This window comes from Biomphalaria glabrata, chromosome 3, assembly GCF_947242115.1.
Source record: "Biomphalaria glabrata chromosome 3, xgBioGlab47.1, whole genome shotgun sequence".
NCBI lineage: Eukaryota > Metazoa > Mollusca > Gastropoda > Planorbidae > Biomphalaria > Biomphalaria glabrata.
Genome location: NC_074713.1, coordinates 18,187,148 through 18,314,462, shown reverse-complemented (window position 1 = coordinate 18,314,462; position 127,315 = coordinate 18,187,148). Strand labels below are relative to the sequence as shown.

The window sequence follows — 127,315 nt, the reverse complement described above, 5'->3', positions numbered from 1 at the left end:
CAGTCTCAACTGTTGAAGGCTTTCAGGGACACGCTTTCAGTCTCTTCTCTCTCTTTGTTATTTGTTCTTGGGTTATTCTTTTTCTTTCTTTTTTTCTTTCTTTCTTTCTTTCTTTCTTTCTTTCTTTCTTTCTTTCTTTCTTTCTTTCTTTCTTCAACAAACGTTTCTCTCTGGCTCCGATGCTCTTTCTTTCTTTCTCTTGTCATTCTCTACCCGACAGTCTCTCTTGCTCACTCTTTATGTCTTTCTCTCTAACCCTCTCTTTCTCTCTAACCCTCTCTTTCTCTCCCTCTCTCTCTCTGTCTCTCTCTAACCCTCTCTTTCTCTCTCACATCACACGCTCTCTCTTCTCATTCTCTTTCTCTCTTCCTCCTTCCCCTACTCTCTCACGCTCACCATCTCTTCGTCTCTCCCACTCTCTCATCCATTCTCTCATTTTCTCTCTCTCTCTCTCTCTCACACACTCTCTGCTACAGAGTATTATCGGTATTAAGAAGGAGTGCTGGTCAAATTTCTACTGATTACCTTTGGTCTCCAGGGAACTGACTACACAAGCGGCTTGGAGAGGAGGGAGGGGGGGGAGGAGAAATTCTTCATGGCTCTAAAGCCAGATAAAGAGGCACGTTGAGCCAGACGACAGGGAACATCTATTGAATCAATGCACCACTCACTAGTCACTATCAATCACACGTTTAGTTTTTAAATACCAGACAGTGGAGCAGAAACACTTGACTGATACTAGCGCTAGTCTGATAGTTATCACTGTGATAACAAGTTTTTAGATTTGAATGAATCTTTATGAGCTAGATCGCAGCATCAATATTGGCTACATTGTAGCATCAATGTTGGCTAGATTCCCGCATCTTTATTAGTTAAATTCTAGCATAAACATTGGACAGGTTCAAGAATAAAGATTAGCTAGGTTAGCATCAAAATTAGCTGGACTCTCGCACAAACTTTGGCTGGATTACTTCATAATACACTGTGGAAAACAAATATACCTGTCACAGATGCCATTATAGATTTATTTGTATATTTCACATTTAAAAGCTTGTGTGTAAATAGAAATATAAACCCTTGACTGAGCCTCAGGAATTACCCCACAAATCTAGACCCTTGACAGCACCTCAGGTTTTACCCGAGACGTAATTACGATGTTGCAAATCTATTGGTTGATTTGAAAATAAGTAAAGACATTTTTTTTAAACGAGTTAGCGCCAGAGAATTGAGGAGAGAGAAAGAACGCCAGTCGATGAAAGAATGTCCTAGTAGACAGTCACCTTTCTAAGAGCTCTGATTTAAAGCCTTTGTAATATTATTTGAGCTTGTTGATCTGTAACTTGTACATAAGCTGTACTTACGTTTTATATTTAAATAAAGTTCCAGAGTTGTGTTTTAACAAAGAATCTTTTATTGTGCATCCTAGATCGTCATTTATTCAACTATTTTAATTCAAGTAAAATCCCCAGCATCACAACACACCGTGACATCTTGTGTTGTGACAATACCAATTACTTGCAATGTTTTTTTTTTAAAGATTAGATTACTATGGCGGTCTTAGAGGACCTTTTTGCTTTGAATTATAGTGACTTTTACAAAAATAAATCATAATAAGAGTGGCTCAGCCTTATTAAAGAGCCTTGTTTCGGAAGACATAGCCAACGTTGCAACTAATCAAGAAGTGACAGAAGCGCTTCTAAAGATTTACATTAGCAACAGAACATTGTATCAATGCCAAAACACTTGAAGCTATGTAAGGTCTTGATAAAGTATCTCTGGACAGTCTGTGCCCTAGATACTTACATACTTATGTCGGCTGTTTACACCATAGTCCTCTTACGCTGAATTGCTTCATTTAACGGGTACGATTATATAGTTCCATTTTGTATATGTATTTATTTATTGCCACTTGCATAAATGGAGGCGCGGTGGCTGAGCGGTAAAGCGCTTGGTTTCTAAACCGGGGGTTCCGGGTTCGATACCCGGTGAAGACTGAGATTTTTTTATTCGGGATACTTGGGCCTCTGAGCTCTAATGGGGACCTGACATTAGTTGGGGAAAAGTAAAGGCGTTTGGTCGTTGTGCCGGCTTTGTCTGTATGAGATGCGTAGTCATGTGAAACACTGCACTCATCCTTAATCAAATCCAGGGCCTAGATCTAAAGATAGATGCAACATCTGCAAAAAAGTATGCACCATGAAACAGAAAGCCTTTCAATGTGACACCTGCGATGAATGGTACCATGCATCATGTCTCCATATGAATACACCTGTGTATTATGCCTTAGGCAACAAAGACGCATCATGGCACTGTGTACCGTGTGGGTTACCTCAGTTTACATCAGGACTGTTTGATTCCTTTGATGCAGACACTTCTAACCCATACAACATCCTAAACACCATCCCAAACCAAACTCACCAACCACTAGCCAGATCCACTCCTGTTAAATCTACAAAAACTAATACAACAGCCTCACTACACATACCTACTAAAGAAGTTATACCAAAATACCTTAAAACCTTAGTAATAAATTTTCAAAGCATTATGAACAAAACAGCAGACTTAGAAATTTTATTAGAATGTGAGAAACCAGACATAATTGCAGGAACAGAAACTTGGCTACATCCTGAAATTTAAAATGCAGAAATTTTCAATAGTAATTATGGAATTTTTAGAAAAGATAGGGTTGATAATCATGGAGGAGTTCTTTTAGCAATAAAATTCACTCTTATAGCAGAAGAAATTACCTTACCTAACTCAAAAAAATATAGAATCAACATTTTGTAAAATTAATACCACCTCAACATCCCTAATAATAGGCAGCATTTACAGACCACCAAATTCTAGTTTAGAATACATGCAGGAACTATGTAATCAGATTACTACACTTAAAGAGACAAATAAAAATGCAGTTTTTTGGATTATGGGTGATTACAACCTACCTGATATAAATTGGAAAACACTAACCATAGATAAACACCAAAACCTTAAGGACATAAATGAGCTTTTCATAGAAACTTTACACAACCTAAGTTTAGATCAAATCATTAAAAAGCCAACTAGATTAAACAACACATTAGATCTCTTCTTAACCAACAGACCTGGATTAGTAGTTGATTATGATATTATCCCTGGTCTATCAGACCATGAGATCATAAAAATACACAGTCAGATAAAAGCAGTAGCCAATACAAAACCCAAAAGAAAAATTTTACTCTGGAATAAATGTAACCTAACACAACTACACCAAGCTGCATTAAACTTTCACCAAACATTCTTATTAGAAAAAGACATTAACCAACCAGTCGATGACCTCTGGAATTTCATAAAAAACCATCTTAAAAGCATTATAGCAAATCATATACCAACGTAGTACACACGAAACAGAATAAATAAATGCTGGTTTAATAATAGACTAAAGAAGCTTTGTAAACAGAAGGAAAACCTATATAGAAAATTTAAAGAAACTAATGCAGAAAGAGTTTACAAAAAGTATATAAAAATTAAACACTTAACCCAAAAAGTAAGCAGACAGCTGCAGAGTGAATACATAAACAATGTAATATCTAAAGATAACAACAAAAACCTATGGTCATACATTAAGTCTAAGAAAATGGAAACAACAGGCATAGCGCCATTAAAAGATGAACATAACATAATACATAATGATAATGAAACTAAAGCAAACATCCTAAACAAATACTTTGCAGCAGCATTCTCAGCCCCAGGAGACAAAGACATATTACTGAATTTGAACCAAGTAGACAACATAGAAGATATAGTAGAACAAGAAAATGGAATTCAAAAACTATTAGCCAACACCAAACCAAATAAAGCGTCTGGACCTGATGGTATTCCAGCTAGATTACTCAAAGAACTAAGCAATGAGTTAGCCCCAGTGTTCAAAATACTTTTTCAGGCATCTCTTAACCAGGGCAGAGTACCAAAGGACTGGAAAGAAGCTAATGTCACCCCCCTATCTGACCCAGGAAACTACAGACCAGTATCACTTACCAGCATCACATGTAAAATCCTAGAACACATAATATGTAGCAACATTATAAACCACTTAGACAAACATAATGTCCTCACACCATACCAACATGGCTTTAGGAAATATAGATCATGTGAAACACAACTAATAGAACTAATTGATGATTTTTCAAAATGTTTAGATAATAGTGAACAAATAGATGCTATCTTACTAGATTTTTCTAAGGCTTTTGACAAAGTTCACCACCATAGTTTGCTTAAAAAATTAAAATATTTCGGCATTAATGGTCCACTGCATCAGTGGATTAAAGATTTTCTGATAGGGAGAGAACAAACTGTAATAATAAATGGCTCTAAATCAACACCAATAACAGTAAACTCAGGTGTACCTCAAGGAACAATCTTGGGTCCACTACTATTTTTAATTTACATAAATGATTTACCAAATTGCATTACTTCAGGAACAAAAGTCAGATTATTTGCAGACGATTGCATAATATATAGAAAAATAAAAACAACACAAGACATAGATATTTTACAAAGAGAATTAGATGAATTACAGAAATGTGAATCAAATTGGAGCATGTCTTTCCACCCAGAAAAATGTCAGTTATTAAGAGTAACAAAAAAACTAAAACAAATTAATTCCACTTATCTTATTCATGGCAAACCAGTAACACAGACTAAAAACGCAAAATACCTAGGTGTTATAAGAAATGAAAAACTGTCATGGAATCCACATATTGATGAAACTACAAAAAAATCAAACAAAGCATTAGGATTTATTAAAAGAAATTTCTATAAATCAAATAAGAACATAAAACTAAAATGTTATTTAACCTTGGTTAGGCCAATAATAGAATATGCATCCTCTGTTTGGGACCCCTCAACTCAAGAAAACATTAAGAAACTGGAACAGACACAAAATAGAGCAGTGAGGTTCATAACAAACGAATATTCACATTTGACTAGAGTAACACCTTTAGTAAAATCACTAAACTTAGAAAGCCTTCAGGACAGAAGGCTCAAAAGTAAAGTAGCAATCATACATAAAACACTGAACCATAATCTTCAAATACAAAAACAAAATTTAATAAAATACTCTGAAAGACACAAAGATAAAGGCACATTCCTCGTCCCATATGCTAGGACAAATTTGTACAAATACTCCTTCTTCCCTAGTGATATTAGAGCATGGAATGGGTTGCCTGATCTAGCCAGGAAAACCAGTGACTTGGCAGAATTTAAGTCATTGGTTAATATGCATGACTAAATGCATGACGCGTAGGACGTAATCATCTTCTTTTTTCCTATTGCTTTGTTTGATTTTTTGATAGCTTTATCAATATGGGGATTCCATTACAGTTTTTCATTTATTATAACACCTACGTGGTTCCCGGTCATTTATTAAAGAAATTTCTATAAATCAAATAAGAACATAAAACTAAAATGTTATTTAACCTTGGCTAGGCCAATAATAGAATATGTATCCTCTGTTTGGGGGTTCCCGGTCATTTCATCCCCGGTCACTTCATCCCCTGGTCACTTCATCCCCCGGTCACTTTATCCCCGGTCATTTCATCCCCTGATATTTTCATCATATGATCATTTTTATCTATCAAATTGTTATTTTAAAAATCATGAAATGAGCAATATTTAATGTATTCATTTTTTATTTAAATGACAAAATTGTAACACGTTAATGTTTAAAAGGAATTAAAGCAAAACTTATACAGGCGACATGATATCACGAGGATGGGTGAACTCAGCCTTTATTGGAAAAAAATAAAACCTTATTTCAAGGCTAAAAGTGACGCGCCCATTTTCAAGAAAGAGCGATTGAAAAATAAAAAAAAGTGAAACATGGTTGTACTTTCACCACAGCTTGGCATTTGATGATAAGTTATTAACGGCACTGTCATAATTATTCTAATCGCACTTCTATCTCTCAAATGATTTTTTACTACTTCCATCAAACCTTGGCCTTCGATCCTGATAATATTATGATATTACAACCCCCACATCTAATAGAAGCGCTATAGCTAAGTACACACCCAGATTTACAATATAATATTAGATTTCTCATTAAGAAAACAAAGTGGAAGAGGAAAAACTATAAACGCTTTAGTAACAAGTCATAAAATGTCAAAAAGCATTCTACATAATCATATTTATATATAAAATATTTAATTGGGGATGAAATGACCGGGGGATGAAGTGACCGGGGATGAAATAACCGGGGATGAAGTGACCGGGGATGAAGTGACCGGGGATGAAATGACCGGTCACCACCTAGGTATTTTGTCTGTTACTAGTTTACCATGAATAAGATAAGTGGAATTAATTTGTTTTATTTTTTATTTTGTTACTCTTAACAACTGACATTTTTCTGGATGATTATTGTTGTGGAATATGTAAATTACGTTAAGAGTAACCTGTGGAGTTCATTGTAGCTCAATAAGTAGAGATATGCCTTGTCCTTGTAATAAGATTGTATAAGATACGTATTGGTGAGTGTGAGGCGCGAACAATGTTGGTGTGCTAGTAAATGAGAGACACTAGATAAGGATACATGTTCTTTGCACCTTCTCCTCTGTTCATTCAACAAGTAAATATGGTCATGAACGAGTAGACCTTCAATGATTGTAAAGTCTTGGATTTTGTTAGAGCGAGTTAGAGAGAGAGACTTGGAGAGTGTATTGAGATCTATAGTGTACAAATGTAGCCTATTTATTTGTATAAACGTACGTTGAAGCTGTTCAAAGAGTTAAACTTGTCTTGGCTGTTGTTGGAAGAATAGACTAAAGAATTACATCATCGCTATAAAAGAACTGGAAACATTACACAGACATACACATAACAAAACATTGTTTTACTTGAACTGTTATTCTTGTTTAATTGTGTTACAAAATCACAACTCGAATGAAATGGTTTCATCTAGTTTTAAAATTATCAACATGATAATATTTGTCAGCAGCAACTTTGAGTTCAATGTATACAATCACATACCTATATACATCACAAGCAACCAAATATACAACTAACTACATTGTCTTTGACTATACACTGATCTGACAAAAGGACTTAAGTATTTCCAAGCAATAGCAAGTAAAACAATTCGTGAGTTTCAATATTAGATCTAGACCTGTTATTAAAAGGAAATATGTTTTTCATGTGTTGAGAATTTTTATTCATTTATTAATACGTAAAAAACAACAAAAAATTCTCTTATTATAAGCACAGTGAAATAAGGAATATTAGAGACTTAAACTATAAACTAAACAATGTCAAGGATGCTAAATTTAAAAGTCACAGTTACCAACTAAATAAAAACAAAAATTGACCTTTCTTATACTTCAAACACAATCTCAATGCGAGGCAATAGATCTAGCAAGCTAGTGGCACATTTGTTTCTATTTAAATTTCAAGTCCTAGATTGAATGTCTGGTACGTTCTTTACACTGAAATTATTTTATGCAATAAACGGAGGGCTTAGACAATGAGATTCTGCAGAGTTAACAAGGTTACAAAAGACAGTTTGTGTGGAAACACAAACTCGAAATCGGCCCCGAAGAGGTCTACCCAGGCAGGCTTCAATATTTTCAGAAAGAAACATCCAAATGAAATTATATCAAAGACAAATGAGAGATAAGAATAGAGAAAGAAGGTTAACAGATCTTGTGTAGTGCCCCAACGGTCCCGCAGATCAAAGGATAGATAGATGTAAGTGAATGTAAAGTTAGATGTGAACCTGGCCTAACTATTTCCCTTTAAGACCTTGTGGTCTATAGGGCAGATGATGTAAAGTTCATCTGTTTTTGTGGCCTACGGTTAGCGAGGGTGTCATGTAGCCAGCACAACGACCGACCGCCTATACTTTTCCCCAACTAATGTCAGGTACCCATTAGAGCTGAGTGGACTCAGAGGCGCTCAAAGATTCCAAAGTTGAAAATCCCAGTCTTCACCAGGATTCGAACCCGGGACCCCCGGTTCGGAAGCCAAGCGCTTTACCGCTCAGCCACCACGTCTCCCTTGGCCTAACTGATGTCTTATAATTGATCTAATTGTTTTGAAAAGGCTCAATCTCTTATTCGAAAAAAAAAACAAAAAACTCCGCAATAAAAAAAATGTTCAGAAAAATGAAGTTGGTAAGATTACTATTCATTTAAATTTAGGTCTAACTTATAATGCATACTAATTAGCTTTTTCTCTTTAAAAAACTGCTTGCATAACTGATTTTAAAAATTAGATTTTTCGCTTTCAGAAAAAAAAAGGAGCCGTTGCATCAGATCTTTGAATGGTCTAAAATATTGTGATGTCGGATTTTCAATATCTTTTCTAGTTTACCAGATCTAAACGGGACGGACGGACAGACGGACAGACATTTTGCACAAAACTAATAGTGTTTTCCCCTTTCGGGGGCTGCTAAAAAAAGTGTACACAAATGATCCTCATACATTAGACAATGAGATTCTGCAGAGTTAAAAAGTGTACACAAATGATCCTCTACCTTAAAAAACAACATTGCTTATAAACAGTTCCTTTATTGTGTACACCCAAAAGTTGCTATTTATAGTTTGACCACTATGCATGAACATCTCCAATAGAATAACTGTTCCTTATTTTATACAACAAAGCTACAGTATTGTATTGTGGTCCACTAACCAGATTTCTTCTTACAAGTATTTTTAAAAATATATTTTGTAAAGATAATTTTGTCATAACATTAAATGACAAATTTACTTTTCATTGCTTAATATTTACAAACACCACACATAAAACATTTAAAGGTTACTTCCTACTTCGAAAACAAAACAAAAAAGTCAGGTGGTGTTTTAGTTGTTCGATAATTTGTTTTCTTGTAATCAGTGAAAGCTATTAACCTAACACTACGGTGTCTTGAATAGTGGAGTCTAGTGCAGGACACAAATCTTTCTCTCGATCTCACAAAAAACTAAATACATATAAATATTCGATTAAAATCAATAGTAAATATTTACAACAAGCGAAAGCATATTAATTCAAGCAACACATGAATATTTGAATACATTCTTTGATGCAAACATTGTATCCAGTATATATACAATAAAATGTTTCAATCAAATACAGATCTGTTAAACAGAAACATTGGATGTTAAACCTAAACATTGAACTGTTAAACAGTAACACTGGACTGCGAAACAGAAACATTGGACTGCTAAACCTAAACATTGGACTGCTAAACCTAAACATTGGACTGTTGAGCAGAAATATTCGACTGTTAAACAGACACATTCTACTGTTGAGCAGAAATATTCGACTGTTAAACAGACACCATTGGACTGTTGAGCAGAAATATTCGACTGTTAAACAGACACATTCTACTGTTTAGCAGAAATATTCGACTGTTAAACAGACACATTGGACTGTTGAGCAGAAATATTCGACTGTTAAACAGACACATTGGACTGTTAAACTTAATGTATGAGCTATACCGTCAGAAAGTTCTCTTTAAAAAAATATACGAGAGTCTACTGGAGTAGACAATGAAGTATGTGACACCACATGTTAAGTATTAAACACAGAATGATCTCATTGTAATGTCAGTACGATAAAACTAAAAGAAACATTCCATCCACTGTGTCTCATTTTCTCCGAGTATTGGACATTGACATAAAAATACATACAATTTATTCTCAATGTATTTGCCTTTTACGTGCATTGCATAGAATACTGTGGACCAAGAAGACATATTTCCAAGACAGGAAACAAAAGATAGATAAGACATGAGTATATATTCGAATACAGAAATTATAAAGCATTGAATATGAATTAGCCAATCAGAGAAATCATGAAAAAACAAAGCAAACAAATAAATAAATAAATAACATTTGTTTCGGTTACGAATTTTTTTTAAATGTTCCGATTTTTTATGTAATTGTCGTCTAGGACTAAGTCAATCATTTAAGATTAAACTATTTAATCTTATACCGTAAAAATAACTTGAATAGATTTATATCCAAACTCTATCTCACATGGCTTATAATAAATGCCCAACTTTGACCAATTATAGAGATCAAATATAGAGGATGCGAACTTGCGAAGCTAGGCCATGTACTTCAATCAAAACAAATGATGTAAGATAGCATGTGAGAAAAATAGAAGGGAGGCCAAAAGACTAGTGAAGATTCACTGAGCAAGAGCAGATAATCCTGCTGGCAGGTGGGGATATACTTAATAGATACTTTTTATTTTAAAAAACAATAATATTTAAATCTACGAAATTCACAGAACGAAATGTGAACAAAATGGAATGATGATCTTTTTTATTATTCTGATGAGGAATAAGCGACAGAAAAAAAAAGCAACAAAAATATTTTACTTTCTTGAGCAACAAACACAACCATTTCTTTCCATCCCATCACATAACATTCCATTTCATAACATTCCATTACATTTCATAACATTCCATTCTGAGTAATAATGTAACACATAAAAATGTAATGACGACATATAAAAACAGTCTCTTGGATTACACATTTGCAGATATTATTTAAAGCAGCAACAAAAAAAATACACTTGAAACAGACTTAAACATCTTTTACTCTCTCAAGGAAAAAAACAACAACTCCAAGAACAGAGTCTGAATTTTTTAAAAAGTAAAATATATATTTTTTAATAGGACAAGAAAATACTTATGAATGAATAACAAGACACATTGTTAAATATGCTATGATCATTAATTTAGCTTGAAGCAGGCAATGAGAATCATTTAGTTTTTGTTTTTCCAAGATCAGACTAAACATATCGCCTGCTGAACAGAAGAAAAAACAATATCCGGACATCCAAATAAATTTGATTGGCTTGTACGCACCAAAACGCATCGTGGCAACCTGCGTCAAAACTGTGAATAAAACCTGCAATAAGCTTGTGAGAGCAAGGGTGTATGTTGAGATTCTTGACGGGATCATTTTGAGGCTGCATCAGTTTGAGGCTGCTTCTGTTTGATGCTGCATCAGTTTGCGGCTGCATCAGTTTGCGGCTGCATCAGTTTGAGGCTGCATCAGTTTGAGGCTGCATCAGTTTGAGACTGCGTTAGCCGGCATGGAGATGTCCATGTTGAGATTCACAGTGGTTATGTTCGGGAAGGAGGCATCCACTTCGGTGACAGGGCTCACCACCGGATGACAGCTTGGTCTCTCCTCGTTGTTGTTCTCTAAGGGAATCTGTGGAAACGACAAAAAAAAAATATTTTTTTCTGATGTAGGGAACAGGAAAATGTCTGGAAAGGGGAAGGCCTGATGGTAATAATGTCTATCGGTTCAGGGGCTCTACACTTTTGTTCCCCATGTGCATTTGTTAACAAATCATTTACAGAATGTTGTAGAGATGTTACAATTTGAAGATTTTCTGGAAAAATTTGAACACAATTATCTCCTCTTTGTTCTCGTTTTGATGAGTAAAATCCAGTTTGCATTCTTGAAGTTATAGAGTAACATACAGAAGAGAAAGCGACGTGAAGAAATGGGAGGGATATATGCGTCACATTTTTAGAAAATAATTTCAGGAAATATTTTAAAATAAATCGGCAAGATAAACTAAATAACTTCAAGAACGCCATATTAAGTCAACTAAATCTAAATGTTTTGTAAAATGTTTTACATAATTCGGATGTTCCTTCAGAGTTGAAGATAGTTTACTTCCTAGTCCAAACCTCCCGCAGGACGACGGGGGATGGGAGCGGGCAGGGTTTGAACCCTCGACCGTCGATAAATCCGAACGACAGTCCAGCGAGCAAACCGCACGACCAGGCAGCCATCTTAGAAATTAAATTGTGGAGTATTAAAAGTGCACACTAATAAACCATCATAAACATTTTTAAAATACAAATACTGGACGTATTCTGGGTATCACTGATCTAGTGAGTATTGCTGGATAAGCGTACAATAGCTATAAAAAAAGCAGAGAAGGGAGACAACTTACTCCAAAAGTTTTGTTTTCAAAGCCAGTGGTGTCCCCTTTCTTTTTGCTCTTCCTCCACATCAAGCAGGTCATGATAACCACGACAGTAGCAATGAGTGACACGACACAGGCGATAATGACAGCGACAAGCAGCTCTGATGACACGTTACCTGACATCAAATGACAAGGTTAAATGTCAAAGGAAAATGAAGTTCACTATAATAGAAATGCTCAAATAATGCTGAATAGTTCTACTTAGTGTCAATGTTAACATTGTAAATAAAAGTAAAGTAGTCCTTTCAGACCTTGTGGTCAAGGGGCCTGATGATCTAAAGCTCATCTGTTTCTATTGCTGATGGTTAAAAAGGGTGTTGTGTGGCCAGCACAACGATCAACCAATTTTATTTTCCCAACGAAAGTCGGGGGGGGGGGGGGCTCAGGGGCGTCCTAAATATCCCGATACTACTTATACATAAGTATGAACATGGACTTACTAAACAAATTAGTTTTAAACCAGATATATTTTACAAATAATCTGTCGCTTGTTTTTTTAATTTGAGATTTACATAGAAAGAAATCAAAAGGCCTTTGTATTGTTCTGAGGCAATAATTGAAGACAGTGTACCAGGGAGGTGACCACTGATGTTCACTTACGTGGAGATTTCGTCACAAAGTGGACAGGTCCAGAAGTTTTGGTCTCCCCAGAAAAGAACAGCATGGTGATCTCAGCAGAGTAGACTGTGTCTGGTTGTAGTCCAGTCAGTTGCACTTGAGTCTGACTCTTGAATGAAACAATTTGCCTACAAACAATGAGAGAGACTTACACAATATTGTATACATGCATGGAGAGGAATCTTTTTAAAACATTTAGTATGACTGTCTAAAAAAAAACTTCATAAAGGGAATGTAGAAAAAATAGATAATATCATAACATATCTTCTTTTTTTTGTTCATTCTTAAAGTAAAAGAAGTAGAGTTCCCCTTTCAGACCTTGTGGTCTATGTTCCTTCTTAAAGTAAAAGAAGTAAAGTTCCCCTTTCAGACCTTGAGGTCTATGTTCCTTCTTAAAGTAAAAGAAGTAGAGTTCCCCTTTCAGACCTTGTGGTCTATGTTCCTTCTTAAAGTAAAAGAAGTAAAGTTCCCCTTTCAGACCTTGTGGTCTATGTTCCTTCTTAAAGTAAAAGAAGTAAAGTTCCCCTTTCAGACCTTGAGGTCTATGTTCCTTTTTAAAGTAAAAGAAGTAAAGTTCCCCTTTCAGACCTTGTGGTCTATGTTCCTTCTTAAGCTTATAAATAATTTCGCCTCCATTATTTGTCATTGGTATGCATGTTACAATTGTTTGAGTCAATGAATCTTTATAAAAAAAAATGAGCAGTTACAGGTCAGCAGAGATTTTATTATTGCGAAAATAAGTGCTTTTAAATACGTTAGTGTGATGGTCAAGAAAAAAAAGGCTCACTTGTGTGTATAGTAACTGTTATAGGACTGTTTGTAGATGACACTGACCGCAGATAGTTTGAGCAGCATTTCACTGGGCAGCGGCTCCCAGATCAGCAAAGCCCAGCTGTCATGGATGGTCACATTCTTCAGTGGGAAACTGTACGGTGCGATTATGGGCACTGTGGATATAGTGACTGTCAATAACGACCCAATTCTTGAAGTTTTTTTTACAAAACTCATAAAAAATTTGTCTGTCTGGTAAAAAGTTTGTACACGTTATTTCTCCCATACCCAATGTCGTATCAAGTTGAAATTTTGTACTATGTCAACCCAAGAATCAATTTTAAAAATGTATCAATTAGATAATTAACTATCCCCCCCATCCCCAAAAAAAAAAAAAAAGACCCCATCACAAATGAGAAAATTCGAAGCAGGATCACTTTGGCTATTGTACTTTGTGCCTACGAAAACGCAAAATAAAACTCTATAGCCACATCACGAAGTCTTCATGGCTTGGAAAGAACTTTCTACAAGGAACAGTAACAGGGAAAAGAAGAAGAGGTAGACAGATAAAGCGATGGGAAATAAACATCAAAGTATAGACGGGCCTGTCTTTGAAAGAAATAGAACTCATGGAAAAAGACAGGAATGGAAAGAGATGGTCGACAGATCATGTGTGGTGCCTCAGCGGTTCGACTAAGGGATAAGTGAAGGTCATGTGGTACACAAGAATAACTATTGATATCCTCATACCAGGGATCGATGTTGTTCTAAAACCGATTTCAGCCACTGTCCATTTGCTGCTGCCTGACCATGACAGAAGCGCTACCAGACGAGCAGTAAAGCTGACATCCGGTTTCAAAGAGGTGATGTTGTATAGCCGTTGTGAGGAGCCAATAACATGGGAGGTCATCCACTGCAAACTTCCATCTTGTCTGTATTCAACCTAAATACGATTAAATCTAAATGAGTTCATTGCAAAGACAATTAAAAAAATAAGAACTCTGCTTACTGCAACGAAATGGTTGGAAATGTAAAAAAATAAGAACTCTGCTTACTGCAACGAAATGGTTGGAAATGTCTAAGCTTCTTTGTCATTGTATAGAAAATATTTGTCATGTTTTTACTTTTTTTTTTTAAATTAAAAATGTTAAATGTCCAAACATTGAAGAAAAATAAAAAGACATAAAATAAAATTTAAAAAGACAACAACCGTACATGTTTTTCTATCTTCCTCCTTCTATATCGGTGACTAGATTTACTTTTTGACTCTACAAATCGTTAGGCCTATTTCCCATGTGGCTTATTACATTGAATTTTGGTGTTTCCTTGTATGGCTGCAAGTCTTTAGTCTCTAATTGAAAGAACTGAGATCAGCCTCTACGCCATTTTAATTTTATTTCTGGGCTGATCCACTACAGATATACTCAAAATACGACTAATATTTAACAAATCTGTGATGATTACTGCAATACGTTATCTCAAATGTCACATTTGTTATGAGCTTTAAAAAAGTGAACACATAGCAGCATTGCAATAGGTCTTGCATTTAAGCATTAGTGGGTGAAATGTTGAGTTATTTAATCTGTAATGTTTTTTTAAAGTCATACGTAACAATTATATTTTTTTCTATAATGACATTGATCTACAGGATATTAACATTGGGCTGAAAACTCACAACAAACCCTTGAACTTGGTTTAAATCTTGTGGTTCTGAGAGAGTCCACTGAAGACTTGCACTGGTCTCTGACACTGTAGTGGCCGTCAGTTGGACGTTCGGTTTGAATACTTGCACTGACTCAATTTCAGACAAAACTGTTTTAAAAAACATGTTTGTAATTGCATTGACATTTATTACTACGTTTTTTCAATGGTCAACTTCTTTACTAAACATTGAAACTGTAGACAAGATAAAGACAAAGAAATTATTGTTCCAATGGCTATCAAAGAAATTTTGATATGAGATGTAATAGCTCTGTCATTTATCATCCATCGTCTCGCTTGTTTCTACCCATTTCGCGGAAATATTGACAAACTGATATTCTTGGACCATGTATATCTGCCTGAGACATTTAATTAGAAGAATAGTGCCGATGTCTTAGTATACAAAATTGAAGTACCAACGAGGTTTTAGTGCATGCTATTGAGTCTAATTCAATTACTTCAACTGTATAACATGACAATTTTAAGCTGAATTTCTAATCGAGATTATTTTATTGAACAAAATATACAGACGAGCTTTTCCGTTTTTGAGACAATAGTTTTCCCATATGCATTGTTGCGGTGATTAGCTGATGCCACTAAGGAGAATAAATATTAAAAAGAAAATTTACAACAGAAAATGTGGTAAAAGAAATTTGCTTACTGCAAGTGTCCAGATCTTTGACGTAGGAGAAGCTGTGGTCACATACGTAGGAAAGGCCTTCGTAGATGACCAAGTTAGTCGACTTCAAGGAGTGCCCATTGTCGAGGTTCAACTCGAAGGTAGTATTTAGCATAGAAAGAAGCTTCAACCCAGCTGTACGGACCTGCTGCTCGACGACTTCTTTGGAAGTATTAGAGCTAAATCGATAAATGTTTAACAAGCCTATTAATAATTTGTTACATTTGTTTAAGTTCAAAAAAAAAAACAATGGGAAAGATAAAACAAGAATCTACCATAAAAAAAAAATGGGTTGATAAAAAATATCCCCATTACAAAAACTGCAATCCATTTTTTATTTGGGCAACTGTTTGAGAAAAAACATTTAAAAGAAAGTTAAAAGGAATTTAGAAATATAGAAAACACCCTCTGTGTCAGGGTTTTGTGATTTAACCAGCACACTAGAAATACAAGAGACCTATTACAAAGACAAACAGATACAAAAACTCCTTTGTTCCCCTGGTAATCAAATCATTAAATACAATTCAACTATCTGATTTAAACATTTCACATGTAACTATAAATGAATCAGTGATACCTATAGTTATAATGTTTTGCTTGGTGTATTGCACAAATTGGAAGAATAATTTTTTTATGCAAACAAAAGTTTATTGTTATTATTATTAATATGTTACAAACGAACGAGTAGTCATTTTCTGGCACTGCCAGGGTCAAATTTCGTTAAAGGGAGACAAAATTCATCGTAGTCCCTTTATCAGTTTCCACTAAGGAATTTTCTGGGGATGTGGCAGGTCTGCAGTATTATTAACATTGTTATTATTTCTTTATTTTGTATTATTATTATCTGTCCCATTACCTGAAGTTTTGATAGACAGACACATGGATGTAGATGTTGTCCGAGCTATCACTGACCGCAGACCGGCGGCGCCTCCTGTGCATGAAGTCCTCGTTGCTTCCACCTGGACATGTGACCGCCAGGCTCAGAGAGTCGCAGAAGTTGGTCTGCATAGCGCAGGCGGGCTGGCTTGACAAATACCCCCTCAGTTTCTGCACAACCATCTCTTTGAACTCCGAATGGGGAATATCGCAGTTGCCAAGGAACTCAGCAATGTTGGTTGACCTCACGCCAGATGGCGGGTGAGTCTCTGTGGACAAATGAAGTGAAAATATTCAGGGCAGGGTTCTTACCTATCGGTCTTCGAATTTGCGTTTGTACGCGTAGTTTGTGAATACTTTATTCGCCTCAACATCTACCTAGCCATTCAATATAAATAAATATCCAATGCACTAAGTAGATAATTTTCATATTGGCTGCGGAGCTTCTCCCTTTGTGAACAGAGAAGAACTAGACAAACATTACAAATTCTTGTTCAACAAGACAACACCTCTTTTATACAACTTATAGAACAATTGTTTTTCTCTTGATAACTCATGAATTGTATATGACAAAAAAAAAACCTATAGAACATTGTTTAATTTTTAGGAAAAATCGTTAGAGCCGTTTTTTTTATATCCGTGTCCAGGCTCCACCTTCCACCCACACTCCATGAAGTTCTGACTTGAATAGAGGTATTGTTAAATGAAGGATCTAGTTGCATCTCCTTTTATACAGCTCACAAATGCGTCATTTAATTCATAGTTTATAAATTAATTTCTCATGTAGGCGGCGCTAGTTACAATACCTTCAGTCTTTGGGAAGAACACTAAGAGATGCAAGAGAATCAAACTTCTACGATAGGAGATTACCTATTTCTTGTTGGCTATATGCAGTGTAAGTATGCCGAAAAAAAAGAGGAATCCTTTGAAACATCAATAACATTTTCTGATGAAACCCGTATTAATAAGGCGAGGAGTCTGGGTTTTTTTTCTAGCTCCCTAGAAGGAATATCTTATAACTGTAACACCAATGTACTCTAGTCCCCTAGAAGGAATATCTTATAACTGTAACACCAATGTACTCTAGTCCCCTAGAAGGAATATCTTATAACTGTAACACCAATGTACTCTAGTCCCCTAGAAGGAATATCTTATAACTGTAACACCAATGTACTCTAGTCCCCTAGAAGGAATATCTTATAACTGTAACACCAATGTACTCTAGTCCCCTAGAAGGAATATCTTATAACTGTAACACCAATGTACTCTAGTCCCCTAGAAGGAATATCTTATAACTGTAACACCAATGTACTCTAGTCCCCTAGAAGGAATATCTTATAACTGTAACACCAATGTACTCTAGTCCCCTAGACCATAACTTACAAATAGAAAAACAAAACCAAATGAAATGCGCAGAAAGACACAAAGATAGAGGAACATTTCTAATTCCATACGCTAGAACAAATTCGTACAAGTGCTCCTTCTTCCCTAGTGCCATTAGAGAATGGAATGGGTTGCCTGAATCAGCCAGAAAAACCAACGGCTTAGCATTAAAATGATTAACATGCATGACTAGAATGACACATGAAGTGCGAAGGTCGTAGTTATCTTCTTTTTTTAAGTAACGTCTGGGATATATAAGATCTAGTCCCCTAGAAGGAACAGCTTATAACAGTAACATCTATGTTATCTAGTCCCCTAGAAGGAATAGCTTATAACAGTAACATCCATGTTACCTAGTCCCCTAGAAGGAATAGCTTATAACAGTAACATCCATGTTACCTAGTCCCCTAGAAGGAATAGCTTATAACAGTAACATCCATGTTATCTAGTCCCCTAGAAGGAATAGCTTATAACAGTAACATCCATGTTACCTAGTCCCCTAGAAGGAATAGCTTATAACAGTAACATCCATGTTACCTAGTCCCCTAGAAGGAACAGCTTATAACAGTAACATCCATGTTATCTAGTCTCCTAGAAGGAATAGCTTATAACAGTAACATCCATGTTACCTAGTCCCCTAGAAGGAATAGCTTATAACAGTAACATCCATGTTACCTAGTCCCCTAGAAGGAATAGCTTATAACAGTAACATCTATGTTATCTAGTCCCCTAGAAGGAATAGCTTATAACAGTAACATCCATGTTACCTAGTCCCCTAGAAGGAATAGCTTATAACAGTAACATCCATGTTACCTAGTCCCCTAGAAGGAATAGCTTATAACAGTAACATCCATGTTATCTAGTCCCCTAGAAGGAATATCTTATAACAGTAACATCCATGTTACCTAGTCCCCTAGAAGGAATAGCTTATAACAGTAACATCCATGTTACCTAGTCCCCCAGAAGGAACAGCTTATAACAGTAACATCCATGTTATCTAGTCTCCTAGAAGGAATAGCTTATAACTTATAACAGTAACATCCATGTTATCTTGTCCTTTATTAAGTGCAACTTATAATTGAAACTGCATTTAGTATTTTTCAGGATAAAATAAATAGAAGTCAATTTTTTCTTAAACTTTTAAGATCAGAAAATTATTTAATTGCTTTTGATTCAAATTGAGGTTTCAAAATTTCAAATCTTTCAAGCCTACCTAGTGGGCAGCTCCACTGAGGACAGCATTGCCCAGTGATATTGGTCAGCTCACAACCGGGTCTTGGGGGATTCTCGCTGGTCTGACATACTGGGCTACACTGCACGCTAGAATTTCTGCATGTGCAAACCTGGCAGGCCTCGGTCAAGGATTGGTCTTGGGACATAATCAATCCGTTGTATATACAGCCAGACGCTGGATTAGAAAAATAAACATAAATAATACTTACAAAAACAAAGTTTATACGAAGTGCTATTGTATCAATTAGTTTGGATCAGTCATGTAATTGAATTTGTGATACATCTAGACTAACAATAATAAATGTGTGCAATTAGAAATATTTTTACCAATAGTTTTTGTTTAGCGCAATGTCATGCTTTTAGCTTTCTCAATACGCTATGATCCTATCACTTATCTAGATCAGTTTGGAAAATGAGGGGGGGGGGGCGGAATAGAATGATATCTAGCTCAATTTTACCCTAATTGCGTTTTAAAATCTTTTTTTTTATAAAAAAAAGGGGGGGAGGAAACGACCTGAACATTTATCTGTTTTATTTTAAATTTTTTAATTTATTTGTTGGTTTTAAAAATTACTTTAGAGCCGTGACCTTTAAAGGGGATTAATTCAGCTTATACAACCACTTCAATCAAGTACAATTTCTTTCCCTTGTTCGAGATAAACAATCTAATTAATTACCGATAGTTAATTAACTAACTGGTAAATTTGTTAGTGATTCTTGTATTGTCAGGTAAAAGAAATAATTGTGCAAAATTTCAGCTTGATCCGAGATTGGGTGTCGGAGAAATAACTTTTTATCAGACAGACAAAGTGAGTTGATATACGTTTTGTAAAAAAGAGGAACACCATATTAGTGATTGCAATTATTTTAGTTTAGTAAAACTTTAGTTTTAAAAAAGAGTACGGTATTGTTAAAAAAAATCTTACTACCCTTGTATAAAAATTGTATTTTTTAAAAAATTAGCAAAATTCAACTACAGCATTGTCAGTGCGCTTTTGTCGAGTCTTTTACTTTTATAAACATGTGTCTTGTAGAGGTGCGCTATGGTTTCCATATTTTGTCCAGGTCCTAAATTTGAGTGACAAATCAATTAACTCTTTCTCTCCTAATTGACTATATCAATGTCTATTCGACCTCATTAAATGAAATTACTGTTTGATTTTATTAACTTGACTTTGTGTTCTATAACTGGTGTATGCTTTCCCCTTTAACCCTTTACCAAATAAAACATTTTCTGATCAACGAAAACGTTATGCAAGCAAAAATTAATTGTTCCGTCGGAACGTGGAAAACAATATAGAGAGAAAGAGTTCAACATTCCTGATCTCCATTGGGGGATCGAACTCAAATCCCCCCCCCTCTCTCTCTCTCCCAGTCAAGAGGTTGCGTCCCGCTTCCACACGATTTAAAAGTGTAAACAAATGAGACCACGATCTTCTGTATTGAGCCTGGAGTTATATTGGCATGTCTTTCTTATGAATCTTACTTATGAGCATCAAAATATTTATTTCCCAAACTAAAGAAAGCGCCAGCCATCCTCATTCCAAAAAAAAAATAAAGAGGATCATGTGACTTTTACTAACCTGAGGGATAGCATGTCCAAGTTGGGCAGCAGTCGTTCTGTTTCCTCTCTAGCCTGGGCACCGGACATGTAGTGGACGAGGCGACCACTTGAGCTTCGCTCTCGCAGATGCTCTGGCATTTGATCTGGCCCAGGATACACTGACACCTCTGACCGCAGTGACCAGGGACGACCTCCAAGTGTAGAACTTCATTACCATCGTGGAAACATGACGTCACTAAAAGGAGAAAAAAATAAAATTTAAATAAAAAAAAAAACCAAAAAAAAACAAACGAGGTTACAAAGACAGATTGTGTGGAAACACAAACTCATAATCGTTTCAATATTTTCAGAAAGAATATCAGAATGAAATTCTATCAAAGGCAAATGACAGAGAAGAATGGAGAAAGATGGTTGACCGATCTTATTTTGTGCCCCAACGGTCCAACAGACCAATGGATAGATGAACGTGAAGGTGAAGTTAGATCATTAGAGGTGAACCTGGCCTTAATGATGCCATATAATGACTATCTAATTAATCTAATTATTTTTTAATGGGTCAATCTCTTATTCAAATTCTCAAGGAAAAAAAACATATCCGTAAAAAAAAATCTTATAATGAATTACACTATTTAATTAATTAATTGCTTAATCTTTTTCTTGATTCCTGTTTGGTTAGGAAACATTAAATAATTGTGCAAAGTTTCCATTTGATCCCAGAATGGAAAAAGGGAGAAATAACGTGTTCAAAATTTGTACCAGACAGACAGACAAACAGTGTGATTTGATAAAAGCTATGTAAATAAAAAGGATAGTGAGGACTTTTGTTATTTATCATGCATAACGTAAACACAAGAAATAATTGTTTCTTGTATTATTCATTTGACTTGTCTTCTCAATTTTCGACAATCTGTATTTTTGTTGTTAGTTACATTGATATCTTTATTTCTATAAAATAATTTCTAGAATGTGTAGACATTTGTCTCGTATTTGTTTATATTATTTAAAATCTGGAAGGTTGACACAATTCTACGATTTAATCTTGTTAGCGAGACTGATATGGGCATTGACCACAGAAAATAAACTTAACAGCTGATCTTGTTAGCCTCACTCGATTGATCCAGTAGAGACGTTTCTAACCAAGACGGTAGAATGATTGTCAAACACTCAAGGCACCAAGTGTTTGTACTTATTGAAATGTTACCCAGAAATTATGACAGCAAATACACAAGGGAACACAATGAAAGATGGGCGAATGGGTTAATGAATGTATAAACTGATGGATGGATTGATTGATGGCTGGAGAGAAATAAGCAGAGAGACACAGGGAGAGAAAGAGAGAGAGAAAAAGAAAGAGAGCGAGAAAGAAAGAGAAAGAGAGAGAGAGAGAGAGAGAGAAAGGGATTTTAAAAATATGTGTAAAATATATTACCATTGACCAAAGACTTTGTCTTGACCACCACCATGGCTGATATGTTTCTGTCGCTGTACTGAAGCTGACCAGCCTGAGATTCGGACATGTCCTCACGTAGACCGTCCAGTGGGATTATCTTCACATAGTAAGTCGTGTTCGGGTGCATGCCGGACAGTGTGACGTAAGCACGCTTACCCACCACGATGGCGCTGTCATGGGTCAGAGGGTCGGTGAGATTCGTGTGACTAGACTGGTCTTGCTGTAGCAAGACGTCCGTCGGCTGAATGAGTCGTCTGCTCCAGTTGCCTGTAGAAATGAGAGTTAAAAGAACTTTGTTTTCATCTTTTTTTTTAATAAAACAGTCCTTAGCATCTTTCACAAATTCTCCAATGCAATATCATTAGCTTTAGTTAGGTTAATTTAAGTGTTGACCGGAGACTTTCTTTTGTCTCGTGAAATTGTAGTGTTACATTAGACTAAAGCTGTCCAGGCACAGTGGATGTTGTGGAATTTTGTATGGAGGAGAGTGTTAGAGATAGAGAGTATGAAAGTGAAACAAAAGATATATGGAATGGGGACAAGAAGGAAAATTAACATCAGAACTTTGCGCATAAGTGTTTGTATGATTACAAGTTAGACTTATTTGCATATTTTTTTGGCATTTGTATCTGTTTAAAATGTCTTTTTTGAGAAACAGCAAAAGAAATGAAATTCAAATTGAAATTGAATTTAAGGTGAGATACACCAAGCAACAGTATGATCCTCGTCAGAATAGACTGCCATATCTCTTGTATAGTATGCTGGCGTCATCCTGACAGTTCGTCCATAGTTTTGCAAATGTACTTTTGTTGTTAACAGCAATGGTCAGTTGTAGTAGCAACGCACTTTAGGGGACGGACAACGCAACAAAAATGACGTCACAAATCGAAATCGAGAGTAGCTTAGAAATAGAGAAGAGAGATGGATCTGGTTTTCATGGTGTAAACATATTTGTTAGTGACACAGTATTAAAGTGCTCATTGTACGTTCATCAAATGTTGTGTAGGTCTTGAAGTACGTGGAGTTGTGTCCAATTCGTAATACACCCGTACAGATGTAGTCTTCTGACCATCAACAACTCCTCACAACAAAATATATTCAACATTACTTTGTTCTGGTTTATTTTAGGCCTGTCACTAAACTTATTTCACAGAAAGAAAAAAAAACGGCGCATTGAAAAAAAAAATTAAAATAATTCTATGTGTGACAGTATCCTCACCCTACTGAACGTGAGGAGTAAAGTAGACACTAGTCTGATAGAAGATAGGCCTACACTCCAATATAGACTTTTTACTTTTCAGCATTCTTAGTAAAGTTATCTATAATCTATACAATATTTAATTCTTAAAAATACTACAATGTTAAAAAAAAGTATATATCTATATATATGAGGATATCATGAATACGACTGTTACAAGACCTCTGGCTCTATCAGGAGAACTTAATACAGGACACTTGTAAATCATGCTTGTCTGCGAGAACCTGGGTTCATATTCCGTGCGTGTTTGCCAAACGCGTTCTTAGACCCTCTTAATGTTGACAAGTATGAGAGAGAAAAAAAAGTCACTAACATTGTCTCTGAATTTTAAAAAAAAAGTAGAATAAAAAAAAAAGTAATTATCTATAAATTATGCCTTTTTTTGTACAGCTTCAGTGTTCAAAGACCCAGTTTTGATTTATACATTTTTTTCAGACACTCTTTTGTGTGCCTTTAAATTAAATCGTATTATTGACTTCCATCGGCATTGTGTAGTGATATCTATACATAGCTACATGTAGATATTGACATTGGTCTGAGTAGTGATATCCATTCAAAGCTACATGTCCATATTAGCAGACGTGTGGATTACTAGTTTGGAAAGCATTAACGTATATATATATATATATAATATAGAAACTTGATTTGATGTTGTAATAAGACTGACTTACATCAAGGCACACGAATGTCAATAGTTCATTCATATCGTCTGTCTTGTGGGAGAGTGGAATAACTTTAGATAAATTTTAAACAAACAACTTATTTATTTAAAGCTACGTGGATGTAGCCTAATAAAACGGGACCTTAAAACAGTGAACTTTGATACTGACCATTGGGAAGACAGCCCTAGACCCGGGGTCGGCAACCTGCTGCTACCGAGCCACATGCGGCTCCTTGGATGCGAAGCTGCGGCTCTTTAGTTCCAGAAGAAAATATTATTTATTTTATCAAACAGTTATAAATCGTTTAACGAGGATTAGGCACCGATTAGATCTCTCAGTCACGTGTACTCGCTTTTCTCCACTCCCCTCCACCCATTACACTCGTCGTCACTGTTGTCAGTCTTTCGGAAGCTATCGGTCGTCGTCGGATATTTCAATGTAGGTTTGAATTTGTTTTCGACGCAGAGCGAATTGGCGTCCTCACCACGTGTTCTGGGTGTGACGTTTAGTTTGTTGTCTCAAGTAAATGAGGTAGAAGCGAATTATCTTCTCAAAGTTAGACGCAATCTAAAAGTAATGACAAGCTTTGCGGTACCACTAGAAATTGCACAAAAAGGCAAAACATTCATAGATGGTAAGTATGTCAAAGACTGATTTCTACGTGCATCTGAAGAACTGTTTCGTGACTTTAAAAAAAAATAGAAATCTCTATCCACTAAAACAGTACAAGATAGAATAGCTCAAATGTTTTCAAATGTTTTCAAATGTAGCATACTTGCAGGTGGAAGATATTCAATTTTCTTCCGTCTTATCACTTGATTTAGATGAGACATAAAGACACAATACAATTTGCCCATTTTGTCAGATATATGTCTTCCCATAGTCCAAAAGAAGAACTTGTCTCGAGACAAACTAGAGAAGAAGATGTAGCGAATGCCATGCAAAAATACATTGAAGACAATAAGATCTATTGAAATAAAATCCTTTAAATAGCAATTGATTGAGCCAGAAGTATGATAGGAAAAAATAATGGGGCAACAACGATTCTTTGGATCAAAATAAACCATGAAATTCTTACGTATCATTGAACAAGAAGCGCTTTTTTGCCCAAAACGATTCGGCCGAAGTATTTTAAGTCATAAATTTGGTAATCAAGATTGTTAATGCATCTTGCCAAAAGCATCCTACCATCATCAGTTTAAAGAATTGTTAAACGAAATGGAGACTCAGTGTTCCGAGCTCCTTGTTAACATGAAAGTGTTATGACTTTTCAAAGGCAAGGCGTTGAAACGTTTTGTTTTGTGCTTGTTGTGACAAGTCAAAAACTCGCTGTCAGAGTCACTCAAATTTATCACAGCATTAATTATTATTTTTCATTATTTATTTATTTTATTTTAATTATTTCCCCATCCTACCCCTAAATTATTCACCCGCCACACCCTTTCCGCTCCAGGCTAGACTTAGTTGACCACATTGGAGATAGCTAGGCCACGTCCTTTCATTTATCTGCCCTTGATCGGGGAAAGGTAGACACACAATCTCTTTTGTCTTCCCGCCGGATGTCTGAAGGACGGTCACAGTGGACACCACCTTGTGTGGGATGCAAGTCGCCCCCCCCCCCTTTTTCCCACTTCTCTCTTTGATCTAGGAGACCACAAAGGTCAACACACCGCGTGATATTCCAAGGTGCGGCTCCCATCTCGAGTCAAATCCACCCACGTGTAAGATAAATCTTAGCCTATGGCATTTCCTGTGTCCGCCCGCACTTTCCAGGCTCATATAAAGTAAACCAACTCAAATCAGACTCTCCTTCATTCTCATTCGAGCTGAGCTATCGAGTCTGGACTATATCATTTATTCTCCCTCCTAGAGGAATACCTGGTGGTAAGCCGAACTTAATCACAAGTTCCATCTTAATTACTCTGTGTATATTTCCATTGGATTTTATCATGGGTAGTTTATTATTTCATTTATATTTAATTAGTGCATTGTGTATTTCTCACTGGCGTAAGTAGAAAACATAAACATGTCCTATGTATTTATTTATGTATTGCATTAATCTATTAATGCTACGTTGCTCAATTGATCGTTGATGCAACCATGTATATATTTGTACATCTTAGTCTATTTCCTTTATCTCGGTTGACCGCCTTGATAATTTTACTAGCGCACTAATACTGCGTCTAGAAAAGAGATACGAGTTATCTCCCCTGTAGTGAATTGTCTCCCCTGTAGTCATTTTACTCTTAGGTGAGTTGCGCCGCTTGAAGGGACACCCTCTCCATTCAAGCACGCTTCATTGTTCTCGACCCACGGTCATATGTAAACAAACCATCTGGGTCGCTGACCACCGCCCATCCCCCCCCCCTCTCTTTCTCTATCCACCTGTGTTGTTTATTTGAGATTATTATTCCCCCTTCTACGTACATTTTTATATTATTATTTCCCCTTTTATGTACATTTCTATATTGCTGCTATCCGCCATCTATTTTCCCATATCCCATCTGTCATCATCTCCCCATTGTGCTCTAAAGCAATTTTGCCATCTGACGAATGCACCTCAGTCGAGGGCATCGATAAGATGCATGAGAGACATGTCCTAACTTGTCTTTATTTATCCGCAGCCTCCCTCAGGTGTCTGCCTATTTATTGGATCAACTATTTGTTTGATATCAAGAATCACCTACTATCTTTGTGCTTAGTGCTATTCAGCACTGCACTAGCTCACTGACCTGCCTATTTATTGGATCAACTATTTGTTTGATATCAAGAATCACCTACTATCTTTGTGCTTAGTGCTATTCAGCACTGCACTAGCTCACTGACCTGCCTATTTATTCATTGGATCAACGATCTATTTACCCGCATCTGTGCTTAGTGCTATTCGGCACTGCACTTGCCTACTGAGATCTACTCAACTCTACCACTTGGCGCTATCGGCATTGCCCGCCTATTCGACAGCCCACCTGTCAAGCTATTAGGTGCGACGTCCCTATAGATTCAGATCTGTGTGAGACGTCATAGCTACGCCAACCCTCTGCAACTCACTGGACATATCCTGTCAACTACGCTGCCCACGGCAGATCAGCTCTGCCCGCAGTAACCTTGTGCCCACGGTAGCCGGCCACCCGCCCTACTGTGCCCACTACAGATATTAGATTTTGGGGATTGAGACTCCACAAGAACTATATCACCGGCGTCCCTCTATCCGCTAGAGCGCCACCTCCAGCTGCAGAACCTCAAGCCAGGACACAGCCAGCTGCGACATCAACAGGAATACCAGCTAAGTCAGAGGACAAAGTGACATGCTCTCTTATTAAGTGCTAGAGTGATGATCAAAATACCTTACTAATTAGAGATAGATGCAAACCCTCCCCCTTTTTATTCTTATATGTATATTTATGTAAATAAATATTCTTCATTTTTAACTTTTGTATCTATCTTTCATTGCTTTGTCTCGTTGCGTGTCTGCTTCCGATTCATATGCTGATAAGTGGGGGTGTGATAGCTTTAAAAATAATCATCCCCTAGACATAAAACGCGCCAAACACACATCACATTTCCCCACCTGTCACACTTGTATGAAATAAATACATTCCTAAATGATAAAGCCATTAATCACCCTGAATTAAAGAACGACAAATGGTTGTACAAATTTTACTTTATGGTGGATATTAGATCGAAATTAAAAAAGCTGTATCAAAAACTGCAAGGAAAGTGAAACTCAGCCTATGTTTTGGTAGAAGAATTGATTTGTTTTGAAGAAAACATTCTTTTTGCAGAAGATATTCAGAGGTAAGCTAGTTCATTTTCAATTTCTAAAGCAATAGTGCAATAAAAGCAGTGCTACTTTTGACACGAATTACTTCAGCACAGTTATAAATAAATCAAAGATAAATTTCTTGATAGATTTGAGCAGTTCAAGACCAATAAAACTATTCTAGCATTCCTAGTACACCATCTCACAACAAATAGTAACGAAATCCACATTGATCCATTTGGAATTTAATACTGGATCTCTTGAAATGCAATTGATCGATTCAAAAAGTAAAACTTTGTAGAGTGAGAAATTTACAGAGTTGAAAATCAGGTTGGAAAAGTTGGAGGTCCAGAAATGTACGTAACTCAACAAAAGTGGACATCTCTAAAAGAAATTCGACGCATGGAATAAACTTCCAGAATACTACAGAGAGGTGAAAAATTTGGCATTCGGAGTACTGACTATCTTTGGATAGACATATTCGTGCGAAAAAGCGTTGTCTTGCATGAATATAATTAAAAGTAAAATAAGAAGCCAATTAACAAAGCCAACGCTCCCAGTCAATTTGTTTGCTCAATTGTTTGTTATTGAAGTAAAAGTTAGTGTTGTAAGTAAATGTTTGATAGCTTTACTTCTTTTTGTAATGAATATAAATCCAATAATTAAATATGTATATTTTTTGTTGTGAAAAACACTATATATATATATATATATATGAATAAATAGATATTTTTTGTTATGAATAAATAATTTTTTTAAAAAATCTATTTATTGTTGGCAAGAAAAACAAAATTGTTTAAAGACTTTAAATGGCCAATTTTAATTTTTGGCTCTTCCGACTCTAAAGGTTGCCGACCCCTGCCCTAGACCGCACTAGATGGAGAGAGACAGCGACCAAAGAAAGCTATGGACAGCGAAAAAACATGGGCCTCAGCTCTGGAAGAAAAGCGTGCCATATGAGAAATGGCCAACTCCTCTACCACCAAAGCGAAAGCCACCTTAACCTGCAATGTTTGTGGACGGCAGTGTCTCTTCGAAATAGTGCTCCACAGTCACATGAAAAAGTGTTGAACCATAGTCGTACTACCAGATGAACCATAGTCGTACTACCAGATGAACCATAGTCGTACTACCAGATGAACCATAGTCGTACTACCAGATGAACCATAGTCGTTCTACCAGATGAACCATATTCGTTCTACGACTGAAGAAAGCCAACAAATAACTTGAAGGTGATTCCCCTTTTATTTTATTTTTTCTAACTCGAACTGACTGTTAAAAAAACTAAAACGAAAGACTTCGTGCCAAACGAAACAAAGTTTGCTAGATGAATCAACTTGAAAGTGCTCATCTCTCACACACCAATGTCGCAAAGCTACAAATAGATTTAGTGTTACGACTTGTGCTGGTGACCCAATTAGCTTTCCCAACACATTTGAATCTTTGCAGTTCTCACCTTGAGGGTCAGACGTGCTCGTGTAGAGTATCTCATACTGGCAGTACAGGGGTTTGTTGGCGTCCTCCTGAGAGTCCACTTCAAAACTTAAGGTCAGGGTGGCTGGACTGTAGGACAACGCAAACATGTTTCGCATGAACTGGAGAATGTCTGGAGAGGAACAATTTTATTGATCGATTGATCGATTGATTGATTGGCATTAAAACTCTAGATTTAGATATAAATAACATCTATAGTCTCACAGAAAGAACTTATTTCAGACTATCACCTGTGTTCGGATCGTGGCAGTGAAGAGTCTCGCAGCATCCGTCTTTTTTAATCTGTGGATCCGGACAGGCGGCGTCCGGCAAGACCATGGCAACGGGCGGGCAATCCGAGGCGCATTGGACGCCGTCTGCAACGTTGCACTGGCATAGTCCACACTGGCTACTTGAGAAGTATTGCAAATGGTTGAATGTCTGGTTCTCGTAGGTACATGTACTCTCTGGGTCATGAGGGAGAGTAACAGAACGATTAAGTAACACCTGAACAAGACATCATCTACAGGCTACAAGTGACTTTCATATAGGAACTAGTAATAACAAAAATTACGGACAAGAAATTTTGTTAAAGCAAAAATTTTCAAAACCAAAACGAATTCAATAAGATTTTTGAAGACAATACACGATTACTGAAGACAATACACGATTACTGAAGAAAAAAAAGTTTTAAACTGAAAATTCCAATTAGATTTTAATTTCGTTGTGCAGAATAAGTTTTTTTTTTAATTAAAAAATTTTAAAAAATTCTTTTAATTTTCAATTTTGTGCTTCTGAATAGTTTTTATTTTTTTATTTTTTATTTTGTGAGTGTATATATATAACGTGCACTCTTGGTATAGATGTTATAGTACCGAATATATCGAATGTGACAACTCTAGAAAACATTAAAAAAAACTAGAACAAATACAAAATAGAGCAGTGAGATTAATCTAAAAAAAATGAATATTCCTATTTGATTAGAGTAACACCATTAGTAAAATCACTAAACTTAGAGACACTCCAGGACAGAAGAATAAAAAATTAAAGTAGCTATAATAGATAAAACATTGAAACATAATTTACAAATAGAAAAACAAAACCTAATGAAATTCTCAGAATGATACAAAGATTGAGGCACATTTCTTATTCCATACGCTAGAACAAAGTTCTTACAAGTGTTCCTTCTTCACTAGAGCCGTTAGAGAATGGGATGGATTGCCTGAATGAGCCACGAAAACCAACGCCTTGGCAGAGTTTAAGTCATTGATTAACATGCATGACTAGATTTAACACATGAAATGCGTAAGACGTAATTATCTTTTTTTTTAAGTAACGTCTGTAATAAATAAGATAAGAAGATCACGTATTCTGAGATTCAAGCATATATGTTTTTAATGATGAGATTTTATTTTCTCTATGACAATGTATAGACCATAGAGAGCGTATTTCATTATGAGAATTTCAACCAATAGGATTGCTCCATGCAAAAAAAAAAAAAAAAAGAGTTTGTGTTTATTTAAAAAAAAAAAAAAGAATATAATCATTTTCACAACTTTGGACGATCATAGATTCCTCAAAAAAAATTACACATAAATTTTTAAGAACAAACGAAGAAACGTCTTATTTTACAATTAGAATCATCAATGGGAGAACTTACCACATTCCCATTCAGGGCAGCAATTTTCACCAACATCACGGACTTTTGGTTTCGGGCATGAAACTGTGACCTCCATGGGGCTGCACTCCTGGGAATACTTACAATCCACGCTGCCGAAATTGCACTGACACTCCTTACAACCATCCATGAACTCAGCCAAGTGGTTGTGAGTCTGGTTGTTGTAACTGCAGGGCTCTTTATGTTTTCAAAAGAAATGATGTATTGAATGATAGGTGCATGCGGTAACGAGTGGATTATTATTATTACTAGTCGACCGGCGGCGTAGCATACGCGCTATTTTGCAGGGCTGGCCTTAGGGAGTGGGACCCACGCTTTCAAGGGACCCGCACTTTCATAGGACCCGCGCTAATTCAAGGTGTATATATTATTAAATTAAACCATTTTATAACTTAAAACAGATTTCCCGTGCCCTCCTGTCGAATAACCAGGAAAATAAACGAAAAAGTCCTTAAAATATACGGAAATATATAGACAAAAATTGTCATTTTGGGGTGTCATTCAATATGGAAAACTCCAATCCTACGTGCGTTAAATAAAAACGGCATTATGCATTAGCCTTAATTATGTAATCTGGTGAAAGAAGCTTCTCGCGCCTCAAACTAATGAAGAATTACTTGAGGTCAACAATTCTTAAAGATAGATTGAAACATTTGCTAATTCTTGCTATTGAGCGTGATCTATGCAGGAAACAGAATTATTATGATATACTGTATGACTTTGCTACACGCAAGGCTCGTTAAGTAATTCTGTACGTAGTAAAGAATGAATAAAATGCATAGACGAATTTATTTTCTAATAAAAACTCTTAAATTTCACTTATTATCCGCTTCCCTACCCAAACTTGGCCCCGCGAAATCCGTTTTGCATAGGGCCCCACAAGTCCAACCCTGCTATTTAGTGACGGGTGAATATACATAGTAGATTACTTGTTCTCTTTCCATGACTTCTTGGTCACAATGGTTAAGCCCGGCGCTGCTATTTAGTGTTTGTAAAATGTTTGTTCGTAAAATGTTTTACATGTTTCGCATGTTCCTTCAGAATTGAAGAACGAAGGGGGATGGGAGCGGGCAGGTTTGATAAATCCCAACGACAGTCCAGCGCGCAAACCGCACGACCAGGCAGCCATCCGTAATGACCGGTGAATAGTTGTTCTCCCTTCCCCCTCTTATTTTTTCGTGGTGTGACTATCCGCAGAGATAAGAGAGTGATCTTTCCTTTACTTCTTCTTCTTGTTCAAACTCTTGAGCGACGAAGAGAATGATATATAGATTATCATTATTATTATTACAGTTATTATTGAACTTCTTTTCATTCTCTGGCACTGCCTGTGTCAAGCTTTTGTTAGAGAGTAACAAAATTCATTGTAGTCCTTTTAACAGTGTGCACTGAGAAATTTTCTTCGTGATGTGGCAGATCTGCAGCAGCCCGGGCATGCTACCCTGCCTCAAAGTGGCGCCCGGGTGGAAACGGCTGTAAGAGAAAGCAGCTAGGCCAAACAGATAGTGAAACTAGAATGCCTAATGGGTGCTAGAGTAGTACTATTGCACTGAGTCACTGGCAATAAGTGTCAATATAGGCACATGTAAGACTCTCTTCCGGATAGAATACGGTGAAATGGAGCTTCTTAGGGACATTTAAGACCTTCAATGTATTTATGTCAAATAACTTCCATATTTGTTTTATCTCTAAGATTAGGTTTTTATATTTTTTTCTGTTTTCATTTTCTGTTTTTCTTTTATTATGGGACATTATTATTATTGTTGTTTTTATAACGCCTCTACCATGTGCATACAATTTCTTTTGAAGAGATGGGGGGGGGGAGGAGAGTTTTCTTGATGCCCTTAGACGTTTATTGACCACAACTCAGCTCGAGTCAAACGAAGGCGTCTTTTACTTGGTCAAGAGTATTTCAAGTCGATCATGGAACATAGCCACAGTAACCTAAGTATGTTTTTCCTATCGCAACCAAATTAACTGTCTGCTATTCACATGGTTCTCAAAATGAAATAAATGGTACTCACCGCCTCCAAAATGACATATTTTGATGTATGTGCAGCAGTCAGCTGATCTTTCGTACTCACAACCTTCTTCGGGGGCTTGGGGTAGGCCTAAATCTTCGGGACAGACAGGATGGCATTGGAACTGGCCGTTTGACATACAGGTACAGTTGTCCTCACACTCGTGGACAAACTGTTCACCCACTTCGTACTTCTTCGACTTGTGTTCGCAATAGGATGCCGCTAGAGAAACGTATCAGAATAGAATTCTAGCATTGTCTCTACTTGGTATTTCTCTATGTATTGAACATGAATGTAGTCCTTTTACTGTAAAATTTGTATTCTATACATTGAAAATGATATTTTGAAATTATTACTTTTTAAAATTTAATATAAAAGGATGCAATAAGAATCAATTTAAATCTATTTTAAAATTTTTATTGTAGTATAAATAAAACATTTTATGATTTTAAAATATGTATTTATTATATGTATTATGAGGTGAAATGAATTATTCAACTCAACTATAAATCAATGCAACGTGTTTATTCGAGACTAATCGTTACAGAAGGCATCACCACTGACCTACGACGTCAAAGCCTGTGGGCTGTGGAGACCAATAAAGCTCGTTGCCACGTTGTACAGGCCAGCGGGCGGCAGCGGGCAATACATACGTGTGCGAATATTTATTTGTGTTTTCATTAAATGGACCTCTATATCTAACATAGACCTAGACTTCTGATTTAGAATTCCTGAGATCTAGTCCAGATCTACTTCTAGATCTAAAATCTAAATGTAATCTATGTTAGATTTACGTAAAATTATAGCTATAGCTTAGATAATCTTTCAATAAACTTGAAGCCACTTTAAATCCATTCAGTAATCGCAAAAAATCGGTACACTACGGCTGACTACGCCATGTTTTGTTTTTAACTTATTGACTGATTCCAATGATAGGCCTTTAAATTTAGAGTTAGAAGACGATGTGCTAAATGTTTCTGAAAATAATTTTTATTATACACTTGAATCAATAAAGCCTTACATTCGGAAATTCCGAACGCGATAGTCCTTTCAAGAACGTGCTAGTCCTTTAAAAACCAATGTTAGCTCTACATCTAAGTCTAGTATTCAAGTCAAATTTACATTTATTTATTTTGCTTTAAAACATCATAACAGTCAAAATAGAGTTTTCCCCTCGTGGCCAAAGAGCAAGTAATTTTTTTTCTCAGCTGTATACATCAACTGTTACATTTCTAGGAAAATCGTTAAAGTCGTTTTGAGACCCGCAGTACACGTCCATGTTCCTGTAGGTTCCATGAAGTTCTGACTTGAATAGAGGTATTGTAAAAAGAGCTTAGAAATTCGATTCTACGCCGTCAAAAAGTAAACACACAAATTAATTTATGGTTTATAAAAATGTTTCTTTCATCAATACTTCCGTAGTTTGTACCAACAAAGACCACCAAAAAAAAATGAAGCCTAACTTACCAACGGTGTCCACCATGATGACCTCCGAGTAGTTGCCTAGCGAACGTCCAGACCATATCGCCACCTTAACAAAATAAAGAGTCCCTGGACTGAGTTCTTTTAGTAGAGCCTTAGGCCTTTCCCCTACCTGCGAAAGAAACATCGATGATGATATTGTGTAAATAATGAAGATTTGGAAGCGCGGTGGCCGAACGGTAAAGCGCTTGTCTTCTGAACCGGGGTCCAAGGTTCGAATCCTGGTGGAGACTAGGATTTTTAATTTCGGGATCTCTGGGCGCCTCTGAGTCCACCCAGCTCTAATGGGTACCTGACATTAGTTGGGGAAAAGTAAAGGCGGTTGGTCGTTGTGCTGGCCACATGGCACCCTCGTAAACCGTAGGCCACAGAATCAGATGACCTTTACGTCATCTGCCCTATAGATCAAAAGATCTGAAAGGGGAACTTTTTTTTTTAATGAAGATTTAGAGGCGGTCTTTACAGTACGTGAGGTTTTGGCGAGTGTCATTCGAGATGTTAATAATTGTTCGTTTATCTGAAGCTCCAAACAGCAAGTACAATTTAACTGATGTATGTGTATTATATTCTTCAAGAAGAACATGAACTTTAAACAAACAAGCTGCTTTTAACTCTTTCTCTCCTAATTACGATATCATCGTTGAATTGGCCCCATTAAATTCAATTAATTTTTGATTTTATAAACTTTAATTTTGTGTTTTATAAAAAGAGCATACATTCTCCTAAAATTCTATACCAAAAGTAATGTTTTCTGGTTACATAGAAAATGTTATTGAAGTTTAATCATACATAAAAGGGTAGAATGTGCAAATGTGAAAAAAGAACTATTCTGACCGAATGTGGAAAATAATTACGGAGATAAAAAGTTAAAGCAAACTAAAAATATTAATAATAATAATAATAATCTTTATTAGCCGTAGGGAAATATATATTGCCATTTGTGCATTACTCCAAACAAAACATTATAACTATAAAAAAAAAATGTGTACATTCACACCAGACTCACTCATAATTTAGGCTACATGTGAAAAGTTTAAATCAAATTGTTTCTATTTAATGATTTCATTGTCAGGGGAACAAAAGAGTTAGTGTGTCTGTTTGTCTTTACTATCGGTGTCTTGTATCTCTTTTGTGATGGTAAATCACAAAATCCTGACCCAAAGGGTGATTTTTTATTTCTAGAATCTTTTTGCTTTTTTTAAGGCTGTTTGTCTCAAATAGCTGCACAAATGGGGTTTGTTTTTTGCCAATGACCTTACCATCAGCATTTAGGATTCTATGGATTTTAGTTTTATTTTTAATGCTCAGATTGCCATACCAGGCAGGGATATTAAAATTTAAAATATTGCAGATAAAACATAGCCAAGGCCTTTTCGCTAACATTAAACGAGGACAGTTTTTTTAGTAATCGTAATCTTTGCTGTCCTGTTTTGCTGATATAATCAGTATTTGCAGTAAAATTTAGTTTATTGTCTAGGATAGTGCCAAGGTATTTAAAGGTTTGCACTATTTCAATAGTCTCTCCAGCTACAGAAACAATATCATTTTCCTTCTTTTCCCTACGAAAATTGATTATCATTTCTTTGTGATTTTTTTTTACATTTAACGATGAAAAATTTTCTTTACAGTATTTTTCGATGTGTTCTATTGCTCTGAAATAGTCAATTACGTCTGAGCTCTCAGAGAGCAGGGCAAGAAGAGCCGCAGGGCAAGAAGAGCCGCAGGGCAAGAAGAGCCGCAGGGCAAGAAGAGCCGCAGGGCAAGAAGAGCCGCAGGGCAAGAAGAGCCGCATCATCAGCGAATTTTGTGAGGGAGCAAAAAGGACTATCGGATTGAAAATCATTGGTGTACAAAATGAACCACAATGGCGATGTCACAGCCCCCTGGGGCGCCCCTGTGTTAACTATGCGGGAATTTGATATTACATTATTTACCCTAACACTCTGTGGTCTCTGGGTCAAAAATTCATTAGCCCATAGTATTATATATGGACTAATCTTCAACGCTTTCATTATTTCAATAAGTTGCATGATATTAAAAGCTAATGAGAAATAAATAAAGAAGAATCTTACATCTTACAGATGTTTGTAGACACAATTTAGAATATTTAGAATGGCATCGTCTACACCTTTACCCTTTTGGTAAGAAAAAAGTAAAGGATCTAATTTACTACAAAGATCATTCAGAAGAAACATTTTAACCAATTTTTCTAAACATTTTGACACAATGGAAGTAAGTGAAACAAGTCTAAAGTCATTCATTTCCTTTGGTTTGGAAACCTTTGGCACAGGTACAATTATGGACAACTTCCACACAGATGGGATCTCATGGTTTAGTAGGTGTAGAATCACGAATGAATGATAGTTGAACAAGATTTACAAGATACAACTGCCTTAAAGCTACACGTCTTTTCTGTCTCATTTCTCTTGCTAGTCTCCCATTTTTTCAACATTCACACCAGTATTTAGTAACATGAACTTGTGGTTTCATCAGAACCACTTCAGCTTACAGAACTAACATATACATTCCAATTTTCTCATGATCACATCAGAAACACCGATATGCACTCCATAATACGGGGGCGTACTCCAAATTGTAACTCAAAATATCCTGCTTAGATATTTCCTTTTAATTGATAGGCCTAAAGATATCTGGGAAAGTGCTTGCATACGCAAGATTAGAAAAAAAAATTATTCGTAATGCATAATACGTTACTGGTTTCTAATTTTGATAAAGGAATTTTTTGGCTACGGTTTAAAATGGTAAAAGTGAAAGTTCCACTTTCATACCTTGTAGTCTATGGGGCAGATGATGTAAAGTTCTGTATCAGTGGCCCACGATTAACGAGGGTGTCATGTGGCCAGCACAATGGCTAACCGCCTTTACTTTTTCCCCAACTAATGTTGGGTACCCATTAGAGCCTTAGTGGACTCAGAAGCGCCATAAAGATCCAGAAATAAAAAATCCAAGACTTCACCAGGATTCGAACCCGGGACCCCGGTTCTGAAGGCAAGCGTTTTACCATTAGATTTAGAATGGACTTAGGATTTATACGACCAACACAATGACAAATAGCTTGTTCCGAAATTAATTCTGTGAGGCTGACTTCAAGAGAATACACACGTCATTAGTCCTCTCATTAGCTGGTACTCACGTTTATGCTCACTCCCATTCATTTATACTCACACGTTTATACTCTCTTCCCTTCATTTATAATCACACGTCTATACTCTCTTCCCTTCATTTATATTCACGTTTATACTCTCTTCCCTTCATTTATATTCACACGTTTATACTCTCTTCCCTTCATTTATATTCACACGTTTATACTCTCTTCCCTTTATTTATATTTACATGTTTATACTTTCTTCCCTTTATTTATACCCACACGTTTATACTCTCTTCCTTTTATTTATATTCACGTTTATACTCTCTTACCTTTATTTATATTCACATGTTTATACTCTCTTGCCTTTATTTATATTCACGTTTATACTCTCTTCCCTTTATTTATATTCACGTTTATACTCTCTTCCCTTTATTTATATTCACGTTTATACTCGCTTACCTTTATTTATATTCACGTTTATATTCTCTTCCCTTTATTTATATTCACGTTTATACTCTCTTACCTTTATTTATATTCACGTTTATACTCTCTTCCCTTTATTTATTTTCACGTCTGTATTTAATTCTTACGTTTACTTACGTCTTTATTCTTCCAGCCACTGTCTGAGTGATAGAACGTCGACTCCCTGTACATGACGACATACTCAAAATTGTCCAGTTCCTGAGCCACATGATCCCAGGTCAGATTGACACTGCTGGTGCTCACATTCAACACTGCGAGGTTGTACTGACCTGCAAACATGTTCAAATGGGGTGAGAGGGAGAAGGGGGTCATGGCAAACGTTAGAGTCATTGAGTAGAAACTTGGGTTTTTGAGTCACTCGATGTGTGAGCATCATATCGGAGGGGGTTAAGTTTGACGTTGTAATTAGAATCGATGTTGGGTTTTCTAGTTAGTAAAAAAAAAATCCACTAAAAACTTAGGACAAAAAAAATGTCCTAGTAACTGAAACTTCACCTAAAAAAATGAATAGTTGATCTGAAATTATTTTTTTTTTACTTTGAAAGTTTATCTTTTCAAAAACTTTGAAATGTCAACATTTTAACTCTTTGTCTTCTTATTTTAAAAGTTTTATATGAAAAGCTACAGACCCCCATATCTCTATGCATACGTCCAGTAAGAACTGTATCTCGAAGTACGTTTTAATTAGTAGATGAACTTATCGCCAAGATGCAACGTATTTAGAAAACTACGAAGTAATTAATGAATTAAATGTCTCCAGCTTGAGTTACATTCTTTCAAAAGTTAATGTGAGACTACAACTGGGGAATAACTTTAATAAAAATGTACATTCCTCACTGAGAGAGGAATGGAGAAAGACTGTTGACAAATCTTGTGTGGTGCCCCAACGGTCCAACAGACTAATGGGTAAGTGAAGACGAAGGTGAAGAATCTATTCACTGCTACCAAACAAATGCACTCGATGTCTGTGGGACAAGACTTTTAATTTCTTTTTACAAAGCTTATATCAACTCACTCTGTCTGTCTGTCTGTCTGTATGGTAAAAAGTTTGAACATTTTTTTTCTCCCATTTCCCTTTTTTTTTTTGGATCAAGTTAAAACTTTGAACAATTATTCATTGAATCAATCAAAAATTAAGCAATTGTTAAATATTTTGTTAGTGATTAATTATTTTGTAAAAAGCTTATTACTTATATTGAGTGAAATGGCATCAATTATTTGAATCAACAATGTAGTTAATTTTTAATAGATTTAGATTAACAATTAAATATTTGTGCGATTGAAAATATTTTTAATAATTGTTTTTGTTTAGTGCAACTTTCATCTCTATAGAATGCTCGGTGCACGATGCTCCGCAGTCTGAATTCGAACTCGGGGTCTCGAGCCACCACGATAGAAGGCCAACATGTTAGCCACTGAGCCATACAAGTACTTGTAAACAAAAATAGAGGGTTTTAAGGCTAAAGCGCGACCTAATTCTCCCTCTACATAAGGCTTATCTCCCCTTAGCTATATTTTTCTATAAAAAAAAAAAAAATTAATAAATTTCGACTACTAATTGATTCAATCATTTGAGCTTTTTTTTTTAAATTGATTCCCGTGCTGTCATTGACAATGAACAATTGCGCTAAATTATGCAAATATGGCAAGTGGTAGAATTAAGGTTTACAAAAACTTCAACCAGACAGACAGAGTGATTTAATAGAAACTTTTAAAAAAAATCAGAAGTAGGCCTACAGTCATCACAATCTCAAACACTAAAGATTATATTTTTTACGATAGTACTTCCAATAGTATTTGTCATACACGTCCTTATAGTACCTCAAGTACTGTCACTAAAGTACTGTCTCTAAAGTAATGTCCCTAAAGTGCACTTGAGATCTCAAGAATGCTGTTGATAAATAAATCCTGATAGATATAATAAATTTTATAAAGTTTTTTTTATGGAACTTGGAACTGTCTCTGATTTAATCTTAAGGTATGTACTCATAAATTCAATAGTAAACATAAACTGTGGTTTTCTATAAAGTTCTATAAATCCCCCCCCCCTTCCAACCCTGCGGCCTACTTTGTGTTCAGAAGAGAAAGAGGAAACTCTTAGCAGGGCCGGCATTAGGCATAGGAAAAATAGGCAGCCGCCTAGAACTTCAATTGGGCCTCGCACAGGACTAAACCAAAAAAAAATTGCAATACTTGGATCTGGTCTTAAACATAGTAGAACACTGGGACTCTCTGTTTATTAGTTCAACTGTGTTTATAGTAGAGCACTGGGACTCTCTGTTTATTAGTTCAACTGTGTTTATAGTAGAGCACTGGGACTCTCTGTTTATTAGTTCAACTGTGTTTATAGTAGAGCACTGGGACTCTCTGTTTATTAGTTCAACTGTGTTTATAGTAGAGCACTGGGACTCTCTGTTTATTAGTTCAACTGTGTTTATAGTAGAGCACTGGGACTCTCTGTTTATTAGTTCAACTGTGTTTATAGTAGAGCACTGGGACTCTCTGTTTATTAGTTCAACAGTGTTTATAGAAAAGAGATTGCGATAAATGAATTTCAGTTGTTTGCCAATTTAGATATAGACGCCCAGGTTTTGAATACATTGCTTCATTTGATTCTTTCCCTATTTATTTGTTCGTTTTCTGCCATTTGACGCCACCAAATTCACTTCGCCTAGAGCCACCAATTATCCAAGGCCGGCCCTGCTCTTTGAATAATAGAAAAAAAGTGTTGGGGCTGTGAAGGCAATAATTTATGAGCCTCATTCTGGTATCCTCTTGGTATCAAGCAGACGATGGCACGGACTTCATGCAGTGGAGCTTCTGGAGATCTGTCAATAGGACTGAAGTACACTGAATATATTTTACCAATCTCGGGTGTCAGTCACGTGATCCTTATTGTATTTGTGTATGTGTTTGCATGCTTTCTATCATACACACACACACACACATACAAGACTTTTTTTCTGACGGTAAGCACCCGTACGGCGTACCGGCACCTTTTTCAATGTGGGGAAAAAATAATTACTTTTCTTGTATTTTAACGTTTATTATTAATTTATTAGTAGTTAAAGGTTAGGCAATCCATCACTGAGTAGCGGCAACTAATTACTGAGTAGCGGCACCTTTTTTTTTTTTACAGAAAAGCACTGTATATATATATATATATATATATATATATATATATATATATATATATATATATATATATATATATATATATATTATATATATATATATATATATATATATATATATATATATATTATATATATATATATATTATATATATATATATATATATATATATATATATATATTATATATATATATATTATATATATATATATATATATATATATATATTTATATATATTATCGAAGAGTGTCCTTCTCAGCGTTTTACAGTGTTTCTCAAAACTGACAGCCCTCGGGGTACCCAGTGCGCAACGAGGAATATGACGGCAGAGTCGACCCAGAAAATTGATTTTATTTGGAATATTATCCATTTGTGCCTGTGTGTGTTGTGTGTCTGTTCTAACAAGCCAGGTATTGATTCCGTATGTACCTCTAAACATTTGTTGAAAATGATATTTGACTGGGAGCTCGAAATTATCCGTGAGTTTCGTTGAGCACAGATGTGGCGTCAATTGTGGGAATACGACGAACTTCATTTATATTTTTTTTAAAAGATTTGTTTATAATATAAATCTTAGAGCAACAATCATCTATAGTGTTCTATTAATGCAATAGAATAACGATCATCTATAGAATAAAAAGTGTAAATAGAATTACAATCGTCTATAGAGTAAAAATTTAATTACACTCATCAAGACAATCATAAAACGTCATAATAATAATAATCACCTACCTATAGAGTAACATCAGAAAAAAGTTATAAAAAAAAATAAAAAAAAATAGAAATCTTGCTGAACCAAAGTAGAAGAAATTTTTTAAAAATATTCTAAAAATCTAAATTGTAAAAAAAAAAATCGTTTGTGTTTGATTCTATTTCTAGTTAGTATTGGGAAGTTTTACAACAAACCAGGCAATGTCAAGGACGTACAATAGTGCTTCCAATATGTCAACTGAATAGAATGGCAGCTTGCGAAGTTTGATGCTGCAATGCTTACATTTTTAAATATACACATATCCTATACCTTTTAGAAAACAAAGCGTATCAACACTTAACACCTTTCTTTACTCAATACACCAGATACCACCAATCAAAAAACTGGCTAGTTCAAGTTTTGTTCAGCCATGGATGAAAATCTCTAATATTGTGGATTGTAGAGTATTTTATGCAATAAGCACTTTTTAATTTTTAAATTCACAAATGTGTAGGATAGATTTGAACATTTGTCTTTCGCTTCGTGTGTGTTACTTTGTAAACAGATTTCAAGTGACTTCAACAAACACATGTTAAACAAGAAGGAGAGAATGGGGGGGGGGGGGAAGGTTACTTGCAACCAACATTAACTTACAAACAACATCTCTTTGATTTGTTAACTTTCTCTTTTTCTGTCTGTCTCTCTCTATGCCCACTTCTGGCCTACTTTTATCTATCACGCACCGTTGAGTAGCTTTGCACATTCAACTTTTGCCTGCTTGCCTGTCTTTGCATATGTCTAAATTTGTTGTGACTCTCGCTATTAATTTACTCGGAACAAAATCTAAAAAAAATAATTCTTTGATTTGTGGAGGATTTGTTGGTTTTTTTTTTAAACGTATGCAAGACTTTTATTTGGAAACATTTTCTTTTTCTGGAGAACTCCATTTAAAACAAGAAAAACTCTTGAATCAATCAATGCCTTACTTCAAGACCAGTCGTTATAGAAGGCGTCAACACTAACCTGCAACGCCATAACCTGTGGACAGTTTAGACCAATAGCCAGTACAGACCTGTGACGTGGCAAAGACCTGTTGGTCTAAACTGTCCACAGGTTGTGACGCTGCAGGTCAATATTTTGGCCTTCTATAACGATTGGTCCCGCTCCCGAACACGATAGTCTTGTTCAAGGACGCCATAGTCTTGTTCAAGGACGCGATAGTCTTGTTCAAGGACGCCATACACCTTTCAAAACCGATGTTGGCTCTAGATCTCAGTCACACTGTCTAGTACTGAAGCCAAATTCACATTTATTTTTTTTTCTTTGAAAAATTATAAGGGTCAAACTGGAGTTCTCCACATGTGGCCAACGAGTTAGTAATTCTTTTCTCAGCAATATAAATCGACTGTTAAATTTCTAGGAAAATTGTTAAAGCCGATTTTGAGATCCGCGATGCGCGTCCAGGATCCTGAAAGTGCCATGAAGTTCAGACTTGAATAGAGGTATTGTAAAACAAAAACGAGATCACAATAATCTTTTAATTCGATTTTTGTTGATTCTGACTGATATTCTCTTAGACCAAATAATTTAAACATAAGTTTATTTAAATAGGGAAAGGGATATTGTTTACTTCCATGGAGGTTTAATTTTGTGCTTAATAATTGAACTATTAATAGAAATGTCATTCTCTCATCCATGTTAGTTGTAGAAATAATGGTCACTGGTCTATCTACAGGCCACACACACACACACACATCTGGAAGACAGAAGGCTACTTTAACATGCGAACGTAGAGACAAGTACTTTAAGGCCATTGAGGACAAATTTAATTTTAAAACAATAGGGGATTTTTTTTTCTCCCCCCTTCCCTTTTACGCTAGTGTGAATAAAACGTCACTTGCTCCAGGGGCATTAACCGCCATTAGAATAAAATATACATTTCGAAAGGAGTGGGTCAATATTATCTCCCCTCCCTACACCCGCCACTTCCCGGTCTCTTCTTCCTAGTAATTGTTTTTCTTGGTGGCCGTAATCTATTTTCCCATACATTTGACAGTGTCATTCTCTTCTTCTAGAATAGCGGCCGTGACTCTGTGCCACATATCTGGACTTGCTTCACATTCCTGTTTAGACAAAGCGATTCTGGTTGGGGCAGAGGTATAAGGGAAAAAGAGACGGGGGGTCACTCGTTGGCCCTAAATAAACACGGACAGTGGCCGTCACTTGTCGAAAAGTCAGGTTTCCTACGTTGACTCGCCAGCTGAAGAGTGGACCTAACAAGAGGGAGAGAACTGGACCTGTTTCAACTACCCACAACTTCCTGATTGACTTGTAGACCGATTCAATTGAAAACAAACTATGAACTGTTGTGTTCCGCAATCAACACTTTTGTTCCAATTAAGATTGTTAATAGAATGTCAATAAAATGAATGTTGTCGGAATATGTGCAAATATTTGTATGAAAATACTGTTACAACATGGCTACTATAATGATATAATGCTTCTGTACATTTAGTGTGATTCTTCTACAACACACATATACTTTCTAGAGATACTGTCACTAATTTCTAATACATGCAGGCAATTACTTTTCCATTATCTCTCTCCCTCTCTCTCTCTCACACACACATTTTTTTACTGTCTGCCATTGCAAGTTATTGAAAATGTTCACATTTACACACACACACACACACTTTAAAAAACAAATATAATCTATCCTACTTTTTTTATGTTTAGTGTGTAACAAACAAATTTTAAAAAAATATTTCGAAATGTGTTTCCACTTATATACCTCAAGAACAATTAGGAGCATCTATCTATAGAATAGAGAGTCACAATTCGATATCAGATCGTATGCTTGGCTTGAACACGCGATTTGAAAACATGTTATGGCATGAGTTAAGATCTTTTTACAAAGCTTATTTGAACTCACTCTAGTAAAACATTTGTACACGATATTTCTCCCTTTTCTCATTCTCGGATCAAGTTGAAACTTTGCACTTTAATATTGTTCATTGTCCCTAACAAAGCATGAATTAATTAAAAAAAAAAAGACAAATTATTTTATCAATTAGCCATAATTTTTTTTTTCATGGAGAGACAGTACTATTTAAGGGGAGATAAGCCTTGTGTAGATAATTGGGTCGTCGCCAGTAAAGTTGAAACAAACAATAGACAATGATATATATTTTTTTAATTTTAAAAGGACTTGCCTGTTTCAGTGCCTAGCTGAAGGGCAGCAAGGAAACCTTCTCCGATTCTCCCTAATACCCCCCCCCCCCAACCACCTAAGTTGGACGATAGCGTATTGGGCGTGCTAATAATTACAAATTTCACTAAACAAAAAGTTAATGATAAATATTTCCAATCGCACACATTTATACTAGATTTCTATATCTATATCTATTTGTTTGTTAACAGCGCTTTATAAATAAAATTATTATTATTATTATTACAAATTAATTACAATATTCAGTCACACCAGCTGTTATATGTACTGTGAGAGTATGTTTATATACAGGCCTATATAACTTGATTGGTGAGTTCATGGCATGATTGTAGTGTTTAGTTTTCTTCATTTCAAAATAGGACCAACAGAACAAGGTAAACTTATTACCCAAATAATTTGGCTCCCTGACAGCGCTTCGGACTATCGTCATCATGGCCCCATGTTCGAATCCTTAACGATAGTATACCCTAGTATAAGCTAGAGAGTGATCATCTTCGATTTTAAAGAAACGCCTCAAACTGACAAGGTAAAGAATATTTAAGTTGCTTCCCTTTCAACAAATTCCCAATACATTTATACAAAGAACAAAATAGTTCATCCAAAATATAAAAAAAAGCGAAGTGGCCTGAGATCCATACAAAACTTTTATTTTCTGGATAACATGTCCACGCCCCTGCCATCAAGTCTCACTTAGTAACTTGTGTAGAAGTTGGACCACGTGCACAGTATATTGCTGGTCACGTTGTGCATTAGTCACGGCCAGGTAATGACTGAGTGAGATGGCGGTACCGACCTGATCAAAGTCAGGTAATGGTGTAACAAAACAAAACAAAAAAAGATCCCTAACTCCGTTACATCTATTTCTATCGTCTGCTGTTAGTACTATTGCACTGCGATTGTAGCTGCCGCCAATTGATTCGGTATTGCCATCAGTAATATAGTAATAAAGAAAAATGAGAAAAAAAAGCTTTCAGTTAATAACATTTAAAAAAAAATTAATCTTGGTGGATTTCCCAAAAAGCTGCATAATTATTCCATGCTAGGTACTAAAACACACACACACAAACAGTACATATATTGAAGAGTTTAATGAGGAGTGCATAAAAGGTGATTAGTATTGGAGAGTCTCCTCGATGGCGGATAACTCTAAATAGCTATTTGATTCTTGGTGTATCGGGTGTACAGAATATAAGAAGTGTGAATAAATTTTCAAAGGGTTATGACTGTGTGTGTGTGTGTGTTGGTGCAGACTTTAAAATCAAGTTTCTCAGCTCTTTTGCTTGTAGTACAAACTTTTTTTTTTGTTATTTAGTTTTCATTAGCGGTCTATCCATATGACGCTCTCGACATTGTCACATCTCGTCCGATTCTCCCTTTGTAATTTTCAGTTTTTCTTGAGGTTTCCTTATATCGCCTCCACACTTCTCCATATCGCTTTTTTTTAAAGGTACTGTATCTTATTGCTTAATTGATAGAACTGGAATTTAAAATTCCAGCAAAGAGAAGATTATTCTGCTAAAAATGATCTTGAAAATCTTGAAAGAAGTGATCACTTACCCAGACAGGTTCCTTCTCCATCGAGGATTATTTCCCCCTGTTCATCCGCACAATAAAATCCTAGCCCCGTGTCGCAATCGAGTCCTTGTTCCGGAGAACAGGCCTGACTCGGTTCCACGGGGCAGCACCCATTCTGCAGCGTAGGGCGCTCCCCTCGGCACTCTGTACTCTGCGGACATCGTTCGTGGGAGGGAGGAAGGAATGATAAGAAGAGTATGAAAATGAGGCTGAGGTTGAAAGTGCTGAGAGAGGAATTGTCTTGCATTCGTACGAACTAGACTTGTCTCCCTGGCATGGGCTTGCTACTTTCAACTGGCATTGGCATTTGGTGATCACGTGACAGAGAAGGACGAGTGCTGATCGGATGATCTCTGTAAATGGATAAAATAGACGATAAAAAATATAACCAATTTTTAAATATTTGGACTAGTGATATATAACTTTAAACTGAACGGCCATATCTCGAGGATATCAGGGTAGGTAAAGACCTTCCTGCAGGGAACAGCATCAGGAAAAAGAAGATGCAGACAGAGAAAGCGATGGGAAGACAACATCAAAGAATGTCATTGAAAGAGATTCTATTCAAGGCGAAAGACAGAGTGGAATGGAGAAAGACGGTCGACATATCATAAGTGAAGATCAACGGCCGACAGACAAAGTGATATGTGGAGGAAGTGAAATAAGCGTTAAATCAATGCATTACTATATCCACAATAATTACTTTAGTCGCACTTTAAAAAAATGTAGCTTACTAAGTGAAACACCATCTAATATATAAAGCACACAGTAAGGCGTATGTATGTATGTATGTATGTATGTATCATGGGCGTAGCCAGGATTTTTTTTCGGGGGAGGGGGGGGGGGGGGTTTTGGGGGGATTTTTTCTCCCCCTCCTTCCCCCCCCCCCCCCCCTGAAAAAAAATATGTATATGTTTGTATGGATATATGTATGTGTATGTGTACTTAATTAATCTTTATTACATTCTGACCCTTCATTCTTTTGGAAGACGCTTATTATGCCCTAGAATAGGTTCTTCCTGGAGTTTGTGAAAAAATTGTAGACTCCTCGCCCTTGGTAGCAAGGGGTCTGTGGGAGCGCTGAAAGCTCCCCCAGCGAGGGGGAGGAGCCCCGTCGCCAAGCACTATTTCTGGTATTGAAAGCCAACTAAATGCATATTCTGATGTACCTACAGTGCATTCTTTTGCTATTTAAAAGTTTTATTTCAAAAACCTAATGTGCTATTCTTACTGAATTAGACCTTCCCACGCCGCTCGGCGCATTTGCTGGCAAGCTGTTTCCACAAACATCTGTCAGTGACAATGTCTGAAGCCTCTTCCTACCTTCTCTGAGGACCTCCATGAAAGTGTGGCGCCAAATTGTACTAGGATGTCATTGCAAATCTTATTATGCGTAATTCATTTTGTCGGAGAACATGTCCCGCAAACCTGATGCGACGCTCTGTCACAACCTTACTAAGGGGTCGACTCGCATGGTATGTATGTATGTATGTATGTCCCGCATCGAAATCAAAACCGTTTGATCAATCTTAATAAAACTTGGCTTAAATGTTCCTTAGATCATGGCGGAGACCGTAGTGTATGTTTAATGTCACACCCAGAACCGGAAGGCCCTAAAACTAAAACTAAATATACCGCTATTAAAAGACGAAACTACTTTAAAAATATGGTAAATCGGTTTTCACAGTACTTTATGTTAGATATGAATATATCGTATGAACGGGTAAACCCATTTTCACACTCTACTTTCATTTTCGTGGAAAAATATACAAATATGAAAAGGAAACATTCGCCATGTTTGACTTAGGTCTACATCCAATTCACAAGATCATTAATACCCAAACTAAGAACCGCAGGCCGTGGGTAATATCCGCTAGCATGGGCGTAGCCAGGGGGGGGTTTTTGGGGTTCAAACCCCCCCCGAAATGAAATCCCCCCCCTCGGGGGGGGGGGAGACGGACTTTAGTGACTGATTTTTTGCTTTGATTTTCTTTATTTTAGGTAAGATTTTAATACTAAACCATCACTTACCCCAAAGGGGTTTTGAGTTTAAAACCCCTACCATGGGGTTTTGAGTTTGAAACCCCCTGACAGGGGGTTTTGAGTTTGAAACCCCCTACCACGGGGGGGGGTGGGGGTGGAAGACGGACTTTAGTGACATGTTTTTTTGCTTTGATTTTGTTAATTTTAGGTGAGATTTTCATATTAAACCATCACTTGCCCCAGCACAGCTAAAGGGGCTTTAAAACCCCTAACAGGGGGTTTTGAGTTTAAAACCCCCTACCAAGGGTTTTGAGTTTGAAACCCCCTACCAGGGGTTTTTGCAGTTAAATCCCTCTCTTCTATAAAACAAAACACACAAAAAATGCAAACGATAATCCCCAAATTCCAAGTGCACAGTTAAGGAAGATTTTGATTTTAAAACCCCCTCCAAAATTTACGATAGACCCCCTCTTCAATATGAAAAAAAACAAACAAATTATGCATTCAAAATGTTATGAGCGTAGCTAAATGGGTTTTGACTCAGTTTTAAGTTTAAACTCCCCTCCAGTGGAGTTTGAAGCTAAAAAATACATCTTCAATAAAAAAAAAAAAAAGCAAATTACACACTCTAAAATCTAAGAGCGTAGCCATATGGGTTTTGAGTTTAAACCCCTCGCCAGCGGGGTTCGAAGTTAAAAAATACATCATCAATGTAAAAAAAAAAAGCAAATTACGCACTCAAAATGCTATGAGCGTTGCCAAAAGGGGTTTTGAGTTCATATCCCCCTTCACAAGGGTTTGATGCTAAAAAATACCTCTTCATATAAAAAAAAAGCAAATTACACACTAAAATTATTTGAGCGTAGCCAAGCGAATCGGGGGTTTTGAGTTTAAACTTCTTTCCTCCAGATGGTTTTGAGTTTAAAATCCCCCTTCAGAGCGTTTTGAGGTGGAAAACCTCTTTCTTCAATATTACTCTAAAGCTAACTACAGTTACCAAATTCTATGATCGAAGCTAAATGGGGTTTTGAATTTAAAAAACTACAACAAAGTCCTGAGATTTTTAGTTTAAAACCTCTAACAGATGATTTTGACGATAAAACTCATGTTTTCGATATAAAATTTAAAGCGTATCCAAGAGAGGTTACATTTCTACCAGTGGCGGGGCTCCATTAATAAAGTGCAGTGAATAGTCATCTGCCGAAATTGAAAAACACTAAATGTGGCTCAACAAAGATGGCTAAGACAGATTTTAGGAGTTAGTGATTGAGATCGGGTATAAGTCAAGGAAATCCTATGCCGAACTGGGAGTCGACCCCTTAGTAAAATTGTGACAGAGCGTCGCATGAGGTTTGCGGGACATGTTCTCCGACAAAATAAATTACGCATAATAAGAGTTGCGATGACATCCTAGTACAACTTGGCGCCACACATTCATGGAGGTCCTCGGAGCAGGTGGGAAGAGGCTTCAGAAATTACCAGTGACAGATTTTTGTGGAAACAGCTTGACGGCAAATGCGCCGAACGGCGCGGCAGGGTCTTAGTCAGTAAAAACAGCACATACATTTTTGAAATAAGACTTTTTAATAGCAGGAAAATGCACTGTAGATACCTCAGAATATGCATTTTGTTGACATTCTATGCCAGAAATAGTGCTTGGCGGCGGGGCTCCGCCCCGCTCTAGGGTGAGCTCCTAGAGCTCCCCCAAAGCCCCTTGCTGGCAATGGTGGGGAGTCAACATTTTTTTCACTAACTCCAGGAAGAACCTATTCTAGGGCACAATAAACGTGTTCCAAAAGAATGAAGGGTCAGAATGTAATAAAGATTATGAACACACACACACACATACATACAAATATTTTTTTCGCGAGGGGGGGGGGGGCGGGGGGGGGGAGAAAAATCCCCCCCCCTAAACCCCCCCCCCCCCCCCGAAAAAAAATCCTGGCTACGCCCATGTCCGCTAGTACAGTGATTCCCAAAGTGGTCTATATAGACCCCTAGGGGTCTACGAAGTCTTCCAAGGGGTCTACGAAAGTGAAAAAGTAAATTGGCGTTTTATGAGATGTCCATGGGATCTATGACTTTAATGTTCACACCCCATTAATTAACTATTTCAAACACTTATAAATGATTTGTACCTTACTTATAAATATTTATCACACTATACAAAAGTAAAATAGTTGTATTTAATTTCAATACTTATTTAAATAGTTAATTTTGTCTACATATAAGTAATGTTTAACAAAAAGAAATCTTGATTTTAAAGCTTTGATTATTTATTTCCTTGTACATTAAGCGATTGTCTATAATAAGAGCCTTTTTATGACCATAAGAAACCAATTACACTCGAGGATAATTTGAGACGATGCCACCCTGATAAAAAGAGAAAAGTGAGAAAAAAGTTCAGAATAGACTCACAAAATCTTTCTTCAACATCATATAGAAAAGATGGTGGTTTGTGAGCGTTTTACAAGATCTCTTTACCTATAGCCAAATATGGAAAACACTGTAGATAAAACATTGATTTTACCAGCCCTTGAAGTAGTTTTAAAAACTGTTTTACACAAACCTTTATCTGATATTATGAAACGAATTTCTTTTAGTAACACTACAGTTCAAGGGCACATTGGTGGGATGAGCTTTAAAGCTGCAAACTGCCTAATGGTCTTCAGCTCCATATTTTTCCCCAGGGCTGACCCAAGAAACCTTTCCCATGTTTGGGTGTATAGCTGCAAAGCAGCAGAGGTTTGAATTCTATTTTCCTTCGGCTAGGTAGGCTGCAAGCCAAGGCTAATGAGTCCCTCCTGCCCGAAGCTTACTGGTAACTCACCTTTGCCCTTTCTTCTGTTAGTGAAAACAGCTCCGCAGGCCGAATATTTGAGCCACACGTGAAAGATCAAGACATACACGAGAAACTCTTGGCGAAAACTTTTACAAAAGTACACAACGCAAATTAATGAATTAATATAAAATGTTTGAAGGACTACTTCATAGAACAACGAATTCCTATATGAAACAATATCCGGAGAAACGGATGATGAACTTGCACAAAAAAAACGCAATACATATTTTATATGTTATTTTAATTGGTTTAAATATGAATTCTATCTGTAAAAAAAAGATAGATCTCTCTAACTTATGATGTAGCTTTACATTACTTTTTCACTCTTCATTTCACTGCAGTTAGAAATTAGTTTCAATAATTATTTTATGAATGTGCAAAAATGCAATATAATTTAAGCAGGGGGTCTACCAAAAATCAGAAAACATGGCAAGGGGTCTACGAGACAAAAAAGTTTGGGAACCACTGCGCTTGTAGCTTATAAAAGTTCCTAAACATGCTACTCTTTAATTTATAATTCCTGACCAAAACGATACACCGTACTTTTTAGCTCCTTCAAAAACGTTATTTATTCGTTAGTATACTCTTTATAAACGATTGATGATTTAATCTTCATCCACCTTAGGCTTAGGTCTACTTTTTACTTTTTTAAAAGAAAGTACAAAAAAGAAATAATGATGATGAACTATTCTGTTATTCCTCAAAGAATAAATAACGCATATAAAACATTTGAACCCGCTGTCTACAGCTTAGTATTGTCCTGTATATATTGTATTGAATTCTACTTTATTTTAAGAGTAATACATAAAAGACTTAATTGTAAAAGGCGCTACGGTTATGGCGTTAACAAAAAAAAAATAGTGTTCATGAATTAACCTCACTAGTTGGCATTAACATCAACAGGGGCAACACAAGTGGTTCTAAGCTTAGAAATCGAAACTGATTTTCAATAAAAATGCATGGGGATATTGTATTTTCTAAATTAAGCCTTGATATAGGCCAATATTGTATTTAAATTTATTCCTTTGCACTGTAGTTTCGATGCACATGTTATTTAATCAGTATTGAGTTATTTAATTTAAAAGTAGAAATTAGATCTATGTCAGTTCATATCTAGGAAAGTGGTAGCGAAATTTGAAATACAAATTTTTATTAAAAGTAAAAAAAAAATTCTATCTTTAAAAGTCTACACAGATGAACACATTTTAGTCCAAAGATTTGTGCCTTAGACTGAAGGCAAAAAAGTACCTCTAGGAAGAAAGTGAAACGTCTGTATTCACGGGTTAGTTCACACTCGCGTCTCCAATGACACAATGGGACTTGAACTGTGCACGTATTCGGAAGCCTGGTAGCGTATCGAATGTTATCTAGCATCCTGTTAGTTCATTTATAGTTCATCCAATGAATCTGTTTATCGGCTGCTCATCCTACACTGTGCATGGCGGCTTTTTTTTTTCCCAGAGAAAAATGAAGGCTTATGGGAAATGAAGACGGAACATATCAAGCGCATTTAAATCTGTGTTCTGTTTTTTTTTTTTACCGCTCTCCCCCCTCTCTCCTCTCTTCGCCAAATCTCCCCACCCCCGGCTCTCTCTCTCTCTCTCTCTCTCTCCCTCTCGTTGCCAATGTTCAAGTGTATATCTCAAAAGGTAAACCTAGACTAGACCTCGTGCTATTTGATGGAATTCCCGTTTCAAACCTTCATTATCAGAGAATTCGTTTATTATGAGTGACACTAGCTTTTGACTTTGAAATAACTGCAGAGTAGATTCTATATGTTCACAGATTTTTTTCGAGTGGTCATTTTATTTATTGAGAATGTTCAAGGACACTGGATTGAGATTCTATGTTGTCCACTAACTATTGTATAAAGTGAGCTAAAACAAAACGGAAGAGGTTAGACATCAGGATTGTGCAGTGCTCACAGAAATGACCCTAGAACTTTTCAAACCATAGATGACATCAAAACACTTTTCAAACCATAGATGACATCAAAACACTTTTCAAACCATAGATGACATCAAAACACTTTTCAAACCATAGATGACATCAAAACACTTTTCAAACCATAGATGACATCAAAACACTTTTCAAACCATAGATGACATCAAAACACTTTTCAAACCATAGATGACATCAAAACACTTCTTTTATTCAGTACACCCGAGACACCAAAAAGCTGACTATTTATAGTGTTTCCGATTTAGATGAACATTTCTAACAACCAATGTTACGATCAAGTCTATAGCTTTGAAATCAGGGAAAGACCTAGAGAGAGAGACATAGAGAGAGAGAGAGAGAGAGAGAAAGATGTTTTAAATACCTACTCTCCTGAGCTCTTCAGTACAAAAATTACAAATAGCAGATTTCTGAAGAAAAAAAAACCTACTGTATTTATAATGTTTATTTGGCTATTTTGTTGATCACCTATATGAAATGTAAGCTGTAGACAATCAAATTGACCAGATTTTGTTGCAATCTCTGAAGGCAACGCACTTTTACACGCCCACTTTCTTTTAAAGGAAATGTTACATATTGTTTCTTAATTGATCAATATGAAAATGTTCTGAGAAAGTGGATGTGTTAATCGCGTATTTAAAAAAAAAATCCTCATTTTGCTTTCCCTGCTTTCGCTTCTCACTAAGACCATGTTCTATGTCAGCACTTCAATCCAGCGATGAGTTCCTTTCGTGGTGGAGGGTAACACCGAAAGTTACAAACAATAAAACCTCAGAACTCATGTTCAGTTATCGCTTGCTTCGAGGGAACTTGAAGAATGTCTACGAGGAGGGAACAGTATTGACAACAAGGCTTACGATTTACTAAAACAAGAAGAAAATAGGTGGATCAACTGCTTGAAGAGTAACCCTTCTCTTAAAGAAGAATCTGGCTCTCTGCGGGTATCGCGATTGAGTTGAAGAATGCTAAGAATAAAATCAAGGCGATTTCCTCTACATTTCTGTCCAAGTAAAATCCAGTTTTGAGAGAACACCTGCTTCGGACCAAGCTTGGTTCCAGGCCATATTAGAACATGTTACCACGAATGCAAAACAAATGTATCATAAAATTTGGTGATCAAGTTAAAACTTAATATGAGAAACTTAATGATGTTGCAAAGAAATATTTCATTTTGTCGCATTTGTAACAATCTCAGATTGAAATCCACCTCAATATGTTCCTAGGGACATTGACTAAAAGAAATTAAAATGAAAACAAAGGAGGCTTCAACGGTTTGCCCCAGTTTCTTCAGAAGCCTCTAAAAGTTTGAAACAAGAAACTTCTTGAGTTTAAACAAAGAAATGGACACATATTTCATTCTCGAATATCGCCATCTTGATTTGTAAAATTCTAACAATTGCTTAAATGTGGCTACAAGTGAACGACGTTTGTACAAACTAAAGTTGATTAAACATTTTACACAATCAACGAAAGCAAACTTACGGCTCCCTTAGTTGGAAATTGTGTTCATAAAGTGTGTGTGGAAAAAAATCAATAATAAATTCAATAATAAAGATAATGAAGCGTGTAATATTCATTAAAACTACTTTTTGTAATACTGATTTTGTTTTGTGTGTGTGTGGCTTAATACTTTGAAAAATAAATAAACATTGTTTTGTTTTGAAAGGAAAAACTTTTATTTTTGGTAGTTTTATGTGTCAGTAAGAAAATAGGTTTTAAAATTTAGTTGGGCTATAACAGAAGAAAAAAAAAACTAATGGCACTAAATGTAATATTTGTTCAAAATTAAATGTATATTTTGTTGTATCAATAAGTAAAAACCCAAAAAAAAAGAATGATGACTGTGTAATAATAATATTAATCTTTATTGTAAGGAACTTTGTTTTAGAATTGTGCCCTGAAGCACAAATGGCAAGTCGCAGCACGTCCGACAGACTTGAACAGAAAACAGAGGGCTCAACTTTTAGTTCCAAGAAAAATAACAACAGCATTTGAATTCCAAGAACACAGTTGTTCGCGTATTCACACTTTGCAGGATCACCTTCTATTCTACCTGATGGGTGTGAACTTCTTCTCACATAATAACAAATGATGACAGTGTAGTAATAATAATAATAATAATAAATTGTACAGATAAGTTCCTGGTACTCCTGACGTCTGCAATAAAAAAAAAAGTAAGAAAAGAACATTTCCTATTTAACGAAGCGAAGTACAAAACAAGGTTACAAAGACAGTTTGTGTGGAAACACAAATCAAAATCGGCCCCTGAAGTGGTCCAGCCAGATAGGAAAAAAGGCAGGTTTCAATATTTTCAGAAGAATATTGGTATTAAATTAACATTTTTTTTGTGTAAATATAGTATTTAGTATGACAGAAGTTACATAACTTAGCAATACAATTGTAAAAAATAATATTTTCTGATCAAAAGTCTAAAACCATTTGCATGAATGTGTTTTAAAAAAATGGTAAATAGCTATCTCCCTTACTAAAAAGCCTCCAGTGTTGTTACTATTAATAGTGAATAGTTGTAAAATGTTGTATTTCTATGAAAAAACTGCTTGCATAATTGATTTAAAAAATTAGATTTTTAGCTTTCAGAAAAGAAAAAAAAAGTAGCCGTTGCATCAGAACTTTGAATGATCTAAAATATCATGATGTCCGATTTTCATTTTCACTTCTAGTTTCTGAGATCTAAACGGGACGGACGGACAGACAGGCCACACAAAACTAATAGCGTCTTTTTCCCTTTCGGGAGCCGCTAAAAGAAAATGAGAAAAAAGCCACATCAAATAGGTCATCCATTTTTTTAAATCTTTCCTCACATAGAAAGATGAAAAGAAATAAGTAATATTTGAAATAGCCGTATATTAAACTAAATGCTATAGAAAATTCTTGATATACGTTGGCATCCTAATATTTTTTATCTCGTTGAGTTTGTTGCATTTGGCTTATAACAATTTTCAGTTTTGTGAATTTCCATTCCACCCAACCTTTCCTAGTTGTTTTTTTCCTTCCGCCCATGAAGAGAGAGAGAGAGAGAGAGAGAGAGAGAGAGAGAGAGAGAGAGAGAGAGTAAGCTAATACAAGCAAGTGAAAGACAATCGTACTAATCATTCAATAGAAATAGAACGTCTTTCAACAAAAAGTCATTCTACAGATAACATTTGTGCTTTTGTTGTGGAGTAGATCTACATAGTTGGGCTGCTGCCTGGTTGTGGTGCTATGCGCTTCGGACTGTTGCAACGAAGGTCCAGAGTTACATCCCCTTGCAGTCCTGTAAGAGAGGTTTGAGACAATTCTGAAGGAATTCTAGAAATAATACAACTACAGCTTATAATTGTCATGATTGTATCCACGTATTATTTGAGACGAATCAATCTTCCCACCGCACAACAGCTGGGTATTTTACTCTAGATCTGTGTAGAGATTGAACAGTATCAATCATGTAATACTTGCACACAAAAAACAACAACTCTGCAATGGAGATTTTCATAAATGAAGAATTTCTGAATGTGTAGCTGAGGGGCCATGACGGCTTGGCTACATTACAAGGGGGTTTGAGTTCGAATCTCGACTCAAGTAGAGTTATGTTTGCTGAGCGCCTAATGGCAGCACGGAAACCTTCCCCTCACCCCACTGGTTCACAAAAGAGATTAGACAAGAGAGCAGTGAACATCTTTATAAAGATGCACTATACAAGAGAGCAGTGAACATCTTTATAAAAATGCACTATACAAGAGAGCAGTGAACATCTTTATAAAAATGCACTATACAAGAGAGCAGTTATAAAACATAAACAACAACTAAAGCTTACTTAAGTTTTGGATGTATCCCGTATAGACATATTAGGAAGCATTGATCGTCTGTGTATGAAAAAGGTTTACGATACATTTTGGCGCACTTTTTAGCAATGTGAAATCAAATGTATTGTTGATGTGTGTTTTATATAGGTTGCACCAATCGGTGTTTGGGAGTAACATCCCTTGTAACTGTTGTTGTCAACCAATATGGCGTTAGATTAAACAGCTGATTTCATGTCTTATAAGTTATATCCAGAGTCTTGTTATTATTCGTTCATAATAATCAACATGGTGGCAGCGGTAACAAGAATTATATTTAGATTTATATCAGTGATACAAATCTAGTTAAATTAAGAAAAAAAAATAGATCTAAAGTGTAGATCTAGAATCTAGTAGATTCCAGAGTCCCAGTCTTTAGTCTAGAATCTAGAATTAGAATATATATCGAGAGGCTCGGGGTTATTCAGTTACGGTAGATATACTATAGTGAAGTTTTCATTGAACATGGCAGAAGGTCTACTTAAACCACCAACAGAGTTAAATGTGACTGAAGGTAATGTCAGTGAAAACTTTCGTCAATGGAGAAGACAAGTGGAACTGTTTCTGTTAGCAATAGGAGCTGAAGAAAAACCTAAAATCAGACAAAAAGCAATAATACTACATTGTGCTGAACCTCAGGCCCAAGAGATTTGTGAGCAGTTGCAGTATGATGAGAATGAAGACGTGAATGACCCGCAAATATTACTAAAGAAATTACACGACTATTGCAACCCCAGAAAAAATGAAATTCTGGAAAGTTTCAGATTTTGGAACATAGAAAAGGTGTCATCTTGTGATGTGTTCATTACGCAGCTTAGAGCTCAGGCTGAAAAATGTAATTTCAAGGAAAAGGATAGAATGATTAGAGACAAAATCTCCGTGGAGAAAAGACTGCAGGAGAGATTATTGAATCGCGATGATCTTACATTGAAGAAGTGTTTAGATATATGCCAAACATATGAGCAAACCGCTAAAGGATTGGCAGAGATAAATAAGGAAGCTGTTGTGAAGATAGATAAGATAGAACAAAAGAAAACTGACAACAGAAACAACCTAATAGATTGCTGGTTTTGTGGAGGCAGACATGCAGTGAACAGAACATCATGTCCGGCTTGGGGCAAAATTTGCAATAAATGCAAAGGTAAAAACCATTTTGCAGTTAAGTGTAAAACTAAGAATAAAATACATATGCATAATGCTATGGATGAATTTGACCAAGAGGAACAATTAAACTCAATAAATGTGTTAAACATAAATAGGGACAGAATGACAGCACTATTCATGATAAATAGTCAACAAATAAGATTTCAGCTGGACACATGAGCAGATGTCAACATTATATGTAAGAAATATGTTAAAAAGACACAAATTAAGAAGACTGTTCAAACATTAACAATGTGGAATAATTTCAAATTAAAAACTGAGGGCACTGCTAACTTAATAATAACAAATCCTAAAAATAAAAAGAATTACTTGGTAACATTCACAGTTGTAGAGAACCACTATCAATGCTTATTAGGCCGTAAAACATGCCAAAGTTTAAGTCTGATCACATTAAATGAAGATAGATTCATATCACAAGTAAAAACAATGGATTGTCATCTGGGAGATTTAGGTGAAACATCATTAACTGTCAATGAGAACATAGCTCCGGTGGTATCACCTTGTCGCAATATACCATTTGCATTTCAAAAGAAGGTGGAAGCAGAAATAGAGACATTAGTAAAAAGGAAAATATTAATTCCTGTAAATGAACCAACAGATTGGGTCAGCCAGATGGCTGTGGTTCAAAAGCCAAATGGGGATTTAAGGATCTGCATTGACCCAAGACATCTAAACACTGCTTTAAAAAGAGAACATTTTAAGTTACCAACTTTGGAAGCTGTAATGCCACAGTTCCTAAATGCTAAAATATTTTCTAAATTAGACGTAAAAGAGGCTTACTGGCATGTACGTCTAGATGAAAAGTCTAGTCTACTAACAACCATGATCACACCATATGGGCGGTACAGATGGTCAAGACTTCCTTTTGGACTAAGTGTAAGTGGAGAAATATTCCAGAAGAAGTTAACAGAAGCATTGTTAGGATTAGAAGGATGCATTAATGTGGCTGATGATATTGTGATTGTGGGATGTGGTCAGTCCAAAGAAGAAGCAGAAAAAGATCACTCTGACAAACTGAAGAGATTAAGAGAGAGATGCAAAGAGAAATGCATTAAATTAAATGAAAAAAAAACAGTAGAGAAACAAGACCAGATACGTTTCATGTGACACTGCATTAGTGTGCAAGGCATAAAGCCTGACACAAAGAAGATCAAAGCTATTCTGGAAATGAAGAAACCAGAAAATAGCCAGGAAGCAAGAAAACTATGTGGAATGGTGCAGTATTTGTCAAAATTTTTGAACAATCTAGCCGAAGTGTCTCAACCATTAAGAGAACTAACAAAGAAAGATTGCAATTTTAGATGGACTGAAAAATGTGAAGAGGCATTCAACAAGATAAAAACAATGATTACAAATACTCCAGTCCTTATATTATACAACCCTGACAAGAAACTTGAAATACAAGTGGACAGTAGTCAACATGGACTTGGAGCTGTACTAATGCAAGAAGGACAACCAATAGAATTTGCCTCTAGAGCATTGACACCAACTGAAAAACGGTGGGCTCAGATTGAAAAAGAACTACTTGCGGTAGTTTTCGGACTAGAAAGATTTAATCAATATACATTTGGAAGACACGTAATAATAATAAATGATCATAAGCCACTTGCAAACATCTTAAGGAAGCCTCTAAACCAGGCTCCAAGAAGATTACAAAACTTGATGTTGAGGAGCAATCGTTATGATTTCTCATTTCAGTGGGTAGAAGGAAACAGTTTACACATTGCTGACACATTATCACGGCTTTGCAATCAAGAGGAGAAGCAAGATGAAGTTTTTAACATATGCCAGACACAAGTTGTGGACATACCGGATCCGTTATTAGAAAGAATAAAACAAGAAACAGACTTAGATGACACATTAAGTAAATTATCAAAGCAAATTATGAATGGATGGCCTCAAAGAAAACAAGATTTAGACAACAGGGTAAAACCATATTTTGATTTTGCTGATACTTTGGGACTTAGTAATGGAGTCATTTTGAAAGGAGAAAGGGTTGTCATACCTTTCAGTATGCGTCAAGAAATGAAGAAAAACCTGCACACAGCACACATTGTATATGATGGAATGATGAGGAGGGCCCGACAGACGATATTCTGGCCAGGCATGGCTGATGAAATAAAACAGATGGCAGAGACATGCACTGCTTGTCAAGAAAGGAAACCTATGAACCAGAGAGAAACACTTATACAACATGATGAAGGAAATGTACCATGGGAAAAAGTTGGAGCAGACCTGATGGAAGTGGATGGAAGACAGTATCTAATTACTGTTGACTATTACTCTAATTTTATTGAGTATGATTATCTTTCAACAACAACATCACAAGATGTGATTAGAAAATTGAAAGGACAATTTGCTCGTTTTGGTGCTCCAAAAATGTTAATAACAGATGGCGGTCCACAATGTAGTTCAAATGAGTTTTTGAGATTCACAAGGCGATGGAACATCAATCACATCAGATCAGATCCTGGTTATCCGAGAACAAATGGCAAGGCGGAAGCTGCTGTAAGGATAATGAAGAATTTAATACTGAAAACTAAACATAATGGTGATGATCCATATGAAGCTTTACTGGAACTCAGAAATACACATCGGCAATGTACTGGATTTAGCCCAGCTGAAATGTGTCTCAAAAGAAGTCCACGGACATTGATTCCCAGCACTTCAAAGTGTTTAAGTGAACATGTTGTAGCTGAGAGGAAAGAGAATTACAAACGACAGGTAAAAAGACAATATGATAAGCAAGCTCGGGATTTACCAACACTCCATCTAGGGCAAACTATTTATTACCAAAACCCTGGTCAAACAGGATGGTATCCGGGAATAATCAGGGAACAACCATCTCCAAGATCTTATAAGATCAAGGGAGATAATGGAGGATTCTACATACGCAACAGATTTCATATTAGGCCAAGGAAAACGATTTTGAAAGACACTGATGTCTATGATGGGAATGTCTTGGATGATGATGATGATAAGGAGAGGCCAGATTTTTCTGGTAACTGTTCTCAACATGCAGCACAGTCTGGAGTAGTTTCTCATGTACCAGACAATAATTGTGATAGAAATATGCCAGCAAGAACTAGCACTTTAGAAACAAATAGACCGGTGTGGCATAGGGATTATGATATGTACTAAGAATTTTTTATGACAATATTAATATGCATATTAATGTGTCACACTCTCAATTGAACTTTATTTTTATTTTAAGTTGTTACAATATTTATAAAATAAGATGAGTTATTAATGTTTGTTATTTTAATTGCAAATATTTCTGATATGTATTTTGTTAGCTATAGAAAGGGAAGGATGTTGATGTGTGTTTTATATAGGTTGCACCAATCGGTGTTTGGGAGTAACATCCCTTGTAACTGTTGTTGTCAACCAATATGGCGTTAGATTAAACAGCTGATTTCATGTCTTATAAGTTATATCCAGAGTCTTGTTATTATTCGTTCATAATAATCAACATGTATAACATTACAAGCATTACCCACCGGCTTCGCTCGATTATAATTTGCTTCCAGGCTATATATTGTTTGTTTGTTTTTTCGCTTTGGGGCCGCCCCCACACACTCAAACCGTTATTTGTAGTTATAATTTATATTTTAATATTTCCATACAACACTAGCATAAAATTATAGAGATAATATTTCTTACATATGTACTAGTACTGTATTACACATCTGAGCAAAATAGTTTCCTGCAGGGCAGGAGTGGGGCACGTTTTTTGACATTCCCAGTATTGGAGTTACCATTTATCGCGGCGAATTCCTCCACTAGCGCACCGGGGAACGGGCCTAGCTCGTGGGCGCCAACCAGACCGCCCGATACAGCCCGCTAAGGCCGCGCCAGTCAGTCCAGTCTTTGCCCAAAGAGAGACCCGCGAATCAGCCAACCCTTGAGTTGGTGTCCAGCGCTATCCGCTTTTCGGAGAACCCGTGTGTCTCTTACTCACCATTGCCCCTGGGCCCCACAGGGAGGGGGGGGCTGGACATAGCCCCTTTGTTTGCACTTTTACACTTGGCGGCTGCTCATTCATCAGCGGCAAGCAACCAATATCCTTGGCCACCCCTCTGAAAGAGCGCAGTGTTCACTCGGAGACCAGGATGCGGTGGTACTGGAACGCCGAGAGTATTACACATGAGCTTCGCCCACTGATTTGTTCCCAGGCTATATAATGTTTATTTTGCCATGAACCCCTCCCATTTTGTCTTACTTGTGACAATACATATGATATAACAATATAATGATATAAAGTTAAACGCTCCCCTAGACATTTCTTTGGCCAGCCAATGCTGGTATCTATTACGTTGAATTGGACAAGTCCTTCAATTCCAGTAGTATTTGTCTCCATGTGGTGAGTCGACATTGCAGTTAAAGTTAACAAGAAATTTATACATAGATCATGATCATTTAAACTTTACATTGTAATATATCTGCCGCAGCTCATCAGTTATAATCGTCGCAAATACAGGAGCATAAGTGAGTAGTCAGAACGAGATCAGTTTTGAATGTTGATCACAAAGAACCAGGATGTCAGATTTTGATTGCACGTAGATCCGAACTTGTTCCTAGTGCATGATACAGAGTTGTACTGGAGGGGTACAACAACGGGGAGAAAGGGGGAAAAAATGGAATGGTCTACAAAAAATGGATTTAAATCAAAAGGCACTCAGTTTAATGGAACTTTTTTTCCTATAAAAAAATAGAAGGTGTGAGGCATTTTTTAATGTCGCACACAGGAGGCCACAACCCTCGCGGCGGCCCTGACAGTAGGATTTAACTTCTAAAAAAAAAAGGCAGAATTTGCTGTATGAATACACTGAGGTTTTTACAAATCTTATATCTATCTGTCTGGTACAAATTTAAACATGTTTTATTCTCCCATTTTCTATTCTCGGATCAAGTTGAAATTTTGCATATTTATTCATAGTCGATGACTATACACTAATCAATCCAAAAAAATAAACAATTACTTAATCACTTAATGAATTTTGATTTCTAAATAGAAGAAAGGGAACTAAACCATGTAATTTTCAGTAATGGCAGTAATCAGGGGGTCCTTAAATAAGCTTTGTTTTTAAAATGTTATCATTTTTTCTATTGCTTGTTGCTAATCTAGAATGTAACAGTTCAATTAATTGTTCAACATTGGGCCTGGAATACAATATTTGTTTACTAATCTTATTCTGTATACTTTAAAATTCTCACACACCAGCAGATAATGAAAGACATCACCTATTTCGTGGGTACAAAATGGACATATTCTATCTTCATTATTTATCCTATGCAACGGCAATGTGTTGCCATCCTACGTCGTCCTGAGGGAGGTTTGAACGAGGATGTAGATTATCATCAACTCTGAAGGATCATCCGGAACCTGTCAAACAAACATTTTTGTACAACTTAGTCACGGTTAACTTCAGGAGTTCATAATGTTTAGAGTCCTAAAAAAAAAACCTAAGAAGTAATAAAAATGTAACAAGACGTAAAGAGATGTGACGCAGTTTTCAATATCAAGTTTAAAAACGAAACCAAAAAAAAAACACAAAAATCTTTAGTCTGTTTTTTTTTGTTTGTTTTTTTAATTAAATGAAATAGGAAATAGGAATTCTGACTAGGAGAGCACGCACAGAATGTTTTGAAAATCTGAACATTACCAATCGATGTATAGGAGTTTTAAAGCTAAATCTGAATCCTAAACGAAATGTACTTAGACTAGACTAGGATGAATGACTACACTAGGAATAATGACTAAGGATTTGTTTTTTATAAACACACATTACAAGCACACACTCACATATTAACAAAACTAAACTCATAAACGCAAACATAGATGCAAATGTAATACTCGGCAAATGAGGCCAGCCTGGAAAACCCTATGACATAAGTTTGTTGGTATTTTTTATTTTCAAGAAATTCGCAGATTTTTTTTAACTGAGAAGGGGAGAAGAAAGGGGGGGGGGGCGGGGGATGAGTTTTACTTCTTCTGTTTGTCGAAACAGACTCCCCACCGTTTAAAAAAATAATTCCCCTCAGTGCGAGCACTTAAACAGACATGCTTATCTCGCTCTCCCGGCAGAGGAGGTGGGTGTGGGGTGTTCCGAAATTTATCGTGATAAGCTTGCGCGCATGCGTGTTTGGGATTTGCGCAATAGCTGAGGGGAGAAGCAGCAAGCAACGAGGACTATCTCTCGCCCACCGACGTGATAATGATGGGCGAAACTATCGTCTGCTATTTCGTTAAACACGGCGATTAAAAAACTAGGATCTCGTCTCCGGCAATCAGACAGGATCAGAAGAGGCAATAAATCGCTTCCGGTAATTGAGTAGGTTTAGCCAGTGAGAAATGCGAGGCAGACGAGAGAAGGTGAAGGTCAGAAGGCTTGGCAGGCCAATAAAAACTAATTAATGTTGCCGTGTCTAATTCTCTTCTTGGATGAATTATTTCTGCATTAAGTAGATCTAAGTTGAAGGCTAATTAGCCAGTTTAGTACTCCATGTTTAAATGCAATCAAATTGTCGCGGTTAAGTTCATTTTCTAGGACAGGTAACACTGAATTTTTTGAACTTATTACTTTCAACAGTGTATGTGCTACTCAGTGCAACTGCGCGGCCACCCTGGATACCATCTTTAAATAAACACTAATATATAAATACTTTTAAAAATATGCATACTAAACATAAGAAAAATAAAGGGAAATTGGATCAAATTGATAAGTACGCATAACTCTTTCTTTCTATATGTATGTTTCTTAAGTGTGTTCTCATTAGACATTCGAAGTTATTCTTTCAGTTAGTTTTAAAGTGAAAGAATTGACACAGGCTTCGATTGCATCAGGATCTAATATATAAGGTGTAATGTAAGGTGTAATGTAAGGTGTACTGTAAGGTGTACTGTAAGGTGTAATGTAAGTTGTAATGTAAGGTGTAATGTAAGGTGTACTGTAAGGTGTAATGTAAGGTGTACTGTAAGGTGTACTGTAAGGTATAAAGTAAGGTGTAATGTAAGGTGTACTGTAAGGTGTAATGTAAGGTGTACTGTAAGGTGTACTGTAAGGTGTAATGTAAGGTGTAATGTAAGGTGTAATGTAAGGTGTATGTATGCATGTATGTATGTATGTACGTTAGAGGAATCAAAATCATTCAACCAATCATGGTGAAACTTGGCATAAATATTGGGTGATCTTTGGATATGTAAAGTTGCCCTTACAACTAGATTGACGTCAATGGCTTCTTGAAACAGATTTGTACTATTACAACATCCTAACTGACTTTTATTATATAACACACAAAAAAAAAACAGAGCAAAGCCGGATAAAAAAATAGCTAGTTTTTTTTTGTAAAGACATGGATATAGTGCAACAACACTCAATAGCCAATCTCTTGAATATGTTCTTAGTAGTTATTGTATTTTGTTGTTTTTGGAAGCTAAATAAAAAAATTTTATTATGAGATCAACGTGTTTTGGTTAATGAAACAGGAGATATTATGGGACTTATAAGAGGATGCTATTATTATACTTTTAAAGGTCTTATAAGGAAGGCTGGTACTGCCAAGTACCGTATCCAATGTAAATGTACATAATCATGGAGCCCTCGTTGCTAATATATAACAAGGTTACAAAGACAGTTTGTGTGGAAACACAAACTCAAAATCGGCCCCCGAAGTGGTCCACTCAGGCAGGCTTCAATATTTTCAGAAAGAACATCCAAATGAAATTATATCAAAGACAAATGAGAGATAAGAATGCAGAAAGAAGGTTGACAGATCTTGTGTAGTGCCCCAACGGTCCAGCAGATCAAAGGATAGGTGCAAGTGAATGCAAAGTTAGATGTGAACCTGGCCTAACTAGTTCCCCTTTCAGACCTTGTGGTCTATAGGGCAGATGATGTAAAGTTCATTTGTATTTGTGGCCTACGGTTAATGAGGGTGTCATGTAGCCAGCACAACGACACAGTCGGTTCGGAAGCCAAGCGCTTTACCGCTCAGCTACCGCGCCTCTCCTGGCCTAACTGAAGTCTTATAATTAATGTAATTGTTTTGAAAAGGCTCAATTCTTTTTTTTTTTTTAAAGGAAACCTCAGAATTTGCGCTATTCAACTTTAGCTGTATCATCATAGGAATCCTTGGGCCTTAGGCCTCTTTTCTTTGCCACTTTTTGGGCTTTATGTGCCTCTTTTATGTGCCATCTTGTTTTATATTAGGTCTAACTTATAATACATACTAATTAGCTTTTTCTCTTTACAAAACTGCTTGCATGACTGATTTTAAAAATTAAATTTTTAGCTTTCAGGAAAAAAAAAGTAGCCGTTGCATCAGAACTTTGAATGGTCTAAAATATTGTGATGTCGGATTTTCAAAATCTTTTCTAGTTTACGAGATCTAAACGGGACGGACGGACAGACATTTCACACAAAACTAATAGTGTATTTTCCCCTTTCGGGGGCCGCTAAAAATATTTCCTTTTGTTTTGAGGGTGTGATCCAAAACTAGTAATAACAAGGTTACAAAGACAGTTTGTGTGGAAACACAAACTCAAAATCGGCCCCGGAAGTGGTACACAGAGGCAGGTAAAAAGGCACATTTCAATATTTTCAGAAAGAATATCATCAAAGGCTAATGAGAGAGAAGAATGGAGAAAGAAGGTTGACAGATATTCTGTGGTGCCCCAATGGTCCGGCAGACCAAGACAAAAAATTCCTGTTAATTGTTCCTTTTTTATCACAGTGCACTGCAGTTCACGCGATAATATGAAAAACTACTAATTTATTGTTGTTTTAAATTATGTCCCACTAGTATGTATACTAAATAGATTTTATTTTCTTTAAAAAAAAGTAAACATTTTTTTTTTGTAAATGTAGTAATTAGTATGAAAGAGCTTTATTGATTGCATGTATTGTTAAAAAAAAAAATTGACAAAAAGCAAAAACCGTTTGCAAAACGTGTTTAAAATATGGTAAGTAATCATTTCCCTTACTAAGTAGTCTCCCGTGTTAGTTGCTATTAATAGTGAATAGTTGTAAAAATGGTTTATTTTTATGAAAAAAAATGCTTGCGTAGTTGATTTTCAAAATTAAATTTTTCTCTTTCAGAAAAGAAAAAAGTAGCCGTTGCATCAAAACTTTGAATGGTCTAAAATATCATGATGTCGAATTTTCAATATATTTTCTAGTTTACGAGATTTAAACTGGAAGGACGAACGGACAGACAGACCACACAAAACAAATAGCGTCTATTTCCCTTTCGGGGACCGCTAAAAAAATGAATTCTTACTTAATGTTCAAAAAATATAGTAAACTAAAAATTCTTTTATTTTGTGTCGTCGAAAATGTTTATAAAATGTAATTGGCTTGGATAAATGTCAGTAGTCTGGGGTATTATGTCGTCCGTCGTACTAACAATACAGTAGTATTGGCAACACTTTCAAAAACGTACGTGCCTCTTCTTTTTGTATTGGCTGAGATCACTGGCGGATCCAGGGGGAGGGAGTCGGTAGGGCGATCGCCCCAGACTAATTTTAGTAAAGAAATCACACAATTTGTGCACACATTTATATGTTAATAATATAAACTAATTATTTATATTTCAACCTATTTTTAGATTATTCTAGTATGTTGGCCAATTTGGTAGGATGGGAAGGTGTTGTTTTTTCGCCGAAGGTTGAGAAACTCTGCTTTTTTTTTTAATTCTAATATATATATATATCATGGGCATAACCAGGGAGGGATCGGAATTTAGTGACTGATTTTTCTCTTTGATTTTGTTTATTTAAGTTGATATTTTAATTCTAAACCATCACTTGGCACAACGCAGCCAAGGGAGTTTTGACTTTGAAACCCCTACCATGGGGGTTTTGCAGTCAAAACCCCATCTTCTATAAAACAAAACAAAAAAAAACAATGCTAACGACAATCCCCAAATTCTAAGAGCATAGCTTAGGAAGATTTTGATTTTAAAATCCCCTCCGAAATCTACGATAAAACCCCTCTTCAATATAAGACTATCCATACATCAGTTACCAGATTCTAGCCAAGAGGAGTTTTGTGTTTAAACCCCCCCCCCTCCTTTTTCCAGTGGGGTTAGCAGCTAAAAACTACCTCTTCAATTTAAAAAAAGCAAATTGCACACTAAAAATTCTATGAAAACCTTATTCTTTAATTTTATTCTAAAGCAAACTACAGTCACCAAATTCTATGAAAGTAACTAAGGGGTTTATTAATTTGTTAAAAAAAAACTCCAGAGATTTTTTAGTTTAAAACCCCACAACAAATTATTTTAACGATAAAACTTCCCTTTTCGATATAAAATCTAAAGCAAACTACAGTCACCTAATTCCAAGAGCGTAGCCAAGAGAGGTTACAAATTTCTACCCGTGTCTGGGCTCAATAAAGTGCAGTAAATAGTCATCTGCCGAAAATGAAAAAGACTAGATTTGGCTCAACAAAGATGGCTAAGACGGATTTTAGAGGTCAGTTATAGAGATCGGGTCTCAATCAAGGAAATCCTATGCCGAATTGGGAGTTGACCCCTTAGTAAGGTTGTGACAGAGCGTCGCATGAGGTTTGCGGGACATGTTCTCCGACAAAATGAAATAGGCATAATAAAAGTTGCGATGACATGGAGGTCATTAAGAGAAAAGCGCAAACAGGGACATCCTAGTACAACTTGGCGCCACACTTTCATGTAGGTTCTTAGAGCAGGTGGGAAGAGGCTTCAGACATTGCCAGTGACAGATTTTTGTGGAAGCAGCATACCGCGCCGAACGACGCGGGAGGATCTAAGGCAGTAAGCATTGCACATTAGGTTTTTTAAATAAAACTTTTAATAGCAGGATAATGCACTGAAGATACCTCGGAACTCACAGCGCTCCCCCCAGACCCCTTTGCTGGCAATAGCTGGGTGTCTACAATTTTTTCACTAACTCCAGGTCTGAATGTAATAAAGACTAATTATGTACACACACATACACCCTCAAACTTACACACACACACACACAAATATATATTTGCGGGAGGGGGGAATCCCCCCCCCCCGAAAAAAAAAATATATATGCTGTACGCGAGTTTATGCTTAGGGTTGGGGCTTACAGGGCGTTAGGGTTTAGGGTTTGGAAAAAAATGCCCCCTCCATCCAAACCAAAACTCTGGATCCGCTAGTGGCTGAGATAGAGTTGTAGTTATTTGATCACTTCTGGGGTCGATTTTGAGTTTTTCATTTTAACCTTATTCTATTTATGGCGATATTCGGAAATTCAAGTCATGAGAGATACAGTATTAGTAATTAATGTATCTTCAAATAAAGTCAAATGGTAAGGGGAAACATGGGAGGATACTGAAATGTGAGTGACAACCAATTTCCTCCTTGATATGGTTAGGACACTACTGATAGAAGAATGCTACCAATTAGATCTGTCTTGGGCATCAAAAGTACTTAAGATACTAGTTAACACGTATCGTAGTGACGTAATATATCTAGGCAGAAAGCACTTCACATCAGGTCACGTCGCCTTTAGTCACGTAAAATCATTAGCTGGTTTGTTATTAGAAGAAATAGATTGTGGTCAATGTCACTGGAAAGACTCACTGGCGGATCCAGGGGGGGAGGGGCGGTAGGGGCGGGGCGGACGAATTTTAGTATAGAATTCCCACAATTTGTATACGAATTTATTACTTATGTTAATAATATAAACTAATCAGTGGCGTAGCTACCAATGTGCGGGTGGTGCGGGCCGCACAGGGCACCAAGTGGAGAGGGGCACCAAAATTCCCCCAGTGTGTATTAATTTCCTATTTCCGTGAGCTGATTTTGACAAATAGGCCGCAATGTGGAGGAACGATCGTATTTTTATGCGGTTCCTCTCTTTCCACTGTCGCACTAATATTGAGGTGGGTAGCCTACAGTCGCCCCTTTTGTAGCGCTCGTAGGCCGTAAGTACCGCCCTCTCCCTCCTTAAATGTAAAGGGGCCACGTTTGTTAAGATTTCATCATCTTCATTTAAATCCAAAGATGGATTCAATGAGTGGTGGAGGTTATCCCCGAAAATAGAAAAACATGAGACCAGCAGAGCTCACATTCAGTCATCGCTTGCTTGGAGGGAACTTGAAGTTCGCCTGAGAGTAGGAAACAAAATGGACAACAAGGCCCAAGATTTGATTATACAAGAGACGAAAACCTGGAGAGTTCGTAAAATTACTATCAACGTACGATCCACTCTTGAGGGAGCATGTGCTTCGAACTAAGCTTTGTTCCAGACCGAATACATACATGTCTCCACAAATACAAAATGAATTTATTACAAAATTGGGGGATCACGCTAAAAAAAACAAATCATACAGCAAGTAAAACAAGCCAAATATTTCTCTATTATTTTTGACAGTACACCTGACATCTTAAAGCTGGATCAAACTTCCCAAATTTTACGGTACGTTGTCATGGATAATGACGGGGTGCAGGTTCGTGAGTCTTTTATTGACTTCATCGACACAAAGGACAAGCATACTGCTGGAATCGCTGAGATGATTCTAGAGAAACTGCGTTCGGATGGCTTAGACATAATGGACTGCAGGGGTCAAGGCTATGATAATGCTGCGGTCATGAAAGGTCAAAACTACGGTGTCCAAAAACGTATTCTAGAAGTCACTATTCGTTGCCTGCTCAAACTCTGGAGACATTAACTAGCAGAGATGAAAATTCATCGACTAGATCTGAAGCAGGTGGATTATTGGTTGCTGTTAAGTCTTTTAATTTTGTCACCTATCTTGGGTTTTGGGCTCCTGTATTAACTGAAATTAATGATGCACAATTCTACCTTCAAAAACAAGGATTGTCTATTCGAGACTGCTCACTCAAACTAAAAACATTAGAGACATTTTTAAGTAGTAATCGAGAGGTCATCGCTGAAGCCAGCATTACCTTTGCCGAAAGCGTGTGTTCATATCTGAGAATCAGTACAGAACCTCAAAAATGTAGCAGATAGATATGCATTTTTGTCGCCTTCCCAGCTATTAAATCCTCAGGTCGAAATCAATCTCAATAGTACTCCTAGCGACATTGATAAAAACAAATTTCTGCTGGAGCGAAAGAGGCTTCAACGGTTTGTCACAGTTTCATCAGAATCCTCCGCACTTCCAAAACAAGGAGCTGTTGAGCTCTTGAGATTTATAAAAAAATATCAGCTAGATGATTTAGTCTCGAATATCGTCATCATGATTCGCATATTTTTTACTATTGCGGTAAGCGTTGCTAAATGCGAGAGAAGTTTTTCCAAACTTAAACTAATCAAGAATTACTTGCGATCAACGATGACAAATTTACGACTCACTAATTTGGCCATTTTGTCCTTTGAACAAGAGCTGGTGGGAAAAAAATGGATTTCGATAAAATTATTGATACTTTTGCCAGCAAGAAAGCGCGTAAAATTCATTTGTAGTATGTTTATGTAAAAGTGATTTTTTTGAATTAACAATATTTGATTTATGAATACATATTATTTTGAACAGGTTTTGCAATGTTATTAATTAGTTTTTTGTGTTTTTTTTTTGGGGGGGGGGGGCATCAAGATGAGGTACCGCACCAGGCATCATATACTCTAGCTACGCCACTGAAACTAATTATTTATATTTCAACCAATTTTTAGATTATTTCGCCCCCCTCTTCTAGTATTTTGGCCGATTTGGTCGAGTGGGGGGGCGGCCCTATTTATTTGTAGAAATCACAGCTTGCTTTCAGAATCAATTAAATACCTATAGGATTAAAACTTGTCATTGGTAATTTAATCGGTCTTTATATTATGTCATTCACCTGTTGGCCGATTGAGTGTGGGGGGAGGGGGGGGTCCTACTTTTATGGAGAAATCATAGTATGTGAACAAAATTAGTCGAATATCTATATAATATAAACAGGTGGAAGTGCGATACATGCAATCACCTTCCCCCAATCGGACAAACCAATACTTTTTACTTTTTGTATTATAGTAAGAAATTACAAAATTTAAAAAATCTGTCACTAATATAATTTATATATGCTATATGCGACCGCTCTGATTGTAACAATTACAGAGGCATCTCACTGCTTAGCATAGTCGGAAAAGCTTTTGCTAGAGTATTACTAAAGCGATTACAGATCCTGGCAGATCGTGTTTATCCAGAGTCGCAGTGTGGCTTTAGGGCAGGTAGATCTACAACAGATATGATTTTCTCTCTGCGGCAGCTACAGGAGAAGAGCAGAGAACAAAAGCAGCCCCTCTTCATAGCTTTTATTGATTTGACCAAGGCCTTTGACCTTGTTAGCAGAAGCGGTCTGTTTGCTGTACTAGAGAGAATCGGCTGCCCAAATAAGTTAAGAAAACTAGTGTCAGCTTTTCACGAAAATATGCAGGGCACCGTTCAGTTTGAAAGTTCTTCCTCCAGGCCATTCTCCATTAAGAGCGGTGTAAAACAAGGATGTGTACTGGCCCCTACACTATTTGGCATCTTCTTCTCAGTCGTACTATCCAGTGCTTTTAAATCCCTGGAAGACGGAATATACATCCATAGCAGATCCGATGGAAGGCTCTTTAACCTGGCACGTCTTAAAGCCAAAACGAAAAGGCGTCGTATCTTGATAAGGGAGCTGCTGTTTGCCGATGACGCGGCACTCGTATCTCACTCACAAGGAGGTCTACAGAAGCTAGTGAACGCCTTAGCAGCTGCTTGTCAAGAGTTTAGCCTTACTATAAGTCTCTCCAAGACCGAAATCCTGGCACAAGACGTCGCAGAAATACCTATAATACAAATTGGGAACCACACCCTTTCAGTGGTGCAGGAATTTACCTACTTGGGTTCAACAATTGTCAGTAACCTAGACTTAGACATCGAGCTGACAAAAAGGATAGGAAAAGCTACCACAGCATTGGCAAAACTCTCCAAGCGCGTTTGGGAAAATGGTAAATTGACCACAGCGACCAAAATCCTAGTCTACAACGCCTGTGTTGTGAGCACTCTCCTTTATGGCAGTGAAAGCTGGTCAACATACATGTACCAAGAGCACAGATTGAATAGTTTCCACTTGCGCTGCCTGAGGCGCATAATGGGCATCTCTTGGAGGGACCATGTCTCCAATCAGGAAGTTTTGAGATTGGCCAATATGAACAGCATGTATGCTCTCCTGACACAAAGAAGATTACGCTGGCTCGGACATGTCACCCGCATGCCAGATGGTAGAATCCCGAAAGATATCTTATATGCTGAGCTTGTGGAAGGAGTCAGACCCAAGGGCCGCCCAAGACTAACATATAGAGATGTCTGCAAGCGAGACATGAGAGCCTCAGGCATCAGTGAAAGTATGTGGGAAAACATAGCCAAAGACCGGAGTGCATGGAGACAGACTGTGCGTGCTGGGACAACCTTTGCTGAGAACAAAAGAATTGAAGCGGCTTTAATCAAGAGGGAAAAAAAGAAAGCTGCCCTGTCTGCTAGCCCTAAATCAGAGGCATACACATGTACGAATTGTGGCAAAGTCTGCCGTTCTAGAATTGGCTTGATTAGCCACACCAGATTCTGCCCCGTCTCAAGATTAAGCCAATACCAGTGACTCACTTGGGCGCATCCATTGCCTTTCGAGACAAAAGGAGCCATATATTATAGTAAGAAATTACAAAATTTAAAAAATCTGTCACTAATATAATTTATATATGCTATACAGTAAATTCTTATATCGAGTCGTCCAACCCCTATTCTTTAATGCAAAATGCAATCATTAGCAGAAATTATAAAAAGGAGCGAGGATTAATCGTTTTCATTTTACCGCCATTCCCCTTTCCAGACAGAGTTTGTGTAATTTGACATGAATTTATCATATCTATTTTAAGAAAGATTTTGCTTTGGAAAACTTGTAATTGAAGCGAAATTTTTCAATATAGCAGTCACGGTTGAGAGAGTTCAAAGGCCAGATAATCTTTTACTAGTCGACTTTTTCCAACCTTTACATCTCATATTTTTATAGTTAAATAAATTTAGGACTATAACTCACAATTTATGCTCGAATTTTATTGAATATTATTAATCGAATTATTTTTTTTCGGCGGCGATCCTCAAATCCTTAATCTAAATATGTGGGATTATCTTATCTTTTCAAAGAACAAATCGGTTGTATTTGCAATGTATTAAGGGACTATAAATTCATATTAGAATATTTTCCACATTATTCAAAAGGTCCTTTATAATAGAATGAATAATAAGCTGTAGATGTCAGGACGATGCGTTTCAGCCGTGAAAAATGCAAGAAAACGCTTTTGGCGTCGGAGCTTTGCCCCGAACCCCACGGATAAATAATGAGCTGTAGATGTCAGGACGATGCGTTTCTGCAGTGAAAAAGGCAAGAAAACGCTTTTGGGCGTCGGGGCTTTGCCGAACATTGATAAACAGTCTTATTGTATTGTATTATTACATATATATGCTGTACGCGCGTTTATGCAAAGGGTTAGGGTTTACTGGGCGTTAGGGTTAGGGTTTGGAAAAAAAATCGCCCCCCCCCCCCCACTCCGAAGATCTGGATCCGCCAGTGGAAAGACTCCATGTAATAATGAAACATTTCCACTCACTAAGAGAATTCACACACACAAGTGTGTAGTGCTATTGTTTACATACCACCCACGACTTATCTACCCTTAGCTTAGTACATACATATTTAAAAACTAAATTAATTACTTACGTCTAATTGATGAATTAATTGGTTGATTTTTTTATTCATTCATACATTGTCATAGAGCATGAGCTTGTATGCAAAGTTGGATGACGATTGATTAAGCAGAAGTGGTCGCATAATTGATTGCGAAAATATAAACATTACAAGAAACATACAAGAAAGCTACAGAATGAGTTAATAAAAGCGTTGCAAAAAAATTAGATTTGCGTTTCTGAAGCTCTGAGGTCAAATTTCTTTTAGAAATGTAAATGTATTAGATGGAAGACTAATAATTTAAACAAAATATCGTGTTTATCTGAGCATCCCAAATTGATAGGAACATTGCAAACGAAACTAGTCATCGGCTGATATTGTACAAACATATAAAGATTCGGAGCTACAGGTAAATCTGCAGGCTAATCTATATAAATATGTAGATATTGTAAAACGAATTACATTCGGAATAAAAAGGCTCATTATTATTTTGTCTTTATTTACGCATAAGTATGAATGTCTATATGTATTTATGTTATGTATATGCATGTTTTACGTCTGACTTTCAACTATCTACGTTATTTTAATAGCTCGTGTACCACGATCAAGGAAATATACTAACCGAGAATTTCTTTTAAGGGCTTCAATCCACTACAGTTATCCAGATCTACATCAGTAGAAATGTATTCCAGTCAATTTTGAAAGAATCACAATTAGAACAAGCCCACATTTCGGGTTCACTCAAGTGATTTGATCGTTACACGGAAGTCCAAGAACAATAACTCTGCTAAACCTTGCCTGTGTAATGTCGACTTAAGAAATTCAAATGTTTTGGTAAGATTTTTTTTTTCCTTTCCTTTTTTTTTTTCTTTTTTCAACCAAGTGAGAAATCGCCCTCTGAGACGCCGTGAAGTATTTACTTAAACAACTCGTCCTCCTCCAGTTGTCGTTCTTTCAATGGTTCTCAGATTTCAGTTTCTCTTGTTCTCACACGCACGTAACTGCACCTAGTCTCCAGCACTATATCAACAGATGGCATACATTTGTTTTAACACTATCCTATACAGCACCGATCATCTGATACCAGTAACCGTAGTCAAGGTTGTGAACCCCACCCAGATCCCCCCACATGTACACTAGACATTGCAGAGAAGTCTATAACAGTCGATTTTTATTTCCAATGTTATTTTTCTCTTTTAAAGTAAACACACAGCTAAAGGTGTTATTCAAGTATGCAAACCTGAAAGGCTAGAGATCAAAGCTTTGTCAGGACAGAAGACCTTCATGAGCCCCATCTCCTCCCGCCCTCCAATTTTCCCGCTCTATACCACAGTGTAGATAGGAGAGGTGGCTGAGTGGTAAAGCGCTTGGCTTTCGAACCGAGGGGCTACCAGGCTCAAATCCTGTTGAAGACTAGCATTTTCAATTTTGGGATGTTTAGGGAGACTCTTGAGTCCACACAGCTCTAATGGGTACCTGGCATTAGTTGGGGAAAAGTAAAGGTGGTTAGTTGTTGTGCTGGCCACATGACACCTTCTTCTCTAACCGTTGGCCACAGAAAAATATGGCCTTTACATCAACTGTCCTCTAGATCACAAGGTCTGAAAGAGGAACTACCACAGTGTATGGGGTGAGGCAAATGAATTATACACTGAGAGATATGCTATATCTATCTATCTATCTATCTATCACTATCTATTTATCTATATCTATCTATCACTATCTATCTATCTATCTTTTTATCCATCTATCTATCACTATCTGTCTGTCTGTCTATCTATCTATCTATCTATCTATCTATCTATCTATCTATCTATCTATCTATCTATCTATCTATCTATCTATCTATCTATCTATCTATCTATCTATCTATCTGCCTATCTATCTGTCTATCTGCCTATCTATCTGTATCTATCTATCTATCACTATCTATCTATCACTATCTATCTATCGCTATCTATCTATCTATCTTACTTAGTAATATCAAACTGGTTCACAAAAGTAATTGGACCATAGCTCACTGAATATTCTACAAGCAAAGCTGCGCTGCTAAACATAAACAATAAATAACATTAGTTCTATTCGCTCACATTTATTATTGTTAGTCAACAGCTATTAGAAATTAATGAAATAATTGATGCAATTATCATGCAATGTCACTCAAAATAAGCTTTGCTTTAAAAAAATAGTATGTTAATATTTCTTTTCGTCACTATATAGATTCTAGAATTTGTAAACTTCATAGAACTGCAATGTATTCATAGGAAGTAATTTCTTTGTTGTTGTTTTTTTCCGTGGTTTTCGCTTTTCGTAATAGAAAAATTAACTGAATTGTTCTAAAAAATGAATTCTGAATAATAAAAATGTGTATAAATCATAGACCTAACTATTGACTGACGTATCCTGTTTACAGATTTAAAATGTACCCCTGTATCCTGAAACAAAAACTGCATTCTACAGCGAGAGATAAGATTTGTAAATCTCGTGGCAGCCATCTTCTAAACACATTTGATACTAAAAAAAAATTGTTAAGAATGTTGTAAATTATTGGCGTCTTTGCTTTATCATTGTGAACATATATCTTTGGGGGCAAACTACATACACAACAATACACACACACACACACACACTCATTTTAACATTAATGTAATCCAGAGTTCTCCAATATTTGAGGCAAGTCAAAAGGTTGCATTTATAGAATAGATATTATTGTTATTTGTGACATCATGATCTAATGCAATTTAGAAATGTTTAATACACATGTATGGGTGTGTTGGTGGCTGTGTGTGAAAAAAGGAGGGTATCGTGATAGTGTAAATCAGAAACAATTTGTATTTACTATGTGTCTGCAGGTTTAGTCTACTGCGCAGACATTCTAACGAAGACCTATCTTTGTGTCTGTATATATAAGACTAAGACTAAGACTGCTTTATTGATCCTTATGGAAATTTGTTGTGATTATCAGGACTCTTTTTTCATATAAAGACAACATAACAGAAACATACACATAAATACAACAGACACAACATAAAGAGTTCATTCAGCGACTACACACAGGCATCTTGGTGCTTTTCATGTTCCCTGATCAATGAGTGGCCGTGATATAGTCTGACCGAGTGAGGTACGAACGAGTTTTTGTATCGCTCCGTTCTTGTTTTGATTAACAGCAGTCGCCCACTTCGCGACGACCTGACGTAGTTCTGATGGAGCGGGTAGCCGTTGTCTTCCAAGATTTTGTTCGATTTTTCTTAGGCACTTTTGTTCAAAAAGTTCCTTTAAATGTGGTAATGCTGTGAGCGTAATTTTTGATGCCCTTTTTATGATGTTTTCTAGACGTCGCAACAATTTAGATGAGGTGTTGCCTTGCCAACAAGTTATTCCGTATGTTAGCAGATATAAAGCTTACGTACTGTGCAGGCAATCCTTTGACTGTATTGTTACCATCTCGGCACTTTGCTATGCCAACAATCTCATGTAAGAAACACAAGAAACTATTTACCGGTACACTAGTCAATATGTACACCGGGGCAACACTTTCATTTGGGGACGAGACTTTCTTCTACTAATACAATGTATCAAAGTTAAGGGTTCTATTTATCTATTATCAATTATATTTCTTATATATTTCCTTATTCATTTAATGTCAGTTCAATGAACAGGCTGTTTATTGAATCCAATAGCTTTATAAAACTAGTATAAATCCCAAAGAAGGTCTATAGAAATTAAAGGAAATTGAGTTAATGGATATAAAGATCATTTTGAAGGCTAACACACAAATGTTTTAATTAGACTTGAGTTTTCGTTATAGGAAAATGTATAGAAAGGAATATAATGTTTTTCCAATATTTTTCGTCACAAAAGAAAATGGTCTGTAGATAAGTAAAGGTCACAATTCCCACCATGGTTAAATAACATAGCTTACATGCGCTTTCAAACAGTACCAATAGAAAATATTTCCCAAGATACCTCACTTTATCAAGGGGAGATACGTACACAGCGTGAGTGATAAAAGACTTCAAATTTTTTAAATAATTACTTCCCCTTTGATGTTAAATTGGTACAATTTAATGGGACACGGAGTAACATGCTTCTCACGTTTCATAAATGTAGCCCAATAATTACATATTTATGATCTACAGTGATTCTAATCATTAATTATTCTCAATATGTTATCCCTTTTTAATTTTGTACTCTTGCATGGGAACTAACCAATGAAAAGAAAATGCAAAATAAATATTGGCACAGTTATGTCCCTTCTGGTAAAACCTGGCCATTCATTTCACAGATAATCAATGTATCAATGACTGATCCGATAAGGAGTTTGTTGTCGTACACGGTGGCCACGGAGGAGCCTGTGATCAGATCTCCGTGATCGCTGAACAGTTCGATGACGTCTTCCTCTCTCGTCATTTTCCCACCAGAGGTCAGCGGCACGTACAGAACCTTGGACATGAATCAACTTAGTTTTAAAATGGATGTATTTGAAAATAAATATAAATTCATAAATGTTATTGTAGATCTTAGCTGGGTAGGATGGGGACTGTATGAGTAGAGGAAAGGATGGCACTTCAGCAAGAGAATGAGAAAACGTACACTCTTGCGTATTCTTCAGTAAGAGAGCTAGCTTTACCTATGTTAATTAGGAAACTGGTTTGGTACATGACATCTGTTGCAGTTCTGTTTACATTATATTTATATAAATATTGGATTCACTGTACACAATATTATAATCTAGATACGACGTGATAGACTTTGTACGCTTCAACAAAAATTGCAGATTAAAATAAGGTTAAGAAATAAATGTTGACATTTGAGCCATTATTAACAACTTACAGAAGATGGGGCTCGAGTTCTCGGACCTTCCAAATGCGCCATAATTTTGTGACTGATGGGATGTGATCCTATAAATAAACCATTTCCACTGGAACTCAGATGTAAGTTGTCAACGGCGGATCTAAGATTCAAAGTCTGCACAGGCGCTAGGCTGTTGTCTCCCTTTCTTTCCATACTCGCTTCAAGAGGGGACAGTTCACGTAAAGGTACCTATCAAGTACATGTGTGTATAATGTGTGTATAATGTGTACATGCTAATAGTGATCAAATGTTTACTTAACATGATATAATACGATATAATTAAAGTGTAATACAAGTTATTTAGGTTGACTAGTAAGTTTATGGCGTTCCTTCAGGAATAAAAGGATGGCTGCCTGGTCGTGTGGTATGAGTACTTGACTAACGTTCGGACTTATCGATGGTCCCGGGGTTCAAACCCTGCCCGCTCCCATCTCCCGTCGTCCTGCGGTAGGTTTGGACTAGGATGAAATTATCTTCAACTCTGAAGGAACATCCGAAACATGTCAAACATTTTACAAACATTTACAAAAGATGTGTACGCCCTTGCGCTGGCCCAAACCTCCTGGTGGCGTTCAAGGTTGGAAGTGGAACCAGGACCATCGAATGCGGAGCGTATACTAACTAACATCTCTCAACTACAGACTGGTACTAACTAACATCTCTCGACTACAGACTGGTACTGACTAACATCTCTCGACTACAGACTGGTACTAACTAACATCTCTCAACTACAGACTGGTACTAACTAACATCTCTCGACTACAGACTGGTACTAACTAACATCTCTCGACTACAGACTGGTACTAACTAACATCTCTCGACTACAGACTGGTACTAACTAACATCTCTCGACTACATACTGGTACTGACTAACATCTCTCGACTACAGTCTGGTACTGACTAACATCTCTCGACTACATACTGGTACTGACTAACATCTCTCGACTACATACTGGTACTGACTAACATCTCTCGACTACAGACTGGTACTAACTAACATCTCTCGACTACAGTCTGGTACTAACTAACATCTCTCGACTACAGACTGGTACTAACTAACATCTCTCGACTACAGACTGGTACTAACTAACATCTCTCGACTACAGACTGGTACTAACTAACATCTCTCGACTACAGACTGGTACTAACTAACATCTCTCGACTACAGTCTGGTACTAACTAACATCTCTCGACAACAGACTGGTACTGACTAAAATCTCTCGACTACAGACTGGTAGGCCTACTGACTAACATCTCTCAACTACATACTGGTACTGACTAACTTCTCTCAACTACAGACTGGTACTGACTAACATCTCTCGACTACATACTGGTACTAACTAACATCTCTCAACTACATACTGGTACTAACTAACATCTCTCGACAACAGACTGGTACTGACTAACATCTCTCGACTACAGACTGGTAGGCCTACTGACTAACATCTCTCAACTACAGACTGGTACTGACTAACTTCTCTCAACTACAGACTGGTACTGACTAACATCTCTCAACTACAGACTGGTACTGACTAACATCTCTCGACTACATACTGGTACTGACTAACTTCTCTCAACTACATACTGGTACTGACTAACATCTCTCGACTACAGACTGGTACTGACTAACATCTCTCGACTAGAGACTGGTACTGACTAACAACTCTCGACTACAGACTGGTACTAACTAACATCTCTCAACTACATACTGGTACTAACTAACATCTCTCGACTACAGACTGGTACTGACTAACATCTCTCGACTACGGAATGGTACTGACTAACATCTCTCAACAACAGACTGGTACTGACTAAAATCTCTCAACTACAGACTGGTACTAACTAACATCTCTCGACTACATACTAGTACTGACTAACCTCTCTCAACTACATACCTGTACTAACTAACTTCTCTCGACTACAGACTGGTACTAACATCTCTCAACTACAGACTGGTACTAACTAACATCTCTCAACTACAGACTGGTACTAACTAACATCTCTCAACTACATACTGGTACTGACTAACATCTCTCAACTACAGACTGGTACTGACTAACTTCTCTCAACTACATACTGGTACTGACTAACTTCTCTCAACTACATTTCCTGTACTGACTAACTTCTCTCAACTACATACTGGTACTGACTAACTTCTCTCAACTACATACCTGTACTAACTCTCTCAACTACATACTGGTACTGACTAACATCTCTCGACTACAGACTGGTACTAACTAACATCTCTCGACTACAGCCTGGTACTAACTAACATCTCTCAACTACATACTGGTACTAACTAACATCTCTCGACTACATACTGGTACTAACTAACATCTCTCAACTACATACCTGTACTAACTAACATCTCTCGACTACAGACTGGTACTAACTAACATCTCTCAACTACATACTGGTACTAACTAACATCTCTCGACTACATACTGGTACTAACTAACATCTCTCGACTACAGACTGGTACTAACTAACATCTCTCGACTACAGACTGGTACTAACTAACATCTCTCAACTACATACTGGTACTAACTAACATCTCTCGACTACAGACTGGTACTAACTAACATCTCTCGACTACATACTGGTACTAACTAACATCTCTCGACTACATACTGGTACTAACTAACATCTCTCGACTACAGACTGGTACTAACTAACATCTCTCGACTACCGACTGGTACTGACTAACCTCTCTCGACTACAGACTGGTACTAACTAACATCTCTCGACTACATACTGGTACTAACTAACATCTCTCGACTACAGACTGGTACTAACTAACATCTCTCGACTACAGACTGGTACTGACTAACTTCTCTCAACTACATACTGGTACTGACTAACATCTCTCGACTACAGACTGGTACTAACTAACATCTCTCGACTACAGACTGGTACTAACTAACATCTCTCGACTACAGACTGGTACTGACTTACTTCTCTCAACTACATACTGGTACTGACTAACTTCTCTCAACTACATACTGGTACTGACTAACTTCTCTCAACTACATACCTGTACTAACTAACTTCTCTCAACTACATACTGGTACTGACTAACATCTCTCAACTACATACCTGTACTAACTAACTTCTCTCAACTACATACTGGTACTGACTAACTTCTCTCAACTACATACCTGTACTAACTAACCTCTCTCGACTACATACTGGTACTAACTAACTTCTCTCGACTACATACTGGTACTGACTAACTTCTCTCAACTACATACTGGTACTGACTAACTTCTCTCAAGTACATACTGGTACTGACTAACTTCTCTCAACTACATACCTGTACTAACTAACTTCTCTCAACTACATACTGGTACTGACTAACATCTCTCAACTACAAACTGGCACTGACTAACTTCTCTCAACTACATACTGGTACTGACTAACTTCTCTCAACTACATACTGGTACTGACTAACCTCTCGACTACATACTGATACTGACTCACTTCTCTCAACTACATACTGGTACTGACTAACTTCTCTCAACTACATACCTGTACTAACTAACTTCTCTCAACTACATACTGGTACTGACTAACTTCTCTCAACTACATACCTGTACTGACTAACATTTCTCAACTACATACTGGTACTGACTAACATCTCTCAACTACAAACTGGCACTGACTAACTTCTCTCAACTACATACTGGTACTGACTAACTTCTCTCAACTACATACTGGTACTGACTAACCTCTCGACTACATACTGGTACTGACTAACTTCTCTCAACTACATACCTGTACTAACTAACATCTCTCAACTACAAACTGGCACTGACTAACTTCTCTCAACTACATACTGGTACTGACTAACATCTCTCGACTACAGACTGATACTGACTAACTTCTCTCAACTACATACTGGTACTGACTAACTTCTCTCAACTACATACTGGTACTGACTAACTTCTCTCAACTACATTCCTGTACTAACTAACTTCTCTCAACTACATACTGGTACTGACTAACTTCTCTCAACTACATACCTGTACTAACTAACTTCTCTCAACTAAATACTGGTACTGACTAACTTCTCTCAACTACATACTGGTACTGACTAACTTCTCTCAACTACATACTTGTACTAACTAACTTCTCTCAACGACATACTGGTACTGACTAACTTCTCTCAACTACATACCTGTACTAACTAACTTCTCTCAACTACATACTGGTACTGACTAACTTCTCTCAACTATTTTTCCGGTAATGACTAACTTCTCTCCACTACATACTGGTACTGACTAACTTCTCTCAACTACATACTGGTACTGACTAACTTCTCTCAACTACATACCTGTACTAACTAACTTCTCTCAACTACATACTGGTACAGACTAACATCTCTCAACTACATTTCCTGTACCGACTAACTTCTCTCAACTACATTTCCTGTACTGACTAACTTCTCTCAACTACATTTCCTGTACTGACTTACTTCTCTCAACTACATTTCCTGTACTGACTAACAACTCTCAACTACATTTCCTGTACTGACTAACTTCTCTCAACTACATTTCCTGTACTGACTAACATCTGTCAACTACATTTCCTGTACTGACTAACTTCTCTCAACTACATTTCCTGTACTGACTAACTTCTCTCAACTACATTTCCTGTACTGACTAACATCTCTCAACTACATTTCCTGTACTGACTAACTTCTCTCAACTACATACCTGTACTGACTAACATTTCTCAACTACATACTGGTACTGACTAACATCTCTCAACTACAAACTGACACTGACTAACTTCTCTCAACTACAAACTGGTACTGACTAACATCTCTCGACTACAGACTGATACTGACTAACTTCTCTCAACTACATACTGGTACTGACTAACTTCTCTCAACTACATACTGGTACTGACTAACTTCTCTCAACTACATACTGGTACTGACTAACTTCTCTCAACTACATACTTGTACTAACTAACTTCTCTCAACGACATACTGGTACTGACTAACTTCTCTCCACTACATACTGGTACTGACTAACTACTCTCAACTACAAACTGGTACTGACTAACTTCTATCAACTACATTTCCTGTACTGACTAACTTCTCTCAACTACATACTGTACTGACTAACTTCTCTCAACTACATACTGTACTGACTAACTTCTCTCAACTACATACTGGTACTGACTAACTTCTCTCAACTACATACTGTACTGACTAACTTCTCTCAACTACATACTGGTACTGACTAACTTCTCTCAACTACATTTCCTGTACTGACTAACATCTCTCAACTACATTTCCTGTACTGACTAACTTCTCTCAACTACATTTCCTGTACTGACTAACTTCTCTCAACTACATACTGGTACTGACTAACTTCTCTCAACTACATTTCCTGTACTGACTAACATCTCTCAACTACATTTCCTGTACTGACTAACTTCTCTCAACTAAATACTGGCACTGACTAACTTCTCTCAACTAAATACTGGCACTGACTAACTTCTCTCAACTACATACTGGTACTGACTGTTCAACAAAAATCCTCCAACTTACTACTGTAGACTGTCCGTCTCTCATACGAACTTACTTCCGGTCATACCTAAATCAGGTTCACTATGGACATATTCAGGCTCTATATTCATAATAAAATCACTAAATTACAATAAGGTCCAACAAGTTCCCTAGTTTGAGTGTGACCAGTACATGTAGTTCAAATAAACTTTGTGTTTACCTCTGGTCCTCTGACAGTAAAATTCCATTCGGTCCTGAAATTTGTGGAATCGCAGTTTCAAAGTTGCTGCCGTTATAGTACACCACAGACCCTAGAGGCAACCTCAGCAGGTTCTCCATCGTTGCCAGTGACGACACATTGAAATAAAGACAGTTGGTCACGTAAAATGTATCTTCTTCCACAGCCGCCACATCATTGGTCAAGCGAAATAAGTCACTGGTAAAATACTTCTTGTGGACAAGCTCTTTGGTTGTTAGGTCGTACCTGAACTTCTCGACCCTGTCCGGCTGGGACAATGGATGGTTGACAACGTACAGAATATGTTGGGCTGTGTCCTTGTCCTCCAAGACTCTGATGCCGTGAGGTCTAAACCTGCTCACGTCGAACTTGTCAGTGGGTCTTATCTTCAACACGACGGCCCCTTGTTCAGGATCTTTGAAGTCAAACAGCAAAATGTGGCCTTTGACCTTGTTGTCTTGAATGAAATCCTGGTAAGTTCTACTTGAGGCGTTACAGCTAAGACCAGAAGTGATGAATGCTAGCCCGTCTTTGGTAACATGGAAATCTTCAGCACCGTAGTGCACACCTTTTACACGTCTTGAAGAGAGAAAAGTAGATACCAGTGTCGCAATCAGATTAGAGAGTTTACTCTAATGTCTATGTCACGTGTGTAAATGTATTGTTACGAATCTCACTATCCAGGCTCTCTGCAAACTGCACCATACACCACCAACTTAAAGAACTTGACAACTCAGGGCTCCAAAGTAACGTAACACTTTAATAGTTGAATAAATAACAGCCAATACTGTTCAATTGGCAACACGTACACTGTACAAATATCTCTCCGATAACACCGTTCCGCAGTATCAACTCTTGCACTGGCCTCTCCGTCTCGTTCCGGGCTTGCACTGGGTTCAACAGTTCAGGACTGACTTCACACACTAGGCTCGTTGTGTCGGACTCGATCGCAGACCAAGATCAAGACGCCAGCCGTCTCAACTGTACTTGACAGTACTCTGCACTGAACCGTCGTAATGCTCCGTACAGAACCACACCGCTGAACTGTGCTGTAGTCGACCGGACTGTAGTGAACCGGGCTCTGAACTCCTGCCGTGAACCGTCTCTCGTGAACCTTGCTGTATTGAGCCCCTTTTCTCGACCGTCTTGACTGCGACACCTCCGCTCTTATATAGGGTCCCTACTGGCCTTCTCGAACCGGACAGAACGCCGCTCGACGTTTCCAGGTGGTCAGATGACTACAACTCTCGTGACGCTCCTGAGCTCTGTTCACGACGTCGATCCTTCCCGAACCGCCGTCGATCCTTCCCGAACCGCCGTGTTGACACTCGTCTCGGCTGACCGTCGTAACTCGTCACGGTTGACCGCTCGTCTAGCGCTGGCCTGGGGCGATTTGCGTCGGCTGACTACACACACACCACTACCCCCATCTGTGCCACCACCAGGTTTATAACAGTATGTTGAATGGTGTAACGTTGCAGAATGCGAATGTCGTGTAATGCTGGGTTCTTGCTTCCTGAAGTGCTCTTAACACGTGACAAATACTATAAACTGACCTAAGTCCGTTTCAGCAGACAAATATGAAGTTTATTTTTACAACACAATAATAATAATACTGCACTCCTTGTTAGTGCTACAAGTAAAGAAATAATGAACAATCCTATCCGCATAACAGCGGTATCAAATGTATCCAATATATGTTAGTTACAAATCACGTCCGCATCTCAGCGGGTAACAATAAGAACAATTACTACTAGTGACACTGGAGCTTCAACTATAGTTATCCATTGAAATACGTATAATACTTTAATATTCAATAAGCACATAATGAAATCAACTCTCAAATATAATTAAGCAACAATCACTAGTCCATCGACTTTCATGCTATCTACATATATATACACCAGTCCAGGAAGCAACGTCCAACCTTCCTGGACCGGGAGCAAAACCTTACTAACTTGACTTGACTGAACTCCAAGTCAACTTTTTTCATTCTACTTCCTGTTTTCTACATCAGGAATTCCATGTGTCTTTTAAACTCTTAACATGACGTGAACTTTAGATCATGCAATGTCAACTAAGACTGTGACAACGTGTCAAGACCAAGTTGTAATTTAAAATATTAAATTAAATTAATTTCTGTTCAAGGTTTCTGGGTTTTTCCAGTGACGTTGCAAACATTCAGTGATCACGCATATAACGTTTGATAGAAAAGTATTTGATTGGTTGGAGAGGTGGTTTGATTAGTTTGGCAATTACGTTAATTAAAAGGTCAAGACACACATGTGGTTAGAACAAAGACGCGGGTTCTAGAATCGCCAGTCTTAGATAGACTCTCATAGAAGCAAGACGTACATTACTCTTGATTTAGAATTAATGGAGATTACTTTTGCACTTACACTAAATCTAGTAGTTATTTAAATATTTCATATTCTTGATACAGTTTGTCGGTGCGTAGGTTATGGCATTCTAGCACCAATGTTTAGTAAGTGCACAATTTTTGAACGCACTTTCTTGGTTGCCTTGCTTGTAAGCTTATGGAGTGGTTTTGTTATTATGCTGGTGTATCGTCGTGTGTTTGAGATTCTTCTGTGTACCCCTGTTTAGGGTGAGTATCTAAGGCATGACTGCATTTCGCAATTGTTTCGCTGCCTTAGTGTTTTGGGACTAGAACTTTCAATTTGTCTTTTCTTATGTCTCTACAGGGAGCTAGTTATGGGATTATCAAGATTTACATTGGAGTTTATTATCAGCAGTGGGCCAGTGTTGAACGTACTATTGTGTGGCGTTGTGTGATAGCAAGGTGCAGATTTATTGTTTAATAACTTTAACCACAATATTATAATATTTTAGACTCAATGTCATTACTCCATCAGTTGTCATTATTACTTATATTCATGTCATTAAACAATTACATTGTTAACTGTGAGTCAATTATTTATTGTAAGCACGAAGGTGCCTGTTGAATGTCAGGGGCCCGGGCAAACGAGCTAAGGCTTTAACACAACCCTGACACAGTTCACTTTGTAAATGCTGTATATTACGTTCGTGTTTTCAAGTTTCTGTGTTTGAATCAAAAGGATCTTCTTCATTGAATCTACTAGTTAACACAAATATTTAGACATTATATAGAATACACAGCACGTCACGGTAACTCATCTTATCAGCTGACATCTTCAAGTAAGGTTTAATTCATCTTATCAGCTGACATCTTCAAGTAAGGTTTAATTCATCTTATCAGCTGACATCTTCGAAATCCTCGGCATCACGGTTATAAGATCTCAGCACCCCAGACAAAGATCAACTAACAAGAGAAACTGAGAGTCAAGCTCTTTAACATCAAGATCATCAAGAGGTAAAAAAGATTATTAAAGATCCCCTCAAGATCTTATTTCACCGTGACATCTGGCATCAGCCAAAAAGATCTATTAAGATCATATTGACCGTGATAGTCTACACTTATTGATTCCCATACTATTTTTAGTCTAAATGAGCTCTAGGTATTGCGTAACTGACCATAGATAGCATAAGGAGTTAGCAGAGTATATAAGTTGTGCAGATGATTTTTTAATATTTAAAGAGAGAGAGAGAGAGAGAGGAGGCGGAGGAGAGAGAGAGAGATGAGGGAGAGAGATTTTATTTATGAACAGGTTTTTATAGTGTGACAATATGAAGTCTACCATTCATGGATTGGATTGGATTTTGTATTCTATGTAAATATGTTATGAGTTGTTGAAATACAACATATTTATATATATCATACAGCCACATCTAATGATTAACAAAATGAGTAACTTAAATGTAAGCCCTTACTTACAAGCATGGGTTCTAAACTTTTTAACCCAACGGCCCCAGTATGTTAAAGTCAACAACACCAAATCGTCAACTCGAGTACTATGTACGGGTTCTCCACAAAGTTGTGTACTTTCTCCTGTACTATACACTCTTTACACTAATGACATAAGAAGCATCTATGATTCAGGTAAACTCATTAAATTCACTGATGATACTGCCATAGTCGGTCTTATTTCAGGAGACGAAACTCAGTATCGAAGCTCGATAGAAGAGTTTACAAACTGGTGCACCGACAACTTTCTAAAACTGAATGTCACAAAAACTAAAGAACTTATAATAGATTTTAGAAAGAAAAAACAAACTATACGTGAACTACAAATAAACACTACATCTATAGAACAAGTAAAGGCATATAAATATCTAGGCGTTATCATCAACAACAAGCTTTCATGGGAAGACCACCTTGGAATTCTGACAAAGAAAACAGCCCAGCGACTCTTTTTTCTATACAAACTCAACAGTTTTAAATTAAACAAGAAGATCCTTGAGACATTTTACGGCGCGACTATACAAAATCTGCTAACATACGGAATAACTTGTTGGCAAGGCAACGCTTCATCTAAACTGTTGCGACGTCTAGAAAACATCATTAAAAAAACATCAAAATTTACACTCACAACATTACCACATTTAAAGGAACTTTTTGAACAAAAGTGCCTAAAAAAAATCGAAAAAAATCTTTGAAGACAACGGCCACCCGCTCCATCAGAACTACGTCAGGTCGTCGCGAAGTGGGCGACTGCTGTCAATCAAAACAAGAACGGAGCGGTACAAAAACTCGTTCGTACCTCACTCCGTCAAACTCTATCACCGCCACTCATTGATCAGGGAACATGAAATGCACCAAGATGCCTGTGTGTAGTCGCTGAATGAACTCTTTATGTTGTGTCTGTTGTATTTATGTGTATGTTTCTGTTATGTTGTCTTTATATGAGAAAAGAGTCCTTGTAATCACAACAAATTTCCGTAAGGATCAATTAAGCAGTCTTAGTCGTAGAACATTTTTATATTAAATATACAACATATATATTGGTTCTTTCTTTAAAAGTGTTAGCATGCTGTGAGTGAGAACACACTATCTCATCCTATAAAGAGATGACATCCGGTGGACTAGTGATTAGGCTTGGTGTTATGCATTGTGTATGTGTGTGTGTGTGTTTCTATGGTGACGGTGGGAAGAAGTTAGCGATTGGTTGTGAAAGATACAAGATAGGTGGCATTGTCGTCACTTGGTCTTAGTTAGGGGAGACGACTCCAGAACGTGAGACTGAAAAGACGTGTTATTGTAGTGAGTTACCTTTTGTTTAGAATACCATTTTATAATATTACTAAAGACTACTACATTGATTTCATTTTATCTCAAGCTGAATTTGTTTATATTCTAATCAAAGTTCTATTTAGTTTTGTTCACAAACGAGGTTATTATTCAATGTTTTTCAAGTGTTACAAATTCAGATCTAATACTTATACAGCGGTTTAGTTTCCTACCAGCAGTATCATGCTACAAGTCAACGACCGCCAATAACACTTGGGTTTATACGTTATCCCTGCAAGCTATCTAACCACTAGAGGCGCCTGGAAGGCAGGACTTTATTTTTTTTTTTAATTAAAGAAGCGTTTAATTTATAGATTAAAAAATCTAACTAAATATAAATGAAATAAAAGATACTTATCCTACATTATTATGCTTATATGATATTTTATATCTGTGTTGGTATATGCACCGAATTAAATATGAACAAAAATGAAATGATGTAATCCATATTGTAAGCCCAAAAGCCCTGATTCACCCGTCACATTTCTCTGAAAGTGCAAACAAACAAAAATAAAGGGGAGGGGGGGGGGGGGGTTAGGGCCAAAATAAAAATGATATGTGATCATTACGTCATGCAGGATGTAAAAAGAAAAGAATGGCCCAGCCAGCCAAAAAAAAAAAAAAAGAACTGAATAGCAGACGAATAGTCACAGGTAGTGGATAGAAGAGTATTTGTTAATGTGGAGAGTGGGAGGGAGGGGGGGGGGAAGAAATAGACCTAATACTCGAATTTACTAGCCGGTCCAATTCAATGTAATAGGGGCTAACATATGCTGACCAAAGGAATGTATGGGGGATGTTTACCTGTGTGCCTTTTACAATTTTATTGTTGTAAGTCAGAAAACAAAAAAAGGGGGGGGGTGTTATAGCAGAAAAAGTAATATATATTAGCCTGGTAACAACGAACGGACGTAGCCGGTGGTTAATGATAGTAATGTATATTCTTTGAAATTATTTACTTAAAATACATTATTCCAATAATTTTAAATTAAACAAAAAACACTATATCCAGATCTACTTCCGCGTAGTAACATGTAATGTGGAGGACGAAGTACAAGAGATTTGTGTCAACAAGACTTCAAGTCCAAGTCTACCTTCAAAACTAGAACAATGTTACCTGCACTGTCCGGGGTAGTGCTTCTTATAGTCTAGGTGGTAATCCATTAGCCAGATCACTTTGACCACATAATACAAAATTATCGCCAAGGTCACAGTTAAAAATGCTGCCAGTATAGTGCACCGGAGATGAGTTGTTGTTTTTTCTTTTATTAAATTGCTGAAAATGCAAGCCTGTATTTGTCACAGCAATAGTAGGCCTACTAGATGTAGATCTAAATGCATTCTGTCCACACCAGATGCTTTGAGACGTGAGACCGAGGCATGACCTAGTTTTACAAATGTGCTCCAGTCTATTGTAATTCTGAATTAACAGCATGCAAAAACAGTGATTGTTTGTGAGACTATACAATACATGGCTAGTTGGCTACTACATACAATCTTATTGTTGCAAATCATAGATGGTATAAATTGACCTATTCAACTATATTGAACAGTGAATTGTTTATTGTGTCTAGCCTTCAAATGTTTGTTGTTGTTTTTAAAGTGGAATGGAGAGGTAGGTCTATTTACTCGGAATCATTCAAGCATGTCAAGTAGGTTCTTTACTACATAGGCCTACTACTTTAAATCAATGAAGAGACGATCTTTCATTCAATGGAAGGGCTTTCTTTATAATATTTTTTTTCTTCTACACTGTAGGGTACAGTGTTCAAATCACAGTCGCAGGTTTCTGTTAGGAATAGGTTACCTATCAGGAATAGGTTACTTTTCAAATACCTTTTTTTTTAATGAACTCATTCTGTCGGTCTGTGTGGAATCTTCTACACGTTATTTCCCACAGCTTCCTATTCTCGGATCAAGTTGAAACTTTGCACAATTATTTAGTGTCCATGACAATACATAAACTAATTAAAAAAATAATTCGTTAATCTATTAGTTATTGATTAATCAAGTGGCGTGATGTACAGTTTTTTTTTATGAAATATGATCGGATTTTTTAGCATGTATTTCAAGAAATCCTTAGAACTATTTGTTGAAAACAGTTGTGGTGATAATTTCAACATATCTATGAGACACTTGGTTAGTAGTATTAGTTTGTACAGAGACGCACCAAAGTTCACAGACTTTGAACGCGACATTTAGTGACGTCACGACTTAGTTGGGTTATAGATGTCTTCTGTATTTGTATAACGGTTTGGACTTTTGTGGTCTTTTCTACTTGTTCCATGTGTAGGTCTTGTTACTTGTTAGTGAAGTACATTGAACACACCCGTACAAGAAACCCAGACATCTCCAGAGTAATCTGTCAAGTCAGACAGTCATCAACAACTACAACTTCAAGACCTATCACAATACTTTCCACATTTGTTCTTGATGAAAGATAAAAAAAAAGTTGAAATACAAGTTACTAATATTTATTCGTCTGGTGTTATTTGTTTGTTGATTTTCAAACTGGGATCCTAGAATAGGAATTTATTTTGAAATTTTGGTTATAGGGATGAATTGTTTTTGGCGTTTCATGACATTTAAGAATGATTTTATAGTATTGGATCAAACCTAACTACAAGTTTAAAAAAATAGGTTTTCAACATTAGTAGGCCTACCATCTGGAAGCTAGACATTTCTAACGTCGTTGTAGAGAAACACTCAAATATTGAAACTCTGGAAGTAAACAGGAATTCAAAAACCCCCTGTGCGTCATTTGTAATGAAGTTCAATAAGCCGCATCAATGAAGCCGAAATAACTGTGACCTCATTTTGATAGCAAACATCCTAGCTTTGCCAACAAAGGTACCCAGAAATGTTGATTTTAAAATAGTTATATAGATGGTAGAGATTTAACGAGTTTCTTTTTTGAGAACCTCTTGAAACGACTACAACAGAAGATGTTGTATAAGAACAAGTTGGCTCATTTTTTGGACAATTTCTTTGAAAAATAGAAGTGGTGCCTGCACAGATGGTGCTCTAAGTATGTTTGTATGTTGGTCTGGGTATCAACGTCTAGTACAGAATGAGTCACCAAAAGTCAATTACTTTGTGATTCATCGATGAATGTAAGATGTATGGCTGAGAGGCGAAACCAGATTGACTAACAAGAGGGCTCGAGTATGAATCCTGTGACGAGAAAGTTCCTCACACTTTCTAAATCAACCTGCCATCACGTTTGCACATGTCAGCAGTCCATTCCCAGTCAAAGAGGAAGATGTTCCAGAGGCATCAGAGGAAGAGCATATTGAACGCATTAATATCGATCCAGCGATACAAGATTTCTTTTCAATGTCAGTTACACAAATCTGGATCAAGTGTTTGCAATCCAATCCCGAGTTGCGCCTTCTACTTCCATTAACATATTTTTGCGAAACACGAATTAGTTATGAAGTCTAAATTACAGAAAGAAAAAAACCTGATGCAGATGTGAAACAGAAACAAGCGAAGACTGTAGCAACACTATTGTATCATTGTGGTTCACCATTGCCGAAAGGCTATTTGTGCTTCGCCATGCATTTTAAATTCTAACATGCAACATAAAAATGGTGAATAAAAAATAGAAAGTAAACAAATGAAAGTCATAGATAAAATTGAATTTAATTTAAATAGAATTACAGTGTTATGACATTAGCAAAAGCACAGTTAATTATGCTTATGAACGAAAATAATTTTACGGTCATAGTGGGAAATTGTCAAAAGGGTCGCTGAGCTAAAAAGCTTGAGAACCGCTGTTGAAACAGATTCATGCCATCATATAAAATATTTAAATAAATAATGTGGAATGTAATACAAGGGAAAATTGTCCTGCTTTTAATCAAATACAACACTTTGTCAATGTAAAAGTTACTTTTTAAACACTTCTTCAAAATGTAATTTATATTTAAAGATATGCCATTCAATCATACATAAATACATGAGACAGTACTTCCTACTAACTAACATACAGGGTATTCATACAACAATTCAACTCGACAAACAAGTGCAGGCTGGGAGGACGATACCAAAGTGATGCAAGGTTATCTAACTCTTCCACACTAATGGTATACATGTTGAAGAGTTGTGAGTTTTATATTTTAAAAAAAAACGAATTTCTCCCCATGTTCAAGTCGTGTGACGAAACAAATCCTTATTGGGTCTTTCTAATCACTAATGTTTATGACAATACTCCAGTAGAACTAAATATCTTTAAGGAAGCTAGCCTATTGAAGTGAAGAAATATGAAGGGCCTAGAATAAAAGAATATGAAATAGTAGCCATGTCACGTGATTAAGAGTGGCGAAGAGCGTAGCTGTAGTGGTAGTGTCGATTAAAATTTATTTCAGTTTTCGTTTTTATTTCCTGATATTTTTGCAATTTTTCCCAAGCAGTGACTTTCGTGTACGTACTGATTCTGACAAAGCAACTTGCGCAAACCTTGAAGACATGGGCGATAAGTTCAAATCAACTATCACAACAATAGACAGTTGTATTAGGCAGTGAAGTTAAATTAAAGAATAGCAAACCTTATAAGCGAATTCTGGAGAAAATGTTGTTTCCACTTTTGTGTATGTTTTATTTGTTTCGCACTTTAAATGACTTTCAACTTTTGTTTCGTTTCACAGTAAAATCTCTGAGCATGCTAATAATAATAATCAAACATTCATAATAATAAGGTTTGTCTTCGAGTCCGAAGATTGATGAGGAATGCAGTATTTCCAGTGGCTACACATCCCCAATTGCGAACTACATATTTTGCCACCTCCAGCGCTATGCATGTTAGCTGAACCATGGAACTATACTAATGGAACACCAGCTTCGAGTTTTTTACAAAGACAAAGAGAGTCGAAGTGCCGTCGCGCATCTTTTTTCGCGCACCATACCAATTTGAAAAATCGATGAGGATGCCAAAGAAGAAATTTACTCCGAGAGCCACTTGGATTGACCTTCATTGAGAGTAAAACTTCCCCACACTATATTTTATTAGATCTGTAAAAACTTTATCCATTTTCTGACTATCTGATAAAATAGATACAATTTCCCTGAATAAGAGATCGTCACAAAAGTTATTTTTTTCGATCACCCTATAAAATGCCACTTATTTTCCAAAAAATAGAATCTAAATTCCGAAAATACAATCTTTCAGTGTTTCTGTGTTTGGTTTATTTACACTAAATCTGGATGAAGACCTGTCTACCGTTCCGCTAAATGCGTATTTGTTACGATATACTAAATTGCACGAAATAAAAATAGGAGGCCTAATACAGTTTTGACACTCCAAGCTACGCATTTCTAATCGTTTTTTTTTTATTATCGAAAGGACTAGGCTATAGGCATACACGTCTCGTGGGAAACAAAGAAAAAGTTAATCTTGATAATATTGTAGCCTAAATAAAATGACAAAAAAAAAAAAAACTATAGCCTAATCTAAAATGAAATAGATCTAGAGCTAGATTTTCTTGGAAGAATGATATAAAATAAGTATAAATAATAAGTCATATGAATCTGATAGATCTAAAACAAATACTGATAGAGTCATTCATTAATTAATTATTAGAATTACTTGACTACCAACTGGGTATTTTTATTGCCAAAATACAATGTATTTTATGTGCATTTATTAAAAACAACAACCAAAAATTAAGCGTTTGACGCAACTAGATCTAATATTAGTAATATATAGATTCTACTTCTAGATCCAGAAAGCTACTTCTCTAATTCAGTTTTCTAGTTTAATTCTAGTTAGATCTAGATGTCTAGACCACTAGATCTAAATCTAGCCAGGGTTTTTGTCATGGAATAGATTTATAAAACTTCAGCCACCTACTGATCACGATATGACAGATAGGCCTACTGACCTACTCTCTCTACTACTAGACTCTAGATCTAGTACAAGTAGATCACTACATTTGACTAGATGATTACTAGATCACAGTAAAATTCAATGTGTACTTCCGACTTTAGCTCAACAAACAAGTCTACTCCAAAGTATAGATCTACTAGTAAAGTCACAAAGTGTAAAGGATCATTATATATTCACATAAAAAAAAATATAGGCCTACAATGAATCGAATAATCAGTCACTAATTTGACTAATCAGTAATCTAAATTGTTTTTTTTTTTTTTTAAATGGCAAATGTTATTGATGACTTCTGACTTGTAAACCAGTTGCAGAGATTCTAGTTTTTATTTTGATGACATGTTACGATACATCAATGATATTTAGATAAACCTAGTGGAACAGACAGAAGGACCATTTAATATAAGGCAAAGAAGTAAGATGTTTATAATCCATCAAACTATGATCAAACTCACAGAGGACTTGTGTCATTTGTGACGGCATTTCATGCATTTACAGAAGCTACAAACTATTCTACAAAAATGATAGGCTTGTCTTTGATTCCGAAGACTTATGAGGAATGCTATGTTTCCAGTGGCTACTCAGCCCCAGCCGTGACCTACATATTATGCCACAATGAGCACAGGCATAACCATTGTCCACCTGTGGTAGAATCAGTTGTTTTTTTTCTTTTTGCCGTCTACCCTCGGCAATTAATTTTCATTGGTGTATACCACACCTTTGTAAGTGACCTCCAGCTGTCTCGCTCTGAAGCTGTATGCAACCAAGTGCTCTCTTATTCTATATCAGTTAAAGCAAGTTGGCGCCTAAGCTTGTCTTTAAAGCATTTCTGTGGTACCTCTTTATGTGCATATGACATGTTAGGCAAATAGGTTTCGGAATATATAGGTGTTTAAAATGAAACTCCAAACATCTGGACTTCCAGTAACCAAGAAAATAAGCTTAGGATTCAAAGAGACAACACTGGCATTTCAGCTAAGACAATCAGTAAAATTAATAGCAACTTTAATTGCAGTCCACCAAACAAGATAAAAAGAAACAAGTGTGGCTTCAATAGCATTGATGATATTTAGTTTACTTTTATCTCATTTACTAGTATTACTATTTCATTGACTAAGGTTTTTTTATTGTCAAATATGCATAAGTACATGTACTAGTTCCTGCAATTTGATGAAAAATAATAATTAAATTGTGTGTAGTCTATATACAAATGTTTATAAGAGATGACAGCTTAGCTTAATTTACTTAATTTCAAAACTATGATTTTGTGTTCTGACTCTACTCTAAATAAATTATATTTTATTTTAAGAATGCAAAGTTGGAAATTCTGTTCTGATGAAAAAAAATTATTAAAATAAAGTAGATGTTTATGGTTTCTTTGTATTTATTTTTAAATTATTTATTCATTAAAAATTAATTGTTCATTAACATTTACTTGAAGTAAAGATAAAAAACAGAAATTCAATTCATGCAGATCACAGCCCATCACTTAAATGTATTTACTGTCAATTCTACACACTATTCATTTCAAAATGTTGCTTTAAATTGTTATATGACACAATCAAAGTACTGGTACCTCACATTGATGTAGGCCTAAAGCACCTGAAATAATGACAAATTTTCATTCAATAACTTGTACTGTCATTTATTATCAGACGTGTTAAAACTAATGACCTGTATCATCATCATTGGCCTCCTTCAGTCATAGAAATAGAAAGACTAAGGTTTCATCTCAGAGCACACTTCCTCGTGTGGTTGGGGAGCCCTATTTCGGAGAGACACTCCTGTCCACAGATAGCGCAGGTTAAGGTGGCTTTTGCTTCGGTGGTAGGAAGGAGCTGGCAGTTTTTCGGATTGTACGTTTTTCTTCCTGAGCTGAGACCTATGTACTTTCACTGTCCATAGCTTTCTTGGTCACTGTCTCTCCATCTGTTGCGGTCTAAAGCTATGTCTTCCCAATTGTCAGTATTGATGTTCACTGATTTGAGGTCACGTTTTATTACATCTATGTAATGGAAGTGGGGGCGACCAGTTTTTCTTGTGTCAGTAGTGTGTTAAAACTAATGACCTGTGTATATAATTTATTAAGCAGGAGCATCAACAAATCTTGAACAATAATTGTCTACAGAAAAACTTTATTCTTATCCAAACAATATACATTTACAATGTATTTAAGCAAGTTAATTTATATTTATACAAATCTATATGGCCTAAAGATTATAGCGTATTTTGATGTGTGAATACCAAGTTACATTATTACATGAAAATAGTGTGCTCATTTTTAAAATATTCTGGGTAATAAAAAACTAATGATACAATAAAATTGAAGCATTAGTCAAAAAAAGAAAAATTTCACTCAAGATCTATGTGAACTCTGCTTGAAAATTAATTAATAAATTTTGAAATTAATTAAAAAAAAAAATTATGGTTCTTTAGTCAATGGAATGATAGCAGCAATTATTTAACAATTTCATGATTATCCATTCATTTCAATATATTTATAACTGAAAAATAATTCATAAGGTTTAGATACAACCATTTGAAATAATGATTATAATTTTTTTCTTAATTTGCTTAATTCAAATCTAATATAAACAAGATTTCCTCTGTCAAGAAACTTATGAGGGAACAATATGCATGTTCTTCTCAGTAAGTTTTGCAAAGGGAATTAAAAATATTTAATTGATGTTGCTTTTTTTTTGCCAACATTTTAAACCTTTGCACCAGGTTTTAGTTTTAAGGAGAATGCACCATATTTTATATGTTTACTTTTGTTAGATTCTTATTTTAATTTAAAAAAAGTAAAATTTCCCTTACCACTCATCCACTGCACTCCCTCTTGTTTTAATGCGGCTCAGATTAATAGTTTTCAAGTACAATATCAAACAGATTTAAAGAAATACTAAATCCAAACCTGTTGGCTGAATGACAGGATATACATAAATATGTATACAGCTTACAGTATAATATATATATCTTAAATTAAAATTGGTCCAAGACTTTTATTTTGCAACATGATGGGATTTTCCTTTCTGGTGGTGCTATGCAGGAGTCCAAGAATCTCATCTTTTCTCATAACAGAAAGTTATCTAGTTATAAAAATAAATAAAAGGATTTTTAAAAAAATTAAAAAATATGTGTGACATATGTGTTGACCATGCTAAACGTATATATGTTATTAATTATAGTTATATAATTTTGCCATTCTAAAAATAGTCTGTACCTAAAAGGAGCTACTGCGTTAATGTGTAGACATGGCCCTGACCTTAATAGTTATGAATTATTACTATAGGTGAAGGCAGATGTTCAGTTAATTTGATGCACATTGAACTAATCTAAAAGCAACTATAACATATATTATGATTTACATTTTCATGGAAAACTAGTTTTTCAAAAATACAAGTACTTCAGCTTATGAGAAAAGTACATGGGAAAAATTGCAGTACCTTACCTTTAAGAGGTGCAACCAATCATTGACTTTTCAGGAATGCATGCCTTTTTCTTGCATTTCCAAACATAACTGTAATTATACAATTAGGCATATTGGTTAATTTCTTTTGAAAACATTAAAATTAAAAAATAATATTATTAAATTGAAAACATTGTTGTATCAAACATACAAATTATCAGACAATTTTGCCTAATTTCATCTAACAGTTTATTGTAAAGGAATGGCCTGCACAACAGCCAAGGTATATTAGGCATTCATGAAAGATGAATGTGCTTAAGAGTGTTATAAATAAAAAAAAAAACTAGAGAAAAATGTTAAATTCCATCCCAGATAATTGGATGTTGCTTGACCATGAAAATCACACAATTCATAAAACATCTATTAGATAACTAAAATAAAAATTGTATAGTAGTACTTACATTAAATATTGAATGGATGCCCAGAGAGTAGAAATAGTATAAGTATGATCCTTGAGCCATTCTGGGACATCATCAGAACTGGTTGCCATGGTTCTACTTGTTAATAACTGAAACATTACAAACATTTTTTTTTATTTATAATTTATCACAGACTAGAATAGAAATGTTGCCAGGAAAAATACCAATGGTTAGAATACACCTGATGCTACTTTTGTAGCCTTATTACTGGTTAAAATGCACCAAAACTTCATTAATTAAATCTGATAAGAAACATATATGTATCACACAAGTCCAAGTTTATCAGAGTGTCATAGCAAATAATTAACTAGATATGTGAGTTTTAAATTAAAGCACTGAATTTCAGGGGATAGATCCAACTTGACACCACATCATTTATTATTTCATGAACTCATGGGTATGGCATGGAATGGAAACTATTATTTAATATATATGGGGTGTAGGCAAGGCATGGATTATAAATTGTCTTGTATAGATTAGATTGGGTAAAACTGCCAATCGAAGGTAACTTTTACTGATAGATCTGGATCAATTATAAATTTATGGGATCTAGGCCTGCATAAATTGTATCTTTTATTTATATATAATATATAACTAGTCTAGAATCTATAATTATATCTTAATAATAATTTTTGTAGATGTCATATAATATCTAACATATTAAGTATAGATCAGTAAAATGTTTGTTTGTAAAATGTTTTACATGTTTCGGATGTTCCTTCAGAGTTGAAGATAGTTTACTTCCTAGTCCAAACCTCCCGCAGGACGACGGGGGATGGGAGCGGGCAGGGTTTGAACCCTCGACCGTCGATAAATCCGAACGACAGTCCAGCGCGCAAACCGCACGACCAGGCAGCCATCCATAGATTTAGATTTTTAGCTATAGTGGAATATTTTTATATCCTAATCTGAACTGGATCTATATATCTAGAATTTAGATCAGTAGATTTAGTATTTTAGGTAGTAAAAACTTTTATATATTCTAAATCTAAACTGGATCTAGATCTAATTAATCGAGAAGCTTAGATTTAGATATAGAAGACTAGTTGTAAAGATTTGACTACACTATGGCTAATGCACTAGCTTAGTAGGCCTACTAGATAGATCAAGAGACATAGTACTAATAGACTCGTCTTGCCTCGTTGGGCCTCTCAAATCAGCTACAGACTTTAGAGACAATTTAGGAAGGTGAATATCAATCCAATTCAAAGATCTACAATCTACATGTTAGAGTCTAACTAGAGATGCTAGATCTAGACAATCTAGTCTAGAAGGCTTATCAATAAAAAATAAAATCAATCATTTCTAAAGTTTGTAAAATTATATGTAGATCTAATCTATCTATTTATAATATAATAAAAATCTATGTCTACTTTTTAAATATTTAAAATGATATGGCTGATGATATTAATTATTTTAATTGAGACATTGACATACTGTCACATACAAAGTAACAATATAATTAGATCTTATACTAACTCATAGACTCATACCGTATTGTATTAAACCTTCGAGTTTACGTTCCACTATCTTGACTTGACTATATTGACTAAATAAAGGGCACTATGATTATAGATGTAGATTATTATCTATGATGATGATGTTTATCAACTGGTAGATCTGTAAGTAGTATCGTCACTTTAAGTATAATCAGTATAACCACTGCATTCGTTTCATTCACTGTCTGTATCAATAATCGTGTGAAAGTGAAGTCTAGATTTAGATAGAATTGATAGATTATAGATCTACTATTAAAAAGTATTAACTATACTTAATACTAACTATAGTGTCTATACTATAGTATAGCCAGTATGACTCGTATGAGTATACTCATATACTGTAAAAGTGTATAATAGTAAGTATAAGTATAGCTATAGACAGACTAGATTCTAGATGATCGATAGATCTAGACTAGATGATATTCATATATGATATTGACAACTATTGATCTCATGTATGGTCTAGATCTAGATAAAATAGAGTGGATCTCATGACTGTCTATATTAGATCTATTGATTATTTTTTTTAAACGTTAAATAAATCTAGACCTTAGTCTTTAACTTTAGTCTAGGTGTTGTAGATCTATATTATTCTAGATATTATACAAGAGATCTAGATCAATATAAGTTCGGTTTTTTAAAAATTCGCATTCAAAATTTTAAATACCCAGATTTAAGTATTTATATACCCATATTGGTAGGTCCGAGTTAATCATTTATTAGATCTATTAAAGCATGTCTATATACAAGATTATTATTTTAAAAATATATTATTATATAAAAGATATAGTTATGAATATTTACTTTAAAAAATTAAACAAAATGAATTTTTTCACTTTTACCAATTAACACTCTGGCTAGCAAAAAGGATGACTCCTCAAAACTGTGAAAAGACGATAACTGCATGAGTTGGTTTGGAATTGTATTTTGTAAGACTAATTTTCAAAACATATCCTTCATGAGAGAGAACGAAAAAAAGGTTGTCAAAAAAAAAAAAAAAGCTGGCTGGACTACGCAAATAATGGACCAGCCTCTCTCTCTTGATATCTTGTTAAGAACATTGGTGACCGGGAAAAGTGGATGGTTTTGTTGCGCGGGACAGATGATAAAAATGACATGTACATAAAAAAAATTCCAGATTTTGTGTAAAATACCCAAATGAGGAAGTACTGGAAACACCTATTTTAACGAAGTGGCCTTAAAAAAAAATCTTTTGTGACGATCCATTATTCAGGGAAATTGTATCTATTTTATCAGATAGTCAGAAAATGGATAAAGTTTTTACAGATCTAATAAAATATAGTGTGGGGAAGTTTTACTCTCAATGAAGGTCAATCCAAGTGGCTCTCGGAGTAAATTTCTTCTTTGGCATCCTCATCGATTTTTCAAATTGGTATGGTGCGCGAAAATGATGCGCGACGGCACTCTGATCATAAAATCTCGAAGCTGGTGTTCCATTAGTATAGTTCCATGGCTGAACAAATATTATTTTATGAATATACGATACATTATAAAGACAGGAGAACGAAAAATTAACTAAAATTCCTGTTTAGGATTTGCACATACTATGAATTTTGAATGCTTTTGTGAAAATTGAAGCGTCCTAGAAATAAACATTTTTATACTTCTAAATTATTTAATAGTCAAATTATATTTAAAAAAACGAATACATAATAATTTAGGTATTAAGATAAATGCAAATTTTAAAAATATGAATGCAAATGTATGATGATCACATTACATGTCTTCTGTGAGGTTTCCATTAATAGTTTATAATACAAGTTATACAAGTATTCAGGTGTAACAATTTTATAGTTTCTTTTCTATTTTTTCTCCCTTTGAACACACACACACACAAAAAAAGAATTCTAGTAGCCTACTATGAGTAGTCAGGTACAGTTGACTCTTGAAAGTCCATCTACTGTTATATAGAAGTGTCGGATTATCGAGGGTTATGTGTACTTCCGTGTATGTATAAAAAGTACAAATTATTGTGTGATACTATATTCTCTTAAACTTAGAACAGTATAAAATAAATAATAGACGAACAAGAATTTATTGATCTGAAAAAATACGAAAATATGTTTCAACTTCCACATTCTGCATTCCATTACAATTTTAGTCTAGCTACATTCTAAAATATACGTACTACAGTTTCATTTAATTACATGAATTTACTTGGGCGCCGCGTCGGATTTAGTGTCGGACTATCGAGAGTCAACTGTATTAGACTCCGTCAGGTAAAACCTGACCATTCAACTCACAGATGACCAACTTGTGAATTATTGAGCCAATCAGTAGTTTGTTGTTGTACACGGTGGCTATGGTAGAACCTGTGATCAGATCGCCATGATCGTAGAACAGTTCAATGACTTCGTCCTCTGCAGCCATCTTCCCATCAGGCATCAGTGGGACGTACAGAACCTGGCAGACAGCAGGAGACAATGTGGTGTAAGGAAAACATCGGTTCTGCATGGATTAAATCGAATGTATGAAATGTGTGGGCTGCAAAATAGGTTCAAACAACTGAACAAGGAATAAGACAAAGTCTTCGATTCCGAAGATTATGGATGAGTGCAGTATTTTGTTTGACCATTCAAACCCAGATAGGACCGGCATATTTTGCCACATCTAATGCGTACAAAGCTGTTATCCATTTAAGTTTTCTTTTCGTCTGCGTCTATATATTGCAAGGGCTTTGGGCCTCAAATAATGTGTGTACCGCGAACTTTGAGAGTGCTCTTTTGCTGTTTCTCTCAGGCGCGACCTTCTGCTAGCTGCCAGTGTCAATGAGAGTAATATGGCACTACTCAACATTCAACAGTTGCACTGGGTCAGACATCTATCCCGTGCCTGTATCTATAGTTCGTCCATCGTGGTTCGATGACCACTTTTGTCATCCAGGGGGCTGAGGGCTTTGCCTCCTCATGTGGCTGGTGAGACCTATGTGAGCCGGTAATGCTCGGCTGCACACTGGTATAATCCCATGTCTAGCATGTCATGTATATATTTATGTGTATATAATAGGATTATCATTATTTTTATAAAGTAATGTTAGTGTTGTATCGAAATATTTAAATATAAATTATAACTACAAATAACTGAGATTTTAGTCTTAGTGTCAAAGTATACTGTAAAGGTAAAAAATATTCTTTAGCTTTGACAGGAGCTCTACCTTGGAGTTGGTCTGTAGCTTTGATAGGAGCTCTTCGCTAGGAGTTAGTAAATAGTTTTGATAGGAGCTCTTCGCTTGGAGTTAGTCTGTAGCTTTGATAGGAGCTCTTCGCTTGGAGTTTGTCTGTAGCTTTGATAGGAGCTCTTCGCTTGGAGTTAGTCTGTAGCTTTGATAGGACCTCTTCATTAGAGTTAGTCTGAACATACTGACCAACTGAAAATCCACTTTATTTTACAAGTCAACTAACCCTTATAGAGATATGACGACAAGGAAGACTATCGTCACTTAGAAGTCTGGGTTTAAACTTTGCACTAGTCTTGAGTTAAATTTTGTAATAAGGGAGAGAGCAACTTACAGAAGATGGCGCTATATTTTTGGGTTCTTCCAAGTGATCAAAGACTTTGTGAACAATCGGATGAGCTCCGAGAAATAAACCTTGCCCGCTGGAACTCAGATGTGAGTTGTCAATGGCGGATCTAAGATTTAACATCTGTACCGGTACTAGGCGTTTGTCTTCCTTTCTTTCCCAAACACCAACTCGCTTTAGGAGAGGAAAGTTCACATACAGGTACCTATGAAAACAAAAGAACAACTTAGAAGTTAAAGTTGACGTCACGCGATAAGTTGGATAAGTTAATTCAATAAACAATAGCGACGCCATTTCTGGAAGATTTCACTGCCCAAATATAAAAATTTTAATATACCACGTTGTAATTTGCGAAAAACTATGCTTAATGTTTTATTTGTCAAAACTTTGCAAAATAGAAAGCTAAAAAGAGTTGAGTTTGTGTGGAAACATAAACTTAGAGTCGGACCCAGAAGTGGTCCACTCAAAGAAGTGAAAAGGAAGGTTTCAATATTTTAAGCTGTGAAGTATTAACTATCAACAACCGCAACCCTATCTCCACCGATACACAAAGAGGAAATGTGTACGTGTCGAAAGTGTTGCCGATAGTGGGCACTACTGTAATGCCAACTGACGACATGATACCAGATGTATTAAAGTTATTATTAATACATATTCATATGTATTCAATGAACCGATTGTTATGAAGATATGCTTCAATGTAAACCTTGCCTAAGTGAAGTTAGTTAATAATTATTTAAATGATGGTTATGTAAAGGGCTAATCTTTCATTCAAAAGATGAAACTGTTCCCTTTAGTGAGATGTATTATTATTATACATACAAAACACTTTATTAAATCTTATTTTTTGTGTAAACATACTAAATGCTTTTTGTTCTTCTTTAAAAGAAAAGAAAACATTTTATTTATATCATAAGTAGTTTGTATATTGTAAAATACTTTACTTAGTAATACTAATTGATATGTTTTAAAACATTATTTTGGGGTGGGGGGGGAGCCGTTAGCATAAATGTTTAAAAAACGTATAGGAACATCCCCTCCCTTGCTAATATAGTCTCACACACACACACACGCACACACACACAAAAGGCCTGTGCCACATCTGATCATCAAAACAAAAAAACTAGTGCCATCATCACACACACACACACAAACCAGTGTCACAAATCTGGCAACTGAGCTCCAAAAAATCCGTAGGAAGAGCACAAGACTTACCTCTGATCCTTCGAGAGTGTTATTCCGTTGGGTCCTGTCAACTGAGGGATCACAGTCTCAAAGCCAGTGCCGTTGTAGAACACAACGGAACCTAGAGGCAAGGGTAATAGTGACTCCAAAATATTCAGCGCTGGTACTTTGAAGTACATGTAGTTGGAAATGTAAAACTGATCCTCTTCCACCACAGCTAGGTCATTGGTCAAGCGAAACAAGTCACTGGTGAAATACTTCAAGTGGACAAGCTCTTTGGTTGTTGGGTCGTACCTGAACTTCTCGACCCTGTCCGGGGCGGACACTTGATGGTTCACAACGTACAGAATATGTTGACCTTTTACTTTGTCCTCCAAGACACTGATGCCGTGAGGTCCGAACGTGTAGACGTTAAACTGGTCAGTGGGTCTTATCTTCAACACGACTGCTCCTTGCTCGGGATTCTTCAAGTCAAACAACAAAATTTTACCTTTTATGTTCTTCTCCTTTAGGAACTCTTTGTACGAGGAGGAGGATACATTCCAGTTGAAACCGGAAGTGATGAAAGCTAAGCCTTCTTCAGTGACCTGGAAGTCCTCTGAACCAAAATCTTGACCTTCCACGGGCCTTTAAGAAAATAATGTGAATATGTCAAAAATCGATTTCTTGTAAAATATTAGAGATTTTCATAGTAAATGTTATTTAGAGTAATCTGCTATTTTACATTTTATTTTCATTTGATTCTACAATGCTAAAAAAGTGCTAAAAAGAAATGACATGCTTTATGTATAAATCTAGTGTCTACCAGATAAAAAAAAATCCGAATTTAAATGCCGTTTGTTAAAATCACCTATAAGTTAAAATTGATTTAACAATCTATCAGCTTTTTTTACTTTTTGTCATACAATTTTTAATAAATTCATATTTCACAGTCAACAAAAATACTTCATGTACAAAAAATTGTTCACTTAGGCTCTATTTACTAGTAACATCGGTATTTAGATTTGAAAGTATTGCTTGCCCAACTCAATTTCTAGTCGATCATTGTGCACTTTCGTTCCCTTTCTCTTAGGGTACACCAGCCGGAGTATCAATATCTCGACAACAGTCGCCGCCTACTTCAGCACTGCTTACAGCCGGCACTGTGTGATCTCTGGTAAACTAGGTCAAGACACGACACAATGTTACCTGCATTGTCCTGGGTGATGTTTCTTGTAATGGACTTGGTAATCCATAAACAGGAAAATCTTGACACCATAGTAGAGAAGGACAGCCAGTAGCGCTATTCCAACTTGCTTGAACATTGTGTGCCGTCTTGGTGTTGGGGTTGAACTCAGTGTCTACGTCTGCTGAAACGTCATGTCTCACTCAATCCTGTCTAGCATGTGTTTTACAAAGGGCGGTAATGACCTACTTTCGCAAACTTCTGTAGCTGTGTTGTCTGTGATGATTTGTAGGCTAATGTCCTCGAGCGAGAAGATCATGATCTGAATGAGCATTAACAATCCGATAACTATCAAAGCGTCTGTTTATGCTTAATAAGAAAACAAGAAAGCTACAAGGATTTACTACACACACACACACATTTATTCTCGGCACACACATATCGTGTTTAATCTTACAAAATGAAGTATGACTTCAAGGAAAATATTTTTAAAAAAAAAAAAAGCTTATCTAAGGAAATAGCTCTGTGCCAACAACCTTATCTCTCAACAATGTAGAAGTTATTTCTCTTATTCGATATCCAACAAAATAATTTAGAACCAATAATTGATGGACTAATTGGTAAGTTTTGTTTGATTGATTCGTGTTTTGTTTGGTGCAATAAATGAGTGTTTAAATGTTCAACTTGATTCGAGAATGGGTGTTGGAGAAATAACGTGTTCAATTATCTAAGGGGATGAAACCCTTCCTATATGGTCGTATCTGTGAATGCTAAATCATTAATTTCCTTTGTTGTTATCAAACAAAATAATAATTTGCCATAAATTAATTGACTAATTGATTTTTCTAAAAATTGATTCACGTCTTGTCTATGTCAATGATTAATTGTGCAAAGTTTTAACTTGATCCGAGAATGGGTGTGAGAGAAATAACGTGTGCAAACTTTTTACCAGACAGACAGAAAGACAGACTGAGTTGACACACAAGCTTTGTAAAAAATGTAATTGTACGTACGATTTATAGTTTTGTAAGTATATTTATCAAAGAAAAGGTTCTTTAAAAAAGATAACATTTTGATAAGCTAAAAGGGATAATACATAGGCCCTACTTAAGCAAAAATCTTGCAAAGTTGGATTACATAAACAGGAAGTGGAAAGATGTTTCTTTGGTTGTTGTTGTTGTTTTTATCTTTAACATGTATGTTTGTAAACTGGCAGTTGCGTGTGTGTATTCATGAGGCTTTGTTTTGATCTGTGTTTGTGTGTTCTTTGTTTTCTCAGAAATACAATTCATCAATAAGCGTTGTAATACTTGTCATAATCACAATACACTCCCCTACTCCGTGTATTCAAAGTTACCACTCAAGGTTACATATGTGAAATAAAATGTTTAAGAAAGCAAAAAATAAATAGAATTGGGATTAGAAATAAGGAAAAAAACTGAGTTTTAGTGCATATGAAATTACAGCAGTTTGTTGGTTTGTTGTTTTACAATAGCATCACTCTTACTCTGAACACGATACAGGCAAAGGCAAAATCTTATTTTTATTTTGTTACAAATTCCTATTTCGACATACAGAACGACAGACACAATGCATAACTGGAGGAAAAAAGGATTTAGTTTGGTTTTTATTACATATATAATAAAAATATCTGTTTAAACACCCTTAGATCCCGTATGAAAAAATACAGTTGTATAAAATCCTATATTATTATTTAGACTCTATAAACAAATATTTATAAACAAAATAATAATTTGTTAATGAATTATTTTTTTCTTTTTACATTTGTTAGACACTAACAGAGAGGTTATTAATCTCTTTGAAATTCACTCAGAGCTCCATACTCAACATAAGTATATATATATATATACATACAGAGAGAAAGAGAGAGAGAGAGAGATACAGGCATACCTTTAACGTATTTTTGTGGAATCAAATCATACAAATAATTTTGCAAGTATTCCAAAAGAATAACATCATTATTATCAAGGGAGAGCAGGCGGGGCCCCAGGACCTCCACGGGGACCTCCACTAAAGAGATGAAAAATGCGAATTGAAGAGTCGGAAACTTTTAGGTTGTTTTTTCTAACGTTTTATTTTCGCATTTTTATCACAAATACTTTCAATTGGACGTCTGTTGGCAACACGTGAAGAAATGTCCTTTTGTTGCGTGCTCGCAAAGCAGCTCCGAATTTACGGCAGTGCGTCTACTAAGGGCCCTACCTTCCACAAACTCAAAAATATTAACTTTGTAAAGCAAAAATATGCATGTTAAATATTTTTTATAAAGGAAAATATGATTAAATTGAGAGATACTCCTTTAGATATAAGTATTATTGTTCATACTTTGATCTTTATGAAAGCTTTCGAAAAAGGTGTAGGGGCCTCCACATATTTAAATCCGGCTCTTATAGTTATGCCTAATGTTTGTGACTGCAACAAAATGACCAAAATATAAAATTATTTTTATTGATTAGAGAATTTTCAGTCAATCAAGTTTGATATTTTTAAGCCATAAAACACTGGACCTCCTGATTCATCCTAATCAAGTTTGTTTAACTCAATTTCTTTTGGATTCAGCAAAGTTTAGGTGACCTACGCGTGTACCATCCCCTTCTAACAGCTATTAAGTCACACCTATGAGGCAATAATAATGTATCAGCTGAGATGATCAAATACTTTTTTTTAATGAATAACATTGCAAATTATTTTTTAAAAAAACATGCAATCCAAACACTGTCACTTTTAATTCATTCTTGAAAACGGAATGTATTCTTCTCAAACAAGTTCATTCAATAACTCAATGGAGCTGTATATCTATGTCTTAGTCCAAGAGATCACTGTAAGTTCAAGTATTTGGTAGTTTATGTAAATCTATGCGATGGTGTAACATACCAGAACAAACAGAGTAAAGATAAAACTTTTTATTTAAAATTAAAACTATTTATTCCGAACAGAAGGAAACAGCCCAATGTCACTAGAACACAAAATAACACATCTTGTCCCAAGTGTTTCCTAAACTTTTTCCTGAACGGAACACTTTGCACATTCTGAGTACTTAGCGGAACACTTTGCTTTTTTTAAAAGAGATATTAATTCACCTAGTAGTCTACTCACGTAGTGGCCTGTTCAGATCTGGCTGAACACTGGGGTTCCACTGAACACACATTGGTAAACACTGCTCTAACATGACAAAATATCAGCCTCTTCTATAGAAACAATTTATTTTTTAAAATTTATAAACATGTTCACTGCACACTATTCTATACAGAATTTTTTTTTGAAAACTATACACTGACATTTGACATTGTTACACTCTTGTATACTAAATGTCACATGCTAAATTTCACATTTATTTTTACTTCTAACATTCCAAATGTCACTAAAGGTCAAACTCTATACAAACTTGTCGTATGCTAAATTCCAAATTTTACAAACAAATACATCACATGCTAAATGTCAAATTTATTTATACCAACATGTCCCACACTAAATGCCACTCATGTAAAAAAAAAAATGCCTGTCATATATTAGAGGAGTAGACTCTGCTATTTGATACGTCCGTGATTTTGATGTCCAGGTCACACAGCACCAGCTTGTTCATGACAGAACCTATCAGGAGCTGGTTTTGGTAGACTGCCGCCACGGATGAGCCTGCGATGAAATCGCCGTGATCGTAAAATAGCTCTGTCACTTTGTCCTCTATCACAAGGCCGTGATGTAATGGAACCCTGAGTACCTGGCAATACAAACGTCATTGTGAATTTGTGTCCTGATAGATTAACATTATGTCATTGTCTTCATATGCATAGATAGATAGATAGATAGATAGATAGATAGATAGATAGATAGATAGATAGATAGATAGATAGATAGATAGATAGGTAGGTAGGTAGATAGGTAGGTAGGTAGGTAGGTAGATAGATAGATAGATGTTGAGAAGCTTCGTTTATCTTTCATGGTTTTGTCATCTGGAAGGTACGTTAAATTTCAGGGGGAGAATATATTGTTATAATTCTGCCCACGTCGGTGTTTTATGGTGCTCTACAGTGTACCAATTAGAACCGGACAGCACTGTTTTTAAAAAGAGGAAAGCTCCCTTCCGCCTAGGAGACCAGAAGACAATTACTGAGGCATGCGAACTGGAACAAGAGGAAAGGAGCGATTTTGTCCTGACTGTAGCTCTAGGAGACTGTCGCTGTGGCGCAACACTGGGAAGTCACAGAAGTGTGTTATTGGTAATGTTAGGCAGGGATTGCCTGGAATCGTGGACTGGCAGGAGGAACCGGTGAATGTAGTGGTAGAACAAGACTCCGTGTTTGGCGAAAGTGAATCCAATGCCTGACATTCCGTGAGTCTCTTGCGTGTGTGTGTTGTGAAAACGTGTGACAAAATACACATAATTCTTCATTATAAATAAAACATTCCTTAATTAACCTTGCTTCTTATTTGCGATGTCTCCCTTAAATGTCCATGTATGAAATCAAATGAAAACAGCTAGAGGGCAGACCAAGGGGTTGATGGAAGACGATACTAATCTACAATAGCATGGACGTTGCTTTGTTCATTTAGTATAATTTTAGGCAGATACTAAAATTAACAACTAGATCAATATGTATTGTATGTCTCTCTACATATTTCTAACACATAGCAATGCCAGATTTTGTAATATCCTTTTCCGCTGTCAGGTCGTGTGGTATGTCAGGTCGTGTGGTATGCGCGCTGGACTGTCGTTCGGACTTGTGGACGGTTTCGGGTTCATTTCCTGCCCTCTGCCATTCCCCGTCGTCCTGCGGGAGGTTGGACTAGGAATTATATTTAACTCTGAAGGAACATCCCAAACATGTAAAACATTTTACAAACAACACTTTTTTACAAAAGGAATTGAAATAAAACCCAGCGTCATACAATAATATCTATTTACATGGAGGAATAAAAATAAACAATTGCCTAGTGTTACTCACAGATGATGGTGCCGTGTGCTGTGGTTGGTTCAGGTGATCCAATGCCTTGTGTGGTATTGGGTGAGCCCCTACGTAGAGCTCATTGCCAGACATGGACAAGTGAAAGTTGTCAGGGCTGGTATACAACATGACGGACTGCACCAGACGTAACCGGTTGTTGTTTAGCCTTTGATACACCTCCATTTTCTCACCTAGTGGGTAGGCCACATACAGAAATCTGCACAGGAGTGAGAAAAGATATTCAATGCAATGGATAACTTGAATGAAATATGAATAGGAATGTAAATTTGGTAACTTTATTGAAATTTGGTAAGGGAGTGTCAATGTTTAAATTAAATAGCTAGAGGTTAAGTTGTCCTCATGCAAGATACGTGGAAACTGATACGTCTAGGGTTAAGATAGGGGAGAGAAGGGGAAAACTTGGAACATGAAAAGTGAACACCTAGTTGAATAAAACAAATTAAAAACCAGAAAAGTGTGAATGCAACATTTTCACTTTAAATATATGGATGTAGCTCAAACGGAGTGTGTACATGGAGAAGTTTATAGTTCACTGGTTTTAAAAGTTCCATCTAAAAAATAGACCTACGGTAGATGAAGTCCGGACTTTGAATGTAGATCCTAAGTAGCGCTGAAAGAATGTGATTTGTAGTGAAACTGAAATTTTACATAATAAGATTAATGATTGGTCAAAATGCAGGTGATCTTTACATCATCAGCCCTATAGATCGCAAGGTTTGAAAGGAGGACTTTATTTACTTACTTACATTACATTTAATCTTAGAATATGTTGGGTATTTTTTTTTATCTATTCCTAGAGATATTCACCAATCAGACTTGGTTCAATGGGATAGATAAAAGAAAACTTAAACATTTCGCAATAGCCAGGCTCTCCTATATATATAAGTGTATCAATTATTGTTGAATCAATCATGCAATTAATTCGTGATTTATCTAGAATAATAATAATCAATCTGTGCGATTGGAAATATCATTATCTTTATCTTTTTAGCACAATACCATGCTTGAAGCATGCTCAATGCGATATGGTCCGCTGACTGGACAGTTGAGGGAGGGAGGGTGGAGAGGGTATCTTGGACAAAGGTTTCCACCACGATGGCTTTTTAGAAGCATTTGTTATTGAAAGTTGTTTGACTTGAACTCTTTGGTGAAGGTAGTACCAGGCCACTGAGCCATCCAAAGGCTTATGAGAATACGTTTTATAGTCATCTATTGCTAGTTTCAAATGTGTAGTCGACGACCTAATGTTCTCCCCTTAGCTAGTCATTTCTCTCTATAAAACAACAATTAATTTATTACGACTAATGGACAAAATAATCGGTCAATTTTTTTAATTTATGTTTTGTTATGGGAAACGAATAATTGTGCAAAGTTTCAACTTGATCTGAGAACGATACGTGGGAGAGAGAACATGTACCAGACAGACAAGACAGAGTGAGATTATGTAATAAGCTAGTTGTTGGCCTGTCCCTCCACATCAGGTTGTACAAGGGGGAAAAATGTATGAGTGATGGTTGGCTTGAGGTAGGACTATAATGAAGATGTCTGAATGGAGGGGAAACCCCAAATGAAATAATGAGTAGAGGAATAGTTACATAAATTATAATTGCATTAACTCTTTCTCTCCTAACTGACGATACCAGCGTTGATTCCACCAGAATGTGGTAAATAATTACGGAGAGAAAGAGTTAATCAATAAATCATTTTACGAATTCATTTATGCATAAGTTAATAGGTTTTAAAATGTACCTGCCATTTAGTGAGAGAGTGACACCATTAGGGCCTAGAAGACCAGAGACCATCATCTCAAACTGTGACCCATTGAAAAAGACCAAGGAACCCAGTCCTACTGGTAACAAATGTTCCACAACAGACATGGTATAGGTTTTAAAATACAGATAATTGCTGATGAAGAACTGGTCCTCCTGGACCAAAGCCAGGTCGTTGGTCACTCTCAGCAAGTCGCTGGTGAATGTCTTCAGGTGGACAAGAGTTCTGGTCGACGGGCGAAACCTGAATTTCTCAACGCGGTCCTGCTCCAGCCCTTGATGGTTGATGACGTAAACAAGGTGCTCGCGCTTGACGCGGTCCTCAATGATGCTGATGCCGTGCGGGCGGAACTTCTTCAAGAGCAGTGTACTTCCGGCCTCAATGCTGAGTTCTGTTAGCCCCTGTTCCGGCTGACTGAAGTCATACAGCATGATTCTACCTCTTATGTTCTGGCGCACAATGAAGTCTTTGAACTGAGGAGACATGGCGTCATACATCACACCAGAGGAAATGAAAGCCAATCCATCGCTTGTCACTTGAAGGTCCTCAGATCCAAACTCCAACTCCATCATCGGCCTGTGGAAATAGATGCATTTGATTTGTTTTTATTTAGTCTATTGTTTCACATTGTTTCATTGTCGCTTCTAACACTGACTGAGTCTTATTCGTTCTAGAACTGATAGTACCCAAAACTTAAACTAAGGTCCTACCGTGCCGTACAAGACATAAGCGACGTCCCCAGCGTCTTCCTAGATGGTGCCCACAGATTATAAGTCTTCTAAGCAGGCGCCATGTTAGACGTGGACGGCCTTGTTTTCGTTGTCCTCTTTTCAGCTGGCATATTATGGCTGACTTTGATGCATACTCTAAATATGAACAATATCACTACAACATACCTGCATTCTCCAGGGTGATGTTTCTTGTAGTGCAGGTTGTAGCCAAGTCGAATGTACAGTAACAGGTAAGTCACACAGGAAAACAGCACCACAACAACCGCCTTCAGAAGCATTGTCGTTCGTTAACTAGCAGCCCATTGGATCTTCTTGTTTGCCAGTGTGTCTGTGTGCAGGTTTTTATTCAGGTACAAGAATGAATGCATTGGACATAGTGCTTAATTAAAGATAGAATGGAAAAAAATAATAATAATCCTAACAGAAAATCTAATCAGTTGGAAAAGGTGGTCTATAGTTCTGTACTTAAGAACTGGTGTGTCAGAATCTATACACAGTATCAATGGTAGGACTGTTGACAAACAATATATAAAAAGAGCGTTGTTGTCTAGGTTTTAAAGCCTTTACTTTCAGAGCAGGAGCCGTTGAACTGCACTGTACCCATCATATTTTGGTAGAAAGAGACAATAATATTTAGCAGCTTGGGTGGACAGCCTATTAACTGTAAGATTTTAAAGAGGACTTCTCTGCTGACTAGATCAAAGGCCTTTGTTAGGTCGATGAATGCAATGTACAAAGGAATCATTTGCTCTCTGCACGGCTCCTGCTCCGAAAGTTTCAGTATAAACAGCGGAGTCAAATAAGGATGTGTCCTGGCCCCAACCCTCATTGGAATATTCTTTTCAATGCTAATCCACCACGCGTTTGAAAAATCCACCGAAGGCATATATCTGCATTCCAGATTTGATGGCAAACTTCTAAATATTGCTAGATTGAGGTCCAAAACTAAAACCAGAACCACCCTCATAAGAGATATGCTCTTCGCGGACGACGCAGCGGTAGTAGCACACTCACAAGAGAAGCTTCAGTCACTAATGTCCTGCTTCTTTAAGGCTTGCAAAGAGTATGGCCTAACCATTAGCACAAAGAAAACTAATGCTATGGCACCACCTGCTGCAGCACCACCATCCATCCACATTGACGATAACAAGCTAGATGCCGTAAACGAATTCTGCTACCTCGGTTCTACAATTCAAGGTAACCTGTTACTAGAAGAGAAGATCAAAAAACGCATAGGAAAGGCCGCATCAACCTTCGCTAGACTCTGTCCAAGACTTTGGGAAAACCAGAAGCTCACTTAAGCGACCAAAATGGAGGTCTACAAAGCATGTGTTCTTAGCACGCTACTGTACGGCAGTAAGTCGTGGACAACCTACACAAAACAAGAGAGAAAACTAAACTCATTCCACATACGTTGCCTTCGAAGAATCTTAAAAATAACATGGTAAGAAAAAGTGTGTAATACTGAGATCCTCGCGAAACGGCCTTCCCAGCATCTTTACGGTCCTCAGGCATGCCACCTGCGCGGGCTCGGACATGTTCGCCGGATGGAGGACAATCACATCCCGAAAATCATTCTGTACGGGCAACTTGCGTCTGGCTCAAGAAAACCTGATCGTCCCCACCTCCGTTATGTTGATGTGATAAAAAGGGATTTAAAATCAGTAAATATTGATACTGACCATTGGGAAGAGATAGCCTTGGACCGCACTAGTTGGAGAGAGACGGTGACCAAGAAAGCTTTAGACAGAGAGAAAACATGAGCTTCGACTCTTGAAAGTAAAATGAAAGTAATGGCTCATTAATTAAAACTTATATTAAAACCACATCTAAAAGCCTAAGTTTCAGTATTTAAAAAAATAATAATTTTAAAATGACGGCAGTAATGCATAGAAATAATAAATTCACATATTAAACTTGGCCTATTCATTAAGTTGTCATTTTTTATTGTATGTAAAAATTTAAAAGAAAATAGGCTACAATTATTCGCAACAAAGTTCACATTACCTAAGGCAGACAACTGTTCAGGGGCGGACTGGCTATATGGGCATTTGGGCAAATGCCCGGTGGGCCGGTACCCAAATGGGCCGGTAGGGCCACCGAAATGCCTGATCGAAGTCACTATGGCACATATCAAGTTGTTAAAGGTTTTATAATATCCTTATTATGTTATTATTATTTTTTTTATAAAAGGCCATCTGAGCGTCATGTTTAAACAAAAAGTCTTTCACAGACATTACAATGTAATACTCTTTTAATCAAACACATTTTCCGAAAATAAAATGTAGAATGTGGACAGTGCTACTAGTAGGCTTCATCTTTTTAGGGCCTACATCAGTGATTCCCAAAGTGTTCTATATAGACCCCCAGGGGTCTACAAAGACTTCCAAGGGGTCTACGAAAGTGAAAAAATTAATTGGGGGTCTATGAGATGTCCACGGGGGTCTATGATAATGGATTTCATTTAAGCAGGTCGTGACTTTAATTTTCAATCCCATTAATGTAATTATTTCCCTCACTAATATATGATTTGTAACTTAGTTAATCCTTGTAGTGACCTTATAAAATACTACATGAAGACATGTCTTGATGCTAGGTTTTATTGAACAAGAATGACAAAACTGTTCACAATAGCACAGTACACACACACACACAAGCTGACCTGGACACCATGACATTTTGACACACTAGAACAGATCAGTTCACAACACACAACAAGAAATATAAATACACAACATTCACCCCTCGTTTAGTTTCTTTTCGCTCTACTTCTGAGATTATACGAGTGCTGTAGGGGCGTATCTCTGGCAGGTGAATTTAGTCCATTTTCAATAATGATTTCCTCTGCTCTTAAAGCAGGTGGAACCATGTTCTCTGCAGATGTCTCTATGTCACCCCTAGAAGCCACTGAGTGTTGGGAGATACCCGGAGAAATCTCAGTGTTACCAGGAGCCAGTTGATGTTGAAAGACCTCAGAAGATGTCTCAAAGTCTCTCGGAGCGAAATCATGTACTACGGTCTCTGAAGATGAGTCGCCTCTCGGAGCCAAATGGTGTAGTGAGACAGTTTCTTCCCGTCCATTTGGAAGACGTATGTGGGCATAGTTCTAATTAGCTTCAATAAGCTCCACTTCATCTACCAGCGGATCATATTTGCTTTGCCTTGTGTGTCTTCTCATCAGGACAGGCCCTGGAACACAAAGCCAGGTCGGCAGAGAGACACCACAGGCAGACCTTCTTTTATAGGAAAATAGTCTTCATGTGGCGTCAAATTTGTAGCAGTGCATAGTGGTGATCTAATTGAATGAAGAGCGTCGTTTAGGGCTAGCTCCCATTGTGTATTAGGTAGCCCTCTTGACATGACGACAAGAAGAATTGACTTCCAGAGAGTCGAGTTCAGTTTTTCTACTTACCCGTTCCCTTTGGCATTGTATGCTGTGGTCCTGCTTGTTACTATGCCTTTACTTCTTAGGAAGGATTGTAGCTCTTCCGACATGAAGGCTGATCCCCGGTCTGAATGTATGTACGAGGGCGTGCCGAAAATGCTGAATAGGTTTGTGAAGCATCTAATTACTGTTTGAGTAGACATGTCAGGACATGCATATGCAAAAGGAAACCTTGAGTACTCATCAATAATTGTCAATAAATATTTATTTCTAGTGGTAGAAGGGAGAGGTCCCTTAAAGTCAACACTAAGCCTCTCAAATGGTGATGTGGCTTTTACTAAGCTGCCTGCAGATGGTTGATAAAAACGAGGTTTTATCTCAGCACAGATGGGGCAATTGTTTGTTACAGTTCTTATTTCTTCAACTGCATACGGGAGATTCTTTGACCGGACGAAATGGAGCATTCGCACTATGCCAGGATGACAAAGAGTGTTGTGAAGTTCTTTCAAAGACACCGGGGTGGTTGTACTTGCACAGAATCCACGAGAAAGAGCATCGGCGGCCATGTTGTCAGCCCCCGGCCGATAACACACATCAAAACTGTACATTGATAGTTCTATTCTCCACCTCTGAATTTTGTCGTTTTTAATCTTACCATGGTGACGAGGGTTAAGCATGAATGATACGGACCTTTGATCCGTGGTAAGTTTGAAATGCGACCCTAATAGAAAATGTCTCCATTTCTTGATTGACTCAACGATCGCCATTGCTTCTTTCTCTACGGAGGATTGACGTCTCTCGCTAAGAGATAGTGTTCTGGAGAAGAAGGCAACTGGTCTTTTGTTCTGTGACAAGGTAGCGGATATAGCGATATCCGATGCATCTGTTTCAACCTCCAGCGGCGTTTTGTGGTCTACATTAGTGACAACAGCCATTTCTAGTTCTTTCAAGGCTTGAAATGTATCTTTGACTCTCTCATGGATTGGGAAAGTTCTGTTGTGTACCAAAGGATGGATCTTATCTGAGAAATGTCTTATCCAGTTGGCATAGTAGGAGAATAGACCTACCGCTCACCTTTGTGCATTTAGGTTCTCGGGTGGAGGAAGTTGACGCAAGGGCAGTAGTCTGTCGGGGTCTGGCTTCATCTCATTATGGGAGACTTCATAACCTAGTAATCTTATTCTTGAAGAAGCGAATGCACACTTTTCCTCATTAAGAGTTAGTCCATATTTTTTTATAGCCCCAAGAAATTTAAGCAGATTTTTATCATGCTCTTCTCTGTCCTTACCACAAATGGTGATGTTGTCAATATAAGCATATGTACCCTCCAGTGACTCTTGTTCTATGATCTTGTCGATTGTCCGTTGAAAAAAGGCTACCCCGTTAGTTACTCCAAAGGGTATCCTACAGAATTGGTACAATTTTTTTCCCTCCAGCTTCAAAGGCAGTATAAGGGCGATCAGTCTTCCTTAGAGGGATCTGATGGTAGGCGTTGCGAAGATCAAGGGTGCTAAATATTTCATATTTAGCTATTTGAGAGACCATATCGTCAATTCGGGGTAAGGAAGTTTGAACCGATTAACAGTTTGGCTGTAGTCCACTACCATTCTTCGTTTGTGTCGTTCGTTAGTTGTTATTAAGACTTGAGCCCGCCATGGAGATGACGAGGGCTCAATGATGCCATCTTTCACGAGTCTGTCAATCTCTGAATTGATGAATAGAGTGTCATTTGCAGAGTAACGTCTGGATTTTGTAGCGATAGGTCTACACTCTTTAAGCATATTTTGGAAAAGAGGAGCGGGTTCGACATTAGCAGCTTTCATTCCATTTAAGACCATTGATGGTTTAGGCCCCTGAAATGTGATCTGTACACTCTCATGTTGTTCAAGGAAGTCATGGCCTAAAATAACATCCTCACAGAGGTTGTCAAGTATGTGTAGCTTGAAGTCTTTGTAAGTGGAGCCTTTACTCTAAATGTCAGCATTAACATGGCCTCGAGTATAACCAGTTAGGTTCGTGTTGGCCATAGATATAAGTTTGGATGAGTGAAAAGTTTTGAAACTATACTTTCTGACAGCCGATGCAGAAATGTAACTGTCCGAACTACCTGTATCGATGAGGGCATCAAGGGTAGTGTTGTTAACTTGTATTTTCATTACAGCACGAGATAGATAAAACGAATAGGCGGCTGTTATTGTATACGCCGCTGAATCAGTGTTAAGTCTGTAAACTGTAGAAAGTTTTGATTTGCATACCTTTTTGTAGTGTCCCTTTTTTCCGCATTTATTGCAGATGGCATCTTTAGCGGGGCATTTGCTACGAGAGTGGATAGCACCTCCACAAAAGTAGCACTTGCCTTGAGCCGCAGCTATGGTAACGGGTGTCGAATCAATCGTGTCCTCTACAGCAGAGCAAAGCGGCAATGCCGACGTAGTGGATTGTTGTGCTTGTGGTGTTTGAAAAGTAGGGGCTTGTTGCGAGTTATATGTCACAAAATGTTTCTGTGCCATCTCCAGAGATCTAGCTACTTCCAATGACTTTGCGAGGTCCAGAGATGAGTACTCTAAAAGCCTCTGCCTAATCTCTGGTGATGACATGCCACTAATGAATGCGTCTCTGATGGCCTCGTTCTGGTTTTCGAGGGCAGTGACTGCTCTGAAATGGCAATCTTTAGCTAGCAATCTCAATCTTTGAATATACCTATCAACACTCTGACTTGTTTCCTGTTTACAGTTGGATAGGAGATAGCGAGCATAAACCTCATTGGTTTGTTTGACATAGAGTCCATTTAGTGTGTTTACAGCAGTTTCAAAGTCAGTACAGTCAGATATCAATTCAAACACAGCATGTGAGATGAAGTTACATAGAAGATCGAACTTCTCACCTTCTGATACAGCTAGTTTCAATGCGAATTTTACAAATGTGTGAAGCCAGTGCTTCCAGATCCTTTGAGCGTCCGGATCATTAGGATCCACCACCAATCTTTCAGGTCTTAGAAAACGATCCATACTTAGAGTTAGAAGCACAATTAATCCACAGGATTCTTGTTCAATAAATTGTAGTGACCTAATAAAATACTACATGAAGACATGTCTTGATGCTAGGTTTTATTGAACAAAAATGACAAAACTGTTCACAATAACACAGTACACACACACACACAAGCTGACCTGGACACCGTGACATTTTGACACACTAGAACAGATCAGTTCACAACACACAACAAGAAATATAAATACACAACAATCCTTTAAATATTTACCCTGCTATTCAAACGATCATTGTTGTATTTAATTTCAATACTTATTTAAATAGCTTAATGTTGTCTACATGTAACTAATGTTTAACAAAAAGAAATGTAGACTGTACTGCGTTGATTATTTAAACTGGGCTTCATTCCTTCCTTGTCAAATAAGCGGTTTCCTAAGTACCTTTTTATGGCGATATGAAACTAATTACTCTGTAGGATCATTTGAGACGCATCCACCATGATAAAAAGTAAAAGGTTTGAAAAACTTTCGAATTCTAAAAGATAAAGTTCAGAATAGACCCACAAGATATCTTCAACATCATATAGAGAAGATGGTTGTTTGTGAGCGTCCGACAAATTCTCTCAACTTATAGCCAATTATGGAAACACTATAGATAAAACATTGATTTTATCAGCCGTTGACGTATTCTTAAAAACTTGTTTTACACAAACCTACACAAACCGACGATATTAAGCAACAATACAGTTCAAGGGCACATCGGAGTACGAGTTATAAAAGCTTCTTATGTAATTCTTTGCAAACAAGTATACAGTTTGGGATCAGCTGTATCGCAAGCTCTGACAGGGTGTAGTCTTGTGTGCTGCAAATTGCCCAAGGATCGCCGGCTCCTTATTTTCCCTTAAGGTTGCCGGACGAAAACTTTCCCATGTTTAGGTATAGCTACAAGGCAGCAGAGGTTTGAATTCAGTTTTCCTTCTGCTAGGCTGGTTGCAAGTCAAGGCTAATGAGTTCCTCCTGCCAGAATCTTACTGGTTTAGGCGCCAGTTACTCGGCTTTGCCCCTTCTCATGTTATTGAAAACAATATTTGAGCCACACATGAAGGATCAAGAAATAAACGAGAAAATGTTCATTGCGAAAACTTTTACAATGGCAAATTAGTAAATTAATTAATATTTATGTTTCGGAGATTATTTCATAGAACAAAAAAAAATCCCTATATGAAACAATATCAGTAGCAACACATTTCCAGTGTGTTTGTTGATTCCTGTAATCATATTAATTGTTATTCGAATTGGTTTAAATGTGACTAAGATCAATAAAAAAGATAGATCTTTCTAACTTACAACATATTCTCTATTCAACTCACTACAGTTAGAAATACGTTTGAAAAAAATGGAATTGATGAATTTGCAATGTAAGTTAACAGGGGGTCTACCGAAAACCAGAAAATATGGCAAGGGGTCTACGAGACAAAAAAGGTTGGGAACCACTGGCCTACATAATTGCTGATTTAAAAAGACGCTATATTGCTTATTAAGATATAATAGAGTTCACTGTATGCATGCATATCGATTCATTATCAAACGTAACAATGATTTTTAAGGACCGATACACCTAGACATGGATGCCCATCACATGATAGAGAATTTGTGGGCCTAATTTTATAGAAATGCCCGGGCCGATTTTGACACTAAGTCCGCCCCTGCAACTGTTATATAAACAAACAGTTTAGATCACAACTGAGTCCGCGTAACCATATCAACTATTGAACTCTTCATTAGACTTTGGATTCTGAACAATCATCATTATGTTTAAAAGTCATGTTCTAAATGCCAGTACCATGTACCTAATCTAGAGATGTAAAGTGGACAATCCAACACTTGTCTTATAAGTTGAGTCTATCTTACTCAGACACATTGTTGGCAGTTATTTAGACTTCAAGCACATTGGATCCTCTGAAATAACAAGCGCATCCAACCAATAACAGCAGCAATAGAAAAAACTAGGATATAGTGCGTCAAGGTGAACTGAATAAGATTTTCCTAATCCTAAAATTTGTGAATCAATACGAATGATTTTCTTTGTACATTTTAAAATGTTACTGGCACGTGCGAGTCTCGCCCTCTGACTATAAACAGTTGTAGTCTATTGACCACAGGAATAAGTTGAAACAAAAACAATCATTGATTTCATGTTCTGTTTTTGGTTAATCACCTTTATAGCCAGGTCTTTGTTTCGTGTGTTGACATTTAAAACTTATAATCACGAGAGATGGCGAAAAATAGAATTGTATAAATAGTTGGATACACATAACTAAACATACACAATGGCCGTTTACTCACACACATTCAGGCACTAACAAGACACGCGTGCACACTCGCTAGTGGCGTTGTTATTGGTCTGTCAACCCTTTGTGGCACTGGACGTGTAGACTATATACTCACAGTCACCGGTAACTATGTTTACCGAGGCAACAGTTCAGACTGCTGCAAGTTCCGGTTGATTATCGCTGAGCAGTGACAAATAGGCTAGGATACATATACATAAAAAGAAACAAAATCCGAAAGAGAGTGTGAGAGAGAGAGGGCGAGAGAGAACGAGAGATAAAAGTGGATGAGCTTATTATATCCTTAGCTCTATACGAAAGGCCCAATGTGTTGATTGGCAATTCTTGTTCCCTGGACGTTCAAGGACCATTGACTATTCCTAATCGTTTGAGAACTTGAATTGATCACCTGTAGTCTTTTTTTTTTTGTTCACTCTTAACACTAAAGTAACTTTAAAAAAAAATTTAATTTCTTTTTCTCTGTTCTAAAGGTTGTAAAAAAATCGATTTTTTTTTTTGAACAAAGAAAAAAACAGAGACATTTCAACGCGTGAATAATACGATTAGATCAAAAGAGAAATGCAATGTCCCTTAACCCCACGAATCTGAAAACCAATATTGAAATGCTATTTTATTGATATATCGGTAATGATCCAAAAAAGCTACAACTTTCTGACCACCGCGTTTGTCGTAGATGTTATCATTTAGGCCTAGTAGTCCATGGTTTATGCTGAAAGGAATCTAATAAATAACAGACGTGTTTTCAAAAAGAATATAAGAGAGATAGAGAGAGAGAGAGAGAGAGATAGAGAGAGAGAGAGATGTGGAGTATGAAAAGTACAAAGTGTATAGTGCTATTTAGTCTTTCATATCCCTATTGGTCATCATAACTGATTCAGGTAATTCGCCCCACAATCGAGAAGCAAACAGAAAGGGGAAAGATTTCCTATAGGAGTTTGTCCTAGTATATAACTCTATTATGGCCTCATTCAGTCCTAAATTAACTATGAATCATTTCACTGAAATGGGATGAAATCCTGAGCATTAGCTCTGGTCGTAACAATGTCGCCCTCAGAGCAGTCCCCTCCCCATTCACGCAGCTAATTTCCAAAGGAGCGTAGGAGGCCGATACAGTGTAAAGTTCTGCAAGGATGTAGCACCGTGTGCTGCAAGCTGACTCAGGATCCCCGACTCCAGATTTTCCTTGTGAGTTAACTCTCTAGGCCTTTTTGCCATGTTTTGGGTATAGCTATACTATTGCTGCAGTGCAACAGAGGTTTGAATTTTGAGTTTTCTATCTCCTATGTTGGTGGCCAGCCAAGGCTAACAAGCCCATCCTACCTACTGGTTTAAGTACTGGGCCGCTGGCCAATGTCCTTTGCCCCTTGATAACAGTTATAACAGTTCCGCCGAACATAATACCTGAGCCACAGGTGAAGGCCCGTAGTTTGAGTGATCGCCATTTTATAGGTTGTAGAATGCTTATAGGCCCCTATTCATGAACACTAATGACAATAATAACCTGTCGGAATCGTTCTAGTTTAAAGAAAAAAAGATGTGTAAGTTACGGTTGGTTCAAATATACAGTTGTTGTTGTTTTTTTTAATCTCCTGTCTTTGGGGGTTTTTGAGTTTAGCGATTTGATCAAGAGTGTCACTCTAATTAAGTGTGATCATTCACTTGAGATAGAACTTTGTCACTATTTATTTTAGAAAGTAGTAAGGTCTCTTAGATAACGTGCTACATGCGAGCTCAGCGCTCCCTCTGTATTTAAACACACCCAAGAAATATAGTGAAGAATATATTTTCCTTGAGTTTAATGCCTTCAAACTCAATTCACTAAAACTCTTTTCCTCATAGTTTCTGCACGTTTTCTGCTGAGAATCCCGCGAATCACTAGACAGGAAGATTTTTTTGTGGCGATGAGTCTAATGGAACTTTCTGCGGCTTCGTTAAGCACGGTAAGCAGGACTTTTGACCGGTCAGATAGCCGGATTTGACCCGCAGGTCGTAGTTTGAGTATCACTGCACTAATACACTATTCCTTTATCTCCCCATACTTTCTCGCTACATTGTGTAAACTTGACACACTGCGTGTTCTAATTGTCTTTATGTGTTTCAATGAATAACACATCCAATGTTCCCCAACGTGCGCGGTTATAAAGACCCTAAAAACAACAACTGTGAAGTGTAAAGAAACAAAGAAACAATTATTCTCTGTGTTAATAATTCATTTTACGATTCTATAAGTACAGGAGGCCGTTTTGTGTCAATATTGATTTGAAGCAAGAAAATGAAACCTTTCACCGCTGAACTCAATACATAATTCAGCTCGAGAAAACTATTGATTCTTAAGTTACTTGACAACAAACAAAACTTGGGAGTGTTGTTTGCAATGATATCCAATAGCAGCGTTTGGTTGGGATGTTTGAACTATGTCATAAAGCACCGTGGTGCACGCAATGAGTTGCATCTTATTCGTGCATGAAGGATTGAATGGATGACTTAACCAGGACCGGATTTAGACCTGATAAGGCCCTAAGCTATTTGTTATGTGGGGCCCCATGTAATCTTTGCCTTTTCTTCAAAATGATTGTAACTATCCCTGGAAATATAGCTTAAGTTACCTATAAGGCTATATGTAAATCCAGTACTGGTGTGGCTTACTTGAGGTGGTGATGGTGAATTTAAAAAAAAAAATTTTGTACTATGTTTGATGTGTTGTTGGTATGGATATAGATAGTTGAGATGTGTTGTACATATGTTAAATGAGATGATATTGTGTACGCATAATGTGATGATATTTTTTTCAGTTATGCTGAAGATGTTTGGTATCTATGATGTTAGCTAAAGTGATAAGCTTAAAATTCATGATGCAGACACGGATGGCCAAGAAATTAACATTTAAA

General features: G+C 36.6%; 4 protein-coding genes and 2 long non-coding RNA genes across 10 annotated transcripts; 1 reads left to right on the top strand and 5 right to left on the bottom strand.

Annotated features, from left to right (window-relative positions):
• Positions 1 to 6,860: 6,860 nt before the first annotated feature.
• Positions 6,861 to 76,317, bottom strand: LOC106058219 (uncharacterized). 4 transcript variants are annotated; one of them, XM_056023832.1, is made up of 20 exons: positions 52,894 to 53,148; positions 51,634 to 51,809; positions 46,803 to 47,173; positions 38,307 to 38,458; positions 34,583 to 34,709; positions 33,119 to 33,337; positions 31,077 to 31,271; positions 29,668 to 29,883; positions 29,400 to 29,549; positions 22,243 to 22,530; positions 20,833 to 21,048; positions 19,230 to 19,424; positions 16,614 to 16,902; positions 15,740 to 15,936; positions 15,053 to 15,189; positions 14,128 to 14,320; positions 13,394 to 13,553; positions 12,589 to 12,734; positions 11,956 to 12,104; positions 6,861 to 11,198 (listed from the first exon to the last, which is right to left on the bottom strand). In XM_056023832.1, the coding sequence occupies exons 3-20, from the start codon at positions 47,065 to 47,067 to the stop codon at positions 11,052 to 11,054; spliced, it is 3,441 nt and encodes a 1,146-aa protein (XP_055879807.1). In that variant the 5' UTR covers positions 47,068 to 47,173; positions 51,634 to 51,809; positions 52,894 to 53,148; the 3' UTR covers positions 6,861 to 11,051. The 4 variants fall into 4 exon arrangements, with proteins under 4 accessions (XP_055879807.1, XP_055879808.1, XP_013071045.2 ...); XM_056023833.1 differs by lacking the exon at positions 51,634 to 51,809 and having other exon boundaries at positions 6,861 to 10,997; positions 11,030 to 11,198; XM_013215591.2 differs by lacking the exons at positions 51,634 to 51,809; positions 52,894 to 53,148 and adding an exon at positions 75,895 to 76,317.
• Positions 76,318 to 78,973: 2,656 nt separating this feature from the next.
• LOC106058217 (serum paraoxonase/arylesterase 2-like) lies at positions 78,974 to 87,875 on the bottom strand. The gene is made up of 5 exons (XM_056022877.1): positions 87,837 to 87,875; positions 85,865 to 86,514; positions 85,713 to 85,746; positions 80,106 to 80,315; positions 78,974 to 79,715 (listed from the first exon to the last, which is right to left on the bottom strand). Exons 1-5 carry the CDS (start codon positions 87,873 to 87,875, stop codon positions 79,518 to 79,520), a joined length of 1,131 nt encoding a protein of 376 aa, XP_055878852.1. The 3' UTR covers positions 78,974 to 79,517.
• Positions 87,876 to 88,043: 168 nt separating this feature from the next.
• On the top strand, positions 88,044 to 88,805 carry LOC129924951 (uncharacterized). The gene is made up of 2 exons (XR_008776807.1): positions 88,044 to 88,490; positions 88,588 to 88,805. It is a non-coding gene; the product is annotated as an uncharacterized LOC129924951 (long non-coding RNA).
• A 10,249-nt stretch (positions 88,806 to 99,054) lies between these two features.
• LOC129925164 (uncharacterized) lies at positions 99,055 to 102,714 on the bottom strand. Its single transcript, XR_008776941.1, has 4 exons — positions 102,318 to 102,714; positions 100,807 to 100,913; positions 100,388 to 100,456; positions 99,055 to 100,025 (listed from the first exon to the last, which is right to left on the bottom strand). It is a non-coding gene; the product is annotated as an uncharacterized LOC129925164 (long non-coding RNA).
• A 1,157-nt stretch (positions 102,715 to 103,871) lies between these two features.
• Positions 103,872 to 108,528, bottom strand: LOC106058218 (serum paraoxonase/arylesterase 1-like). The gene is made up of 4 exons (XM_013215589.2): positions 108,239 to 108,528; positions 107,081 to 107,677; positions 105,854 to 106,070; positions 103,872 to 104,747 (listed from the first exon to the last, which is right to left on the bottom strand). Exons 1-4 carry the CDS (start codon positions 108,352 to 108,354, stop codon positions 104,550 to 104,552), a joined length of 1,128 nt encoding a protein of 375 aa, XP_013071043.2. The 5' UTR covers positions 108,355 to 108,528; the 3' UTR covers positions 103,872 to 104,549.
• Positions 108,529 to 110,353: 1,825 nt separating this feature from the next.
• LOC106058221 (serum paraoxonase/lactonase 3-like) lies at positions 110,354 to 124,541 on the bottom strand. Of its 2 annotated transcripts, none has more exons than XM_013215593.2 (5): positions 124,423 to 124,541; positions 115,867 to 116,080; positions 114,950 to 115,546; positions 113,180 to 113,396; positions 110,354 to 111,954 (listed from the first exon to the last, which is right to left on the bottom strand). In XM_013215593.2, the coding sequence occupies exons 2-5, from the start codon at positions 115,977 to 115,979 to the stop codon at positions 111,739 to 111,741; spliced, it is 1,143 nt and encodes a 380-aa protein (XP_013071047.2). In that variant the 5' UTR covers positions 115,980 to 116,080; positions 124,423 to 124,541; the 3' UTR covers positions 110,354 to 111,738. The 2 variants fall into 2 exon arrangements, with proteins under 2 accessions (XP_013071047.2, XP_055880681.1); XM_056024706.1 differs by having other exon boundaries at positions 123,927 to 124,526.
• Positions 124,542 to 127,315: the final 2,774 nt, after the last annotated feature.

What these genes read in the sequence shown, in the direction of transcription:
- LOC106058218 (XM_013215589.2), bottom strand. Translation starts at nt 108,354, where the DNA reads ATGTTCAAGCAAGTTGGAATAGCGCTACTGGCTGTCCTTCTCTACTAT. An exon ending in CATCACCCAGGACAATGCAG is followed by an intron (nt 107,678 to 108,238) that starts GTAACATTGTGT and finishes ATTTTCTTAAAG; the next exon opens with GCCCGTGGAAGGTCAAGATT. An exon ending in ACACTCTCGAAGGATCAGAG is followed by an intron (nt 106,071 to 107,080) that starts GTAAGTCTTGTG and finishes TTGTTTTCATAG; the next exon opens with GTACCTGTATGTGAACTTTC.
- LOC106058217 (XM_056022877.1), bottom strand. Translation starts at nt 87,875, where the DNA reads ATGAAAAAAGTTGACTTGGAGTTCAGTCAAGTCAAGTTA. An exon ending in TTACTGTCAGAGGACCAGAG is followed by an intron (nt 85,747 to 85,864) that starts GTAAACACAAAG and finishes ATATGTCCATAG; the next exon opens with TGAACCTGATTTAGGTATGA. An exon ending in GAACTCGAGCCCCATCTTCT is followed by an intron (nt 79,716 to 80,105) that starts GTAAGTTGTTAA and finishes TTCATGTCCAAG; the next exon opens with GTTCTGTACGTGCCGCTGAC.
- LOC106058221 (XM_013215593.2), bottom strand. Translation starts at nt 115,979, where the DNA reads ATGCTTCTGAAGGCGGTTGTTGTGGTGCTGTTTTCCTGTGTGACTTAC. An exon ending in CATCACCCTGGAGAATGCAG is followed by an intron (nt 115,547 to 115,866) that starts GTATGTTGTAGT and finishes CTATTTCCACAG; the next exon opens with GCCGATGATGGAGTTGGAGT. An exon ending in ACTCTCTCACTAAATGGCAG is followed by an intron (nt 113,397 to 114,949) that starts GTACATTTTAAA and finishes ACTCCTGTGCAG; the next exon opens with ATTTCTGTATGTGGCCTACC.
- LOC106058219 (XM_013215591.2), bottom strand. Translation starts at nt 47,067, where the DNA reads ATGCAAGACAATTCCTCTCTCAGCACTTTCAACCTCAGCCTCATTTTC. An exon ending in TCAGTGGAGCTGCCCACTAG is followed by an intron (nt 16,903 to 19,229) that starts GTAGGCTTGAAA and finishes ATTTGTCCACAG; the next exon opens with AGACTCACCCGCCATCTGGC. An exon ending in ACCAAGTTCAAGGGTTTGTT is followed by an intron (nt 14,321 to 15,052) that starts GTGAGTTTTCAG and finishes AATCGTATTTAG; the next exon opens with GTTGAATACAGACAAGATGG.